This window comes from Pungitius pungitius, chromosome 4 (assembly GCF_949316345.1).
Source record: "Pungitius pungitius chromosome 4, fPunPun2.1, whole genome shotgun sequence".
Lineage (NCBI taxonomy): Eukaryota > Metazoa > Chordata > Actinopteri > Perciformes > Gasterosteidae > Pungitius > Pungitius pungitius.
In genome coordinates, this window is record NC_084903.1 from 10,612,715 (window position 1) to 10,755,316 (window position 142,602).

The window sequence follows — 142,602 nt, forward strand, 5'->3', positions numbered from 1 at the left end:
CACAATCCAGCCCACCCGTCCCCCGTCTGCAACGTATACCCTCCCAGTCTTTAACCCCTCCTCTCCCGTTTGCGCCCACGTCAGAGCCCACGTTTCTTTGCTGTGTAAATACTGATTCGTGATTATGAGCAAACTTGCACCAATTTCACGTTATAAAATGCCCATTCTCCTCTGCTCATGCTTTGAGTACCACAGGATTTCTTGTTAACCCCTCTCCCCACAGGAGTAATATTATAATAGATATCATTTAAATTATGCATAGGTGGTAATGTGCCAGCACAGTCGATTGTGCAGGACACACACAGTGATTATATGCCAACGAAAAGCACAGTGATTCCACGATTGCACCTTTTAAACCATGGCCAGTAAAGTATAAAGCAAACTGGTTTCATTTTATTTAAAACGTGGTGAATTTAATCTACATGATTGCAAAATGTACTTTCTTCTTCAGCTGCAGTAAAGTGATATATGGACATTGATTTGAGCTTCAGAATAACTCATCTAAATCATTCAGCATTATAGGCTAGAGTATTTTATAGGCAATCTCATCTCTGCCTTAAATGAATGGATGGTTCTTTTTTAAGGACCAACAGTTCACTCTAATGTTGTGAAGTATTGTGATGCATTGCGCCTCGTTGTATTTGCCTGTTTTAGAACAAGTTGGTCCGGGCGGACACTAAATGATATTCAACAACTGGCCCCTCCAGGTGAGAGTGGTTTCTTATTCAACAGTTCTGACTGAGGCAGGAGAGACACACCGTCAGGTTGATGCATCTGAAAATCAGATGGTGTGTATATAAATCAAATAATCAAGACCTCACGTCCTCTTTCTCCAGCAACATAAACATATTATATCTCTTCCAACAGCAGCTCATTTATTTAAACTGTGAAAAGAAAAAGCAAGATACGGCCTCTCCTACAATTTACAATCTACGGGAACATCCAGTGAAACTGGAAGAAAGACATTACTCACCACGCACAACAATGGGTCTGACGAAAGGATTATATTACTCAAAACTCACTAACCTACTAATTAATAAGAAAGGAAGCCAACCAGACAGGTTTTATTTTTATTGGGAGTTTAGGTGGGGGGTAGTTGTTGGGATTTTAGAACATTTTACAAATGATAGAATAGTGGTTACTGGTGGTTAGTTTATTTATTTACTCAGAAGGGATTAAGTAAGGAATCTGGGTTAGTTTAGGATTGTATGAATATCTTTCATGAGCTTTTATGTAACTTATTGTATGTTTTCATATCATGAATGATTTACTAAAAAATAATATATGTTAAATTCCAGGATGTGAAACATCCAAAGGGTTTTGGTAATTTAAGGAGACTTTTATTTTTATATAACTTACCTGTTCTTTTCTTTCCCCCTCTTGTGTTTTTTCCTCCCAAAGTAGTTTTTATTAAATATACGCATCACTTTATTGATTATTAACCCACAATATTGTTGAGGAGACAGCACCCTCTCCTGTTTCAAGAGTCCATAGCAGAGCACCTATGTGTTGCATTAGGGCATTAGTGATATAAGTTAAAAACATTTTAGATGTAAAAATTACCTAATTGCTATCTTATATGCAAATATCTTACTTTGAGTATCTATGTTTACCCATTTAAATTTTGTATGACTCACCATCAATGAGAAATACCCCTGGTTCAGTCAGTACCACCAAAAAATGTGGAGCGTAAGAAAATATGTAAACAAGAGAAAAACAAACTCACAGCACTGTTGAAAAAGTCTGTTTCATAGTTGATCTTGTATGACATGCTCTTTTTCTGCCTGAACCTGAGTTCTAGTTTCTATCTGTTATAAGATCCACCATGTTTGTTTTCCCTGCTGGTAGCAGAGCTAAACAGTGACACTAGGGTAGCCAAGACTAAATTTCACATGATGCAAACGCTCTGGAATGCATTCTCAGGAGAATAACCACCGCTCCAGCCAACCACACTGCTCCACAATGTCAGAAGACTCACAGACGTGTGTGGGAAGCCCTTTGGAAAATCCCCAAGAGTTTAAATGAAAATGTCCAATGCTCTGTCTACAAGGCCTGGACCCTTTGGGCCCAGACTGACCCAGAGCATGACTAGGTCGATAGATAAAGAGGTGTTAGGTGTGTTAGGCAAAACTCTATCAGCCAATAGCTCGGTGGCAGCAGGAATGGGCAAAAATGACTGGGCTATGTGTTAATAATTCACAGCCAATTTAAATAAAATCTGTTGTTTGTGGACAAAAATTGAAAAAGGATACTGATTTGCTCCATAAATATGATACCAGTTCAAAGGTGTCAAATAGTAGCCATTGGAGGAAAGGGAGAATAGGTATTTTAAATTATTTGGTTATAATTTATACAAATTCAGTTTCAGAGAGAAAAAAGAAAAAGAGAGAAAACGAACAGCATCCTCTTCTGGAGACATTATCTCACAGCATTAATAGTATGACACCATGAATGCAAATTAAATTACCACAGAGCCTTATTTTTTATGCTAAAGGTTGATTCAAAATTAATTTGATTAAACAACAAAATGATGAGGGTTTACACAGATTCATTGACTTCATATCCGTTACACATTTTAATACAATGGAAAGGATTGACATTGTGACTAGGTTGCAGATTTAATAGCCATCTAACACCCGCCATCCATGAATAGTGAACAACTCACAAACCGTGTACAATTCCTGTAGTACCCATGTGTTTGTTCTTCATGAAAACTACCATACAAATTAAATCAATCCATTTTGTGACCAGTCTCCATTGAATCACTAAGTTGTGTTCAACTGTATCTATAGATACCATCATGGTATGTGTTTATTTGACTGCTGGGTAACCATGATACTCCCTCAAAGCCTGATGTCTTGCTTTACTTTATTTCACTGAATGCAGACTAGTAGAGGATGTGGCCCTGTAAAGTGCTGCTAGACAGCAAAAAGTAGCCTACACCTTCATTCATTTGACTTGCAGTTGAACCCATTGTGACCAATGTAAATGGTTTGGTAAAATTACGTTTTCTAGGGTCTTGGGGATCACGTTGTATAGTAAACCTCTACCGGCAATCACTGTGATAGCGGTTACAAGCATGTTGTACTTAATGCCACGATTACATTGTTGATATCGCAGTGTTCTCCATCAGCTGATCTGTGAAGAAAAGACCTGCAATGACATCACTTATTGGCATGTGACCAGAAGTGCTTGACTGCACGAACCACCATTTGAACCAAAAACAATAGCCAAATCCTTTATTCTTTATTATAAGTTAGCATGTTTATATACTCATAGTATTCATAAAGGTTACATTTATTACAATTTTTGAAACGTCAGTTAGTTGTGCACAGTCGCACCCACCCCGGCGCGGCGTGGCGGTCAATGAATGCAACGGACCCGTGGCTACTTGGATGAAGGCGGTGCTAGTGGTGGTGCCCAAGCAGCAGCAGGGCCTTGCCTTTGTGGTTATAGAAAGAGAAGATGGCTCCCGTTCTGGAGAAACAGCTCCCGGGCGCAGCCGACAACAACAACGAAGAGGAAGAAGGACAAAACCTATGGCAAGTTGCGTTATTGTTTTAACGACTTCCTATCGGCCGGGACCCTTCTTAGAACAACACGACCCGTCCGTGGTTGTGTTTTGTCACTGCCGCTCGCTCGCAGTCAAACACCGGCCCCGGCTAGCAGTGACATTAGCACCAACCGAAGCAGGGCGGTCAGTGTGCTAACGTTACTTCTGTTAGCTGCTCAGCTAACGTCAACGACGTGGGCTAGCGTTACTTCTGATTAACGTTAGACACATTGTGGCTGACGTTAAGTCAAGGACGTCAATGGCGGACAGTTCTCCCGATACAAGTTCTGTTTATGAGTCAACGAAAAGTTTGAGGGAGCCATTCGTGGTGTCAGCGGCTTTGACAAGTTCATGTCAAGACAACACCTATAAATACTTAGCTTCATAATGCTAACGTTTCAAGTGACGTGCAGAAAACACAACGTTGACTTTATCCATCACGTATCACACGGGCTCGATGTGGTTCTGACATAACGTGAAACTCACTTGATTCTCAACTTTTCAGAACCCTGAAGTAACTTAATATCAAAGTGCAAAAAATCAGTGGAAATTACATAATTTCCTGATTTACTGTGTTGTGGACACATCACCGAGCTTGATGACCAAATAACCATATAGCTTTCATACACATAGTAGTTTCAGTGTTTGGAGCCGCAACTTGGGTTAGCTTTTTGGTACCAACTTATGTTAAGCGATAGCAAGCTGTCATTGTGTCACTTCACTGTCAAGCTAACGTTGTTTCTTGCAGGACTGCAATACTGAGTGAGGTTTCAACTACATCGAGTTCAAAGTTGCCATCAGGGAAAAATCTCCTGCTATTTGGTAAGTGTAATCTAAGTAAATATATGCTTTTGCAGTGTTTTGTATGGGAATGGTGTCTGGCAGACTGCTCAACCACCGCAATCACACAAAAGACAATGGTTGTGAATGAAAACCTTTCTAACTTTCTCAAACAGTCTGCACTTTAAGCTGAGTTTTTTCCCACGCTCTTGAAAAGAAAACCTAAGAAATCTTGCTGTTGCACAAAACGATTGGCGTGAGCCTTTAACAATCCAGTCCCATTTTGTTTGAGGTGGAAATGCTGAGACGAAGCTGAGACGTGTTGAAGTTATTTCTCAGCACATTGCATACACCGTCATTGTTTGAACACAAAAGGCAATTGAACACAATTGCAACTGCTAGTACTAATCATGAATAACATAAGAGCTATGAATAAAAATGTCTTACAGGTGAGGATGGATCAGGAAAAACTGCACTTATAGCTAAACTTCAAGGAGCAGATCACAACAAGAGAGGGAGGGGACTCGAGTATATGTACTTAAATGTCCATGATGAGGACAGAGATGGTGAGTTTACCTGCTGTAGCTTTACTTGTGGTTATTTTACAAAATTGATAAGCTCGCATGTATAATACTAATCCTTCCTTTTCCTTTTTCAGATCTTACTCGCTGCAATGTTTGGATCCTGGATGGAGACCTATACCACAAAGGCCTACTTAAGTTTGCTGTTTCAGCTCAGTCACTACCTGACAGTCTAGCTGTGTTCGTTGCAGATATGTCACGGCCTTGGACCATTATGGAGTCACTCAAAAAGTGGGCCGGTGTGCTACGTGACCATGTGGACAAGCTAAAGATCTCTCCGGAGGACATGAGAGAAATGGAGCAGAAGAGTAAGTCATTTTCTACTTAATATTCTGCTACTTGTATTGTATATGGTATCAAAATGAAACATGACAGCTTTTATTTAAAAAATGTAAATTAGTTTATTGTAGTGTTTTTCTCCTGGATCTAGCCGGACCATGAAATCATATGCCAATGTCTAGACTATTTATATTGTTAAATTTCTATCATGTCACCCTATTCCCTTGTGGAGAATTTGACAAGTGTAAATTGAACATGGACATTTTTAGATTGTATTTGAAGTGGTCAAATGTTATGAACGGGAAATCTCATAATTCCTAACTCCTCTTTCTTTCGTTAAAGCCTTCAGTTTGTTAAGACTTAAAGCGTGTGGTGATTTGTTATGGGGTAGTCATCTTATGTCCCAACATGCAGGGTTCCAGGGTGGAATCAATGGGAGTGTTGCATAATGAGAGCTGCTGTCCTTGCTGACTTGCAACAGGAAAATAATATATTGGTATATGTGTAGCATGAAGGCAAACCCATTGTAACATTGGACAATGTCACGGATGTTTTTAGGTCATCAGAGGGGCCCGTGATCCTCAGCTGTGTGCTTTGGCTGTTGGCGCATTCTGCAGATCAATGTGTGTGATGCAGCCCCGTTAATTTTAGAACCGGTTATCTCTCTCTTATGAACAGTTCTTTTGTTTTTGGGAAAATGCTTTTGGAGATTGCAAATGATTTCAGCCTGCAGGGTTTTACAGAAGGTTCAGGCAGCCATCAAAGGTTACTTGCTGCCGTGGCTCTTGCAAGTCTGAAAGGACTTGTCGCAACAAGGTCAAACTGTTTTAATAATTTCAGGTGAGTTTGACTGCCGAGGTATGAAAATGTTCCCAGCATTTCAGATGCTAATATAAAAACGTGGTACCAAATCTGCTCGTAAACTGCGACAGCCAAGTTATGACTAAAGCGCATTGTTAATGATAAACAGATGGGTCCACATTTTCCAACTTGCTTTAATGTCAGTGGTTTATTAAATAGGCATTGTTGAAATAGATTATAGAATGCAGGTGAAATGTAAAGATTATAACTATCAATGGATTTTGGCTTTAGCACATATTAGTTATTTTGCGATCCTAGTGTTGGATGTAGAAATCTTGACTTTTACCACTTTAGGCCTTTTACATGGTTGCATTTCAAGTTCAGCCGATGCAAATCGGCAACGTAAATATCTTCCATGTCAGTTGTGATGATAGCAGCAAAGTGGTGAGACCTAGTCAGATTACATATTTGTAGATATGAGTGTGTGAGACGGTCTGACAGGCGGACTGGAAGTCTGCTTTTTTCCAGGGAGTCTTGCAGGCGTCTTGCATCATGGTTCCCTCCCCTCCAACAACAGCGTCAGAGGAAACTGAGTGGGTCTGAATTCAGTCTGTGGGCCGGACATTCTGTCTCCTGTTATGCTTTCTCTCAAGTTGAATTGCAGGATGAAGCTATATTGCTGTCTGCACAACACCTTGAAATGAAAACTTATTTCACATGACTACTTGAGTGGTAGTGACAAGGCGGGTCTTTTCTTTTGTGCCGGAGAAGGGTGTGAGGGCAAATATTGAGGTTACTTTTCTTTCACTCATTAAGTTTGACTTTTGAATGAAAGTAGTACCCAATGAAGAAGTCTGGTCTTGGTACTTAAAGAACATACTGTTTAATTTAGTGAAGGCTATCCGGTTTGTCTCTGCCGATTATTTTGACCCCACCTTTATTTGTGGGCCGATAGCTTTTGTACCATTAAGACCTTTGTCACTTGCACTCTGTTTACTTTCTCTACTGGCAGAACATTTTCTCTTATCTGTATTAATTAAATAAATGTCCTGCCATGTCTTTGCTCAGCAGACACCCTGTAAAGCTTAATGTGTCTTAATATGTGCATTAGAAATGGATTAGATGATTAGACATTTTGGTCTAACTAGTTTTAGTTGTCCTCTATATGAAAAACGGTCAGTGTCAAAATGACATGCTATATGTGTTGTCTTCAGATTGTATTTGTGCTATGCACTAGTTTTGTGTAATCCAGGAGGGTTTCCCTTTAGATTGCTTGTAATGCCGGTCCTCTCTCCATATACTAAATCTCATGTTAGGAAGTAAGGGACTTTGCTCAAGACAGCAAGTCAATCAGGCTTTGTGGCCTGTCGCCAACTACATTTCTGAAGCTCCTGGGGAAGTAGGCCAAAGCTTCCTACACAAACACACACACACCCAACCTCTACGGGACAGCACAACAGGAAGTTGAAAGATGACATGTATTTTTCCTGAGGTCTATAGTGTGATTTTAGAAATGCTGTCTCATGATGCTGAACTACAAGAGACATCTAAACAGTAATTATTTGCTAGATGTGCATTTACATTTGGAATCTTCTGTTATTATTCATCGGGCATGAGTTTATATATTGCAGTATGCCAATTAAGTGCAATGCATGTCTGTTATCCTTGAGATAATCTCATCTCTAATCCCAGAGACAATTAACACTGGGGTAAATTTAAGTTTATGGGTCTGCATCTATTACCAAAAGTCCTGCCATAAATGATGTACATCTCAATGACATGTGGGGGCTACAGAGACCACTAAACCACTTTGTTAACAACTAAAACCATCGGCTTTCAAATGGTCTGAATTTGTATCTTTTGCTCCCATTGTCTCCTCCAGTGGTTAAAGCGTTCCAAGAGTACACAGAACCGGAGGATGCCGCCCCAACCTCCCCACTGAGAAGGGCCCCCACGGCAGGGGAAGATGAGGCCGTTGTGCTACCACTTGGGGACAACACGCTCACACACAACCTGGGCATTCCAGTGCTAATAGTTTGCACAAAGGTAAGCAGTCTGTTCAGCCCGTATGAGGGGAAATCTTTCAGCGTGACTGTTGCAAGTTATTAGTAAAAAAAAAAAAACAATTCAAACCTTTTCTGTGAGTTTGGTACTAAAAAGAGAGAAGTCCTTATAGAATGGACTGGTGCAGCGAGCAGTAACCTTCATATTCATTCATATTTGTAATTACTGACATTTGAATGTTTAAATATTTCTCAAATGTGTATCTGTTTCCCTTTTAATGTCATCCTTCAGTGTGACGCAGTCAGCGTTCTAGAGAAGGAGCACGACTACAGAGATGAGCACTTCGACTTCATCCAGTCCCACATTAGGCAATTTTGCTTACAGTGTATCTTTTTTGATTGTTTGTTCTCACAACGTTAATTATAGTCATCACATTGGCAGAATTGTTTTTCATAAATGGCCTATATTGACTATCATCACGTAATTCCACATCTGTGTGATCACCCCAATGATTGTTACCTTAACTGAACTGAATAGATGGAGCTGGCCTGATCTACACTTCAGTCAAAGAGGAGAAGAACATGGATCTGCTTTACAAATATATAGTGCATAAAATGTATGAGTTCCAGTTTACCACACCAGCCTTAGTGGTAGAAAAGGATGCCGTGTTCATGTAAGTAAAGAAAGATATGCACTACAATTATTTGCTTTTTCTCTCTAACACGATTGTAACATTTGAGTGATTTTGTTGTTTTTCTTTGTTGAGAATCATACACCACAACGCATTGCGCCTGCTGTAATTGGAATGGTTTTTTCCCCCCTTTCAGTCCATCTGGATGGGATAATGAGAAGAAAATTGGGATTTTGCATGAAAACTTATCAACAGTCAGACCCGAGAATTTGTTTGAAGATTTCATCACGAAGCCTCCTGTACGAAAGGTAATGCTCAGTGAAATGTACTGAGGAAATGGGAACTTTAGATGACGACATTACAACTCAAAGGGCCAATTACATAGCATGCATGCTGCTTGTCTGCTCTTCTTAACAGCTGGTTCACGAAAAAGAGATCAATGCAGAGGATGAGCAGGTATTCCTGATGAAACAACAGGTAAATGTCAGTCTGTCTCGCATATTTCATCATTTCTGTCCCCAGGTCCTATTGATTGACAAATTCCAACCTCACCTGTTTGTATCTGCACTGACGACGTCTTTTCCAAGTAGAAGTCTCAGACTTAAAAAAATAAAAGATAAATGAATGACATGAATAGTGTAAATATGTATGTCAACAAGCGCCGTGTTCGTTTGCAGTCATTGTACAACAGGGTTACACAAATGCAGTTAGTCCCAAAAGCACTAAACAAAAACACCATTCCTGTAGTGCATTTCATTATTTTGCAAAATTAGTCTACCATTTTTTTTTAGTTGGATCTGTAAACGTTGTCTGAATTAAGCCAGCTAAATTCACTGTGTGACTTCTCTCCAGTCTTTGTTATCGAAGCAGCCGGCCACACCAACAAGAGGCGCCACAGTGAGTGTCCTTATGCTTGATAACGCAGCAAATTTATATGACGTTTTTGCACTGAATACTCCCCCACCACGCAGGCTAGAGAAACCAGGCCATTTGTTTGTGGAAACAGTTTTGACCCGGCTTCTGTGTTTTAGGAGTCTCCGGGCCGAACAGCCTCGGGGTCTCCCAGGCCCGCGGGTCGCGCCGGCCAACCCACCGCGACCAGCGGCTCGCCGATGGCTGCGGTCAAAAAGCCTGACCCCAACATGAAAGGTAGAGCGGCCCTTAACTCATGTCTTTAGTAGCTCGACATAGAAAATTCTATTTTTCCGCCAAGGTTGTCAGAGTGGCTTACAATGCTAATTCATTTTTTGGAATGATCCAAATTTATTGAAACCAATGTTTTGACCCCTGCTTCAAACTGTAATTGACTGCTGCAATTTTGCCCCCAAGAGGTAACATCTCAAAGGAATTGTATAAGATGTAGGCACCTTAGCTTCATGCCTGAAGCAGAAACGTCGACTTCATTAAGTGTGAAAGGGGGCTTGAACTGTCAAACTAGAGTGGATTAAATAAAGGGTCTGTTTAATGTGGTTTGGAATTATTGGATTTTAAATGTCATAACAAGTTTATAAACACCATCTTACCTGACAAAGGCTTTTTTGTTAAGCATTTCCTTTTCAGAAGGTATCCTATGTGACACCATTTAGAGTTTATAAAGCCCTCTGACACAAACATGTGATTTTTAGGGTGATTTCGGACAATACAATGACTGCTCTTATCATATTTTACTTGAACTTTCACCAGAAATGCAATGTTTCCTTATGCCAACGTCATTTTAAACTCAATGTTTCTCATGCAGCTGGCGCTGCCAATGAAGGAGTGCTGGCTAACTTCTTCAACAGCCTGTTGAGTAAAAAAACTGGATCCCCGGGGAGCCCAGGAAGTGGAGCCGTAGGAGCTGGAGTCCAAGGGTCCGCCAAGAAAACAGGTACATCTCATTAGTGTTCTCAGCTCTAATCCAATGAATAGCCTCCTTATTATTATTTCATTGTGCGTCTTAAAAACCATAACTGACCTGTGTGTCCACATTATGCCAGGGTGCAAATTAAATTATAAGTAAATACAGGGGTGGGGTTGAACATATTATGTAATCATATTTATATGACAACCCCTAACCAAGATGATCTCATTTTGTTAAATGTGTTACCCTGTCTCATCGCGTCATGTGACCCTATTATGTCTAATAGGGATCTTTTGGGCAGATGTAAACTGCAGCAGAATTGTCTGGCAGAGGCGTAGAGCCACAAGCTGTCAGCTTAAGTCCAAAACCTGCCTCCACACTGTTTAACAGCTGTCCTTTTAATCAAGTCTTTTACAAAGCACCACTGTTGGCTTTGGCATCCTTAGCATTTAGATCCATCTCAGCATAGTCTTCATGCAAACCAAGCGGAGACTTAGAAACGGGGCCTTGTGTTTCATCTCTATAGCGAGAGTTGAAACAGGAGAAAAAAGTGTTTTGACTGATCCTCTGCCATCTGAAGGAACTTGTGACCGGCCTGTATGCACCGAACCTTCTACCATCAGTGCCCCTCTAATCCTAACGTCTCCCCCCACGTCACATCCCTTTGCTCTCTTGCTAAACTCATCTATGTTGCTTAAGACCTCGGCTGTTTTGCATGTCAACCGTGGTTATTTTCAGCTCCTCCATATGTTTATTTTACTTTGTTGTATCAGGTAAATATAACAAAGTCTAACCGTTTGTTTTGTGAAACAACTGAATGCGACCGGTGAAACTTCTTTCTGTCTGGGACCACATCCTTTCCCAGCACAGAGCACTGTTGACACGTCCTCAAGACGCAGCTGAGAGGATAATGCATGATTCCTTTTTGTCCTTTCGTTACTTTTGCATGAGTGTTAACTGTGGCCGCGAGCCGTCAAACTCCAGCATGGGACCTCCTCGGCATCAAACCCCGTCCATCTGCTTGCTGGCTGCAAGATGACGTTTTAACAAATACACACAGAGGCTACAGGAGGTTACTTTTGGACTTTGTCTCCTGTCTTTCCCAAGGGCAGAAGCCGGGTTTGACTGATGTCCAGGCGGAGTTGGACCGGATGACTCGCAAACAAGACTCCGGGGTTTCACCGAACAACATGCCAGCGCCGGCCGAGAACGAAGCGTGAAAGGCTGCCTCGCCGACTGCGTCAATACTCCGGAAATATACATGTACATGTGAGCATGAAAAAATGACCAAATTCCCAACGGCTACCAGTCAGCGCGCGCACACACACACACACACACCTCTAAATGAGTTTCAGATGTTCTCAGATATTTTGTTGTTCTGGTGAAACCGGATGAGAGATGGAGGTGTTTTTGAGATGATCCGTACTGACGGCTTGGCTTTATTTCTGTCCTCTCAACTGTATTTTTTTTTTTTTTTTGAGGGATGTCAGTTTTCAGAAACTCGTGCACTCAGTCAACCTCCCCCCCACCCGTTTCTGGCTTAAAACAGCCACTGTTCATGGGGGGTAAAGAGTGGAAATATACTGGTCTTGTGGCCACTGGTTCAGCTTATCTGGCGGAAAGATTTGGTTGTGATTGGAAAGTTATTTAACTTTTAAATATATTCCTTGATGAAAGAAATTAAAATAATGGCAAAAATATGTATGTGGGAAAAAAAAGTTTGCTATGATACTGCTGTATTTATACATAGCTCCTCCTTTTATTTTGTGCACCACTTATTGGGTTAAGGAAGCATTCATCTGTATCACATTAAAAAAAAACAATGCCACTGACGTCATGACACTAATCTGACCAGTCCAAATCGCTGGTATCATATCATTTGCCCGATTCATCTCGAAGGATTCTGTAAATATATTTACAAAAAATATTATTCAGGTTTACTTTGATTTTTGTATAAAATGCAATTCTGTCCAAATTATGAAATAGGTGTTTGACTAATTGGAGACTTGTTGGATTTGATGGGCTTAAAGTTGCAAAAGAAACAACGATAAACCTTTCGCTACAGGTGTGTATATTTGAGGATGGGCAGCATCTTTCCTACTATAACTCCTAAGTGCCTCGCACAGTTAGCGGTTTCTGTCATATTGGAGGTGCACATCTACACAAAAGGAAATGCACTGTCGACTAAAAGGTTTATGTCCATTTTTTTTTTTCTTCAAATAATTTATTCTGTTTTACATTTTTGTTAATGACTGGTCTGTTATTTTTCAGAAGGAAAAAAAGATTCTTGTGGCGTAGCTGATAGTTAAATAGAGCGATAGATTGAATGCTCATACAAACTGTAAAGACTGCTGATTTTAAGAAAACCTCATGACGGAACCGAACCCTTTTGAATCCCCCCCAGAAGACTTTGCAGTCCAAAGACAAACGGTGATTGACAGCCCGGTCCTTTGCTTGGTTTCATTCAGGCATACTTTGCATGTCGGTTTTTAACATTCCCGGTTTCTACATGAAGTAGCAGTAGAAACTCATCCGTATGGGGACACCCTTTTGTCCAGTCAGGTCTTTTTTGTTAAGTCTCTTTCAGTGGCCATTTCACATAATTACCCTTTGCCTTCAACTTTCAGCTAACGGTCCCACTGGGTCTCCTGCCTTCACGGGAACGCTCCTAATCCATTTGGGTGTCCTTAAGGCATTGCTTGAATGTGTTCTATACTTTGGCTCCTTAAAAAAAAAAAAAAAAAAAAAAACGTATCAATATACTTGTACTTTATCATCAACTCTGTATGCAAGGCCCCAAGTAATCTTATGGAAAGTGTACATGAGTAGCATTCACAGAATGAATGGCAGTGTGAAGAGAGCAGCTAATTGCTATTCAAACAATAGCAAAAAAGGAAAACTGGAGTTAATTGGGACATGGAACCAAAGATTCATATTACTCACTATTTTCTGCTTTTTGTAGTTAATATTTATCCATAAGATTAACCAGTGGCCCTTCCTCTCCCTTCATCCCACCCTCACATGGCGCCTAGGAACTAGAAAATGGTAGAAATGCCTTACTACACTCCATAACTGGGGTTTCATGAGTCAAAGGAAAACAAATACCATAACTGTACAGTAGATGGTCCATTCTCAACTTTTTACTGTCTACAAATGCAATTAGTGTTTCACTTTAAATTCGCTCTGTAAGGGAATAGCTGTGAGACTACATTGGTGTACAGTTAACTTGATGCACAATTTTTGATTTGTTATCAATGATGCTACACATCTGTTTGGGATTTAGCTCTAATTGTGTTTTCCTTAAGTTTTTTTTTTTTTTTTTGGGTGTAAGCGGGTGGATGTGCCTCAGGCTCTGTTGCCCAAGTGGATGAAGCACAATTAAAAAACAGCCAGGAGCAGTACCGCCACATGTTGAAATAAGCACTTTTCCTTGGACACTTATATCAATTCCTTGTTGCTACTGTTTAAGATGAAGAATGCATACTTTTCTTTTTGCCTTGCCTTTTTTTGAACGTTTGGTAATGATCCTAGACATTCATCTACACAGTAAAATTATTTATCTGAATTTGCTGCTTAAGTTATGGATGCTTCCCCTGGTGGTTAACTTTGGAACAACCGCTTTTAGCTGGTGATTTTGTAAACTGAATTGATCCTTTTGGAAATCATCGTCATGACACCTTTTTGATCGGGATGTTTTTAAAGACATCGTAAAAATCTATAAACCAAATAAATATCATTTCAGGTTATCCCTTTTTTGCTCATTACAATTCTCCTTGTTTGTTTACATCCTAATAAGGCATGTTTTGTTTGTGTTATCAAATAAGGTTTTGCCCATAGACTCTTTCTATTTAACATAACATTGTAATGCAACCCTTGCCTGAGTGACACCCCACCCATATTTCCTGTCATTATACTTCATATAACATGGCCACATTTTTTAAAATTCAGCATTTAGCTGAGTGGAATGAAGTGCTCATGCTGCTCGGTTTCAAAGTTGCACTCGCTCTTTGTAACGGTTAGATGTTGCTCTCGATATTAAATAATGAACCGTTGTAACTTTTGTACTGAGTTGTCAGTTGAAAGCAACTGGCTCCTCCCATCTGAACTGCATTGCCTTTGACCACTATTGACGGTCTACAACCATGTGAGACGATGGGCTTCTGCTTCCAGTCCTTTTTTGTATTCAGGATAGCAAGACATTGTACACATGGCTGGCTGCTTTTTGTGTCCTGAACTAATTCGGAAGTTTGATTGTATGACTTTAACGCAATTGTGTAGCCATAATGCTGCCGTGTGGATTCTCGCTTCTTACGTCGACAAACTACGGAAAATGTTTATCAGACCCCTGGCTTCAATAAAACCAAGAATCCAAACATTGGTTGACTTTCACATTGTGTCTATTTATACATTGTTCACTGATTTGATTGACTTAACTTCAATTACTCCACTAACACACACAGCATAGAACAAAGCTATGAAGTAGTAACCGTATTAGTCTTCAAATAATTGTAACAAATGCTGTCAAACAATCAACCAAGTAACAAATACTAAAGTTTTGTCTAGTAGTCATGTTATTAAACCAGTATGCAGACCGGCTGTTTAGAGGGAATATCATTGCGAGACATCAGCTGGTGTCTGTTTACCTCCTGATATTCACTGGGAAATGAACTGCCATGTGCTCTGTTAACATTTACAACTGGAATGGTCTCTTGCCAAATGAATAACCTCTTGATGTGTCCATCAAATGTCATGAAAGATGAAATTTCTAGTCCCATAACTCCACCACAATTGTTTTATCTATAACATTTAATCCTGGTTTAAGTCAGAGAGAAAAACTCAGCTGTATTTATTTCAACTGTACTTGTTTTGTTTTTTTGTATTTAATCACCTTTATCCATCCAGCTACTCAAGTCCCCTTTTTTAAGTCGTAACAATTTGCGACACCACGCGTTAGCTGAGGCACTGAAAGGCTGAATCACATTTGTCTGTAGCACTGAACATTTTGTAGTGACTGCACCACTTCGCACAAGGATAATGGCTGCTTGGATGCAGCTATTCACGCATCGTAGTCTTTTTGGAGCATCTCTAGCCGCCTGGAATCACCTAGGCAACCCTCTAGTGCCACTAACTACCACAAGAGGGCAGTCACTGCAGAGAGCCGCAGGTTATTCACTTTTCTGAAAGTTGACTTGCTCCACAGAGTTGTCTTTTCTCGTAAACCACACATTTCGAGAAGATAGCAGGCGTGTTGGTATGTTTTGACATTTAAGCTGTTTGTTTTAGAGGGACTTTAAGGATCATTACAGTTGAATGCCGTGATCCTGCGGACGACGTTAGTGGTTCCTTCAGGCCCGGCTGGATGTCCCGAGCTGGCCGCGGAGGCTCACCGGGGACGCACCGCTACATAAACCAGGAGAGCTCGGTTCCGCTTGGGTTCGTATTTGAACGGACTCGGAGACAAAGCCTCCCCCGCTGCAGTTAAAGAGACGAGCCTCGGGTTTACCACAGCCAACAAAACGGTCCTCTCGGCTCGTCCGGGCTGCAATGGGTGTATGTTTGTTCGGCCGCGCAGAGGAGTGGGGCAGCCCGGTTTTCGCCTCGTTTCGCTGCTGCTAAACTGACCGGAGCCGTCCGCGGTTAGAAGTGCGGCTATTACATAAACACCCGGTCCGTGCTGCGTGTCATTCCCCTTTCTCCCGTAGGGTGGCCGCGAGGAGTGGACCGAGTGGGTTACCCCCCCCCCCCCCCTCTCTCCAATCCACCTCCAGCCTGCGCGGAACAAACGGTGCTTTTTTTCCTGAAACGTAACCCGGCTCTGGTTCGGTGTGTGCCGTGACGTTGCCAGTCGAGAGTCCAGCTTCTCCCGACGGCCACCATGAGGACCACCGAGGAGGCGGAGGGCTTTGACGGCGAGGCCTCCAACACGTCCATGATCTCCGGGGCCAGCAGTCCGTACCAACCCACCACCGAGCCCGTCCATGCGAGGAACATGTTGGGGGGCATACGGTGCGACATGGAGTACGTCAAGTCGTACTTTGGGATCTTGAAGATGGTCGAAGTGGTGAGTTTGAGCACATTTCTGCCATGTTCTGCACGTAAAAAGTGAGTCAAACTAACAACGACGCACCGTCGGCGGATCACACCCACCGAGCAGTCCCTAACATATGGACGGCGTGTCCGCAGTGAAAGGGCTGAAAGGGCCCCCTTCTTATTTAAAGCAACATTCTCACATGATGGCGTTAAACCCTTGCAATGTGCTCCAGGCTGTTTTCTGCGGCGGTCAGCCCACGATGCTGATCCGAACCGATGAGGCTCCACAGGTCCCGGTTCAGCCTGCGCCCACATCCTGTTGTGGTCGCGCGGCTTTCTTCCACGCTCACCCGTGGACCGCGCAGCCCGGAGCAGAGGCACCGGGGCTGCAAGGTCGCTAGGACCGCAGCTGTCAGTCTGCAAAATGCTTTTCTCAGCTACTTAAATGTGAATTGACTCTTCGTTTTGAAAGATGCCCACTGCCTCCAACCAAATGGTCCAGTATTTCCGAGGTGCCCCCCCCGGCCCCCACACACTGTGGATTTACAGGCATCTAATGTGTTTTGTGATATTGCCTGTCTCTTGTAGTCGAGCGTGCATCTCTGCAGGATCCTGGCATGTTTGCAAGTAACTTGGATAGAAAATAACCTTTCCTGTGTGTGTGTGTGTGTGTGTACTTTCTACTGTGGGGCCTTTTCAAAAGCCCCAGGGATGGACTGCACCATGCAACATCTATATGTCAGGATGAAGTGGGTCTCGGAAGGTACACACGTTTTCACTGTTGTGTCGATATCAACGCATCTTAACGTGATGTTTGAACTGGGACCGAGGACAACAAAGCAAGACGAGGGCTCTCAAAGCCCCGTCAGTTCACCACAGGAGGAAATATCTATGGAGCCGGAGCCATTTCTTTTCTGGTGCCAAAAAACACACAGGCCTGCACACATGATGTGGTGTGTCCACAACAGGAGAAACCAGGGAGTTGAGGAAGCTAGCAATTACCTCTAACAGTGTTTGTGGATAGCGCAGGCTAACTAGAAATCCAAACTGCACAGTTGTGGCTTTTCTGCTTCACTTAAGTTTGAAATAGCTTTCGACAGTGAGCGTCCCACTTTTCTAACAGAACCGCACAGTCCGCTGTCACAGTTGCACACATCAGTGATGGTTACCTCTTGAGTACGTGAGAGGGAAGAATAAGAAAGCCATCTGTCATCAGCGCGGTAGAAGTTTGGATCGGGTAGTAACTAACATTCATTGGCTTGGCCTTAATCAAACAATACCCCATTTCCTTTGACTGGTCCGCAGAATGACAGGTCAGCCTTTACGTTTATGTATTTTTTCCTCATCCCCATATGTCATTAATGTAAATGGATATAAGCACAAGCTTAGTTCATCTACTTGAATGGCATTCGGCGCCGGTACCGACTGTCCAGTCTGTACGGCTCACATCTCCTTCACCGCCAAGGACGGGACCAGTGAAATCCGTCCCGTCTAAGACCAGGCCCACAGGGCTCGCTGCCAAACGCTGAGAGCTTCGCTGGCTTACATTTTCACTGTTCTGTCCTCCAATTGGTCTCCTTCGTCCCAGCCAAGGCCGCGTAGTGATCTTTTAGAAGTGATTGACGACAACACAAAGCTGACCATGGGTCTCTGCACGGCAACACAGCGAAAGGAGGTTTTGCGTCTGTTCTTCACATTACGGTCTCAAGCGGAAAGTTGCTCTGTGGCTCAAAGGGTAGGAGTCATGTGTTGTTAATAGATCATCCTTTTTACAAAAATAAGTTGTATGGAGTAATGATTAGCTGATTAGTGTCGGTGCATTGCATGCAGTACTGGGCCCCTCACTTCTTTCAAAATCAAAATACCTTCTATGCACACGTAGTTAAAAAAGACCAGTTAAAGGTAAAAACTGGTGCCAGTCGGATGTAACTTGAGTGTGGTGTGTCCATCTTTGTCCCTCTGCTGTGACGGGGTCAACAACGATCTGATGTCCAGCTTACGCCCCTCTACACTGACAGGAATGTGACACGTTGTCAGACCTGACAAAATACCCCCCCCCCCCCCCCCCCCCCTTCTGTTTCCAATCAAGTCTTATTGCTTCACTGTGTGAACCCACGTTTTCCTATTCTAACAAGTGGTGATTAAATATTCATGTTCAGTGTTTTTCTTTTCAGTCGCTGGATGTTTTGTAATGAAGTTACCAGATGCTCCCAAATGTCAGCGAGCACTTCCTGCTCGGAGAGAGACGGCAATATGCTCATTTCTCTTCTGCTTGGAACATTATACAGGGCTTGTTGTGAGGTATAAAAACAACAGACATTGTGCATGCATGTGGGGAAACATGCACAGCAACCCAAGCACTTACCTTTTGCTCTACTACGAGGCTACCTTTCCCCTCACATAAATAATTGTGGCTGTTCTATTCAACAATTTGGGGTCATTTTCTTTTGTGCATGATGTCCCACAGCAGTTGTAGTGCACGATATGATGTTGAATAGGCTTTACAACAAGGCCTATTTTTCCACAAATTCAGTCTGTGCCCAGAACAGATGGTGTGTGTAAGAAGGGGATCTGAGTAGACTCCCTTTGAAAGGCGACTTATAACGTGCATAATCCCAGAGATAAGGATCTGTGTGCATGAGCGACAAAGAAGGGAGCGAGCGGGCGAGTTGATGGAGGTGTTGTGTACGGGTGAAGTTTTAAATAAAATTATAAGATTAGCCTGTAGTGCTTTGTGTACCCTGGCTCCTCCCCTACGGCTGCATGACACCTGTTACACAGGGAAAAAGATGACATCACCCTGAGGTCCCTGCAGCCCTCTGCTCTCAATTGGGTGTAACCTCTCTGCTTACAGATGGACTGCTATACAACATCATGCTCTAATATGGCTTCAGCAGCTGCACAAAATGAAGCTTTTGTCATGATGCTGGTTGGACCCTCTGCTTTAGGGTGTCCCTGGTTATGTGAAAGCTAGGCGTGTTCGGTACAAGATTTGGAAGATTGGCTGAAGAGTCTGACCAAAAGGGTTCCAAAGGGTAGTCTCTGCTCATTAATCTGGATAAGCAGCCTAGACAGGAGGAGGGGTCGTCTGCTACCAAGACTGTTTGGCATCGTTTGGATAGGCGTTTGTTCAGCAGCATGTGATGCACCTAGCTGTGGTGCATTCAAGATCAGAACTAATGTGACAAATGTCTTTGATCCAGGGAAAGGCTTTGCCGTATAGTTGGCTCAATTTCAAATATTTCCAAACATTTTTCCTAAGATAACTATAGTGCCAAATAGGGGAAATAAAAATGAACAAATAACCATTGCCCTTAAGGCCTTTTTACCCAACTCAATGATGAACTTTGAGGTTCTTGACCAGATCACTCTCCATTGGCATAGAATTAACAAATCATACTTACAAATAGGACCTGTTTTATACTCGGATGTAAACAGTCCAGAGATTTCATCTACTGTTTACATTAATCATCAATTAATAGATTTTCAAAACAAAGCCCATATAGGCCATTTACACTCGTGTCTGCATCAACATCACTAAACTTGACATTGTTGGCCCAAAGAAATTGGCCTCAGTGTTTACTAATGTGTTGCTTGCTGTAAGCGATACCCTAAATAGTGTTTGTGCAACCTTGAGGTTGTAACAATGATAACATTGGTTTAAACAAACCTGCCCTGGCTGCATTCAACGTTTCTTATTCATCCAAATTAATATATGAAAATATAAAACGCCTATTTCCTCTTTGAGAGTACAGAAAACGGAGCCATTCCCGTACAATTCACAGGCTCGTGGCTTCATGATCTTTATTTGAAAAATCCCTTTTACAATCATCCATACAACATGCTGTATTGACGTTTTAATACAAAATGTCAAACCGGCCCCTCGTTGGTCGACAGGGCAGATCTGGTCAGAACCGGTTCTACTTTGGCTGCTTCAGGTTGGTAATGTGTAAGTGGCATTCTCCTGGTTCTTCTGTTATGTCTCTGAGCCATCGGTAATCTGCGTGTGGTTTTGTCTGAGGCCGGACGGCAAGAGGAAGCCCTCAACAGCAGAATTCTTCCCATACTGTGGTTTGCTGATGGATGTTGGCTGGAGGGAGGCTTCTTCCCAGGCGGCCAGCAGTGAGACATTAGAGATGGGCTCACGGCCTGTGGTCTATTCTTAGGACAATCCCATCATCATCTGGGAAGACACTCTCTCAAAAGTTAGAGAAAAGGCGACGGTACCCCTTTATACCCAAGAGCAGTACAACCAGGAATCCTTTTATATGTATTTTCTATATTAAGGAATATAGAACTATACAATGTGCAGGACTGAACAGGTCCCAGCGAGACATACATGATGGATCTCATAATCACGTGTAACATACTTTTTTACTTCTTCTCTTTAGGTGCTGTCCCTCATCGGATTCATCTGCATAGAGACGATCATGCTGTGTTCTCCCTGTGGAGGGGTGTACTTCTTTGAGTTTGTCAGCTGCAGTGCTTTCGTGGTGACCGGAGTCCTCCTCCTCATCTTCACCCTCAACCTGCACACCAAGGTGCCCCACGTCAACTGGAGCCTCACGGTAGGTACAGGCGGACTCGTGGCGTGTACTTTACGCACTTTTGGACAAAATCTTTCTGATGAGGATCTGATTTCTGATTAGAAAAAAGTCAGACGTCATGCAGGAGAAGAGGTTCCATCGCCAGGATGCATAGTACCTCGTAATGATGGGTCAAAGTTTGTGTGCTATTCCTTTGATCGATTATATTGCAAACATTGTAGGAGCAAGTTTTGGGGTTGATTCATGGATTGTAATTGAATATAAATGCTCAAAAATCCCTTTATAATAGCACAGTAACCCATAGACAAACCCTCGCTTAGGAACCCCCTTATTGTCCATATACCTAAAGCCATACATCCTCTGAATGCCGTAAGTCTGTAGTTAATGGTTGTAATGAACCATAAGGCATTTTTCCACTCGTTTGCCAAAGTTTATAAATAGTGAATGCGGCCAAATGCCCAATTTGCCTCAAATGTATATTCAAGAATATAAAGGAAATATGCTGCTCAGCTGTAAATCACCCCCTACAGAGATTGACTGTTTACTGCTTACTTTGCAGATTCACATGTGAGTCACACAATTTAACTGTTAAAATGCAATGCATTATTATTCTTCTTTTAACTGTGCAGCATCGTATCCAGCAGCAAGAGCGAGGTGCAGTCAATGAGCTGCCCTGTACGTGATGTACGCAAAACTGCGGAACTTTGGAGGGACAAACGGCTTCAATGTTTACCAACCAGGATGTGCACTGTCAGCTGTAGGCCAATGAGCTGGTGTGGTTTCTGCAGCAGATGCTGGTAGCCTGTCACTATTTGCCTACATACACACGTTGGTGTGCTCTGAGCCGCTGCCAAGTAGCAGAGAGAAGTGGGGGGAAAAAGATGTCTCCTGTATTTTCCACAGTGTACATATTGTAGTAAAGCAGTGGATGTCAAGCCAGATTTCTAAATCCAACCATAGCTATCAGATTGCTTCATGGCATCCTTTGTACATTCCGCCTCTTTTAGGGAGGGAGGGGCTTTGGCTTCTACTTTTGTGGGATGACACCAAAGGAAACCGTTTAAAGTGCCAGTCTTGGTATTCTAATTTCCTACCCTCGGTTCCTTCTCTTTAGACTTTGTGTTCATGAGACTCCTAAAGGCCCACCTGCATTTCATATCATTATTTATCTTCTGCGTTGATTAATCCACAAGAAAAAGGCAAATGTCAACGCGTATTATCTGTGAGCACAAGCCTGTGGGCGAGGAAGTAGTTTGGTTGTCATCTCACTCGGAGGAGATTATTCTTCACACAAGTTGGACTGGTGGACTACAATTTGGCTCATTGTTAGTGCTGGAAACACGCTGCTATGAGTGAAAATGATATAACATATTTGGATAGCAACATATTTCGTGTTACAACACAAACAGCCCGTCGCTGTTGGCCAGTAAGCAGTAGCAAAGAAGCAGTTTGATCCCACAGTCTGTCCACTAACTGTAATTATCAGCTCCCCTCCACAGTTGCCGGCCATGCGACGTGCTGTTTATGTCCATCAAGTTCAAAGGTACATAAGGCCTCTGGGACTTCCGCCATTGGAAAGTTATCCCCTGTGCCCCCCCCCCCCCCCCCCCCCCCTGCTTGCAAACTATAAACTACGGACAGGCGCTGCCGCTCTCCCCTCTGTGAAGTCAGCTGTTTTAGCATGCGGTGGAGGCCGAGGGTTTTGATCGTACAATTACGTGCAATGGGATCCCGTCTCCTCCAGTTCACCCACTGTGATGACTTTGGCAGCACACAGGGGGAAACACAGGTCCTGACCGCCTCCCCTTTCAGCGGAGGAAACGAATGCAGCGATGGGATCTGGTTGAAAAGCCACTCGGTGACTCTTCGTTTTTAAGCTGAGCTTCAGGGGTCAGTTTGCAAGCGAGCAAGCTGGTCGGCTCTGTGCATTGTTTTCCAAATGACTGTCGGGCACGTGGAGGGGTAGTGGGACAGAAATGGTGCGACCCTAAGGACACGCACAGTGAAGGACGTTCACAGCCTGAAGGGGAGGGGAACGGAGTATTTGTTCTATTATTGAAAGGAGAGCATCAGTGTGGCCACTATATTTCTGTTGCTTTGTTCTGGGTAACAGACAGTATCTCCTCACCGTTAGTGCATGAATGAATGAATCGGGAATGAATGCCTGGATCTGTCACAGCCTTACACACTGGGAACGTAGCGCAAAGCAGCTTTCTCTGTTTATGTTCCAAAAATATCTGCTGGCTGCAAGTGTTTAGACGGTGTCCAGTTTGCTTCATTTTGTGTTCAATATGTTTCTGCTTCGGAATCTCATCACAGATAACGTCAACGGCCTAAGATAAGAGTTTTGTGTTATTTTTCCAGTAATGATGTACATCTATCTGCTGAATCTGCACACGCAGCTGAGGTTTGTGGTCATTGTTAGCCATAGTTATTAATCTATCATCAGTTCAGACCATAGACAACTTTGCTCATGTTGTATTTACTTTACCTAGAGGAATCCGATAAAACTTGGTTCATGTCTTGTGTCTGCTTGGGTTGCCACCCACGCAGACACAAGACATGAAATCTTTGGAGTCCGGCGTGGATGTGAAAGCTGGAGAGACGTTGTGTTTTTGCATGAAGCTCATCGGCTCTGTGGGGGCTTCACTTTTAAGAGAATAGATTTCCTGATTATTCCACTGCTGCGTGCTCTGGGGCTTCCATAGTTGCAGTCCCATGACTATTTCCAGCTCCTAGCTTCACACACAGAACCACATACAGTTACATGGAACAATACGCGTAGCACTGACTGGATAGGACGGTTCAGATCCTGGTGTCTTGCTGACAACTTGCTGGAGTTTGCAAACAAAAACAGAATTGAGTTCAGAGCTTATGGATGTTTTTTTACGACTGTGTGGTGGATGCTGTCATATTACAAAATAAGCAACTGTTTAGGGGGGAGGATAAAAAAAGCCCCGGAGCCAGTGGTCTGGTCTAGTCTGTGCTTTTGTTGATTAAAGTTTTACCAAGGCCTGGTTCAAATGTGGAATTTCGGCACGGAGTGAAGCCGAGAGGTTGAGGGTGAACTTCAGGCACCGGAGTGACAAAATGGGATCTGAAGGCTGTAGAAAAGCCTTTGTACACATGAGAACGGCTCACTGGAATGTTAAACAGTATTTCCTGTCCAACCAGTTGGACGAGATAGATGGGAGCGTGTGTTTGTATTGTGAGCCGTGGCGGTTAGTGTGTGTGTGTATGTGTGTGTGTGAGAGTGGTTTTATTTTACACAGCCTGTGTCAGCATGAGGGTGTTACACCTATAACGCATTACTTTTTTTTTTTTTTAATTGCACGATCAGTTGCAAAGTTTTTCCGCCCAACTGAGTTGTCCGTTGTGTTGGTTTCTGCGTTTTCAACCCCGCTGCCGCGTGAGGCTTGCGTGTCATCTGTCGTGATCGCCGTCACGCCTCTAATCACGCGGGCCGAGCCCCAGTCGTGCACTTTGTTAGGAGCCCTCCCCAAACTGCCTGACGACAGCAAGAGTAGAACATGAAAGGGTTTCATTGCCCTTCTCAATGTGTAAAAGGGGGAGAGGGGGAGGGGGGGGGGGGGGGGGGGGTGTAAAATGAGGTGCTGGGTGGCTCTTTAGTATGTGCTGTTGGCGTCTTTGCCCTCCTGCAGGTTTAGAGTTGAAAGTTCGCCACTGATGAGACAAATCGGGGTCTAAAGCCAGATGGTGTAGTAGTTTAATGTTAGCATTGATGCAGTTCCATTCCTTTTTTGTAAAGCATGCGATTCAGATATCATTAATACTAATATATATTTGGGTATACATGATAGTTCATTGCTCTCATTTTCACTCGTTTGATCAGATGTGCTACATCAGCAGTATAAACATGGTGCAAAACTTTTGTTGTTTTTGTGTGTCCCTGTAGGACCTGGTTAACACGGCAGCCAGCACCTTCTTCTTCTTCTTGTCGTCTCTGGTGTTGGCCTGTATCAACCATAACACTGGAGCTGAAATTGCAGCACTGGTGAGTAGACGGAACCATCCACCTCTTTACAAAACATGGCAGACATCTTTAGAAACCTTTATCGGTCGTTAACTTCTATCTTATCAGGGCATATCATTAAGAATTCATACTTCAAAAATATCAAAAATATTCTTCAGTATTGTTGTATACAGACTCTGCTGAAAGCTCATCAAAGCCACCGGACTCTTTTTCTCATGTGTGAGGCAGAGCAGACCGCAGGAACCGCCAATGGTTCTGTTTTGTTCTGACTGCATCATTGTATTATCTGGCTGCTGCTGGTGCCTGGTAGGTCCTGGTGCTCTCTGGTCAGGGTCACATGCTCCCTGATTGCTGAGCGGATAGCACGTGCTGACCAAGTGAACCTGAATGCCCTTGTCTTTAGCGTACGTTTTTAGCAAGCACAATTGAAGTCATGTCTATTCATGCAATTTAAAACATGTAAGCCTTTAAGCCTTTTCTAATCTTTTCTAACCACACTTTTTTGTTCCTAAACCAAGTGTGCATAGGATCCTTGTGAGCATTTAGTCCCCTGGTTCCCATTCAAATTGAGACATTGTTGTCCCACTTTGTGTTCCCACTTGAATGCAGATCTTTGGCTTCCTGGTGACAGGTGTGTACGGTGTGAACACCTTCCTGGCGGTGAGGCGGTGGCGTCGGGGCAATGGCTGTCAGGGGACGGCTCAGACCAGCGAATACATGCGAGCGCGCACGGCTTCTCGCGGAGAAATGGAGGCCAGACCCGAGCTCGCGTGAGTGCTCCTGGACAATCGGGCTGAAGGAAAGCGTTCAAGTATCGAGTGGAAGGGTGGTCTCATGATCACCACGTGCTTGTGCCTTCTCCTGACAACATCTCCGCTGTGCTTTCTGCCTGCCGGCCACTGAATGGACCTTCATGTCAACGCCACGGTCGAGCTCTGAGGCTTTGGTTGTTATCGGGCGCCTTTTCTTCAGTGACACCCCAGGAGAAGTGGAGGGCTCCAGACAGACTGTAAGGTATTCTCTGTAGAACTCTACATCCATCTTTCTAAGTCAGTATGAAGGATCCCTTCCACGAAGAAAAAAACAAAACAACAAAAGAGAGACTGACTTCACTCCAACTGTGCACTAATGGGTGTTTCACTGTGAAAGAAGTCCACTAAAAAGAAGGTCAACCTTTGTACAGTTTGCTTATTTTACACTACTGGCTGTGAAGCCTGTGGAAATAAATGTGACCGTGGGTTCAGGAAAGCACTGGACCAGAAACATAGAGTTTAACCCGCAGCACAACAGAAGCACCAGAACTTTACTGTTCCCTTTTCCAGATACTGACATTAGCCTTATGTTTCTACCTGTGAGCTAGTAGATAGATAGATATAAAGATTACACATGTCCTTCTTTATGACTAACTTCACAAATGCCTTTAAGATGTGACCTTTACCCGCTATTAAAATGTCTCCTGCCAGCAGTTATAAAGTAACAGAACAAGCTCAAATGAGTGAATAAAATCCACTTCTTTGCAACACAGATGCAGCCAGTGGATTTGACACATTTTACGAGACCAAAATATAAAAGTACCTCATGGGATCTATCACATCCCAGTACGTGTGTCAACTATCCCCCACATTTTAAATCATCGGTAGCTTGTTGCTTTTGCACTAATCCACGGGTTCAGCTAACAGGAATGTTGACTGTTGAGTTTGAAATCAGTAGGTGACTTGGTCGAGACCATTGCCCTTCCGCTAAAAGACTGTTTCTCAGGTGTTCACACAATCTTTCCTTCTTTGAAACTTAAAAAAAAGATATTAAATGAAATCACAGGGTGCCTCAAACTGAACGCTGTATTTGTTAACGCCATCCGTATCATTAGACATGATAGGACTGTCACACTGAGAAATGTAAACTCCAGAGATGGTGTGATGAAAAATGTGGTACTTTTAGCATTAGTGTCACTGCTTTTATTAAAATGTTTGCATATGTATCTACAGTATATTATCATACTTTATGTATTATAAAAATACTATTTCACATTGCAGCTGTTATAAAGCGCATACATGCAGCGTGCAAAACAGATTTGTGATGTTTTTTTGTTGGCTCTACCTGACAGAAAGAAAACAATTTATTTTGATTTATCTGACATTATTTGAATGCATTGAATTAACATTGCAGTTACACATTTTTGCGCTTTTTCTTTGTCTAAGACCTCTAAATCTAATCAGTCTGAGTTTGTGCGAGGTCTAAATTGACTCTATCACGCCACCTCCTGGTTGTCATTTGAAATTAGAAGTATTCCTTGTGACTTCCCGGCTGTAGTGCGTGCGTGCGTGCGTGCGTGCGTGTGTGTGTGTGTGTACAAGACAAGGACCAGAAATGTGTTTGACTATGGCTTAAAATTATAATAAAAACCGTATGGTTTCTTCAGATGTTTCCACATTATTCAGAAAGTTGGATTAAAATCTGCTGTTTGTCCTGCTGTGGTGACCAAACTGCTTTTATAAGTAGATATCGCATTAATTTTTTTTTTTCCCACATGGATGGATTTTTATGTGAGCGTTGCAGCACAATCATCAAGGTGTATTTTGCTATTTGAAAATATGAATTGACCTCTAATCAGTCTAAACCCTTCACGCTGAAGCCCTGTGTGTATAGAACCCTTTGCTAGTGTTTTGTAGTCTTTCTATTTACAGGGAAGAGAAGAAATGCCTTCCACTAGTTCCCTGATTGCACTTTAAACGGTGAACATGTTCAGTCTGAATGTGTTGAAATTAGAGTTCTCCTGTTTCCTTTTAATTCCATGTGCTTTGATTGGAAGCAGCATGCAGGCTAATAAGCTACTGTTGTATTCAAAAACCTTTTGCAAATGGCTTCACAACAGTGAAAATTTAAATAAAGAAATTTGGACAATTTTGAAAATAGCTCACTCTTTTAATCAAATAATTTTATTCACAGAATGGTAATACCGTAAAAAGAAACATTTCATCAATAGTGAAAACAAAAGCTGCAGAAGTAACAAACTGCCACAAAAGGACAATCTATTTATTGGATGTAATTGCAATCGTGGAAGTATTTTTTTCAACATTAATGTGCCAACGGCTCTCAACAGTTGAAACACCAAGTGGAGGTTTGTGGCGACTGATTCCTCCACTTTTCACTCCCAGCGCTGCTTTAACACTCGTTCAGTGTACGTTACATAAACAAGTCGATGAGGCCAGTACGTGTAATTCTACAGCTGTGGAAGAGCTAAAGACCCCAAAAAGATTCACAGATACCTTGCATTTAACTATGTAATATGGACAAAGTGGCGTTACAGACACGTGCACACAAAGAGCAGAAAGTCACTCAAGCTTCGGGTCAGTCTTAGAACACATTTTAGTCACTTAGATTCATGACAACTTTCAAACACGGGTCGTATAAAAGCTGGAATGATCCAGAAAAGGTCATCATGTGGTGCAAGCCTCAGGAATCCAACAGCTGAATTTATAAGAAAATATTGTTAACTTTAAAAAAATGTACTCATGTAAATCTGACAATTGAATGGAGGTTGTAACCAGCCAACCTTCAACCAAACGTCCTTCTATACATTGTACATGTGCGTTTTAGAGTAATACTAAAAATAGGTCAATGATTTTCCCTCACTCACACACCTCCTTATAACCACACCTAAAGAATGATATTAATTTAGTGTTGTAGTTTAATGACTGTAAACAAGGTTGCAGTACATTCCTCGAAGTCAATATTGGTCATTATTTGAGGTCCAGACGTGATCATGATTTGAATGATTCAACTCGTCATCCAGGTGGTGGTGGTCCGCCGTCTCAGTCCGAATCAGAGTCTGAAAACTCATCTAAGAGATGAAAATGAAATTACACCTCTGGTATCAGCACAGTTGTGGAGACGTTACAATAATAAGACAAACTGGTTAGCGTACTGATTTTCATAAAAAACCTTTATAACTTAATACTTTCATGAAAAGTCAAAGTATGGCATGTCTTAAAATGCCATTGGAACTAAAAAATAAGCCTTAAAGTATTGGAATTGAAGGTTAAAGCATAGCTTTCTGTTTAAAAGTCATAAAATGTGTTGACGTAGAAGTCACAGTTGCCCAAAGTAAGTCATAAAATAATGGCATGGTATAGTATTCCACAAAAGCCATCAAAGATAGATTGTATGTTATAAAAAACTATAATATAAATACATAAATGTATAGTGTGTCCAATACAAATGTGATAATGTAATGTGTATTAACTAAAATCATGTCATCATATTGTTATAAAATGTCATAAAAATGTCATAGTTTAGTACGCCATGAAAATATCGTGGCAATAGTGTGCAAATAGTGTCGCAGTATAGAACGTCATGTATATAAATTAGTACAAATGTTTAAATGTACATTATCCCAGAAAATGAGAGACAAAGTCATAAAAAGCTTTGTGTCATGTCACAGTATAACATTATAAAAATGAAAAAGTCCTAACCTTGGCGTCCTGATGGCTCCTCGGCGGACTCCCCCGCTCCTTGCTTTAGGAAAGCAGCCAGCTCATTGAAAATTAGGTAAAAATCTAAAGCAAAAATGATGGTGGCGATGAAACCAAATATCTGTGAGAAAAATAAATAATTAAAATCAGTAAAGACCATGTAAAACAAGAACTGAGATGATTCCAGAAGGGCTAGTTTTTTGTGTTGTTAATCCATTTGTGATTGAGGCCATGATGAAAAAGTCAACGTTACCCCAGCAGCCTTAGAGGAACCGTCCACATATTTGGATACTGAAATTATGGAGATGATGAAGAAGATGATGGAGGCAGACACACATCTCATGAAATCCTTTAACAGACAAGCAAGAAACTCTGTGTCACTGTATTATTTGACTTCTTTCACCACTGGAAGGCAGTTTTACAATCCTGCACAACATGAACACGGCCTTGATGTTGATGAGGGGAATCTCTCTCTCACCGTGAGCGGCCACAGGAAGCCTTTAAACCGCTCGTTGAATTTGGTGGAGTAAGCGAACAACAAGAAGAGAGCGGCCAGGAGCTCCAGCAGGGGAACCGTCACAAAGGCTGCTGCTGTGGATGCCGCGAAACACACAAAAGACACAAAGGACAGAGCCTACGGACACAATTAGAGAGAGAGAGAAAAATACAAGGAGCATCAACAGTATGCACGGGACACGAGACTGATACTCAAAATGTTATAGTAAACTATAAATACTACGTATTTAAAAAACATTTTACAAAATCCACCGCAACAGTTTCTAACATTGTAATTAGGGCCAGGACTTTAGCACGTTAATTACGATTAATTAATTACAATGTGAATTAAGATTAATTAATTGCACAAAAAATAACACATTAAACATTTTTTACGGATTTTTACACTTATTTTTTGCACCGCGGAACGTTTCTCACCGGATGAGTTTCGGAGGACCGATTATACTGGAGCACCAACTAGCGTTCATGACTTCAGACAACAACAAACCACAGTGAACATGAACGAAGAAGCTGACGAGACCGTGTCGGTTGGCCCCGTGAATGGGAAATCTTATTATAATAAACACACGGATGGAAGCGTCGATAAGAGCATGGTTGTGTGCAAGCTGTGCAACAAGGAATTCACATCGAGCCTCAAGTATCACCTCAACGCAAAACAACTAGCAGCTAGCGTGGACGTTAGCCCGACTCCGAGTACAAGGACCCACACCCAACCCACACTGCACCAGATGACTGGTTTAAGGACCAGGGTAACTAAGTCCACGTCTGAAAAAATAACCAATGTTCTGAACGTACTTGAAAGTATTGGTCTACTTAAAAAAAACCTAGTTTACAGAAGGTCTACTTACCTATAGGCTACCTGAATTTCTGAAAGTACTATATTTCTAAATATGCTATTGCTAGACTTGTCTGCTGGAATTGGTTGAACAAAAATAAAAATCCATGTGAAAAAAATTACTTCTCACTGTTCTCAGGTCAAATATTTATGCAATTAAAATGCGATTAGTTTTGATTAATTAATTATAAAGCCTCTAATTAGATTAATATTTTTAATCGAGTCCCGGCCCTAATAATATATATATATTATATATTATATTATATATATATTATATATATTATATTTTGACTTTTTTCACAATATTTTTTTTCCCATGACATGACTGGAATGATCTTAGATGGAGCAACCTACACGTCCCTGTCACTAATGCCAAATGCCCCACATTTCTGTACTTTAAACCTTATCTGGGTTCAACCCTCAAGGGACATGGTGGCTCTTCCTAAATCCTTTTTTAGTTTTGGGTAACTGACATTTATAAAAAATCATAATGGGATATTGCCCCAGAGACGGATTGGTGCATCTTAGAGGATCAAACATGCTTTTCATCCTTCCTGCATTGGTAAAGGCACAAGTGAGTTGAATTTGAATGTAACAGAGAATTGGAGGGTGGATGCACTAAAAAGGGTAAACAAATCTACACCCTGTGCCAGACCCGTCAGTTGAAGGTTGTCCACAGGATGCCCTGAAGTAGACAAACATGTGATTGTCTTGAAAAATGCCCTCAGAGGCTGTAATAAGTTTCATGTCAGTGTGACCACTGAATGAGACACATCTGCTCATCTTTACTGACTCATCCGGCCTTCTCTCCCGTCAAAAAGGTGGAACCCTATAGGCTATGTAGCATGGCTAATAAGTGATAAAAGCTTAATTAGCAATTAACATCAAATTTAGTCAATTCATCATCATTCAAAAGATTCATCATCATTCTTGACAATGCCATCATAACTCAAGTGAACACGCCTTGTGTTTCTGCATAACCCCCAGGGTTCACTTCTCTGAAACAACCAGTGGGGACAATGCCCCCACAACTACCTCCGCGGTAGTGCGCTTAAGACTTGGCAGGAGCGGGATTTGAACCCACTGGCGGCACTTACAGAGGCTTTTGGCCCCTGTTCTCACCCCTACACCACCAGTCCTGGTCACATTTTGGCCGTATTTGACTTTGAGACTGCTACTCAAACCTCAAAACTCTTTCAAAGCAGAAGTGATGTCTGCATGAAGGGGCATGAACCCACAACCTCAGACAGCAGGTTGGAGCGTGCAGCCCTTCAGTTGTTCCCTTGTGCTATTCAAGCACATGCCTCATTGTGTCCGTTTCTCATATTAGACCTTGGGATTGTTTACTAAACCTCAAAACTGCTTCAAAGTTTACAGTTTGAAGCCCTGACTGCAACCAAACCCTCCTTCTGAGAGAGCAGGTTTGAACTGAGGATCCTCCACACTTCAGCTATCTCCCTGCACTAATCCACCACAGACCTGTTGATGCTTTTGAATCCAACCTCAATTCTCATAGATTCTCAGGCTGGAATCCACAACACAACACAGTTGTCTGCTGGAATTGGTTAAACAAAAATAAAAATCCATGTGAAAAAAATTACTTTTCACTGTTCTCAGGTCAAATATTTATGCAATTAAAATGCGATTAATTTCGATTAATTAATTACAAAGCCTCTAATTAATTCGATTAATATTTTTAATCGAGTCCCGGCCCTAATTGTAATATTTTACTACATTTTCTTAAGGAAAAAGAATCACAGCTGCGTTGAAATTAAGTATTGTCATGAAATTGTAAAAAAATGTTTTTAAAAAACAGTATAGCGTCAAAAATAGTTAGATCCAAAAATACATTTGAGAAATTATAATATGTCCAAAAATGTTACAGAATAGTATGTTAAAAGGCATTAGGTGAACATTTCATAGTCTGTCCAAAATAATCACAAGAAGCCACAGTCATACATCCAAAAAATGCCATCATTAATATGGAAGGTCAAACAATTGTCATAATATATTCAGAAAGTCATCCTTGGTATTGTTAATTTTACTTCTTTGTTTTACTGTGTCCTACTGCACGTCTACCTCGCCCCCGATTGGGTAAACCTGAGCCTAATCATGCTGGTTATGCTCTAGATTTTGCATCATCGTTGCCTTCTATCGTTGCCTGATGTTTACTTGATGGATCTGAAGACGAATGAAAAATGTCAAACCCGACTGGCTAAATACAAGGAATCTTCTTCTCTGATCTTCTCCCTCTGAGATCATGTCACAAAGCTGAAAGTGAGTGAATAACATTTTCAGGTCCCTGTCCTGTAAGGACATACCGCTGTTAAAAGATTGTTTTTGGAGCAACGTGGACACTGTGAAACTGCCCCCAGTATTATAAGCAACAAGTATTACAACGCCAGAAAATTATCCTGCGCTGTGCTGGACGCTCTCCATCAGAAGTGCAAATCAAAGCAAGACCAGGCACTGTAATCTCAGACAGGCCGGCCATCTTGTCTTTGTCCCAGTATGTCATCCTACGCTGACCTGAGGTCAGGAACTCCCCCGTGATGCAACTCAAACTGCTGCAGCTGCTGTGAGTTCAAAATGCAGCATCCTGTCATGGATCGATAGGATTTCTGCTGGTTAATTAGCTGCTCGGGCACGTTTGCTGATGCAGAGTAGGGTCTGGGGTGTTTGGTTGGTTGTGATGCAGGATAAACAAAGACCAGGCAGAATACATTTTCTCATACTGTGTATGAACCGGCAAAAAAAGACTTCAGATCACATCAGAAAGGCAAATGTCTGGGGAGTGAGACTGTTTTAAGGCTACAACTAAGTTGTTGTTTTTTTGCTGAGGTTATAACAAATGAATAGTTTGGTCAGACGTAAATACGTATACAATCAATCAATACAATCATTTGTTTTGTATACTTTATAAAAAAATAAACTGTACAATAACAAACTGTACTCTAGACTTTGGTTAGATGGGAGAGTGTGTGTCTTCAAAGCAATGCCCTTAAAAGGAATGCGATGAGTCTACTGAGGCGCGCTTGAGGGTAGTGAAACCTGCCAAGAGTGTATATAAGAGCTGTAAACTCACAAAGCATAAGTCCTGAAGCCACAGGCACATTAGGCTGCTGACAAACCGATCCGTTTCCACCACTTGGACAGGAGGCACACTTTGCACACATGTACAGCAACATGCAGCCTTTATTAACAGCGTGCATTTAGAAAATATTGCACTATATACACCATTTAGTGATTTATTGGGCCTGTTGCTGTCTGGGACTGAGAATCCTAATGAGAAATGCATAGAGCTCTGACACACTGTGTATAACAATGCGAGCTCAGCAGGGTCTGTGTCTGACTAATGAATGGAAAAGATAGAAAGGATATGGGCCGTATCCACTTTACTCACCTCTATTGGCTGTGAGCTTCCATTACACTGTGTGCAAGCTTTAAACTGCATCAAAAAGACAACACAACTAGGACTAAAGCTTCCAGCTACAGAATACAGGCTGTAGTACAAGATGCATACAATACAGTGCAATGCCAGGGCTTGGTAAAAAGAAGGGTGAGACTTGTGAAATGCTCAAGGCTAAAAACAAAAGAACACCAATCTACAAGTGAACAACCAGCGAAACAAAGTTGCAAACTGACCAGAACTGTTTTGTCAATTGATTTTTCAAAATTGAATCACGTACATTAAAACCGTAAAGATGTTTTCTTTCCATTCTGTGGATTTTCTAGACACTTCTGTTGAGTTTAAAAAATGTATTTTTAAAAATAATGTGAGAGCTTCAAAATGAAACTACCTTCCCCTGGATGTGTTAAGAAACTGAACACATTGCAAAAACCAACTTGTTCTTTTATGTCAAAGATAAAACTTTACCCAGACCAAATGATAATAGATCAGGTAATAGATCAGGTATTGTGCCACTTATCGCACCACGAACACACAGCAGGATTTCCTCCACAGATTAACACAGGTGGTAAAACACACATTTACTGACACATCGCTCTTTCCGATCATACTAATTATAACCTAACAACCACTTTCATTTAACATGAAGAGTCATTTGCAAGCAACACCTCATTCTCCTTTCCCTGAAGCCTCGTGTTCTTTCTTAAACATGTTTTAATGTTCTCTGGCTTTAGCAGAGGGTTTTATCTGCAGGCAGTGAGTCTTACTACTGTTGAACCCATGTGTACACACACTCCTGCTGTCTACTGGTGGGCTTATTAGTGCATTCATGCTGAAGCATTTAAGGCTGAAGATCGCCACTTCATTGTTGAGCATCAGTAAAAAGGCTGCATTGTGTGTGTGAGCTCTTCTCTTCGTTCACACACACAGAGGACTGTGCTCCAGGCTTCATCTTTGGCCAACAGACTGCAGGATGTGACTGTGAGGGGGATGACTTCTCCATCACGTGACACTAATTTAAGGGTTCATGCAACAGTTAGTGCAGTGAGACCCGTCCTGTGACAAATGCATGGTGGTAATCGCCACACACACACACATGCACGCACGCACACACGCGTGCACACACACACACACATACTTCCCTGCTTTATTGAACAGTGAATAAAAAGCATCCGCCACTCTGCGAACGTTTACATGGTCAAATTGTCTGAGTTACGGGTGATTTAACTGGAGAACAGAGGTTTTAGAAGCTTTCGTTACTCGTTTTGGCTCCAACTGCTCCACCCTTTACTTGTGGAACCGCGGACACGGGCTGACCCACGTTCAGAATGACGTGAATTCAGCGTGTATTCTACTTGTTTGCAAACGTGGGTTAAAGCAACGCGAGGCTCCAGCTGCCAGCGGCAAATAAAAGAATCCAACAACGCAGCGCGTTTCTTTTGTGCGTACTTTGGATAAAAAGCAACGGCCCAGTGAGAGTTTCATTTGTTCCAGAAGGGATCCCTCTGGTCATTTCTTACCACTTCAGCGATAAGCAGCATTCCTTTCCTCGAGGAGGCGAACTCTTTGCTCGGGAGGACCGACAGGAGGACATTCGGCCGCGGTGGGTTCGCGTTGGGAGCCTCGATGTCTCCCATGGTTGCAAAGAAATGTCTCCAATCTGCTTAAACTCCGGAAAGCCCGAACTACTATACGGAAGGTAGAGGATTCAAGGCTAAACAAAACACCAAAAATAACGCTGGGCGCTGCGGAGGCGTGATGCTTCTCGTTGGTGGAAACGGAAACAGTGACAGCGCGGAAGCGCAGCGCAACATCTGCTTTGTCCAGATGTGAAATCCGATGCCCCCCCCCCCCCCCCCCCAGCTGCATACAACACGGTCCTGAGCCCTCACTGGAAGTACTCAACTCAAGGTGTAACCAAGCAAAGGAAAGTAGTTTATTGATATCGAGGGTTTAACATTCAAGTTTGTGTCAATCAAAAATATCGGACCATTTTTTCAAACAACAATTCGCATTATCAATTAGAATTACTGACATTACAATGTGCTGGACACGGGCACAGGCTTTGGAACAAGCCACACGGTGTATACATGTCATTGATGCATTCCCGGGTTCTCTTTACTCTGTTTGTCGCTCCTCGGTTTGTTGAATGTGATGTTGTTGAGAAGCACGTAGAAGTCCACACACAGCAGCACAGCTGAGAGGAAACCAACTATCTGCAAATAAGGAACGCCTTTCAAAATATATTCAGAATGCTAAGCGTCAACGTCAATATGCGTGGGTGAGAGAAAAAAAGACATTGTTCGGTTAAAGCACGTGTTTAATCAAAGTTTGGATACAAAATTGGGCCACACAAGGGAAATTTCAGTTCAAAATGAAAGAAGTATTTCTCACCCCTCCAACGAGTGTGCCTGTGACCGAGTATGTAGTCACAGCCACGATGCTTAAGACAATCAAGTACAGGGCTGCAAATGCTGAATTAAAAACATCCTGAGGAGAGGAACACAACAAAAGAGTCAAAAACCAAACATGTAGAATATGCTGAAACTTGTATGTGGTGTAAAACATCACCCACGATGAGAGGCCAAAAGAAGAGGGTCAGCCTTTTGTTGAGTTTCAACATGTACAGCAACAACAGAAATGAAGTGATCACCAACTCCAAAACTGTGGCTGTAATGAACTTTGGGCTGGATGCTGCTGTGAAACACACAAAGGCCACAAACAAAGTCCCCTGAAGACACACAAAAGAGAAACAAAAGACAGAACACAATATAAATACATACAGATATCTATAGATTCCAGAAAGACGAGTCACAAAGCTCAATAATCTAGTTGTTACACCATTGTCTGTTTAAGTTCTGACTTTGTTATTTCCTCATGTACCGGCTCTGTTCCTCATTGTAGTGTGCAGCTTAGCAGCGCAGCTCCTTCCGTCGGAAACTAAAACACGTTGAAACGGTCAGAGATGTGCTAATGGTCTCACCATCTCTGCTACTTTCAGGACCCCCCTCTTGGATTTGATAAAAGCAGTGTCCACCTCCATGCTTGTTATTCGGTTTGGATCCTCTCGCACCAGGGTTCAGATTTTTTTTTTTTTTTTACAGCTCACTCTGTTTCCTGAGACAAGCAAGTTCCTTTTAGCTGAAAACGAGTGTGTGCAGAAGTACACACGTCATTTGCACAACAGCAGCTGCTCGGCACACCTACCGAAAAAAGACCTACATAATTACATGTATGTGCTCTGACAACACACAGGCCAATCCCAAAAAATACTCATGATTCAATGTATTCAAAATAGATGTTTTTAATTAAAAACGTGCTTTGAGGTATGGCTGCAAGAAAGATACAAAACTATTTCAAAAGTCCAGCAGGGTGTGATTCATTGCATTAGGTAAGGTCAATGAATACAGTTCCCTCACAGCTTGTTCTTCATTTCAATCCCGACTTAAACCATTCGCTCTTGATGCAGCTTTTATTTTTGTTAGAGCTTGTGTTGGCTTGTTAAAATCACAAATGTAAACATGCACAATATATTGTTGTTATACCAACACTGTAAGAGCCATTTTGTTGTTTTGATTGTTAACCACTTGGGGGTGAGGTGCTATGTTTCAATTAGGCTGGAAGGACAGCAGGTGGAATAAGTATTGAACAAAAAAAACAAAATAAAGAACTGAAGATCAAGATTCATAGAAGAGGCCCACAGAACCTTCAAGATTTGAAGACCGTTTGTGTGGAAGAATGGGCCAAAATCACAGAGCAATGCATGCGACTAGTTTCTCCAGACAGGAGGCGTCTTGAAGCTGTCATCACCAACAAAGGCTTTTGTACAAAGTATTGAATAAATATCAGTAAGTGTGTTCAATACTTTTTCCCTTTGTCATTTCACGTTATTACACATAACTTTATTTCTGAACTTCTTTGTTGTGGTTTCTTTGTATGTATTACTTGGGTGGTTATCAACATCTGGTGAAAATGTCATGTCAATAGCTCCTTTGGAAATATATTTACTGAGAAAAACGGTGACGTGTTCAATACTTATTTCACCCGCTGTAATCAGCAGGATTACCTGCCAGAGGTTTTGGTGTTTTGGAGGCAAATAGTTTTTTTTGACTGTTGAAAAGCGAGACGTGGAAGAATGTGTTAGGATCTTTTGATGGTGTCACGAATAAACAGTGTTAAATTACTTTCATTTTTGACACCAAGGTGACCTCACTTTTGATAGGAAAAAGGGTCACTATAAACACTATTTGTTTGACCAAAACTTCTTTTAAAAAACAGCCACTTCTATTTTACAATGAACTTAAAGACATATCCTTTAAAAAAATAATGCTGTTTGTTTTTCTATAAAAAGGCAAATCTTCAAGTTTCGTTTCCTGATTGTCTCAGTGTGGCCAGTCACACTTCCGGGGCTCAGACTTGGGCACTTTGAGACACTTTCCCAACTTCTCACAGCCTGCAGGGGCCCAGTTCTGTAACAGAGAGAGGCCATCACATAAGAACATGACATAATAATATTATCAGATAGTAACTTAATTTACACTTAATGGGTCTTTCCTTCTGACTTTACAATAAGATGTATCCTGTGTCACAAGAGAAAATATTGTCCCACCATACACTAAATATTAAACTTGTGAAATTTAGTTTAATGTGTGGGTATTTCTTGTGACAAAATCAATTTTAAAGATTTTAAAGATCAATTTTAAGCACGATACAAGATAAGACACAAGACATTATGTCACAGTACAGCACCCACACATACTGTAGATCATTGTAATTGGGTTCTATTTCTTCACCACTAGGGGGCAGTGCAATGCCACAAATGAATCCACATGGAAGCTCCCAATATGTGAATTGTCCAGTTGACAATACCTGTGTTCAATTTAGCTCCTTTGAATAATCCTCAATTTGATTTTCTTTTGAGAAAGAGAAAATTACCATATTAAGGTGATGACATATGATTTGTAAAACCAAATACACCTTTTTGACAAAGTCAGTAACAATGATGAACAATAGTTAAATCTGTCAAAGAAGATGATTCATATTCTAAAGGCTCAAAGCAGACTGAACAAAAAGCAACCTGAAAAAAAATATTTTCAGAGAATTTGAGTGATTCTCGGTTATTAATAATGTACTCAGGGTTAAGGTGGCCGAAATATACAGTATTTGCCGTGAAATCTGAAGTGGATTAGTTCCACTGCCTCCGGATTCATTGGGAAACGTGATGGAACTATAAAGCCTCTTTTCACAACACAATTATTTATTTTTTCAGTTTCTAGAATAAAGTGCATTATGATGTTTGTGTAAATCTCACCATCACCGCCACGTCACACATGTTGAGCTGGGGAACACCCGGCACCAGAGTCTTCTCATGCTGCTCCACAACCGGAGAGATCCTGCTCAGCGCATCCTGGTACTCCTTAGTCAAAACACTGCAAACACACATTGCGAAGAGTCAGTTGGGATACAGCTAACAACTAGCTTTAGTATCCATTGTTTGGCAAATTATTAGGTTTTTGGATCAATAAAAAATAAAATAAAATAAGTCCATCATAATTTTGATCTTCAGAAATCTTGCTTGTTTGGCCAAAACACTTAAAATGATACATGGCAAGATTCAAGTAACAAAAGGATGTTTTGCATATGTTTTCTTGGAAACAATGAATCCACCAATTTTAAGATCAGAATTTAAAGTAAAGATGAAAAGAAGTGAAACAATAGCTTTATCCTCAACAGAGATGACACTGAATATTCTATTCTCTCCTCACTCTGTAAGGCTCAAATAGTTGTTTTTTTTTATAGTAAATGAACTGCGCCCATGTAAGCTTAACACATTATATCAGATGGGGGACATGATGTAGCTTTCCACAACAGAAACATAAACACGCACACATGCTGTCCACCCACGCACCCTTTAAGGGAGCGCACTGAGCCGGCTGAACCATGTAACCTCTATCCCATCCCGGCTCGCAATTACTGCTGGTGGACACCAGTGAGCCCGAGCACCTCTGTGCATTATTATATTCAGTGTGTAAAACACAGGGGCCCTGAAGGCTTTCAAAGGAACGCTGCTCTCAATAGGACCTGTAGGGTTAATGGGCCATGTGTGCGTGCGCGCGTGCCGTGTGTGTGTGTGTGTGTGTGTGTGTGTGTGTGTGTGTGTCTGTTGGGGGATTGGGCGTCTGGTGGCGTGACACACAGATAGACAAATATCAGCAGTGCAATTACACCCCTGATACACTCGCCGGCAGCACCTGTGCCAGCCTTCCACCCGCCCTCCTCTGCAAACCCAGCCCTCTGATTGGCCCCTGGGGAACATGTGCGTGTGTGTGAGGTGAAGTGTCAATTAGAGTAATAACCCCAGGCCCTGTCCAGCTCACACCTACCCTCCCTCTTAGATCTCCCACAGGGCAGCAAGGCTTCCTCCATCAGCAAGCACCTGCTCCTCTCCTTGATACTCGCGGCCTTTACTTTTCCCTACAATTACTCGACTGGTAGTGCACCGGCTGCAATTAGTCTCACTGCTGGGGGGCTTTTTTTGTCATGAGCTAACTATCTACGCGTCCACTGACCTTGGCTGCATTACCCCTCTTGGTTAAAAACCAAGACATTCAGATAGAATTGCTTCAGCTATCTAAAATCTAAAATTGAGCTTTTGCCCCGATCTCTATCAGGAAGAGGGATATTTCACTCCCCTCCTATCTCCTCCCGCTACTGGTTTCTGCAAAAAATGTTGTGATAAGAGACGAAAAGACTTAATAGAAGTAAATGCAACTGAGATTTATCAGACAGCTATAAGTATGCAATACCCCAACACAAGTCTGCATGCAAAGCTCGCCATGCACTGAGAAACTTGCAGGACAACATTAGGTTTTCTTTTGTTTTGTCTGTGCACTCAAAATCTCACACTGCAGACCTCCTAAATCCAAAACTAATAATATCATTTGTTTATGCCCCCGCTGCAAACAAATAAGAAAAATCCCACAGTCAGCACGGCTCATTATCATGATTACAACCCTTAGCTCACTGGTGTAGGAACAAAAATCTGGAATAATAAGCAGGCTCTATGCAAATGGAGTCTTTTGATTTATAATGTATGGCACCCACGGGGGATGGGGGCATTGCTCAGGTGTGTCACCACTCTGATTACTGATTCATTACACTATTGCTGGAACACACACACACACACACACACACACAAAAACAACCACAGAAGGTGGGGGAATTGAGGAGACAATCAAATACATCTGTCCTGCCTGCCCCTCCCCACCACCACCACCTTCTCCACCCCGGTGGAAATTGAGCACTTCAGTAAGGACTATTGATTGGAGACACAGGAGCTTAGTGGCAGGCAGCAGATGAGGCCAGACTGCGCGGGGCCGCCTGCAGTGCTGGAGCTGGGACAACACTGTGGACGGCCGGGGCTCTGGGGACGCGAGCCTGATGTGGGTGGTGGGAAAGAGGGCTGTGTTAACCACAGGGCCGTAAGGTCACAGACGTGGAAGGCAGGCTAAAGGCTTTGAATGAACCCAGTAGGGGTCCAAATCCGCCGGGCTGGGGCGGTGCAAACCTCACTGGGTTTGTGCTTGATCCTGGAATGATGGACAGCCAACGCGGGACCAACTCAAATGTAATTGGTCCAGGCTCCCTTATACATTTGTTGGTACGTTCCCTCCCGGATGGCATAGCGTGTGTAACTGTTCAGGACTGGGCGCCGTGTACGCGTGTGAGTCTGCTCTTTGCTACATCACATCCTGCGACAGTAGTGAAGGTATGTCTGCAGACAGGCCCTACATCATCTTAAGTGGCTCTTTAGGTGTGGACAGAGATTAATGACGGCCGGGCAGCCAGTCCAGCTAGGGGACCGAGGAACATGCGGACAAAACGCACGCACACACACACACACGTGTGTGTACACAAACACACACACACTTATCTAGGATGGAAGAGAACGGTCCCAATAGAGGCAGAGGGACAGCGGCTGAGGGAGTAAAGGTGGAGAGAGAGAAGTAACAAGGGAAAAGGTAAGACAAAAGTTTGGAGAGGAAGGGGTATGTGTAGTGCTGATTAGAAAGAACAGTGAAGAGGTCATGCGGCTTTTTTGGGGGGGGGGGTTGACCTTGCAGACAAACTCTACTGCAGAGGTGAAGAATTACGGGGAACATTTAGCACTCAGCCCAACACATGGCTGCGTTGCTGATTGCTTTAAAAAAAAAAAAAGTATTCTTCCAAGTGAATAGCGGAGCTAAAAGGTGAGCAATTGAAAAACAACATGAATGTTTTATAGTCCAATCTCACTACAGAGCTCAGAGAAGTTGGAGCAGGAGGCAAAGAGGAGATGAGGACGCAGCAGAATGCGAGAGGCAGAGCTGCAGATGGCAGAAAAGAAAGGTCAGTCTAGGAGGATTTATGGCAGGAGGGAGCCAAACAGTTCACTACGAGCACCAATGTTCTGTCACAACTGTGAGATTATCCTGATGTATAAGTCATGATGTCACCGTCTGTCATATGGTCTTAAATGCGTCGTCATGGCCTCAACTTCCACTGCTACGCCGACGACACCCAGCTCTATTCCTCCAAGACCATCACTGCAGCCATGCCCTCATGACCTCCAGACTCGACTACTGCAGCAGCATCTTCTACGGCTCTCTGAACGAAATCCTCAACAAACTGCAATATGTCCAGAACTCCTCGCCCTGGTCCTATGCAACCTCCACTGGCTCCCCATCAAATACAGGATAGATTTCAAAATATTACTCATCACCTACAAAGCCCTAAACAACCGACACGATTCTGCAGTTTTCTGCAGTTCTATTTTTGATATATTTTTTATTTATTTAGTGTTTCTATCTATCTCTCTTAGTTATCTTACTTAGATTTACATTGTAAAGTGTATTTGGCGCTATAAACGGAAATATTATTTTAAAATATCAATATTCTGCACTGGCGGTGTGCAGTGAAAGATGGCCCCTGTATTTCTTTGCACATTATTTAGCCGAAGTCTCGATTCAGCCTTTAAGGCGTCTCTATCCGATTCTTAACTCTCCTTTGAGGGAAGGCAGGGACACACGAAACTCCATTAAACAGCACTGGCTCTCAATTTAGAACCTGGATAATTTATCTTACAATTTTCACTTGCAGCGGTGCACCGGCGGGCTGAGGGCCAGATAGAGATCTTTAAGTAGCTGTTTGCAATCACAAAGAGGAAGGGTGTAATCAAGTGTGCTCCGGCTGAGCGGATCAATTGGATGCATTCTTTTTCGTGCCACTGAGCATTGATCTCATACACACTCAGCGCTCCCTACAGGCACAGGTTCCTTTTGCGGCACCTCCTCATTTGCTGCAGGTTGACTCCCTTCTCCACCTGCTCTCAATTGATTTGCCCTCTCCTCTCCTACTGGGAAAAAAAGAAGCAGGGTGCAGAGTTTGAGCTTTTCAGGGAGCTAACCTGATAGGGTACTTTTCCCCAGGATCCCGCCCCAGGTGGAAAATGATTGGCTGCATTGTGTGCTCTTTCTGCTCGTGAGTTGTCACACCCGGGACCTCTTGACCTGGACAGAAGTTGATGCCCTGTAAGACACAAAAAGTCAAAACAATTTACCCTGATTCACAGTACAATATTTTTCTTATTTGTTACTAAATCAATGCTCGGACGAGAATGTATCCCACCATATTGGAAAGAGCAGAGCGGCCTTGTTTGGGCTCAAAGGCTCAGGCTTTCCCTTCAGAGCAACCTAACATAATATTTGAGGTCAGTCCTAAAATGTAAGAGAATTTACCAATAAACTAAATTATTTAAAATAAATCACATCCCATTTTCTCACCAATTCTGGGTACAACGATGCTCTCTGTAACAAATGACTTTCCTTTAACAGCTGGATGTCTAGATTTAGGCTTAATCTCATTGTTTAGGGCCTGTATGCATGACTTCAAAGTGGTTGTGTTATTTATGCAGCTAACATCGGTACATTCAAGTAACTGGCAAAATAGAGGACTTTTCTTCCTTGTGCCCCCCCCACCCCCCCATCATCTCTCCGTGCGTTCGCTCCAGCTCCCCCGACTTCATTCTCGTGAGTCTGGCGGTGATCGCAGCCGGATTGAGTCACTCTCCCTCCCCCAGAACCCCCTGGAGATCTGCCCCCTTTCGTCAACACACACACACGTACACACACGTACACACACACGTACACACACACACACACACACACACGTACACACTCACAGAGCGATTTGATGCACACAACTAATATTGAGAAAGCATTCATCTGTGAGGCAGTGTTGCTGCCCCCCTCTGAGATCGCTCAACAGAGCACCTCAAAAATACATAAAGAAGAGAAAGACAGCGAATGAGTGAGAAGGATAGATTCCCCCCCCCCGGCAGGAGCCGCCAGAGAAGGCCTGCTGTGTTGGTCTATCTGTCTCTTGTACCTAAGACGTAACAGAAAGGACCCCATATCTCCTCTGACAGTAATGCTATGGATACAACCCTTCAAACCAGAGCAGAGCGCTCGCTATTATAGATAAGGTGCAGGAGCATCAAGCAGTGGCACCATGGATTTGGGTGAAGGTATGAAAGTATGATGTCGGTTTGACCCAAAAAAGAAATAAATAAATGTACTAATAAAATCATTTTTTTTACGTGGCTTATGGTTGATTGTTTGAAATACTGAAAACATATTCCCTTATACTTCATGGATTTGGCCACGCATGTGTTGAAGCATTAAAGCACGTCTTCACTTAAGTCAGTGAACCTGTGCAAAAAGGGCTTTTACATTCAGCTAACCTGCTGCCATGAAGCTCCTGTTGTATCACAGGTAACTCAGCAATACAAAGAAGCTACAGTCACCACAAACAATATGTTGCAATATTAACATAACAACACAGCCTCAGGAGAGGTTGATGAAATGTCTCATTTTCCTCCCGGCTGAGCTGAACACAGCCAGGACGGAGCGACGCGACTCTCGGCTGTTAACCTGGAACTTTGTTCTTCTTCACAGACACACATCTTCCCTTGTTTATTTCCTTCATGGTCCAGATCATTTGAAAATGATCAATAACCCATTTAAAGAGGGACCTTGAAACATACCGTCTGTCTGAAGCTACATTTCAGAACATACTCTGACCATCTGAACAGCTCAATAGTTCACTTTGGAATTTATAAAATGTACTTTGAGTTGAATGAGATGGACAGTTTAATGATCCAACCACAAGGACACAAAGCATATTGAAATTTAACTTTCCTTGAAGGAGCTCAACTGTCACTCCATAAAACCCACATAGACATCTATGGACAAACTGAACATTCATATTCATGTTTTCTCTGCTCCTTTCTTTACCTTTCTCTCTCTCACACACACACCAATCGATAGGCAACTCACAGGCAATCAGACGCCATTATTTGTGAAGTTCCACTTCAGTTCACATGAGTTGATAAAGGAGGCTGCTATTGATTCAGCGACCCTGAAGGAGAGAGCAATTCAAGCGACCGATGGGGCATAAAACAAACTGGAAAACAGTAAAAGCAGGGCCACGATGGGAGGACAGGAGGTTTTCTGGACAGAGGAGAAAAAGATGGACCACACTGTCCTGCTTCTCAAGTGTCAGATGTCTCATCCCTCCTGACACGTTTAGAAAGCATCGGGGTAATGTAACTACGGCTGAGAGACACTGCTGGCGCCTGCCTTTCCTTCCTCCTTCAGAGCTGCGTGTTGCCCAAGGAACACGTCTCCATGGAGTCAGAACAAACAACTCAACTGGTTGATGAATGATGTAGGTTCGCTGATGAGGGGATCCTTCATTAATATTCATTACGCTCTGATGTACACAGCAGTCAACTGATGAGCCATTTCCGAGATAACACCAACAGTGAGCGTGTTTGTGTGTTTGAGTACGATTAGGAGAGACAAAGAGCGAGGATGCGGCGGCGCAAATGAAGAACGCAGAGGGGCAGAGCTGCTGTGTTACTGTGTTACTGGGGCGTCTTACGTTGTTAAACTCTTCCCACGAGTTGCTCCAGGTCCAGTAGTGCGCCTTGTACTCGGCCAGCCTCACAGCCATCAACTCATTCCCCCGGTAGTAGAAGATTGGCCTGTCGTGACATGGGGACAAGAGGGGGGGGGGAAGTATTGCTCTTTCAAAAAAGATATTTTCAATTGGCATGCTTGCATTTCAGTTCACTCTCACTGAATTTGTTTTTTAACCATTCAGCAAAATAAACCATTTAACTTAATTCAAGTCATTGGAATTTTTAAATTTTTTCTTTTTATTCTTTTTTTTTTTTTTTGCTTAAATGGGGAAACAGGATTAAGATTCTGCAGTCATACTGTGGTGCTTAAAGCTGCACCACGTCTACCATGGGGATGCTAACATTAGCATGCTGCTGCAGGCTTTAATGCTCACTCTGAACACCATCATGAGAGTTAGGAGAGAAGAACTTGCAGCTAGCATCAAGTTCAAAGTAGAGATGAGGTGGATTGAAATATCCGTTGGGCAGGTATTTGGTCTTTTTACCCTACGATGACACTGGATGAAAGTTCATAACAGTGCTCTCCCACTCAAGGATGTTGTCATGAACATAAAAAGCCTTTCAAAACATGAAAGGGATCTCGGCCCCAAAACCAAAGGCCACAAACATCCAAAAAGCAGCGGCTAACGTTACGAGTGCTCACCTGCTCTGGAGGGCGTGTGGCCGGTTCAGCAGGACTGGGGTCAAGTCCAGTCCGTCTAGGGCTCTGTCGTCCGGAGGGTCGATGCCGGCCAGAGCCAGACTGGTGGTGAACAGGTCCATCACATTGGCCAACTGGAAATTCACCTGGAAAACGAATAAAAAGGAATTGAAATCCAAAATCACTATCTGGACCATGACAAGTGAAGAACTTTGAAGAAATGAGGACGGCCCAAATTTCCTCTCAAGGTCTAAAAGATGAATTGGTCCTCATTTTAAAAAATGAAATACTCACAAATCAAGCAATGACATTTCATGGTGCAGTAATACAAACGCTTGCTGCATTTCCTTAGTGCTGGCGAACGAGGCAACAATGCATTATCATGATGGGATGTTTGCATGTGTGGTTCTGTGAACACATCTGCTGTCTCTTCTCTAATCTCTGCTCGCAGGTTTATTATAGAGCCTCCAAAATGCCTCTCGTTCTAAATTAGTTTTTTGGTGGGGAAAAGGGGAAAAAGAGGAGAGAAATTATGGAGAGGACGAGTGGCGGGCAAGCAGACGGCTGGAGCGAGCTGCCGTTTTATCTCCTTCTCGCAGTCCCAGTGAAAAGCTTTATTTTATTTATAAACTTTGAACTATTTTAAGATAAAGTGACATTTTTTTGTTGTCATCCTTGATCTTCCCTTCCATTCTCTCCTGAGCGAGCCGTAGAGGGAGACGGCACGCTCACAATCAGATATCAGCTATCAGGCCTCTGCAGCTGCACCGCCATGTGCCGCTGTGCTCCTATCAGCAGCCAGACACAGACACACACTCGCACAAGCTCCTTAGCACTGAAATGAATTCCCCCTTTCTTCTGTATCCACAGAACCAGCCACAGAAAAGGCTTTGCAATGCATTCCATGATCTATCGGCACACACAGACGATCTCGCTCTCTCTCTCGCACAACAGATTTAGTCCTTCACGTCATTTTTTTAAGTCCCCTTTACACGGGCACACACAAACCATTAAAAAGAAGACAGGACAAAAGGACACTAAAAGAGGCAAAACTGACATTTACTTAGAAATAACCAAAAAAAGCAGAACTTTCGGACCCAGATGGCTGACAGAGGATTTTATCTCTAGTTGGCTTCTTTTAATTCTGTCCTTCACCGGCTGGGCCTCATTTTCCGGTCTGTGCTGAACTTCACTTTTTGTTCTTCCTTATTTCATTTTGACTGACTCACCGCTCTATTAACGTCCCATTCGTGTTCTTGCATTCTCTCTGTGTTGTGAGAGGTGATGTTTGTTATCTAAGGAGGCAGTTCCTCCATTCCCGTCCCTGTCACTCTGCCTGTGTGTCGGCGGCCTGATAAAACGCAACAAAAGGGATTGTGACCCTCGACAACACTGTGGGGCCGACACCGCCCCGCCCGCCTCCCAATCCAATGTTCCAACATCGGCCAACCCTCATCATACTGGCCCACAGCGCCTCAGGCACCGGGAGAAATGCTGGATCTGCACCTGCTTCAGAAAGCTCCTTCATTCCAGCACACCTCTCCTCCTAAATATGAGAGAATGACAACGTTTTCCTGCACATCCGGACACAGTCGGTTTAATGCATGAGCTTCATCGCTCAGATGCATTCACGGATACACTGATTTTTTGTCTTTCAATCACAATCCGCTAAACGCCCTCCCCCCCTCCCCTTCATGAAAGCCCGTCCCCTTAATCTAAATATTGTAAAGAAGCATCTGTTTCCAATCGCTACAATAAACCTGCTGAAATCGCTCCCCAGAAAAGGCTTGCATGCTTTTCCTCTGCAGCTTTTTGCGGAAAGAGCTTATGGACTTTTCAATGAACAGATCGACAGAGATTTTGGAATAAAAAACAAAAAAAACGAGAGAGTGGACAGCCCTGTGCCTGGTCTGTCCTCCCTTCCACATGATAAATCCACAGCTTTAGAGAGTACGGTAGCTCCAGTAAAGCAGCTTTTTGCTTCAGGGAGGATCCATTGACCCCTGGTTCCATACGTATGTGTATTCACGTTTAAATTCGGGCATATAGAATGAAACAAAAATCACAGAGACGTGATCCACCACTTGCAGACGCATCCACAGACACTCTGGTCAATAATAAAGTGGCACAGGTGCAGCAAAGCCCTGCGAATACAGCCACATTCCTGTCAGTGTGGCGTCTTTAGCCCTCTTTCTTTTCCCTTTTCTACACCAGCCACCTCTTTTACTTCTTCCTTGCCCCCCCCCCCCGTTTCCTTTATCCTGAGCGCCTGGCATATTCAGATACTGAAGTCCTCATTTCGGCTCAATCCAACCTCAGCAAACACACAAACAGATTAGCCGCTTAAGACGCTCCCAATCCCCCTCTCCCTCGCTACTGTGCTGCGCTATCAGGCCCCAGCACACCCCTGTGAGATGAGCCAGGGGCAAGGCTTACTGCAGACTGCAGCCTCCGCTCGCTCCTCCACCAAATCCCCCTGCGTCACAGCCCCGTGTCACAGCTGCCCCTAATACAATTAAAAGTCATTTGCAGAACGCAAAAGGCTTAGAGGATCACGGTGTGGGTGTGTGTGTGTGTGTGTGTGGGGGGAGGAAGGGGGGGGGGGGGTAAATTGGGGAGGGGGAGGCAGGAAAAAGAGAGAGTTTGGAGAAATAATTCCTGCCAAAATGTTTTTGGAGAAAAGCGCCCACACACTTTGTGGCCGCAATCGCATAGTTTGTCTTTGCTGTTTGTGGGGTTCAATCACTGGATAGAAGTCGGACGTATTCAAATGGATACAAAGCCACTAGGTCAGAGTGTGTGTGTGTGTGTGTGTGTGTGTGTTAAAGTGGTAAACGATACACAAATGAAACAAAAAGCAACAATCACTCAAAAGGAGGATTAGTGAAATAATTGTTCCCTCGCTCTGTCCTGTACGTCCCCTGAAGCTTCATGGGGAACATTTCAGCTCCTGGTACCTGTTGATAGGGAGAGCATTAAGGAGCTTGGGGAAAATCCCGGCTCCCTGGTTCTAGTCTTGTCTCTAGAGAAGATGGTGGGGATTAAATGAGTGATCACTTTGGATTTTCTTCTGGAGGCTTTTTCTCAAAGCTTTAAATCACTGGAGTATTCTCACCGTGCCTCCTTTGATGTGTCCGGGCCACCAGGCAATGGCTGGCTCCCTCATCCCCCCTTCAAAGGTGGTCTCCTTCCCGCAGAGGAACGGCCCGTTGCTCCCGCCTGAGGAATAAAAAAAACCCCTCATTTTTGGTATGTGTGTGCAGTGTGACAAAATTGCACATTTTGTGTGTGTGTGTGTGTGTGTGTGTGCGTTTGAGCTTTGTGCCCACCTTCCTTTGGACAAGATATCAGAGCAGCTCCGTTGTCTGAGGTGAAGAAGACAAAGGTATTGTTTGCGATGCCCTGAGTCTGCAGCAATGACAGGATCTGACCGACGCTGTAGTCCAGTTCCATCACCGCATCGCCGTATCTAAACACAACACAGACACCCCGGGGGAAATGAATCAAGTTACGACCTCATGCAGCGGCAGGACAAAGGGAAAAGTCGTATTAGTCAGGATAAAACGTACCGGCCTCGCTGGCTCTTCTCTAAGAAGCGCTTGGAGGCGTAGACGGGGGCGTGAGTGGCGTCCGGTGCCCAGTAGAGGAAAAAGGGACGCTGGGCCTCAGTCTGACGGACTATGAAGTCGAGACCTTCCTGTGAGGTGGCAGGTGGGAGAGAGAGTGTTAAAACAAAGGTCTTACTGTGGCTACGCTCACGCTACGGCGGTCAATCGCTCTGGAGTAAGTCATCGCTTTCTTGTTTTCCTGCCACACACAAATTCTACCTTTTGCCTCTATTGCATTTTGCAAACAATCAGCCACGTCATCAACAACGACGACGCTGAAAGCGGGCTAACTCCCTAAGACGTGCTCGCCTGAGCTTTACAAAGCTGTACTTGACAGATCTTCCTCTGGTGAAGGCAGAGTAAACCTTCCGAGCACGCAGTGGCTCTCTGCACGCTGCTTTTCATCGATTCAGGAACTGAATAGGAGGGCCTGACGTAGGCAGCAGAGATGATTAAGATGAGTGTGTGTGTGTGTGTGCAACAATCCACTGAAAAGCACCAGAATGATCAAGGGCAAATATCAAGTAAGTGAACCTCAATTTACCAGCAAGTACATATGTGTGAGGTTGGACTCTCCAGTCTTCTTGTCAATCTTAAACTCCTCATAGTATCTGGAAAACAAGGGAATTGACATGATTCATTCATTAAGCCTTAATTGTTAGTTACATATCATCCCATGTGAGTACCTGCTGACCCCACACCGTTCAATTTCTCCTCTGCTTACTCAACCGCATGAGACGGTTCTGTATCGTCGGGGTTTTCAATCTCCCCCTCAATTGACCGGAACTACTGCAAACTAAATCATTAGGACAACGGAGGCAAATTTCCCTCTCGCGGAGTTTGTTTGCAGCAGATTTGACTAAAAGATATATTGAGGGAGTCTCAGCAGAGCCGAGCAGAGGGAGCTGTTGTGGGGCGTTGCTGAAGCGTGGCGCGGCGAGCACAGAAGCAGTGACAGGCATCTCTCTTTCTCACGCTTCACTTCCTCCAGGTGTCCTCGCACACAGCCAACGCAACCTGCCGTCTCTTGAGGGCAAAAAGTGTGCGTCTTTGTGTGTGTGCGTGTCTATGTGTGTGTATTTCTGTCCAGGGCCCAGGTATGCAGCGCTGATTAAACCCACAGCTAAGCGAAAAACACGCCCGGCTGCCAGTTCCAGTGACCCTGAATACACATATGGCTGTTTTGGGGAAAACAAATGGGCGGAAAATGGAATACACAAGCACAGCTGGTACAGCGACGGAAGAGGAGGGGAGACACTCAACTCATCCGGAGGAGCAGCCAGCCAAGCTACTCTACTGAGTCACCGGGGAAAGACGATTTTTATAGATTTCCAGGCTCTCTTTTGGTCCTCTGTTATGTATATCCGAGTGCTTGTGTGTGATACTACCTGCCAAGCATCTCAGAGTTGTTGTAGACAGGGATGTTGGGTCTGATGCTGCTGTTGTAAGGACCAAAGTGGCAGTCCGGTGCCCCAAACCATTCATCAAAACCGTTCTCCAGAGGCAAGTACTGAGGTCTGTGGCCCAGATGCCTGTAGTGAAAAACAAAGTGCACGCACACATTGTGATATCCATGTGACTGAAGGATGTGCAAATTCAGATATTTACCAGGTATTAAATGTAGTTAAGCCACTACACACATTTTCTCAAGCATGACATACTTATATGAATATATTTGATTGCAGTTCGTCGCCATTGGCTCTCATCGGTTTACACTAAGAATTGTTATTCTAATACAGCAAAGTTGTGCGTTTGGCCAGGGGGTCACATTGTGAAGAGCTTTCACATTATGTAACCGTAGACATATGTGGTGCATGCAAAGCCAAACTAAAAGAGAGATAACAGTGTGTATAATCAACAATATCATCCCATATTAATAGGTGCCTTAATGGGAGGGAAGAAAAAAAATCTATATATAAAATGTGATATGAAATCTGTGTACACTCTAAATAAAATGACCTTCAGTAATTTTAGGGATTTATGATTTGCAATTGATTGACTAAAATAAGGGTATTTTTGTAGAATTTGTTACAGAAACGTTATTCAGAGGCACCATCAGCCGTGGTCATCAACATCACCTCTGAAACAAAAAGTTTAGTACTTTAGTTATTTAGTGCTCACCATTTGCCAACTATCTTGCTGACGTAGCCCTTTTTCTTCAGCATCTGGGGTATTAAAATCTCATCCTTAGAGATTCCTCCCACCATCTCCTGTGGTGTGTATGCTGCAGGAAATGTAAAGAGGCGTTTATAGATTTTCCATAGCTATATTGCACATTTTACATCATACAATAAGTAATCAGAAAGCCTGCAGTAAATAATTTGAAGGTGGATCATTTGCACAATTAGGATATATTCAGTTTACCGTTTCTGGCGTGGCCATTTGTGGTGTAGAAACCGTTTCTGACAGGCAGCCTCCCGGTGAGAAGTGCAGCTCTGGCTGTTGTTAAAATGAGAGAAATTATAATATTATTAAAGTATCTTCCAAAATTCTTTTTACACTGTCAAATAGGGAAACGTTTTTTCGATTACCTGTATGTCTGACACACAGAAATTGACAAATAAAAGCTACTTTGACTTTGACTTTGAAATAGAATCACATGTGTTCCATCCATATCATTACAAACATTGGTTGCATGTTTGAATCAAATATAACATTTATATGTCATTGTCATATCAAATCTATATGTATCGTACTGATGCCTGATAATACGTTGTGTCCTGCATGTTGTATCTAAATGAAGCGATGTGCAAACTTGGTTTTTAACACATCACAAGGGTAGTTCTGAATCGGTTCAATTGAGTCACGTTTTTACTCTTATTAATGCGTTATTGCGACATTTAATTGTTGTGACGATGAAAACATGAATAGAGATAGAACGCTGTAATGAAAGACTTGAGTTCTGTATTCTAACATGTTCTGCTGACTTACATGGGGAACAGAGGGGGTTTGCAGTGTAGAAATTTGGAAACAGCATGCCCTGAGCAGCCATGGCATCCAGGTTGGGGGTCTCCTTAGAGGGCTGGCCAAATACCCCCAAGTCCCCCCAGCCCATCTGAAGAGAACACGGAAATAATAGAGAGTTTATAACCTCCACATTAACACCAGCAAAGGAAAACACATGATAGTGGTGCACAAGCTAAAATGTTCAATGACATAGTGACACTGGGTCCTCCTCGAGGACCAAGGAGCAGGAAAGTGAAAGAAAAGTTATATTTTTAACTGTCAAACTTATTTCAGCGCTCAAACTAAACTGTGCTGCTGATGTGATGAACTTAAGTCACAAGGACACATACAAAACAAAGGAAACAACTTACGTCATCCATGAGCATTATGATAATGTTTGGAGATGAAACGTTTGCTAGGTTTTCTGTCACGGCGCAGCATATTATTGCATAAAAGAGAGTCAGGGTTACAGTAGACATTGTTGTGCTGTCGGTTAGCTCGCTGAAGTCATATGAGCATCGACTTCGAGGAAGTGCTTTGTTTGCCTTCGTGCGGGTCATCGGCGCAAAATGTACGCATACACAGTAGAACAATTGTTTGCATGTGATTTTGCCTCAAATGCATTTAAGTTTTCGCATAGTTATTATTTGGCGTAGTTATTATTATTTATTGGACGTATGAATGTGTGTTAGCTTAACAGGTAACTCATTTAATTGTGATGTACTCTAAAATTGGTCATTGTTGGTGGATTCAGGGACTTGCTACTCAATCATTTTAAATAGATTATAAAAATAGACTAATTGTACTATGTATGAATAAAATACTTACTAGGTATCAAATAACAATTCAATAATCATACCCTCGCACAATTAAATATGTATTCTTTGGTTGCCACTTGTCCAACAGCGTTTGAATGCAGCGTGTCACGTGACAGCGTCTGACAGCTCAGAGGAGGAACACCAACATGGCGGTGTGCATAGCAGTGATCGCAAAGGAGGTAATGATAGCTGCGGTTAAATGTCCCAGGTTTTTTGGGTGTCTTCTTTAAATAAACCAAACTTTTTCTATTTTTCTTTTCTATTCTTACGATTGTATCTAAGCGAATGTCAGCGTTCTTGGTCTGTCTGAAGGTCCATTATGTTGTAACACTTCCTCAGCTAGCGCTAGGCAGCCAACAATATTAGCATTCTTGGCTGCAGTTGCAATTTGGTGGAATTTGCGCAAGTGGTGAAAATTTGACGGTTAACGAGTTCATTGTTGTGTGTCCTTTCCCAGAACTACCCGCTGTATATCCGCAGTTTGCCCACTCAAAATGAGCTGAAGTTCCACTATACCGTGCACACTTCCCTGGATGTGGTGGAGGAGAAGATCTCCGCAGTGGGCAAGTCTTTAGGAGACCAGAGGGAGCTGTACCTCGGTCTGCTCTACCCCACTGAAGACTATAAAGTGTATCCTTGTTTTAGAGCGGAGAAGGGTTAAAAATAATACCAGCAGGGGAGTCCTCCTATTGTCTGATCTATCTCTTAATTTGATAATGCATCTTTTACCAGGTGATACTGTGATTCACGGTTTAAATTATTTGGATTGCCACTGCATTATTCCATCTGAATAACTTAATTCTACACAACTGATATTCTGATTGAAATAAGGCATCTATACTACTGCATTTCTTCCATTATCGTGTAGGACGGTTTTGATCAAGTGTTGATCGTTATGAAAATGTACTGTAAAAAGTGAAATGCGCTCGGTCAGCGTACCTCGAATCTCTGCACGTACTGTAAACCAATTATCCTTGACTGGTGAACTAGATATGGCTATGTAACCAACTCAAAGGTGAAATTTGTCATTGTTGTGGACTCGTCAAACACATCGTTACGGGACAATGAAATTAGAAGTGTAAGTTGGGCCTATGAACTAATGAATTCTGCATGAAAACAGCATTGGACACTAGTGAATAATCGTTAACACACATTTGAAGAATCCAAAGATGAAGTGCTAAATTGCTAAATTGTAAAGTGTTAAATTGCTTTCCTCTCCCCAGATGTTCAGAAAGTTACACAACTCTTTTACTGATGTAATGTGCAACCCATTCCACAATCCTGGAGACACCATTCAGTCCAAGTGAGTAAATTCTTTGCTGGATATTCATTGGGGGTGTAACACTGAAACACTCCTAATCATTGACAAATCATTCTCCAGGACCTTTGATGGCATCGTATCTGGAATGATGGTGCAATCTGGCTGACATCGCTTCTGCTCCTTCTTCTGAGCCTCCACTGTACAGAAACCCCTAATCCAATCATTTACATGTTGCCTTGATTAATGAACCGCATAAGTAATAAAGCTACATTGTTACTGCACACAATGGATCAGCAAATCATTATTTTTTTATTTATTCACTTACATAGCAAAGAACTTATAAGTTATACATAGGGAGGATTTATACAAGACATTGTAGGCAGCAACACAATACATTCGCATCAGTTTGTAAAAACAGTAAGAGATGCAACTGCATAACAATTTCAGGATTGTCCCATGCATTCACAGCAACATAAGCTAACGCAACACCTCTGGCCAACGTCTTCCTCCTTCACATCTCTTAAAGCACTGATGCAACTTAGAAAGTCATCTCTTCTGTCCATTCTGGCATCTCACAGGATGCACAACTCAGAAACACCTGTAAACATTTCTTTAAAATGATCAGCTCCATCCGCCCACTTTAGCATGTACTCTGTGGGCAGTGCTAGCGCTGTTGAGGGTAGTGCTGTCCACTAGCTCCCGCCCCCAGCTCCTCCGACGGTGGGGTGATGAGAAGAAGACACGGGTAACGTTTGGGCATCTGATCCTGGTAGTCCATGTGTCCCCACGGCCTCTTCCCCACAGGCGGACCGCCGTAGTAAGGGTGGGGCGTTTGGTGCTGTGGCCTGACGGACTGGTACCGGAACCTACCTCGAGAGCTGTTCTGGTATCGAGGCGGACGGTACCCGCGGCCTCTGCCTCTGGGTTGGCCACCTCTGTGTCCGCCCCGGTCCGTTGTACTGATACCTGGCATGTTGGTCCTCTTGGGCATTACCTGCAGGCCAGAGAACACCGTTTAGGAACACCCATTAGTGGGAATTTATTGATGTGGAGGAAGACCAATACATTTGTTCAAATTTAAAGAGACCAGCTCAAAAACGAGGATAATATGAACTGTGACTGATTATCTTAAAAAGAAATGCAAAATAAAAAACAAACACTAGAGTGAAAACTAAGCAATGCAAATATTAAATTACCTTTAGGTTGACAGTAACCTCTGTAGTTAGGACTAAATGGCATTTCTCAAGTCAACAGGAGGGATAAGGAGGTTTCATAGTACCAAGGTGTCTTGGATTGCAGGGTATATACACACTGGATGGGCACGACTTCAGGTCAGCCAATCAAAGAATCAGTCTAGACTTAAAATATACACACTTCCATCAATACATTCCTTCTTGGGCTTTGTAGAACCTCTGATATTTGACTGATAGATGGGAGCCGTAAACTAGTTTGAGGGTTTTCTCTTGTAGTGCAATGCTCCTCACCTTGAGGACTCTTCCTCTGAACATGGTCTCATGCAGACCCATAGCACTGTGCACAGAGTCCGGATCAGAGAACTCAATGTAGGCAAATCTGTGAAAGGGGAGGAAAGGACAAAAAAAAATAAAAAATTTGATGCCAGGGTGTATTTTATGGATAAATATTGACAGGTATAAACATTTCTTTTAAAGTATAAACTGTATGCACAGGCTGCACCCACCCCTTGGGATGGCCGGAGAAGCGGTCACACAGGATGGTTACTCTGTTGACAGGTCCACAGCCGTTGAAATGGATCTCCAACTCATCTGCAGTCGCGCCATAGTCTACCTGGGATTTGTTCAGGGTGTCCCATTAGGAATGTGAAGAAAAAATAAACATGCGCGATCCAAAGAAAAGACAAGCAAGCCTTACGTTTCCCACATAGACAGATCTGTTGTCTGCGTCAATCCTTTCTTCAGGGGTCATATTGTAGAAGGGTCCTGTGGAGAAAACACAACAAACCGCATACACTGTTACGTGCGCGGTAGGGGGTAAACACTGCCTACACAGGTGCTCACTCCAGGTGAAATAAACACAGATTATTTCTTCACCATCACATCTCGTGTATTGTCTTTGTTAACTCTCAGATCAGACTATGGCTCCCCTCACATTCCATCGCCGTTCTGAGGAGGAACCAAAAGGGAGGAAGCGGAAAGTAGACGCACACAGGCAGAAAAAAAAAAAAAACAGCCACAGGCGCGAGGAGGACCCTTCTGGTCCTCTGGAGCTCCCCGCTCCGTCTCATTGGGCAGTGATGAGGCACAAGCGTACACTGTTGTGACCACAGTGGTTACGTCCCAGGTGTTAGCCAGATGGTGAAGGATGCAGCTACCTCACCTGCCTGGGGGCTGCGATTCTATACACCTGGCTAAGGATACTTCCCAAATGCGTGATCAGCGTCATGCTGTAGACCAATGTGACACGGTAACAAACCAGGCGGCGGATACAACGCACTTGTGGTCTCACCAAGCCGGGGGCTGCTGTTCAGGAGCTGCATGTCCACCGCGTCAAACCTCTCCTCCTCTTGCCTCATTCTCTCCGACTCTTCCTCCATCTCCATCTCCTGAACTCTGGCCTTGATGGCCGCCAGCTCCTGAGTCGCAGGGGAAGCAGGACAATGAAATAACTGTGGCTTACGTTGAGAACGGAGAGTGAAAGCTACATTTTAGACACATGAAAGGGAATGAATGATAACCTTAAAGACTGAAGAGGTAAGTTCCAGAAAAGAATAAGATATCTAGATTTGCAGATAAAAATAAAATGGAAATATGGAAGACAAACTGTTTCGGATGAGCAGGGTTCCCTCAAAAGAAGTGTGGAGCAGAGCGAGCAGAGCGTTCAAGTTTTTTCCGGTAACCCAACATTATTTGCATGTTATTTGTAGTTCTCAAATTGCTCACAAGCAAAAGTATTAGTTCGCTATGAGAAAATGAAACGACCAGAAGGCATGGACAGCTTTGACAAATGACCAAATATTTAATGAAAAGGGCCAACTGGACTCATTGAGCCAATTGAGACGAGGGTTGTGGTTAGCCTGCTCGACGTGTCGGGACAGCAGCATCTTACACTGGTACAGTGAGGTCAGTGTGCGGCCAGGTCCGTGCTGCAGCGCTCCGGGACGGCACATAGCATAGCCTGCGCGTGCACCTGCTTGTCCAACGTCACCCTGCTCGCTTTCTATCCGCCCTACCGTAATATGACGTCAGCGCAGGGGGAAAAAAGACGAACACTTTCCTGATTTTTTTTTTCATTCACTTTTAACGCGAGCATACCCACCGGGTCCTCGGCGAAATGCGCACCGATGGACTCGCCCTCCAGGTAGCCGTACTCCAGATGATTTTCCGCCATGCTTACTGCTCAAACATAGCATCTGCAAAGCGACCTGCAGCTCCTCAAAACCCGCCGCACACGCACACGCAGAACCTCCCACAGGAAGGAAACGGTTTGATGGTGGACGCGGCGCCGCTAATAGATATCACCTGTGAATGAGCCCGTGACGCGCTGGATTGATTGACAGCGGCGCGCACGTGAGAAGAGACGCCGCCTGATGCCATCCTCCCATTGGCGCGTCAACAAGAATCGCCCCCCCCCCTCCCCACGGTTTACAGCTGGTGAAACACAACTAATGAAATGGTCTTTATCTTCCAAAATAAAACGGAATATCTTGGATGGATTTTGTGGCGTTTTACTAAAATTTCCAAGTAATAGTGTTGTAATCGTTGAGTGTCATTGGGTGACACAAACAACATTATAAAATGTACAGTTTGGAACCAGAAGAAATGGGAAATGAGTAAAGGATATTTGATCAGTGAGCAACGTTTATTCACTTATCCATTTCACCCAGTTTTAGGGTATGGAATAATTCCTTTTTGTCTGACAATATCTCATACATTCAGTTGTTCATCGATGCTATAAACGTGATGCATATACTGAATGAATTATCACTCATAACAGTTTTACGGCTGCACTATCCCATGAAAGTGGGAATTTTCTTGGCATTTTCCACAGTCAGTGTGACATTTCTGATATCAATGGGAACTGTGAGATCTCCACTAGAGTTGAAAACATCAGTCTGTTGTTATGAACCACGTTTTGAGTGTGTAATGACTTGCTGGGCAGTTTAAATAGTGGGATTAGATTTTATAAAAGGTCTGAATATATGTTTGAAGCATCTCCTAAGTTGTGTGGTGGATCGAGCTTGTTTGGCATTTGCCATTTTGATTAGAAATGTTTTCGTAGAAGTCTGTTGATCCAGTACTTCATTTAGATCTGCTGCTATCATGTTTCTGATGTGGGACTGAAGTTGACATACTATCTTTGTGTGAGTAGTGATTCTATGACAAGGGATCATTTTCCTTTTCTGGCGATGCATTTTGAGAATAAGACAGCACTTAAAGAAGAAAAGCGATGTGATGAATACTTCATTTCATGTTTTAATTACACAGTTACATTGTTCAACACAGACAATAACCTGAATTAGAATGTTTTACAGCTTCACACATCCAACAGAGCGAACAGTTAAAGAGCGGTATTAGCAACAGGGAGGAAAGCATGCAAGAAATAAATACGAATCAGAATTTAATTCTTCTGGCACAGTTAACTTCATCTAAAAACGGCAACAGGACCTTCGTAAAGAGGGGAAAAAAAACAAAAGGGGAAAGATCTTCAAAGCGCCAACCTTTCCAAAAGAAACATGTTTTTCTGTAATAATGTATTGCACAATACAGTATAGAAAGCTTCCCTACTCATACAAAAAACATAATCCTTTTTTTAAATTGATGTAAAAACCGGCCATCCTGAGCCATGGCTTTGGGGAAAACAAGTGCTGTATCCACTGTTTGCCACTGTAGCTTTCTGCCGTAGCTGTTTATCAGTGCCTGTTTGACAGAAAGGACGTGTCTCCGTCACATCGGATGAGCCTTGACATTTCATTGGTAGAGTTACTGGTTGGGGTCGGGAGAGACAAATGCCATCCTGCTAATATTTGCCTTTTCTAAACATGCGTCTTGCCCATATCATGTACATCGTTAAACAAACAGAAAAGTGTTTGATGTAAAGTGTTCGGAGAGACACCGTGGATGATATTCACAACAGCAGAGCCCTTATGCGTTTGCCATCCGATATCTTCAAAGAGAAAAGTAAATGACAGCTGGGGACAAAGAACATTAGTTTCGGGACTCATGGAAGCTCGCGCCCAGCGTAACAGAACATGGTATTTTGTGTCCTGTCCAATGACACAAAATACCAGTGAGGGAGAACTGGGTCTGTCCTGTACGGCCTCACTTCCCACGCATTGCACCATGTTGCAGTTCTCCAATGCCGGGACATGGCACAAAAACCTTAACCAAAGACAAATCTGAAGTGAACGTTGTGGCTTTTGGTTGTATTTTGGTCATTTCTAAGTGGTCTAATGGGTTTGGCTTTGTTATAGTTTATCTGAGGGCTTACTTGCAGACAAGGAAACACACGCAAAGCATTAAAGAGTTGAATGGAACTGTCATCACATTGTTGTTTGATGCGGATAGTGTGCGCAAATTTTTCTGCATAAAGCTGTTGCTACATACTGTGAATCAATCTGCCATTACAGTCTGTATGTATCTGTATGTTTCATTAAAGCTCTGAAAGTTTCAAGTAGTTTGTACAGAGACAAGAAGAAAAAAGTAAGATTTTTTTTCAATTTTTGTCCTTTTTTTTAACAAAAGCACACACACCACCAGTAACGCGCACAAAAACACCCACCCACCATGCATTCATTTTTTTACTCTGAAAGGCTTTGTAACTGTAAGAACAGGCAATCAGGAGTCTTTTGTAACGATGGTGCTTCTATTATTTTTACAGAAGCAGTATTTAATATGTAGACAACAAGCGCTTTGATTGCTTGAATGAAAATTCTACATATTTGAGGAGACTCAGCAAATACATTAAACATGCTCTTCACTCCTGTGCCCTGATTGTGTGTATTTTAGACACTTTGGTTAACTGGTGTATTGAAGCTATAACCTTATTATTTCCCGTCTGTCAATACACACAGTGTCAAAGCCTATTATGGCAGTACTTTGGTCTGTGCTTTTATTGGTTTTGGCATGCCATGGTTGATTCTGTGTGGAGTTTGGTAGTATGCAAGTTTGACTGTAAAGTTTGTTTACCTGCTATGGAATTCCGGCGGTATTGGTTTGGTTTGTGGGATGTGATCAAGCAGCTGAGGTCTGGTGTGAATAGATACTTTCCAACATCATGCGCAATGGCAATTCCTTTCAACAATTTAGTTATTATAATTTTCAGGTAGAATCATGCAATTAGGTTTGAATGTGCACCACCATGTCTGCTAGCGTTTCAAAGTCCAGGTGAACCCCTCCTGGTGATTAGCTGTATGGTCACAGGAAGTAGCTAGTGGGAACAATGGTCTGGGGTAGCAATGGAGGAGCTAGACATTGGGGGGGGGGAAAGAGGAAATAACACAAAAAGGCTGAGGTCAACACCATATCACAACGATCATAACATACATACATAAAGGTCACAGGGGAGCCTCGGAGCTTATCCCGTTTGAATTATGTGTCTCAAATAGTCCAAATAACATGATGACCTCATGCATCTGACTATAAAAATTCTTCATTTTCACTATGTTGCGTCGCGTTAACAATAATCAACATTACATTTGTGTGAGCATGGCTGCTACAGGCCCTCTGTTGCTTTAAGTAAAGGCCTAGAGACTGCAGAGATCTTTAGCTTACGCTCAACCTGCATCTTTACAAACAAACAGCAACCTGTTCTAAAGCAACATTGCAAAGATTGGGTAACAAAATGAGCTTTTAGGTTTACTTCAGCTTATCGCTGGCATGTCACTTAATCGTATAGGAATAGCTTGCCCTGTACCTCGGGAGACAATTTAACACACACACACGCACACACACACACACACACACACACACGGAGGGGATTACTTCAGTGGCAGAAACAGAACAATTGAAATGATACAATTCTTAGATATGTTGTGAATGAGATCAATTTGAAACCGAGCCATGACCATTTCCTTTTTTTTTGTGATCAAACATTTGAATATATTTGGGATTTCTTGTTGTTATACACTGTTGAGTCCCTTGCTGCAGGATGAAAACAGACTGGGGGTGAATGAAGCACATGACACACCTTTTGAGTTTCAATTGCACTATTAAATATAAATTAAGAAGATAGTGAAACATAACCATAATTGTTGTAATGTGGATTTTAAAATACTGTAAATGAAGGCAGAATGAATGAATTAATAATGAATGTATCATGCAGTGTCCATCCACCTTCGATCTGTTATCCTCCATTTACCATAACTTGCACTGTATGAAGCCACCTTACCTCTGTTACGCTCAGGGACACATTGCTTTGAGTAAAAATTGAAATCGATAAACTAGTGGGGGAGGAAAAAAAAAAGATTGAAAAATTTAAGAAATAAATGTACTGTGAAATGTTTTTACTTTAACGGTTTCTGTTATTTGGCAAACACATTTTTGGACCTCTTTAAATACTATGTACATTCACATTAAGTTACTGATGTTACTTTAAATATATTTATATGTATCTATATTATATGATACGCTATGGGCAGTTGCTGAGGTTCCATTCAGTAGCTGAATTCTCTTCATATTGCACCTCTGTCCTCTCACTGTCTTACAATGCGAGCAATACAAAATATTCTACAAGAGGGTTTTCATCTCATCAATATAGATACAACAAATCAAACAATAAGTACAATGCCGGGCTTCCTCTCATAAGCGAGTGTCCTTCTTGGTTTGACCTCACTGCTCAGCCCGAACATATGTGAGGAAAATGAAACGAAACGGAAGCAAACTAAAGTCCATCTTTCTGAATATACACAAGGGCAGCACATGTGGACATCAGCGGCAAGAGACATTATTGAAATTTGAAAGAGGAACAATATCTACAAGCAGGCTCCGAACCCTTCCCACAAAACTGCTCCGCGGCTCTGTCCGAGGCAGGTTGGGGGTCGGGGGCTGACTTCAGTCAAGTTGTTGGGTGGGAGCAGTAAAGAAGGGAGGTGTGGGGTGAGGGGAGGTAGAAAGAGAGAGGAGAACCACGTCTACACCGCCCTTCACCAGGCTCTTTTTTTTATCTGTTTATCATGCTTTGGAAAAGAAGGGAGTCAATGTAAAGGTAACACCAATTCCTTGAATTATGTCCTTGTTGCGGAGCTAAAAAAAAAAAAAAAAAAGACTTACAAACTATCTTCTCATAAGTCCTTGTATGCAATGCCTTCTTCGACAAGGTTTTCACGCTTGTTTTGAGGTTTTTGGCAGCTCCTTTGCCATTTATGTCTGTTCATCTCCTTTGAGGCTGTGCAGCTTTCACGTTCCTCTCTGGTACCGTTCACAAAAGAAAAAATCACACTGTGGCAGGGTTTCCATCCATTTCATGAAGTCCTTCTTGTAGGCAAGTTCACAGCATTGTCCTTATTCACTAGTCTGGGCCATCACTGAGGAATCGCTGTAGTTTTGTCCAAACTAGGCAGAATCAAAGCAGGTTACGGGTTGCTTTATAAGCGTCTGACTACCTCTGGTTCCCATTCTGCAGCTTCTCTGCAGCCTGGTCTTCTCAGAGTTGGCTTATCTGCTGAGGAGGTGATGTTGCTTTGCGTTTGGTTATAGGATGAGTGCTTCTCCTTGTCGCTTACTTACTCACTTTGGCAGTGTAATACAAAGGTTTGGATCATGTTATTTTTCATTCATCTTTGAATTCATTTGGGTTCACGATGGTGCAGAGAGGTGAGTCCGGTGTAGATTTTCTTGGCTCGCTAGCAAGGTAGTTAGCAGTTTAAACTGAATTCATTTTCATATCACTATTTTTGTTTTTATCATCATCAGCATCACTTCTATTCCTTATTTAGAATATTTGGACTAATCTGTATTTTTCGCTTAAAGCCAGAAAGAAACATTTAATAAATACTAAGCTGTGTTTGTGAGGAATTAATCGCATCACAGGTTTCTCCCTTTCTCTCATCCATTTGAAAAAAGGTATTTTGTCCTTGCCTGTCTCCATTGAGACACTGTACAATAAGTGCCACATTAGTGAACTGTATGCACAGGTAGTGCACATCAAGGTCTGAGTACTGCACTCTCATTGGTGCTAAATTAAAGGGAAATCTAAAACAAGTGCTAATCAGACTAGTCCTCCTCCCCATGACTGCTGCCTACCACAGCCCTTGTCTTGTGTCCTCATGCAGACAGTATGTTTAACGTGCTCAAACTACTGAGGATACATCACAACCACATCTTCAAGTCAAAACTCATGTGATATGTTTCTGTGACTGAACACAGAGATAGGAGACACTTTTCATCCAACGAACGCCTGGGCTGGATATTTGGATCTTTGTATTTGTGGCTGTGGTTGTAAATGAGACAAAGACAGTAAAATGATCTTCGGGGAAGTTGACCAGTTCAGTCAGTCTACCATCAGGTAGTGTGTAGAGCTTAGGATAAGAGGGGACTGAATAAGGGGAGAAGGAAAGGGAGCACTGTGCAATGAAGATTCCTCAGTTTGGTTTTGAGTGTGGGCACCGTCGCATCAGTATGCGGGGAAGGGACAAATGTCCGACGTCAACGGGAGGTGGCGTCCAGTAGGGCGGGGGTGGCTGGAGTTGTGGAGCGAGACACACTGCTGGAGCTGCTCTCCTTGGGGCTGGCAGAGACACTTCCACTGCCGCTGCCAGCCCCTCCCGCCATGCTCATCTGGCCTGCCAAGGACAAGGCTCCTGGAGGAGTGCTCTCCGAGTGGGTGGGGGGCGCACTGGAGGACGCTGAAGTGGAGGAGGGGGTGCCTAGAGGGACGCTGCTGCCCCCTGGCATCCCCTGCAGACCTTGACCACAGACATGGTGGTGCTTCTCCCAGTCTTTGTGTTGGCAGAAGGAGCCGCAGTAGCGAGCCGTGTTGCAGCCGCTGCACGTCTCACTGGCTTTCCTCCCGCAATTCCAGCAGCTCTGTTGAGACAGTGGGGGGGAGGAGTGGGTTGATAAAAATAAGTCTCTTTTTTGTCCCCGGGGAAAATGTTCTCTTTCTATCATAAATAGAGATGTTTAAACTTAACACGAGCACTTTGAAAATCTTAGCCTGCTTATATTGTTTTACGCTGCGTACTAGGATTTGATTTGATGGGTTTAAATCCTGGTCCAAGGCCACTGGTTTCTGTTACCAGCAGGTGGTGGTCAACTGCTCACTATGAACTCAGCCTGGCAGCGGACGCCAACCATCTGGGTCCGCCTGCCTTTATTTACACAGACAACTGAACGGCTTCTGCTAATACTGATGACAACATGGCACGGCACCAAGAGCAGCCTGCTGCATGGACTACACATGACAGGATAACTTGGGAGGACCAGGGAACAAAGTGAGGGGCGACGGATGGAGCAAAAGAGCATTGTGAGAGAGTGAGAGACAAAGGGAGGTGTTGGAGAACATGTGAGCGGAAAATGAAGGGAGAAGAGGTCGCGGAGTCTGTGATACTCACTTCACTTGAGTCCTCCTGCTGGTTGATTACTGTTAGTGCGTCCTCAGAGGCTTGCCTCTTGGCTTCGGCCAGCGCCCTCTCCATTTTGGAGCGTTCGGCCGAAATCATCTCATGGGCTTTCCTCTCAGCGTCCGACACGGCCTTCTGAAGCTCCGACATAGCTTGTCGCTTAACTTCGTTAACTGCCTCCTCTGAGAAAGAAAGAAAGAAAGAAAGAAAGAAAGAAAGAAAGAGAGAGAGAGAGAGAGAAAGAGGTGTTAGTGCTGTGCCATCCTTTGAGGCTCTCTAAGCTGCCATCTCGTTGTATCTCAGCGAACAGATGTACATCATCTAAGATTTAAAACTTTCTGCCAGAAAGGGGAAACAACTAGACTTTAATAATTCATTCAGACAAGTGTGGCCACAACCATTTCCATCGCTGACAACAGATGTCTCAAAAAATGTGTCTCTAACTTGGTTGTTCAAACAACACGCTGGGATTTCCTGTTTCCACAGTTGTCTTCTTTTTATCAGTATAGTTTTTGTAGAATTTTTAAGACTCATTTCACAGTGAACAGGGACTCATTTGCCTGCTGGTCGGCGTCCGTATCCCCACTGCAGGGCTTCCTACGATGTCGATTTTATCATGGGGCCTTTTGTTCTTCCAGAAGAAGCACGAACTGCATAAGTGAGGTGGCTGTGTTTTTACAACAGCAGGTGTGTAGACTCTTTTCCAGATGGCAGTCAAAAAATAGAAACGTCCCGCAGTCTCCACTCAGTAAGAGGCAGGAGTGATTACATTTGGCCATCTTTAATTTCTGGCCTCATGGTGCACAGCATATGTACAGTAGATTTTTCTTTCTGGTATGCATTATACACCTGAGATGAAGTTTTCAGACACGCCATCTATGAATAAAATGCTAATTAGCTACCTTGAGACTACAAGACATATGTCAATTTCTTTAGCAATCCAATGCAGAAACTTTTTAAAGATGAAATTACTTTTTCACAAAGGACACACAAAGACCTACCCAGGTATGCGTATGTGTTCGCATGGCTGCGTGTGCATGTATGTCTGTGTGTGTCCAAGCTTGATTACTGTGGTAGAAAGTTAATATTCTGTCAATCCTTTCAACATAGAGTAACATTCAGACCCGTGTCTCAATGGTTTCCTTCATTACATTATTCCCTCTCTACCTTTTTCCTTCAATTAGATCCTTTTTTTCTCCTCCACTTTCTTCTCTTGTTTGCAAAACACTATCTGCTTAATCCTGAGCTTCTCAATTATCAGGCCTAATGCATGCACCACTAAGATTAGTTTGCAAATTTAATTAATTCTTATCAAGGAGACTGCATAGCAGATGCTGGGGCAATTAGCACTTAATGGAAAACACGGGGACAGCAATATTAACGTTTTAATTCCACAGGGATTTGGCAAGTCCCTGAGACGTGTTATTTTTGCCTGCTTTTTCACACTTCAGCTCTTCTTTTTCAAAGGCACTGCAGTCTCTCAACCTGAACCAGACCAGAGAATACGTGTCTGGTTTTAATTAAAAGCAAAAGGTGCGGCAGCAATATTCGGCAGACTACGTGGCTGCTGAGATAGAGGTGACACATGCTCACAAATACACACAAAGACACTTACACAACCACAACCACAGACCAAGGTGAGGTGGAATTGAGACGAAGTAAGATATGTTACTCACCCTGCCTGTTTTGGAGGTGCTTTATTGCCGGTGAGAGCGGGATGCTTGTAGTACCTGTATGAAAAACAACTGCAATTAAAAGAGCTTTTTCTGCTGGTGAAAATGCAGCACACTATTTTGCTGCCAGCATATTCCTTCCGCAGGGTATTTATCTTATGACTCCAACATGATAGCGCTGGGACCGGAGAGAAACCAGGGCTGAGCCAGGTGACTCCTGGGACGGGGCTCTACCTCTCTCTAACATTCAGTGTACAAGAAGGCCCATGCAGCACTCCTGCTTCCCCTTACTAAGCCCAAAATATGAACAATTGGTCAAAATGATCTTAAATGTAATTAGCATGAGACTAGAACACAAAAAAACCAATAAAATAAACTCGTTTAACAACTTGAGCGAGTCTGTGTTTCGATGGAGGTCAACGGAGAGCAGTTAAACCGCAAAGTGGTCTTCTGCATGCTCACTGCAGCTGTAACTGCAGTGGCCTTTCATAGTGGGGACAGATGGAGGGCATTTAGCCCTAATGACACAGAGGGGCTCCAAGCCTACGGCTGTAGGGCCACTGCCGTGTCTGTCTCTGTGGCCGTGGGTGAGGTCCTTGAAGACTGATGACAATGATTGTGTGTTGTGTTACTTTGTGTGCGGTCAATCATGAAGACAATAGAGAGAAGGGGGTGCTTGGCTCTTACCAGCTTTTCTCCAGATTTCTTCTGGCAGATATCCCGAGGGAGGCCTGTGTAGGAAGTCTCTGTGGATCTCTGAAACAAATAAGCATTTAGTCTCGATTAAACACACACGCACCCAAACACACACACAATTTTTGATACCAATGCACATCATGTATGTGGCAACATCAGTAAATAAATTGATTTTTCTACCATTTCTGTCATTAATGCGGATTTGGGTGTGGGACTGGAACACAAATCTTAATTACAAATGAGCATGCTGGCAGCATAATGGTGCATCAGTTGGTTAAATATCCAGGATGTTGCAACCAGATTTGTTTTGCCTCACAGTACGAGCTTACATTTGTACATTTGCAGAAGAATGGGATAATCCAAGTCATTATTTGTGTCTAAATTGAGGCATTTCAGCAAATAAGCCCTACCTTGCCGTGTTGTGTGTCTTGCAGTGTTTTGGTTTCACAAAGCATACCCTGTGTGTGTTTGTCTACCTGGCTGTCTGCCCGTCTGCCTTTCGGCAGCCGAGGAAGTTCCTATGGGCAGTGACTCGCTGCTGCTAGCTGTGTTGGAGGAGGAGTTGTGGTGAGGAGTAGGAGGAGGAAGAGGAGGAGGAAGGCAGTGCTGTCCGTTGCTCCCACCTTTTTTCATCTCCTCCACGTCGCTGTAGCGCCGAATCCAGTGATTCATCTCCTCCCTGTCAGCCTCCTGGCAGCGGCGCAGCACCGTCAGAGAGCGGCGCGTCTTCTCCACCATGTCCATGATGCAGTTGAGAAGCTGCAAAGGGACAGGATTGAGGATGAGTTAACAGTAACTTAGTGATTAATCCACTCCATTTAGTTGAAAGGCAAAATCCCTACAACCCAAATACATGACCAGGAGTAGTCCAGTATGAACTGAACTTCAACTCAATAACACAGTAGTGGAACTTGAAGAATTCCTAAAAATAGACGAGAAAAAAAACGGACATGCCAGTTTGCGTGGGACTGTGTTTGTGTTGCGTTCATGGTTTGTCTGCCTGTCAGCGAATTTCAATGTCTAAGAGCATTACAACAGCGATAATGTAACAGCTGGGCTGCTGATGAAAAGGTTGAGCCAATTCCTTCCACCCTTCTGCTACGTTCCCTGCCAAATCAACAGATTCCCCCTCTCTTTTCTGCCCCCCCCCCCCCCCCCCCCTCCTCCCACCTCTGTTGTAAACAGTGTCACTTTTTTCCACGCTGTCCTGTGTTTCCAGAGCTAAATGGGTTTGGCATGGTTGACATTCAATCCATATCATTATTCTCATTCATCTTTCCCCCTCTCTCCCCCCCTCCCTCTCTCCTCCTCTGGGTTAGCTATATTTATTTCAGTGAAGTGTTTCTAATTTGGCAGGGGTCCAGGCCTGGCCGGTTCTCTCCATGACTGCAGCTCTCGTCTCAGCTGCTCTCCCCAGCTGGAGCTGCGCTCTGCTGGGTCCAGAGCTCCATCTGGGGCCCCGTTCCTGCGTCTGCGTGTCTGTCTCCGTGCGTTTATGTGTCGAGTGAACGTGATTTTGTCTTCCTGGGGTTTTTGGTGCCACGAAGACAGATAGGGGTCTGTTTGTTTCACAATACTGACACACACCTCTTATTGTCAGATGTCCGTCAACTCTCTGATTTGCGGGAGTTCCTTTTTTTTCTGTCAACATTTCACGTTTCACTGAAAAACATAAATTGCCTAAACTTCCCCCAGGTGGTCAACATTAAACTTGACAGTCTTATACGTACATTATCCAGGTGCTTCCATTCCTCTGCCCACTCTCGATCTGTAAGACGATGGTCAATCACCTCCTCTTGGCGCGCTCCATGTACTGTTGAAACACAATGACATGTGTGAGATGTTGCACGAGTCGTGTCCATGTTTAGGGAAACTTGAAGAATTTTTTGTATTTGTTGATGATTAAGTTAGCTATTAAAGATGATTAAAAAACAATAGAGCATATCATATTCCTTCAGTATGACAACTTGGCTAAGAATGCATCTCTCTCCTTTTTGGGAAAGCAGAAGGAAAGCATATATGGTTGTAGTAGCATACAGGCATGTATGGATGTGGTCTTTATATAGACGCACTGCCACACGGGTTACCGCACAGGACTGACAACTGGCCTTTGTTCTCTACAGACAGCCCCCTGTACTGATACACCGGCCCGTAGTCGGACCACATGACTGAAGACTGTAGGTGTAGGTGCATGCATCCGTCCCACCTGTCTGCCGCAGCCTGTCCCTGGCGTCGCGGTGTTCATTGTGCCTGTAAGCGTCTCTGTATTGGTGGGCCAGGGCCATGTCTTCTAAGCGATAGTGTTGAGGTCCCACTTGAGGGTTGGGTGGGTGGGGCAGGCCGTTGGGAGGGTGTGTGGGGAGGCCGTTGGGTGGCGGGTGAGCAGGAAGTCCCGTGCTGGGACTGAAGCGTTGACTGGGGCTGATGGTGCACGGCCTCTTAGCCATGTGCTCCGGGTGCAACCCGTCTCTCTCTGAGCTGTCTTTGGTCCTGTAGAGGACCAGATGAGAGGTGGAGAAAACATTATCGAAAAGGAATATTAAAATGAGCTATTTGTACGATGACGTATAAAAAACAAAAGTAAGCTAGTTAGTAGAAAATGTCAGCACTATGTATTATAATATATAAGACAGCACACTGTATTTTAGTACAATGAGCGTAAAAAAGGAGACCCTGAGCAAACACATGTGATAAAACTGTTTAATCACAGACTAAGGTACACGCAGTGGTAAAAATCAATTGTTTACTTGCCAATATGCAAAAGAATCCCACACAAAGGAAGTCTGCATCTGTTTCCTACTACCACGTTTACCATTATTCCACAAAAGAACCAAGAATATATTCAGCTGTTTAACTCTGGACCCCTCAAACACCGTGTTGATGCAAACATGACTAAACTCATTAGGATAAGCTGCCTCTGTATTTTCAATGTCTCATTTTTCAGTTTTTATTGAGAAACAGATTTTTGTTGTCATAGTCATGGCTACTTCATCTTTCTCCAGCATGTCCACAGCCTCACCACACCACAGTGAGTAATGTGAAAACATGCAATGGCTTTGCCAGGCTAAATAAGCAACGCCAGTGTATTATTTTATTATGGAGCAAAAGAAGCCAAAGCACAGACCGGAATGCCCTTGAAATTAGATCAAGAGGCAGAAAAATGACCTGAGAGAAAAATATGTCAAAAAATAGACATTCATCACTTTTCATGTCTGATTATGTCCTAACAATTTATTGATACAAAATGTATAATGGTTTAGATGTATAATTATGAGAGTATTTCATATTTTGGACTATACCTGTTTGATGAGACTATGAGCAAGGAATACAAACTTGCTTGTCTCACACACACACACACACACACACACACACACACACACAAACATGTGACCCTACTAAGGCTTGTTGTTCAGTTACAGTGAGGCGATGCTCCTCCAAAGGCTTTTGCACAGCTGTACGCCATATGTATCAAACAAAGCCAAGGCCAACTGTACACCATGCGTCTCAAATTTTTAATCTGAATATCCCTCAGCCGACTCTTACATCGCAAGTATTTCTCCCTCCCACCCAGCTCTCGGGCTTAAGGGGCAATGTGGGCTGAACTCTGTGTGTTTGGCAGATGTTCAGTGGAACTCATTTGTGTCTGTGTACTTCAAGTGTATGTGTGTGTGTGTGTGTGTGTGTGTGTGTGTGTGTGTGTGTGTGTGTGTGTGTGTGTGTGAGAGAGGCTGTTTTTTGAAGCCATCTGGACAGTTTAAATGTGAGTGTTGATATTAATCTGTTTAGCTGGATGGCAATAGCTGGGCATTCCGTTGCAAATCACTCTTTTATCATCCAAGGGATCAGAGGCGAATAAATTCAATACTGCCCCATGTAGAAATCAGGTTTATGCATTTGTCTGTTTTTGTATGTGCTCGGTTATCCCCGTGCACATTTGTTACAGGTCCCTGGTATCTGACAACAAAGAAGATGGTACAACGTAGGCCCTGCCCCTCCTCCACCGAGCCTCTCCTGCTGTGTGTAAGCCACAGGCCAGGAGGCGGAGGTGTGTGGATTACTGTGGGATTGCGCAGCTCCAAACCCCTCATCGCATCTAAAGCACCACCGCCCACCTCCCCACACCCCACTGAGGATGCGCTCAGTGTTACGGTCAGCACATCACCATCTGCACACATCCCTGACATATGGACAGCTTGTGGGAGCCCGCAGGAGAAAAGAAGAGAGAGAGAGAGAGAGAGAGAGAGAGAGGCAGGTGAAGAATTCATCAGAAAGGAAAAACAGTGCCAATAAGTTAAGGAAAAGGAAGTGCCAGCCAACAGTGAATAAAAACGTGAGGCAAACGCCTGTTGTGTTGAGGACATCACTTCCTCTTTCCTTCTGAGTATCTCTATCCCTCTCTTTTGCTTCTCAAACACTCTCTTTCTTTTCAAACAGTGCATCCATCTCAACCCTCCCTCTCAGACAGCTGGCAGAGCCAGCCAGGCAACCTGACTGTCCAGACTTCCGCCTCCTGCACAGAGGATTTATAGCCGCCCCCTGTCACTTGGCATTCTGAAATAATTAAAATATAACAGTGTGTGTGTGTGTGTGAGAGAGAGAGAGAGAGAGAGAGAGAGAGGCGGGGGGGAGAGACAGTCTGCCTCGTGTTTTTTGAAGTTGTGTTACCTGTCGGGTGTCCTTCTCTTGCCGTGATCATTCATCTCCAGCATGATCTCAGAGGAGTCGAGGGGCGAACTAGCATTGGCGTCCAGGAGAAGCTGCTCGTGCTGGGCCAGGTACTGAGCTGGAGTCTGCTTTGCCAACCGGGCACAGTGGAGCAATTCTCTCTGCAGCAGGGGCAGGTTTGCCTTCAGTGAGAAATAGAGGGAAGACAGGCATCTCGGGATTAGGAATAAAGTAAACTGTTGTAGGAACGTGTTGCAGGAAGGTGATCGATTTGTTGAGTCAATGGAAATGTGAAGGGTGTACAAGACGTGATCTTGATTCATGGTGGAATAATCAAACGAGTGAGAGCGAAATAATGTCAGATAAGGGTGAGAATAAAAAGAAAGTTATAGATGGAGACAGGATGAGATAAGACAAAGCCTGTGACACCTTCCACGGGTCTCTCTCTCTCTCTCTCTCTCTCTCCAGGCTGATGTGTACAGTATATTGTGTGTGTGTGCCTGAGTGTGAGAGGGCCAGGGCTGTCAAATAGCTCTCTCAGACCTGTCCAGTTGCAATGTCCCAGATGCGGAGGATCATTGCTCGCCGGTAGGTCTGATCCACTTTTAATGCACATTCACAGGCCCATACAACCAGTTTCTACTATAAGCACAGTTAACACATTATCGCAGAATACACAGGTTTCCAATCAAAACAAGGTTTCCCTCTGCACACTTTCTGCTTGGAGGCAAACAGTGAAGGAGCCAATAGGAAAGCTACACACACAGCCTCTACATGCACACGCACAGTCCTGAACGCCGGCCCTATGGACAGCAGCGGGGAGCTCGGGGCGTCTCTCTCTCGCATAACATTTGTGACAACGCATTTACCTTGAGGAAGGGAATGACGAACGGCCTCAGCGGGAAGTTGGTGGCCTCGTGAAGTTTGGAGTGAAACTCTTCAATGGTGAGAGTGGAATTCTGCCCGAGACAACAAGGAGTTAGACAATGAGTCACTTTTATAACAGATGATGTATTTTATAAACTTTCTATAATCTGGTATCGTATGCCGTTAGCATTTTGGACCACTTAAAACAAGATCAAGTTGAAGACACATTTTGATGTTTGCAATATTAACAATTAACATTTAATTAACAATTAAGGACACGGTACTTTTTGATTGTAGTATTAATAAACTTTCATCAGGCCGAATGTAGGGGGATGCAGATTGGTGAAAAGATTCTTCCCAATAATTCACCATGAATATGAAAACAACTCACCACCAGTCCCAGCACAAGGCTGCGCACTCTCTCCCCGATCTCGGGCGATATGTCGTTGCCAAACTGCTGCAGCGTGGTCAGGAAGCGCTTCAGTTTGCACAGTTGACGGGCCCCACACGCTGGCGGGAGCTGCTGGTTGGAAAGCGAGGCCGTCGACGACATTGCCGGCCCGTTGCTGAAGCCATTGGGAGTGGACGGGGCACCGTTAAGCGACGTAGGAGAGTGGCTGCTCCCGTTCAGCACTGCAGATGAACAGACAGAAGGAAGGGACAACGTGAATTGGGTCAGTGGTTTCGGAGAAGCCGGGGGGGGGGGGGGGGGGGGGGGTTGAAAGATCTGGGGGGCGTGATATGAGCAGTAGCACTTACTTTGTGTGTGTTTGAGATTAAGTAAAAGTAAGGCATACAATGGAGGCTAATTTGACACCACGCACCATGATGCACATCATGACTTCAGTGGAGCAATTTTCTGCCAGTTTCACTGAGCGTATCAGTGTGTGTGTTACATTCAGCTGTCTCGCAATTGGTACCATTTGACCCCTAAGCCCCCCCCCCCCACCTATCTCCCCCTCTATCACTGTATTCCCCCCCACCCCCCTCACTCACTCACTCACTAGGACACAACTATAAGAGGAACTTGAGAGTGGCTGAAAATAGTCCTGTGGCCTGTGTTACTTTTATTCCAATAGCAGGTGTGATGCTAAATCTGGCCACACACATGTCCACCATCTGAAAGTAGATTTGCAGCTTTATGGTTCAGAATAGATTCAGCATTCATACACAGACAGTCACTCACGTATTCCTTGCAATGCCGGCCCAAACAAACTCACAAATATATTGCAAATACACCTTTGACACCTATCCCCTGTTTTCGTGTATTTATTTGCGAGCTGAATTAAAATGAATGCAGAGGATACTGACTTAAGTTATTTGACTAAACTCAAATTTTTGGGATATTTTAGAAAAATAAATACATTTATGTGCATTATATCTGTGTTTGTTAGTAGTATAGTCTCAGTATGGAAACGTCTTGTTAAAGAATTGTATTTGATTATAGCAGCATATGCAAGCACTTACACTGGACACGGCATCCAAACTTTAATTTGATAACCACTGTGACTTTCCAAATGTATCCAGGACTCTTGTGTGAGCCATTGTGTAACACAACACCTTTTACACATCCGTGAAACCAGTAATATGTACAGTTTAGTTCTTCCATAGTTCCTGTGGTTCTTTTTGAGGCGCTCGCTACTCAAATCCGCGGGTCAAGGGCCTGAACACATATGGAACAGCCCATGTGATCCTGACGTGCTGCACTTGTATTCCGGTTTTAGAGAGAGGCAAACGAGAGAGCTACAACGCCACAGCAGGTGAAACAACATGGGCTGTCATTGCTATATAGGGAAGAAAGTACTCTACACACCGCTACGTCGCCCAACCAGCTGGTAAACAACACTGACACCAATGCACACACAATGCCACAGCCGCACTCACACATGCGCTCACACTTGCCCCCCTAGCAAGGGCATTCTGCACACCAAAAGACACACACACACACACAAATAGATGCTTGCAACAAACACCTGACACACAAGTGACTTAAACATTTGTTCGCCAGAACAGGGAAGAAACACATATTTGAGATTTCTCTCACTTCACTCAGCATCTATGAAGGATCCATGACAGTAACAAGAGTGACAAGTGGCCGTGTAGTCCAGTGTAGACTCTTTGAAGTTGTGTGTAATTTAAATCCATTTATTTTAACATGTGAAAGGTCTTAACAATCAGTGAAATGCTGTAACGAGAATACTTAATTAAAGAAATGTGGACAGTGGATGTTGATAACTGACAAGAAATAAAAGAGAGAAGGACAAGGTACAACAAGGTCGTATTTGATTTTAACCTCTAGGCCACTGTTTGCCCTAATTTATAATAAAGTTTTGATTAGGTGGCCAAATGGCATTTTACCTACATGTTAGAAAATATACGACGAGATGTGCAGGTTTGTTCGGAAGATGAGTTGCAATAAAGTAAATAGCAGCTCCCATATCTATGGCCGCTTTCCCCACGGCCTACTGTGAAACGAAGAGGCTGTTCAACACGCCTACCAGCTCACTTTTAGCACACCTGCCCGGCATGATGCCTCACAAAAAAGATCATCTTCAAGTCAAAGAAAACATAAATCACACAGCACGCAAGCTTCTCGCACAGTTTCAGGTCAAAATGTCGGACTCTTGAAAACAGACGCATACTTGTATCTCTAGTTAAACTCTTAGAATAGTCGGGGTCCTCACTTGATTTACTGGTAGCCGGTGTGAATGAAGCATTGCGATTGGTTGCTTGGCTGACAGCCGGGGGTGGAGGAGGCATGGTGGGTGGGGTGGACCTGGGCTGGGTTTTCACATCCGCAGGTGAATCTGGCATTGTTCCAACCTTCTGCACTCTGCTACCTGTGATTTAAAAGAAAAAGAAGAGAAAAAAAATGTCAAGACAGTCATCAAGACGGAGCTCCACACTGGAAGAAAACAAAAAAGAAATCTCAAAAGAGAGACAGCTGGTTAAGGAGGAGACCACTGACATTTTGACCTGGGAACCATCGATTGTTTCCTTAAATCATAAGACCCATAAAAAGAGACCAATCAAATCAATGCAGGGAGGGGAAATGAATCCCAACTTGTATTGTGTCTCTTGTTGGAGATGCATGGGCCTGGGGAGACATACAGTAACACCTGCTCACTCTCTCAGCTGCTGCTGACTGAGAACCTCCCCCTCCCCCCTCGTCTTCCCTCCCTCCCTCCCTCTCTCCCTCTCTCTCTCTCTGACATCCCAATCAGTGCCCCTGCACTGTAACCTCCAACCCCCAGACACACACAAACAGGCACACAAACACATACACATATATTCACGTGCACACACATCTCACCCCCCCCCCCCCACCCCTCCCTCCTGCCTGTCCCCTCTTGTCCCCTAGTTCAGACAGCCGGCTTGACAGCCAGTGACAAGTGCAGCTGGATCTGCTGCTGTCCATCACTGGACTTTCAGCAGAAATCCGTCGTGCTACCAGAAGCCTCGCTGTCCTCTGCCAGCACCAAACAAGGCAAGGCCAAGCTGCGTAGGCTGAAGGGAAAGGATGGCACAGCAAGGGACATACGGAGTAAACTTGAAACAGGGTAGATGTTCTGCACAAGTGTGTGAGGACTGTCGCCATAATTCATAGGGCCGCACGCGGCGCATGCAAACAGTGTGTCTTCAACAAAGACAAGCACACAGGTGCATACACTAGTCAGACTTCATTATATATGTTGAAAAAAATAAGCAGCAGCTCTGTTATTTAGTGATGTAGCTGCTGTGAGTGTTGACTGTCTTTCTGTCTGTGCGTCCGTCTGTCACTGCAGCTGCTGGAAACAGATCTCTCTGTAATGTAAACCTGAGCTAAGAGGTGTGATGACTTGTGAAAATATAGCTTTAGAGTATGTGTACAACTGGCAGGGAGCACACTAAATGTGCACTATGCAGTGAAAAACAATGAAATCAATGTCTGCAGTACGGTTTTAGACCATTAATGTTTGTATTTCTGCAGGAGTGTTACAAAGCCCCATTGGGTGTAACACATGCATTCAGTGAGCCTCACTGAGTGCATGTGTTTACTGCACTTAACCTTGTGAGGACAGTAGACCCGTTGCAATGCTCAAAGAAGATGCAAACCACACTGTAGACTTTATTGATTCTCCACAATTCTCTCGCTTTTCTTTTTTCAGCTGTATATTAATGTATCCCAGGATTGAAGAAATTAACTTGGCCTGTTGTTCTAAACCCCAAAAAGCCTTTTGCCGATGAGAGGTCACTGTAGGGTGGCCGTGTTATGAGACTGGCATTTTGCAAATTACACAGGGAAAGAAGTTCTTATAGGTAGTGATTCTGTTACTGACTAATAACGAAAGAAATACCAGACCAAACAAGAAAGGGCCCTCCATACATCTGAACCCTGTTACTACACTTATTTTAAAGCTGCATGTATTGTGGTCATCAACAAACATATGAAATCACTTTTAAATAATACGTCTTGTCATTTTACTCCGGGTGAGCGAACTGTGAACCCAGTGTTTCCCCCCCCCCCCCCCCCCACGAGGCTCCTGCTTCAGTTGGCCTCAGTCTTTGGTGTTAGCCTATTTCTGAGAGCTCATGTAGAAGCGTTCAACAGCTGGTGTCTGTATTTAAAGAGTGCCACTCTGGAGTGTGCTGTACGAGGGCCATTGACACAGTGATCCTCAAGAACACGAGGGGCACTCTGCTGTTTTCCCCATGCCAGACGCACTGAACATAAACACACAAGGTTGTAGATAGAGGCAGATGGGGAGGCCTGGTATAAATAGATGCAGCCATTCCCTTCTAAAGAACCCTAAACACACAAACAGGGCCTAACAGGCTATCTGTGCTGCAGAATTGGTGGGCTGCTTCCTGTAGAAAGGCAGCCTACGAGTCAGTCAACATTGTCTTTGATCAAATGCACGGTGCCACTATACAGTATAAACGTGCATTGGAGGACTTACATGCAGTAGACGTCCTGACAAAGAAATCACATCATGGATAATAATAACCAACACTAGTTCCAGACCATTCCCACATAGGTACGTTAGGAGGAGGAAAGCAGAGGAGAGAAGAGGAGATGAGGATGAGGGGACCGTTCTGTCTGTCTGTCTGCTTCCAACGTGGGATTATAGACAGCTGTTTAATCTGACCAGCTACAGACACATGGCACACACATACACATCATGCTCTGGATTCCACTTTTAATACATTAGAAGTCTGCTAGGTCTGCAACCCCATCTGTGGCCATCTGTGCTCGCATTGTGCATTGTGCTGAAGGACAAAACGACTCAAACCAAGAGAGAGAGAGAGAGAGAGAGAGAGCAAGATGACACGACAGGTATGACCGACCTGTGACCCAGGTTTAAACATTGCTCATGCTTCTGTTTGCAAGCGTCTTTATTCCCCCCTCGGGTTTTTATCTGACTCGATAAGAGGAGCAACTTCGAGATAGATACAGCTGAGAATAGATATACCCAAATAAAATAAAACAATAGCAATTATCTGCCCATCTTCTGCTGTCTGTCTGTGTCTCTCCAACTCGCTGGACAGCTGTATGTCTGCCCGTTTCACAAAATTGGGGCTAAAATATTGCTCACCAAAGAGTCTGCAGGCTGAGTTCTAAGAAATGTTCTCTTTCTTCCACTCTCCTCTTGCGCCATGATGAAACAAGATGAAAAACAATTCACTATGAGACTCATAAAACCACTGACCCTTTACTGGACTACTGCCCACACACACACACACACACACACACACATTGGTTTGTCTAACATTCTAAAGCCCCTTTCGGGTCCCATTAAAGATTTAGGGACACGTGCCTCCACTAAACCTATAAGAAAATTTACAAAGAATTCCAGCATGTCATGACAAGCCATTAGAGGGTCATTCAGATACATTTTGTTCTCATTTCCCATTGGCATATGTCCTATTGTTGACTGTATGCATACCTCTGTGTTTGTGCATGTGAGCTTGTGCTTCCACTGGAAATACAGCTGCAATGTATTAGCTTTAGCTAACCACGGCATATAGTCCCCTTAAATCCCCCTGTCTATTCAATCTCTCATACTCCACAGAGACTCTCTCCAGTGACCACATTGCCCTAAAACTCTCCCTCTGTCTCTCGCTTCTTGCATCCCTCCCTCTTTCCCTCCCACTGTAATTCCCCATGTCTCCAGGAATGCTGTTGTTTTTAATTTCTCCCAGCTGCTCTGGCTGGCTGCCCGGCCGCCTGCCTTCCCACATCTGTTCCCCATCAGGCCGCTGAGGAGTCCACACAAACAGAGCCTGAGCCCCTGGCCCCCAGTCTCCCACCAGGCCTTCGTATCAAAACATGGGGATTGTAGCCCTGTGACTTCAACCTAAGACTTGGGGATACAGCACCAACACAACTCTCTCACAACCCAACACAAACTCTTGCACTACCAGCACCAAGAGCCAATCAAAAGAAATAGACTGCTGACATCACAAGGACACGCCCACTAAATAATCTTCCACTAATCTAAAATCTACATTAGAAAACTTCTGTATTCTTATAGATGCCTTTCTATCAGTGGGATGTCTGAACTGTGTCACCGGTAAGATGGAAGTGTGTTTTTTGTGTATTTGCGTGTCAGCGCACGGGCTGCCTTTGCAGACAGATCCCAGACTGCACTTCATCTTGAGCTGATTTAGAGTTCAGAGGCTTTAAAGCCTTCACTAATGAAAGGGTGGGAGACAGGCCTGTGCAGTGCCTGTACACACACACACACACAGATGTATGCACACATGCTCACAAGTTTGCCGAGTGCATATGCTCACGCTGCGGACACAAACACATATTTTACCCTATGTTACTTGAGAATCCCTGTGACAGTACACATGCAGTGCCGGCTGAACAAACATGTTGAACAAAAAAACAAACTGGATGAGGGGGGTTAGTTCTCCTTAATAAGCACTGACAAAAGCCCTCCTGTCTTTGATCCGATCATCATGCGCAAGTTATTGAGAAGTCAACAGTTTTCCAAGTAGAAAACTTTACTCGTATATAAAAAACAGGATATCTTGAGGACAGGCAGGGAGTGAGAATGGATAAAAGATCAATGTATTCAGGGCTAGGGGTGCTCAGGGTTGAAGAGTTGTGCCTGAGCTGCAGGGATCCTGTCATACAGCGCTTATATCTGTGAAAGCTGTTATTGATGCAATTGTATTGAAGTTCTAGAGACCATCTGTTCTCCTTTGGGAGGGACCGGCTCCTCTCGTCGGCTGTGAAGTGGTTATTGTGCAGCATATCACTGCTGCCGACGTGCCTGCAGAGAAAAAACTTCCCTTTCAGATTTTCCCAACGCCTGCTAATAAAATCCAGATGCTAGACTAGAGCTGTTTCTTTCTCGCTCCCTCGTTGCTCCGCTCCTTCCTCCGTTCCTCCTTCCTTAAACATCTCTTACCTTAGCCCCCCCCCCCCCCCTCCTCTAACCCCTTTCCTTCGCCCTTGCTAATCATTCATTTTGCTCTTTTCATCTACCTCTCCTCTTTTCTCTCCAACCTTCCTCCCCCCCAGTCACCCACCATCCATCCATCCATCCCCCCCTCGCCTTCCTCCAGCCACTAACCCAGAGCCAGTCCTAAATAAAGGAAAGTATTTGTGACATTCAGCCGAGGAAGCCCTGCCAAGAACAACTAGCTGGTTAGACAGACACATCTGGAGTTTGTTAAAACTGCGCTGGGCACCGGTACCAACACTGGCTATCCCACCACACATACCACACACAAAAAGTGGTCACAGGGACCGGACCCTAAGAATCACATACAACCCAAACGGCTTGCATTTTCACAGGGACTAGCTTCTTCTTTTCATCTCATGTTGACAACTGTAATTCTTGTTGCTCACAAGAGAGCCCAGCTGCTGTATGCACGACTCCTCTGTTGTACTTGTGACCGTGTGGTTTGCACCTCCTCAGCAACAATAGAGCAGCGCACAGTTGATATGCATAGTTGTGCAAGTGAATGAATACTTTTATATAATATGCAAATTCTGTATTCTCTGATCTGCGTGTGAACTACTTTGGAGTGCATGCATGTGCACTGTGCATCTGCGTGTATCCGAGTGTGTGTGTGTGTGTTTTGCTCCAGGGTCTCTTTGTGAGAGGAGTTGAACACCTGAACATCAATAACTGTCATGTGGGCCACCTGGGACCCCACAGCCAGCTTGCACCATGGGCACACAGCCATCACCAGCACAGCTGCCACAGAGCGAGAGAAATATGGGGAAGGAAGTAGACAAGAAGGAAACGCGCGCACACACACACACACACACACACACACACACACACACACACACACACACACACACACACACAGCTATATGAGGAGGTGACGGTGTGCACGTACATGTGGGGATGGGTCAGCAAGACAGAAAGGAAGACAGGTGCGAGCAGAGAGAAGGATTTACATGTCGGCTCTGCGCTCCTTTGTTCCCTCTCATCTACTTCTTTCCTTTCGTCGGCCTAATTTTGCCAGCTGACAGCTCAGCCTCAGGCTGCCATGTTTCAACATCGGATCCGACTTCCTTTTGTCATTGATGAGCTGCGTTAGCGGCCTCCATCAGACATAACAAAATACATCTTAATAGCCAATGCACTGTTGGTATACATCTTTGGAATAGAGTTTTGCAAGAGACTAAAACTTTGCTCACAAGGTAATACAACTCTTTGGCTACACTTGGTCTCTTTCCTTCCTCCCACTGACCATTGGATATCACTGCAACACATGGCATGAAGGGACACAGTAAGAGAGAAATTCATAAATGATTTTGGGAATATATAATGAATAGCAATAAAAGATAAAAACACATTTGAAAACTGTCCCTGTCAAAAGAGGTTTACAATAAGTGCACTTACATAAATGAGCTCCCCAATCCAAACACCTGCAGCCTCACCCAGCACCGATTAGCTCATCAGGCTTTTAATTACACTGTTAATTGCATACAGGCAGCATGAAGGGCAGCCTGGGAATAGGGCAAGGGGGGCCTCCTGAGGACCTAGCCTGACAAGCCTGATAAACAAAGAGGAGGTTTTCTACCAACGGCAGCAACAACAGAGGGACTCTGGAGGTCGAGAGGAGAAGCAAAACAGGAGACAACAGCTCCATGTGCCTCGTCAGTGGTACTGTGGCTATGAGTGACATCATTTCCTGCTCTGATGAGTTTGGGAACGTGTGAGCGAATGGGACAAGCAGAAACACAGGGAAGGAGTTATTGAGAGGAGTGGGGCCGTGTATCTTGTGAGCGGCTACTTTACATCTGGATCCGTTCATATTGGTCACAGGAGGGAGAGGGGAGCGGGGTGGGTTGGGGTTCGGAGGCGGGCGGTTGAGAGGAGCCAGCGTGGGAAGGTCCCACTGTTAAGTTTAGTGCGTGTGTGTGCTTGTTGTATTTGTGGGAGTCACCAAAGAGTGACCTGTCTGTCAAAGAGCTCTGAGATAATACAAACATCCTCTTGACTGTGCGTAATCTGAACGCACAATTACATGCAAGCAGGACCACAGGCAGCTGACGTGAGAGAGGGAACACAGGCATGGGACGCCCTATCATTTTGGTTTTCACCTCTTTAATTCCTCATCCTTATCAAATGTGTATATTGATCTGTTCGGGTATCGGTCTCTCTGGCTGTCTGTCTCCCCCTCACAGCAGATGTCCTCCGTCCATTTCTTCCAGAGGCAGTGTTTGAGGAGGTGTATCCAGGAAACAGTGGCCGAAGCTTACTTCCTGTGCGACAGGTGTGCGATGGAGGCCTGACAGCTGCTGTCCTACTCTCTTTATCCCTCTCTTCTGTTTCTCCCTCTTTCCAGCCAGCTGCAGCAGAGAGCAGCTCTGTTTGTTCTTACGTCACCGCTGCTGCCTGCTGATTTATGGAGCACAAAAGACTTAGATTTGACCCTGGCAACACACCACGGCAACTGCAGCATCTCTGTCCTTCCTCCTCATAAACCCAAACACCCTATATGTGTGTGTGTGTGTGTTAAACGGAATATGTAACCTGCGGCTGCCTATTTTCTCCCCGTGTCTCTCGCACACGTGCTTTGTGCACCGTTATAAACCTGACACCGAGCTGCCACTTACAGCTAAGATAGGAAAATAAACAGCAGATTAGTCATTCTCCTGCTTGATGTCATGTATTTCATTTCATTCAGTGTTTGTATGTCTGCTCTGTCAATATGGAGCTGTCAGCACTCACAAAACTGTGTTGAACTGCTCCCCAGTCTGCCGGCGCTTTCATACCTCTTCATTTGGCCTGAAGGCCCGGTAACAATAGCTCCTGACATTAGCCAGGCATGGGCATTGTGTTTTTGTATTATCCTGCAGGACCCCATAGGTTTCACACACACACACACAGACCGGTGGGAAACAGAATGTGGCAGAGGAGAGGGGAGACGGGGGGGGGGGGGGGGGGGCATTCATGTGACAGGTTAGAAAGAAGCTTGACAGTTTCTCCATTTAGCCCACAGCAAGATCATGCTGGGAGCTGCTGAAATAAATACCAGCGACTCCTCTGGGACACGAGCCGACTATGGGACGCCGCCACAAAAACAGAGCGAGCGGTGGAAGGAGGAGAGTGGCCGCGGCGCCAATAACATGCTGGTTATGTGAGCTAATTGGCTAATTAGGATGACCCGCTGTCATGTCATGGTCAGAGTAAATGGACCGCAAACAGTGATACTATAAAGGAACTTTGCCTCTATGGAATATAAGGTGTTTAAACTTTTATTAAAATAGTTTGATTCATGCCCAAATTGCGCAGTAACATTGCAACAAATTATAAGGTCAATTGAGTAATTGTTTTATATGTTTGACAAAAAAGCTAAAGACAAATTAAGTCAAGGCATAAACAAATAAATCACAGGGAAATAGGAATGTTTTTAACTTTACATTCTCCTACAATGTTTGTTGGTAGCAAATACACTGTAACAATCATAACACACATGTGTAATGTGAAAGTCTAGAGAAACCTCTCCTTCATTGATAACTCGTAAAGGTCAAACACATTATTAATGGGATGATTCATCTCCAAGGTAGCACTTGAAAGACGGTGTGGGAACGGACAAACACAACCCCCACACCCTGCTGAGGCCCCTAATAATGCCAGACGATCAATGGCTCCTCAAAGGGACCTCTGTCTTTGACACACCAAGTAAATCTCTGGCCTTCCTCTCTTTGCACCTCAAATAACTCCGGGGTGCTAAAATGTCCATTTCCCAGTGAAATAATCACTTTACACTGGCAAAGCCTTTATCTGACAGGGTGTTTGAATGTGTGTGTGTGTGGGATGGGGGGGGGGGGGGGCATTTGTGCGTGTGTGTGTTTTGTGCATATCAAGAGAGACATGGAGTCAGAGGAAGGAAGGCTGGAGCCGAGATTAAAGGTCTGCACAACCAACTGGTAACACAACGGCACTTCGTCGCTCAGCCTCCCATTCGAAGAGAGACGGAACCATCTGTGTGGCACAGGATCTGTTTCCAGGAGATAACAGCTTTTTTTTTTTTTACTTCACAAATACTGTACACGGAGAGAGAGAGAGACATGCCTTCCTTCCCAATCTCTGCCTGCTGCTTCTGTGTTGCAGCACTTCCCCCAGACGTCCAGAGAGGACTGCTTTGGGCGTAGCGGCCTTAATAACTTCAGTCTGTGTTCCTTTGTGCTTGTTTACTGCACGCCTGTGATAGAGGCCTACAAGTGGAGCAGCAGGAAAGGAAGGGACCCTTATCAGGTAGTGGTGGCGATATGAACTATTCTCTCATTTGGCCCGTTTTTATGGTTCGATTAAAACGGAGATCGGCGCGACTGTAGATTAGCGCAGCTGCTTCCTCTGTCTGACTGTGATCTGAAAACACTTCCTACCGTGGGGCGGGAGGGGGGGGGGGGGGTGAGAAGGTGTCGCTGGGAGAATTGGACGGGGCAGAGAGCGGGGTCATGAGAAGGTCAGAGGTCAGTGAGGAAGTACAAGGTGAGGAGGGAGGGCAGGAGGCGAAATAACCACAAGACAAGGAAGGGAGGAGGAGGAAGTGCCTTTTATCTTTTCTTCATTGTGACATTTGTGGTCATTTTGCATTTAAGATGGAGCATTTCTGAGCACTGCTAATTGAGGGTGCAAGTAGTTTAAATAAAACGAAGAGTCAAATCAACAAATCATTTCCCAAAATGCTCACCAATAAATTATGAGTTTTCATCCTTAGATGCCACCAATAAGGAGGTGAGGAGTTTTTCAACTGCTTTGCATCAGGGAAATATAGAGTAACCATAGAGACCGGACCATTCCAGTGGATGCAAAACCGATTAATGAATCTACCAGAGAAGTTTCTGTGCTATTTATATATTATTCTTGGGAATCTGAGAGGATATGCAGGGAAGTGAACAAGGGAAGAAGAGTGATTTTTCACACACGCATTTTGGGTTTTACTTGGCCTCCACCCTCTGCACTGCTCCCACGCTGCGGCGTCGGCAGGCCGGCCATCCAGTGAGTGTGTTTCTCATTCCATCAGATGTTGGGAAGCTGTTCACTTCTCTGCTCTAGTCTCTGACATTCTCCATCTCCCCAGAGAGGCTAGGCAGCCTTGTCACAGTAATGTCAAACACATGTGGAACAGCCCAGGGCAGACTGGACCAACAATCACACACACACACACACACACACACACACACAGACACACACAGACACGCAGACCGGACAGAAAACAGAGCAAGAGGTGGACGTAACCACACTTGTCTTTTTAAAGAAGACAAGTGTGTATAGAGGTTTAATATCTTAGAAAAAAACAGTTCCCTTGAGTGGTTTAAGCTTGTGTCTAAAATAAAAGTGAATCTGGAGTACAGAAACACAAACAAGACATTGATGGATTACACATATTGGCACATGTCGAAAGGCACAAATATGAGCGAGACAAACCGCCTTGTTTTAACGCGCAATAACAGAGGCTCAGCCCTTAATATAACATGAACACACACACAGCTCTGTGTCATTGCCAGTTCTTCCATACGTCAAAGGACAGGCTGTATAACAATAGTTTCCAACTTTGAGATCTTGTTCCCCTAAGTGATCATGACACAATTGCCTGAAGAGAAAGGCGAGGAAGACAAAAAAAAATCATTTTCTGCTTTACAAAATGGTATCTTTTTTTAATGTTTCCTTCTTCTCTTATCCGTAATAGACAACACTGTATATATATATATATCTGTTTGTTGACTTTCAGGAGGGGCGTACGTACACGGACACGTAAACACGCGGGCACACGGGCCAGATGTCTTCGGCTTGTCTTGTTTGTGATGGCCCAGGTGTCAGTGTTGTGCTGACCACCTGACTGGCTCGCTGTGGGCTCTCAGCTCCCACCCACCCGAGGCCATCTGCTCCGCTCATTAATTAGGAGGCAGCCAGTTTCACCTGCACCGCCCGCATTTAGATCACAATAATTACCACACGCACCCACCAAGCACACTCAACAAGCCCACACACTAATACAGTAAACTGAAAGGCAGAACAAAGATCCTGCAGCATCGAGTCAGAGTATCGGACTCGCTGTGTGACCAGCACCAGATGATACAGGGATGATGAACAGCACTGACTTTCAACATCTCTTAAAAAACTGTAGTAAATAACGGCAGGTAACACAAAAGGGTTATAATAACTCATGATTAGGCTTTTAATATCTTACCCCCTCCCCCCGTGAATAATGAGAATGGCCTGCCTCAGTTATGAAGCGGTGGCTGGCCGGGCCCAGCTGAGTGATCGAAGGAGAGAGCCTGAGATGCTCGCTTGGTGGTGATGGAGGTATAAATGTGTGGTGAGGCAGGGTGTCTGTACTGCGGTTTCACCCCTGCAACCTCCCATCCATTGTTCAGGACTATTATCAACTGTTCAATTATTCAGGTGATATTTACCAGGGCCAATTATACGGGGCTGTGTCCTGCAGAGAAAATGGCCTGAGTGTTTTACTGTTGCACTCACAGGCTGCAGTGTGTTGCTGAGGCTGTTCAAGTGGGGATAGAAACCTTTGGCTGATCTTGTTCCTGCTCAGGGAGTGTCCCTACAGTCACAAATACTTACTAGAAATTATACACCATGATTTTAGATTTTTGAATCATTTTGCAGTTGTGTTTATTTTACTTTGGTTGCCATGGTACTGGTGTTAAACACATCCTCTACTCCCTGCTTTAATGAACCCACAAGTTGGTAGAGTATTAATAAAACACCCTGCACTCACCAGAAAAGATTGCTCTTCTTATTGTTCACACAGAAGCGGCCACTGGTGATGCACCACAGCATCATTACAAAATGTGGGGGGTTGTCATCGGAGGCCCGATGGTGTTTAGGTCAGAGTAAATCGAGTGCAGTAGGTCTACAAGTTCACAGACACCAAAGGTTTCCCTTTGATGTGCGGCACAGACTAATGCACAAACTACTCATGAAGCCCCTTTGCTGTCTGTCTCTGCCTCCACCTCAGCATCACGCACCCCGTGACAAGAACAGAAATGAAAGGGACATATCTCTATCTAATGTTTATTATGTATAATAATTTATATTAGACTCACTTTTTTCTGTCCATTGTACTCAGCACTCTGTCGCAATCTATGTCTTCCATCAAATAAATATACTAAAACAGTTGAAGCTGTATTATTGTGTGAAATGATTAAATTAAAGTGGATATAATTACGGGAAAAGGGATAAATATAGCAACAATTTGAATGGTGTCTTCATCTTGCCGCTCTAACAGAACTAGAATCCTGTTGACAAGATTGTGAGAGTTTAAACTTGAGAACAGCTGTCTTAGCCTTTGAATGTGAGACATTATATCAAGCGTTTTGGTAAGTTACTAAACCCAAAGCCTTAGTGTATTTAAACTCAATTCACATCAGTAACATAGAGAAGGATCCCCTCGATGTGCTTTAACACGGTGGAGTGTGCAGCTTGTACTTACTTGGTGAAGGTCGAGGTCAAGCTGAGGTAATCGTAGCGGTGATCATCCACTCCAGATAGCTTTCAAATCAGGTTTAGTATCGTCTCACTCCTCATTATATGAAAAAAATAAATTAAAAAAAATAAAGCTGTGGCTAGATCGTGCGGGAATATTCGGTTCAGGTATTCCTGTTCTTTTTGTTTATTAAATATTGAGAGGGAAGATATCGGGAGAAAGACACAGTCTATCACACACAGACTTTCCTTTCCTTTGGGAGGTCAAAAGTGGCTTTGACTTGCCAGGTACAATAAATTATGAGGTATTTTCTCGCCAGGTCTCTTGGATCCTTAAGCACATTGATGTCTTTGGTTTTGCTGTAACTGTGTGTGTTTTAAAGCTAACAGCGTCCTGTGTTGACGTTTAAAAAGAAAAAAAATCACAACTTGCCCCAGTCATTTAAATCCGCTCTCTCGCTCATTTGAACCACATCGCAAAGAAGAAATAAAATCATATTAGAAGAAAAAAATTCAGTTTCAGCTGCAAAAAACGGATTTTGCGGTCGTTTCTAAGCAGTGAAAAAGTATGAACCGGTGTCTACTTTGTCCACAAATCCTCGCGTATCCCATGTAGAAAAATACGGACGATTAAGATGCGGATCCTCTAGTCTGCAGGATGCGACTGTTATCCCTCCCGTGACAACTTTAAAACAACACCTATTGTTTAGTTCACAGCCCAGCCGCGGTCCGTGGTGTCGGGAACAAGTCCTCATCCATCCGGCGAGATCAAATTCTGCTCCTTTTGTTTCTTTTTCAGAACAAGCGGCTTTCTGTCGCTCGCCTGTGAGCCACGTTTCTCCGCGCGGTCCCTCCGCGCCGATCCTCCTGCCCGCCTGCCTTCAGATGCTGTTTCACAGAGATCCGAAACGCGCAACCCCACTCACAGTCAGCTGGACGTTATTGAGAGTTTATTTTCCCGTCAAATCACGCATTTGGGGGGTCTCCAGACTTGTTTCGTCTTCACTGATGATCGCAGCTGATGAGCTCACTGAACGGAGTAACCGCGTTGCTCTCCTCCTCCTCCTCCTCCTATCTCTGTCCTCGCTGTAGCCTTCTGTCTGCGTTTAAACACCATCTGGAGCTCCTATCCCCCCCCCTCTCTCTCTCTCTCTTTCTCTCTCTCTCTCTCTCTCTTTCTCTCTCTCTCTCCCCTCCCTCCCTCTCACGATCAGGAGCGCGAGCTGGCAGCTATGTACAGGAATCCTTTCTAAATTGAAGCTGGTCCAAATTGTAGCCTAGAAATATCCCACAATGGAAACAAATGTATGCCGTTGTAGGTGAATATACTGCATTGTTTATACTGCAAGACGGGTATTAATCCGTGATAATGGTTAAAAAGTACTTCTCTTTCTTACAATAAAATGCATTGGAAATGTATGGATGATATCAATAATGTGAATGTATGACTCGAGGAGGGCAGACTAAAACGGATTATTTCAGATGCAGCCACAGCGGTGAAATCTAAAGAGCAGGAGCGGGGTGAAAGGTACGCGAGTCCCGCTGTCTGCCCGTGGGTGCCGCTGTTTCCTCGTAGCAGGACGACGAGGACCACAAGGACAGCACACCTAAGTTATTTACTTTATCCCCACATCTCGGGGAATAGATGCGAGATCAGATTCCAGAGAACTGAACTAAAACCAGACAAGGTATCTGTGTGTATGTGAGCACGTGCCAGTTTGTGTTGTGTTGTTATAGGCATGTGGGTGACTGACGTGAAGATGGACTGACAAAATGTCAGTATTATCGCTGCTGTAATGATCCCTTTGTTTTCTTTTTAAAAGTAGTACCCGATACTAACACGTGTAGTTTGTTTGTGGATTCCTATTTTAATTATGTATTGTTTAATAGGAAGTTTCAACCCTGTGTATTTACTTTAAGATAGACTATCTGAAATTAGGCTGCAAGTCATATTTTGATACATTTTCCAGAGTCAAGTTTAGTTTGCCCGAGCAACCACTGAATAAATACAAAAATATATCAGATAAGCAGCCATAATTACTCAGAGAGAGAGACGGAGAAAACGGCACATCTAGTTTCCTTAGTGAGAATTGTCCACCTGTCCACACTTGGTTGTTACTCCCTTTGCTTTACCCACCTGACCTCTCTCTCCCTCCACCGGACACATACACCTACAGACACACACACACACGCCCACGCCCGTAGAGGGACACAGAAGACAAAGCTGACACCCTTCTGACCCCTCTTGTGTCTACAGAACAAACAGGACCAGCTTGTAAACTACACACAGACAGCTGTTCTGCCCCGACTCCGGTCCCACCAGCCCAACCAGCCACCAACACAAACGCTGCCTTCATATGGAGCCAGGAGCAGTTTTTTAAAACCGCTCCAGTCCTGATTAAATGATGTGAACAAGCATGCAGGGGGAAGCCCCACAGCCCCGTGGTTGCAGCGTAAAATGTTCTCCCACGGCCCATGTGAAGGAATAACTTCAGGTCAGTGCCAGTGTTAACGCCACAATATGACAATTTATGAATGTTTGCAGCTGTAAACATTTACTCTCATGAAAAGATGCAAAGGCCATAATAAGCTGGGTCTGTTGGAGGCAGCGTGTGTATAGTACCACTGTGGAAGTACGGTTGTCAAGGAGATGGATGAAGTGTTTATAAAACTCGCTCTCTATATATTTCTTTCTTTCAGTTATGGCCTTAGGGGGCTCTGAACACATGCAGCATTGTGCGTGTGTGTGTGTCTGTGTGTGTATGTGTGTGTCTCAGTAGAATGTTACTGTAGGTGGCTTATTTATTTCCCGGTTAGAATACTGAAAAAAGAAGTGTGTGTGTGTGTGTGTGGCCGGTCCTGAGTGACAGAAAGGTTGGCAAAGGGGGGGGTTGCATCCAAAGAAAGGATTCCTGTCAAGGTGACAGCTCTAAGATTGACAGGATCCTATTCTCCTCCGGAGCAGCGTCAGTCCACCTGTCAGCCTCCCCGTACGACAGCCTCTCACTCCTCTTAATTTGGCCTTTTGTAGAGCGGTCACTGGGTTAGCTCTTACACTCCATGTGGCCGTCCTGATAAACTGCACAATGAAACACACGCACGCAAGGCGGCCACTCGCTCCGATGAACCCTTTACGCAATAAAACTGCTACTGGATATCACTTTGATGGCATTAAAGACAAAACCGGCTTTGTCTCCCCCCTTTCTCTCCATCGGGCCGTCTGTCTTTCACCTCACAAACACACGCTGTTACGTTGACAGCATCTCCTGGATGGTTGAGCTCTCACTGAGATAGTACCAGCTTAAGTCATTGCTGATGGCATGGAAATGACCACTTCTCTCTCCCTCTGTGTTTGTGTGTGTGTGTGTGTTTGTGAGTGTGTGAAAGTACAGGCAAGAGAGAAGTTCGCAGCCTTTCCTCCACTCACACATTGTAAATCCTTTCCTATAGTGGTAGTCACAGGCTAGTGTGTTGACAGGAGATAAGGCCTTGAGCCGACTGAAAGGAACGCTGCACCCATTGTGTCCCTGCGCTCTTCCCTCTTCTCCTATCCTCTCCTCTCTTGTGCACATGCAACAGACCAGGCTCTTATGGGGCAGCCATTAAAGTCACCATTGTGGTTTCCACGCAGTCATAAAAGGAGAGAGAACTATCTCAATTGGTCAAAGCAGGAAAGAAAGTTGTAAATGGTATCCTGATAGGGCCTGAGATAAAAATGATTGGGTTTGTTTTGAGAAATCTCCTTTTGAGTCACGCGCCGCTTTCTTTGCTAATGTGCTTTAGAGGATGTTGTTCTCTCACTTTGTATGTTAATATCTTTAATTCGTGCATGTCCTCTAGCTGCTCCATAATGGTATGAAAGAGGATGAGACAGAGAGAGAGAGAGTCTATCTGTGATACAACGCAGTGTAACGGATCATTGACCCAGCCACTCAAGCACATACGCTGGAATGCTGCTTTTACAAATTGCACCCACAGACCCCCTGACATTTTGTTTGCAAAGTGTTGGGTTGTTTGAATCATTCAGACATGATGTGAATTCAAAATCCAATGCGTGCTCTTTGGAAATAATAATGTCCTTTGAAATCCTGACTTCCAGGGTTGTTTTCTGCATCAAACAACAGTAATAAAAGCACTACACAACGCATTACACCAGCTATTCTGAACCTTTGTATTCAATGTACTTTTTCAGTTATTTTACCCTTTCATCTTGATGGGAAATACTGATGTGTTGAAAAATGGCAAAAACATTTTTTATTTATTTTCTAAGCTCAGGATCTTGCATTTGAGCAAAATTCCTCCACTGTAGTTTGGCATTCATGGTTCAGGAATTAGGAAGCGAAACCTGCGATGTGATGAGTATATGTTGATCTGCAGTGTGATGTTAGGATGACTCCTCTACGAGTGTGTGAACTTTAACTTCTACAGGTACAGTGAGCGCGAGCACCTGTTTGGCCAGACTGCCATGCCGAGTTAGTGCAGCAGCCCGGGTCACAGCTGACCAACAGATGTGCAAACTGACGAAAGAGGAAGTGACACCTGATTATATCAAGTGTTGACTCAAGAACAGGATATGCAGCCTGAGAGAGAGGGAAACGGGCAGCATGAAACAGTCCTCGGTATGCAGGTGAATACGCCCTCATACGCTCACATATGCTATATATGACTGTGTTTCCCAAGAGACAAAATGTGTGTGCGTGTGTTTGTGTATGTGCGCTTGCGTGAGCGCGTGCTTGTGCGTGGGGAGACAGTTGGTGGTGCTGGCACTGGAGATAGAGAGAGGGGGATGAGGCACTGTATCAAGTTGTGAACATCTGTTCCTCATAGAAACCACAAAGCTGGTGCTGAGGAAACAGAGAGGATAAATTCTCTCTCTCACTCACACACCTCATCGCCACCTTGCCTCTCCTTCCGCGCTCACCTCTCATTGTTTTTTTTTTCCATTCCTTATTATGTATTTTGTAATTATCTCTGTCACACTTATTTTGCTCCTATCTGTTTTGGTTACGGTGATGCAATCGTCACGCAATGGCTCAGTGAAAAAGTTTATGTTTGCATATACAATAAGGTCATGCAACTTTATTTCAAAATGTGTCAAATTTCTGTCGGTCATTCGTCGGTTTTAACGGCTGAGACGGGGTGACATTCAAGCCACAGAAAGGATATGAAAAGGCCCAAATCTTCTACAGCAGCATGAAAACTCAAACACACAGTATGGTAGGTATTCAAACTCTTAATGCACAAATTAGGAGTTTCTTGTAAATACAACACTGTAAAGATGAAAAGGATCTTAAAATGTCTAATAAAATTGTGTACTTCATCTACACATATGAGAAAAAACTGTCAAGAATATCTTATTCATAGCATATAGAGGATTAGGATTGGCACAAAATTACGAAGTCTATGATACAGCAGACATGAGCCAGGGCTTTGTTAGGGATTCACTGCACCTTTTCCCTCAAAGTCCCTTGATTTAGTCCTTTCTCCTTTTCTTCCTCTCTCCATCTCTCTCACTGCCTTCCTCCCTCTACGCTGTGAGGGTGTGCTAGTGCTGGGTGGCAGTTCCTTATTGTAGAGTGTCTATATGAGTGTGTGTGTGTGTGTGTGTGTGTGTGTCTGTGTCTGTGTGCTGTCCACGGCTGATAAGACCCAGGGAGAAGAGCCAGCGTGCCGACATATTCTTACCACCACGGTTATCGCCCGTCGCAGCTGTGCCTGAGCTCTGCGACATCTGCTCCCTCACAGGAAGCCTATGCTGCAGCTCACAACACCTCACACACAGACACACATGCACGTGCACATGCACACACACACACACACACACACGTGCACGCGCACACACACATTACTGACTCTCTCACATACAGTGTGAACATATTGCCGGACAAACACATACCCCCACACACACACGCACGCACACACACACATATATCAGGTTAACTACTCAAGACAAAAGCTGTGTCTACAGTTCACATTGACACATTTTGATTTCCTCAGTGTATGCATTTGTGTGTGTGTGTGTGTGTGTTTGAGAGAGGGAGAGACGAATGGGTTGGAGCATCGACACCACAGTTCTACTGGGTTTTTATCACTGAATTACAGGGGGGATGCTTATGACTAAGCCTAATTATAGAGGTCTTATCGCTACAACGTTCACAAAGCTCATTACTGCCAAGAGACGGCGAGCGCTGCAGGTAATTCACCACGTTGGGTATTAGTCCTTGCTCTGGCTTACAGTTTCTACATATTTATAGTCTATAAAATCAGGCCTTTAATGTCTGATTCTTAATGCATCCATCTTTCCTCAAACCTTTTGCTAAATGAAATGAAGGTTTTTCTTTTTAAACATAAAAGAAGGGCACTACTCTCAGTGCTTTGAGAATCAATTACATTTTTTCTTTTCTTTCCCCTTTTCCTAGATGTATTTCATGTATTGCTCATCTGTAACTTCTCACTGTTGTTCACTCCCTCCGATGCACCCTCATGACCAGCATGTGTCTAGCATGGAGCCATTAGAGCTGAATAGTAAAACTCAACCATTTAGGTCTATTCCCTGCAGCCGCATGAGATGCCCAGAGGAAGAACCTCCACTCACCCAATGCTCCAGGAACCTCTTTGCCTCTCCAGTGCCACAGGAAAAATGTGCTCCACTGGGCTTGTTAACAGTAATGACAAGTTTATTTGTGCTTGACAGCTCATGTGAAGAACATAATACGTGACAACAAGAGGATGCTGTTAGGAAAAAAGGCTTGAGTTGGCCGGTGTAATCATGCTTCATGATTGAATTTGATCCCAAAAGCGAGTTTGTTTTAAGTGGCCACAATACAGAAGCACGCTGAGAAACAACGCATGGATCATTTTGGGAGCAGGAAACTCATTTAGATGGTAATATTTGATGTCATTCTAACCTTGAAACCTCTGTTTTTCGATGATCAAATAACACGTCTACTAACAAGATGAAAAAACCTCACAGCTTACAGCATGCGGCGCTAAGACAACACAAACTGATTATCCGTCAATCACTCCAACTTAATGAGCAGACCTGACAGCTGCGGGACCGTCCATCACTCATCGCCCGTAACACACTGCCAAAAGATTTCATGAAACGGGTCCTTTAAGACAACAGGTTCCTACCTTCGCTGCGTCCGTAGTAGCTGCCGGCTGCCTGCTTTGGATCGAGGCTTCCAGGCTGGAGCCTGTCGGCAGTGTGCTTGTCCCTCGGCTCTCTGTGGCTGATCAGTGTGACTGTGGGGACTAGTGAAGCAAACGCTGGAGCAGGGGGAGCCCCGGCTCTCAGGTCCATCTTCTTCTTGCGCCTCGTATGAACTTTGGCGGACATGTCCGGATCTTCAAATCGCCACGTCTTAGGTCCCAACCTTCTAATGTCTTTACCAGGTGAGGCCATACAAGGTTATTGTTTCCGACTGTAGCAAAGGCGACAAAGTATTATGAGCTGAAAAATGCGACCTTGCTTTCTTGCTTGACCTTCTTCTCCATACGTCCATGAGGCTGTGCACTCTGTGTCTCATAATATCCAACCAGTTTGCCTTTGAGGTCCGTGTAGATCATTGTTTGACCCACTGCCGCTCAATGACACTCCAAACAGAGAAAAACAAGAAACAGACAGTGGCTGCTTCCTCTTCCTCCTTCCACCTCTTAATTAAATACTGTGATCCGTGTAGTTATGCCTGGATTCCTCTGGTGCTTTTTCTTTGCTTCGTGTGTTCTTGTGTGTATATGTTCCTTTCTGTCTTGTTTCCCCTTCATCTAGTACCTTCTCGGCTTCCTTTGTTCCCTTTGGGCAGGGTGTGTGTGAGATCGTGTGGGTATGTCAGTGGCAGGTCAGCATGGCTCTGGCGGAGGGGCTGTGCTCTCATCTGAGCCCTCCTCCTGCCCGGTCTGCCACCGCAGCGCAAAGAAGAAGTGTGCGTCGTTATGTTACAGTTTGAGCGGGTTGCGGCGAGTTGCGGCCCCTGGGGAGGCCGAGTGGCAGAAGTAGCTGCAGTGATAGCAGCAGACAGGAGCAGGCAACAGGACCTGCGACCGGGCTTCCGCTGTCAGGAACCAGCTGCGTCTGCGGCCACCCCTTCCCTCTTTGCATCCCCTCTTCCTCTTTCCCAGGATCCTTTGCTTCCGTGCACCTTGGCTCCTCGATGGCTATAGTGGCATTCTTCACTTTATGGTTTTCTGTGCGTGTGTGTGCAGCCTCTTCTAAAGTCAAAATAGTTATTTTCAGAATGTTGTTTTGCAAATCTTAAGAGATTTGATTTGATCACTTGATCTGATATATATACCTAAGCACATAATTAATTCACTATCCTCTTTAATTTGCTCTTGTTTGTGTTCTTTGTTTTGCATTTACTGTATACTAGTTAAATAGTAAAGTGCAACAGGAAATATAATGACATCACGGTTAAATGATTATATATGACGTAAGTTATGACTGATGGTTACAGTTCAACAAACCGGAACTTCACTCAGAAGAAAATATTGATGCACTGACTTATTCAAATATTTCAAACAAAACTTCATCAACCACATTTTCTCACTATGCATTGTCTCCATAAGCCATCCAATATTCTGGCTGTAGGATAAACCTTTGAATTAAGCCGTGTGCACCAAAGGTGTCACCATAATGGGGAATTTTAAATCGTGACTCCCTAATCTTGAAAGATGGCAAGATTGGGATTGAAAGAAATCCCCACTGTCTGCTGTCATACCTATCAAATGTAAGTCACATTTTAATTAAACTTTAAGCCTTGGTTTGGGCCGCCCCCAACGTCAAATAAAGATATCTGGGTTTCTAAACTTGATGGAAGTTTTAAATTACTACACCCACTTTGGCTATCAGTAATTTTATATACGGTCACATAGTAAAATACTGTCAACATTTTGTGTTAAACAAAATATAATATTAAATTATCTTTTGGAGTTATGAAACAATGTAACTAATCCAGCAAAATGTCAAGAAGGCTGTTCAGAAAGAAAACATTGTCAAAGGGAAGTTAATTCAACAAAATAGACTTCACCAGAAATTGAATTTGTCATAATTTGCTTTCAAGTAGTTCTTCCCACAAACTTCATGTTTACTTCTCATTTCTTGCATTCCGCATGAACAGAAGATTCCTGTTGTTTGGTAGAAATAACCCAGAATTAAGGTCCACGGTCATTGCTATTGAACCCTGCTTAGAGAAAAAGCACCACCGTTCCGTGAAAGGAGGGCGGCTGAAACACTGCTGTCTCTCATTTAGAGCCAGAGAAGCCAAAGCGAACTACACAAAGCGCGGAAGGGGCTCCCATGTGAAACTCTAGCAACATTGTAACCATCACAGCCTCGACCTGGAACCCCCCTCAGGACTCATTAACCCCAGACCCAGATCAAGTTGTCTGTGCGTGTGACAGCACACACACACACACACACACTATACCACATATTTCCGTATAGGAGCGAGTACTGTAAGTGTGCCGATGAGAGAAGTGAGAGGGGATGTGAGCACGCAGATGTGCCAATTGCCTGGCTGAAACCAACACACATATGGTCATCGGCAGAGAGGAAGTGAGAGAAAATTGTGTCGCTGTCTTTGGACATGGGGGGGGGGGGGTTGGGTGCTTTTAAAAAAAAATCTTGAATGTCTTAAACAAATGAGATTCCCCCACATACAAGTTATAACAAGTATTCACACTTAAGACATTTGGTATTAAAGCCAATAAAATCTCAATAATAGGGAAATTAAAGTTCAAATTACACTTTAAATTACATTTGAATACCCAGAGCAACTGATTCACTTTTGAAACAGACTCTTTTGGGGTTGAGGGGGAGAGCGCCGTAGCTACGAATGAAAGCAGTATCACAACATAGACTTTTTGCAGAATGTGAGTGCGTGAGAACACAATCAGGTGGCAGGTTGGGGAACAGGCAGCAAGGTAAAAGTGCAGATAAGTCAGGGTAAGCCAGAAAAGGGGCAAAAATAAAGGGCATACTGACTAGAGGACAGCATGTTTTAGCCTTACTTCATTTGATGATGTGAGCCAAGAGAGATTTGGTTTTACAGTTTTAAACCGATTAGATAAATGTGGGTGGGGCCAAAAATGAACAAAGGAGAGACCTTGTGAAACTAATCAAAGAAAGCAAACAATGGCAGTGGTAAAATCAACAGATTTTGGAACGGAGCGATTGAATGCATTTTTAGTCCCATTCAAGCATCAAATGAACTCATCAAACCTCCAAAGAGCTGCCGTCCCCATACCTACATGTGCCTCTAGTTTAACATCAGCCGGTTGCCCTCACACTTAAACCCACATCGGAGGTTATGAATACATAGATAACCCAGAAAAAGGCTGAAAACGGATGATCCACCATGAATAGAATTTCATCACACTTATTTGAATTTAAATCCTGCATGTAAAAAAGACAGGATGTTTAGCTGTATATATATTTTGCCCATCTGCCCGAACCTATTTACCTGATACACACACGCAAACACACACACACACACACTTTCCATATGTTACCTGTAGAAGCCTGTGCTCCTTTGCCCCCCTCCCCTCAGATGTTGGCAGGTATAAAATGAGTTTTTGGGGAGAGGGAGATAATGATTCCCCCATAATCACCAGAGGCCAGCTCTGGTCCTGGCAGGTGCTATCACAGTAGCGACCCAGTGGTGCCTTCTCCCCTGAGATAAGGTCAGGAGGATGACGGCAGGGATGGTGGGTGGAGGGGGGAGCAGGGGAGAAAAGGAGAACTGGGCAGAGGGGGGCAAAACGTGTGTTGCAGTCGAGCGGCCAGCCTTGGCTTATCTCCCCCCAGCGGCTGCTGCTACTGGCTCCCAGATGCAGCCGGCCAGAGCAGCCGTGTCAGAGAGATCCCTCTATCAGCGACACACAGGCACCCCTCGCCAAATAAAAAACCCAGCAGGAGGACACACCAGGTCTTCATTACCTCTTTAAAACTTGCAGGAGAGAAGCGAAAAGAATTCGCAACTTTGCTCGCATCTGTTATTTCTAGCCAGGTTGTTAATTGTAATACAAGTAGAATTTCCCCGACTTGGATGAAACAAGTTGCCTTCCCTTGGGACTGCAAACACGTGCAGAGTTTTTCCCGCACGTTGGTCAAGGTGGACAAAATGCAACGTCTGACCTTGCAGAGGGAAAGTCATGCCTGCGTGTGTGCGTCGCTGGTTGGGACGGCTGGTGGCGAGGAGCAGCCATATGGTGAAGAGTCTTGACTGCCTGCGAGACACCTGGCCACCACTAACCGGGTGAACTTTTCAACTCAGCAGCCGCCCTTTTAGCAGCTTGAGGCAACACATCATTTGAAGATTCTGAAAGGTTTTGCTTCTAATACAGATAAAGTGATTGCTGATTGACTCTATATAAATACGCAGCTATGGAACCGCCTGGTACTTGAAACTACCGTGCCTACTACTTCTGTGAAGGTCAAAACCTCACCTCAAAATGTCTACCCCCTTAATAAACCAAATCATTTCCCAACTTGATCATTTTAATTATCTCTCAGACATTAAGTATTATCATGTTTTTAAGTAGGTCTAAAGTATATTAGGAATACAACCATTACTTTTAGAGCCTGAAGCTAAAACACTGGATCACGTTTTTCTTTGGACGGTGCAAAATACTGTGATTCTGCAGGATTCCCCCAGAAGTGACAATTCATTTTATACTGAATCCTTCCTCAACTAGTTTCTTTGTGTGCATCAACAACAGTTCATGGGATTCTTTACCTCAGAATATGGATGGGTCCAGAGTTTTATTTGTCTCCATCTGCCCATGGCGAGACAGAATGAATGAGAACAGCTAGTGCCTCATCCAGAGGGAGTTATTGCAATGAATATGAACCCACATTAAGAGAAACAAAAAACACAGTGGCAGCATCATTCTATCAGCACAAACCAGACAAATAAGTCAGTCGAGACTTGTTCACCTTCTCTCTCTGTGGTGTTTTTACAATACACACCTGTTTGGCACAGGCAGCGTCGGAAAAAAAACCCCTCCAGATCTTAACAGAACTCTATAAGTTAAACCGTCCCCATCTGTCACAGTCAAGCTCCACACAGAGGCACATTGAGCGCCTCTTCTCTCTTATCCTTCATACAGCCGACTTGGCATTCATTCAAGAACTGTCAAAGCACACCTGCTAAATTAAGCCTGTTCGCATACTCACACACACACACACACACACACACACACACACACAGTAGTGTGTATACACATATGCCCAAATGGGACACACATGATCATGCATGCACACAAACATTAACACAGATGTTGTTAAATGCTCACAGTTATGTTAAACTGATACAAATATATTCTGCATTTCATGACATTAATGTTTAGTTAAAGACCAACAAATTTCCAAGACAACATTCTTTTTTTTTCTAAATCGTATTTTATGCCTCTGTCAAATATAACCCTATATATCTTGCGGCCATAAACTGTGATCTGTTGGTACCCACTGCTCCTGACCACCCAAAATCCAGCCACTCCCGTCGCTCATGGCTCCTGGCGAGCACAGCCGCTGATCTGCTCTAAATAGGTGCCACTTTGAATTGGAGACAGATGGAAACGAAGGTTCCCTGCAGAGTGGTTCCCCTGCAGCTGTGCCCTGTACCCGGTGCCAGGGAGCAATGACAGCTCGGCAAGGGGGCACCCAGAAACACACAAGACAGCACCATCTCCGTCTCAATCCCTCGCTCGCACACAAACACTTGCAGGCTGTGCAAAGGTGTAAACAGGGAGGGTGTTAGCTCCAATACCAGCCTCCAGGAATGTGAAAGTAGAGATTTAAGTGAGGAGACAAGGGATGGACTGCTATAACACAACAGATTTCCACTGCTCAGCAGCAAGCAGACAGACACACACACGTCCCTACAGACCCATACATTAGACATTGGGCCACTGCCCTCCAGGAAATAGTGATCAAATGGAAAATTAAGTGAGTTGTATAGAGCTGGTAATAAGTATAATAATAAGTGGTAATAGTTTGCAACAATTATTTAAAACTCCATCTTACTCAACATGTAGAGCAATGGTTCGACATATGTATGGCACGTATTACACTGCTATCTTAACTGTCGAGCAGGTGAGCAGGTGGTTAGCTTAGCTTAGCAAAAGGACAACAAACAGGGAAATATAGATTTCATGGCTTTGTCGTCAGTCAGGACAATTTCTTGTCCAGGACTTGATTTACCAATCAGAATTTTTTTTTCCTCCCCAAGGCCCGCCGAGAGAATCAAATATTTATCCAATACCTCAACAGTTTTTTTTATTTAGAACAAAACTCCTTACAGCTAAAACTGACAGTTAAGGAATCACTGAAACAATTCTTCAGCATGATACTTAGTCGGCCATTTCTTGGACACATTTTTTCGCGTTGAGAAAACGGACACTATTCAGCAACCACAGGAAATGTAAATGATTGTTCAGTCCCAACTCGTAGAGACAGTGTGACACTTGGTGTAGAGGACTAAAGTGCGTGTGTCTGGGTGGGTGTGTGTAGCTGAAAGTGCGAGTGTGCTGTAAGAGCGAGCGAGGCCGTCACAATTTACCTGTAGCCAATTAGCCTTGTCTAGCAGTCTGACATATTGTGCTTAGGGTCATGTATATTTCATGAGAGGAGGATTCCTGTAAAGGTCATTGTAGAATTTTCAACTGAAGAGACACCTGCTTTATTCATCACATATAATTGTATGAATTATCAACTCTTTGCCTAAGTTTCAACTCTCTCTGGGGGGAAATGCAACAGTAGTTGGTTTGGAGACATCCACTCTACTGAACACAATAATTCTTAGCAATTACAGTGTACTGAAAATGATTATTCGTGTAACACTGTTGAAATCATCAGAGTGGTTTTCTTGCAATAATTACTGCCGCTGCTGTTACATTGAATAGTTTTGTGTGTGTATGTGTGTGCGATTGTGTTTACGTGTGTGTCACTTTATGCTGAGAGGGAGAAAAAGGTGGAGAATAGGATGAGATACTAAGAGTGTCAGGGTGCTCCTGCTCATTAGAGCTGTATTTTACACGTATAAAGGAGTCCAGGGAGTACTCCTGTTTGATCTGCTTTGCATAAACCAATCCAATCTAACTCTGGTTGTGAAGAAAAATCAATTAAATTCCCCTTAATTGGACTGACAGTGCACTCCAAAATAGAACAGCAATCAATATTAAAGATGAAAAATGAAGCCAAAGGCCATCTCACTCCATTGATTTACATCGAGAGGAGGAGGAGACTAGATATCATTGCCACATAGGAATATGAGCTATTGAGCTCCTTAATGTTGTTATTGTCTCGGTATTCAAATGGATAGACGGGTAGTGAGCATAGGCTCACAGCGCCAATTAAGGTTCACCGATGTGTTAACAGACCTGGGTCAAATAGTGTAAAAGCTTTGTTTATTCCTCTTGAGGTTGAAGTTTCCGTATCGGTACAAAAGACAGACACATGTTGAATAAATCAAATGCAGCCATAGTATTTTATACTCCCTTTGGGGCAAGTTATCTGTGGACGAGTATGAAACATGGCTATTACCCTTTTGCTGACGAGCCTCTCCCATATGAGTAAAAAAACTTCCAACCGGAATATCCTGTACTCATGAAAAACAAATTATGAATACTTCACACTGTTCAAAATATTAGTCTCGGCTAAAATCTCCACTCATCTGTTTGAAAATGCTCATAGCACAACTCCAACAAGTTAGAAAATATGGAGCTCACAGAGAATTCAAGCGCCTTGGACATTGTTTTTTTGCGGGTTAGGGGGGGATGGGGTTCTAAGCAAATCGGCACTCGCTAGTGCCATTTTACGCGCCACCCATTCTGGCTTCTCGTGGCCATGGGAGCTGTCGCTCTAGTCTGCGTGTTGTTAGTTGTATCCAATTGGATCGTAACTAATCTGTCAGGATTATCCTGAGAGAAAAAAATTGTTTAGCTGGACAAAGTAGTTGCAGAGTTACTACACATTTTATCATGCTGTGCCATTTTCAGAGCAGAGGCCAAAAGCCAGGTCACAAAGGGGTTTTGTTCTCTAATACTCATTGAAATTGTAATTACATTGCTTTACAAATTACCCAGCAGCAGAATGAATTAGTCGTTACCTAATGTACTTACCTACATTTATCAATCCAGCTCCATAGACAAAGCTCACATGTACATTGTTTTGAAGTGTGAAGAAATCAAGGAATTGTGGTTTAACTAGTGGCGGGCCGTGCATTTTCTACCTCGGCCTTCTGGGATGTCTACAGTTGAGTGACCTTATAACCTCATTATGACGCCACAGTTGGAGGTTATTATTTGTTATGTGTACATTTAAAGTGAAAAAAAAAATGTTCAGCTCAACACCTACAAATGCACAACCTGCAGATACACAAATGCGCGCATTAAGGGATGCGAACAATGGACAATGCGTATAGTCATATCAATGTATTAAACTCAATGACAAAGAGAAATCTCACAAGAACCAGTCACATTTATTTGCAACAAAGCATGAAAAAACAATCCATCAAAACTACAACACAAAAAACTCAAGAGAATGGGCCATTCAATTATTGTTTACATCAGAGGAAATTCAGTATTCAATATATAATAAAAACAACACAGACAAAATAACACGCTACTGCAGATTTAAAACACAAAAGCAGTTCAGTTATCAAATGCTGTTCACTATTTACAGAAAAGGAACTAATGAGGCTGCAGAGGTGCCACTGGCTTGTCAAACTAAAGATGTGATAGGTTTAAAAACACATACTTTGATTTGCAAAGTCTACCGAGACCTCGGGCCTCTCTCACATAGAAACGGCGGCTGAATCTGATTGGATAACAGCTGTCCTTGCGCTGAAGGCTGGAAACAGAGCAACAGACAAAGACAAGATCTGTGCAATGAGAAAATAGATAAGATAGATATAGAAAATATATAATATGAATACTAAATATAATGCATGTAGTATATTTATAAAAACTTAAATGATTAAATAGTTAAACTTTGTGATTGTGTTTGGGCCAGCAGAGAAGGCTTAGCTGACCCTGACGACCCACCACTGGGTTCATCAAGCAGCCTGCTTACAGTCTGAATGTCATTTAGTGATCAACCACAGCTAGCTTAACCCTGGAGACTGCAGGCAGCCCTCCAGAAGCCATGTGCTCACAGTGAAGCAGTGGGGTTCACGCACACTGAACAACAGCTAGGTCATTTCTGATTACAGGCTTCCAGGTGTAGACACAAGCACAAAAAACAACTTTGGAGTTAGCCGTCGTCCTCTTATGGCAGAGGAAAGCTGTGTCTTTGTTTGTTTGTGCTAGCAGTATTTCCTCTTCAATTAAACACACTGTTCAGTTGTTATCTAATTCTTACTTGCTGTCCTCACCCACTGCTGTAGCACAGGACAGCAATGCTGCTCATGCCCCCCACACATTGGCTCCAAAAGCTGGCAGATGGATAGGCAGACAGATGTGTACTAATCAGCAGACAGATGGATTGACCAACCATCAAAAGACAGGCAGGTGTTCAGATAGTTCTACAGTGAGATGAAAGTACATTTTTGGGTCGTGGGGGATGTAAAACAATAACAAATGATGAATATATGGTGGTAAACTACATGATGCTTATCACTCTGGGGCTATAGTGTGTACACATGCATGAAGTACGTCACTGAGGCTAAATCCAGGTACACAGAGGAAGGAAGAACCGCTCCTTGTTTCACCTTCATGCTCATTAAAGTTTGTCTTGGTTTAGGGGTTTGAGTGTTTTGAGTGTACTAGAGCATAGTTAAAAATATGGAGTTTGTTAGAATTACAACTCTGAATTTCAATCAACATTTGATTATTGTAAACATAAAAAATACAAAGGTTAACCAAATAATCATTGTGGGCAATGTCCGTGGCCATTAGAGCCCAGAGAGAGAGAGAGAGAGAGAGAGAGAGAGAGAGAGAGAGCGTCCTTCAGCCATACATACCCACAACCACCACCCACCCCTTCCACCTCTCACTGTCCTCTCCTGCCTGACAGCTTATCAGGACCCTGGCAGACAGTGTGATCAGGGTTGCTAAGCGCAGCCTGTATGTTTGTTTGCTTCTTATCCCACCTTGTGGCATGGCGTGGGGCACAGTGTGCCCCGAGCCCCTCAGTGTACCCTGCATGGAGGAGAGAGATAAAACAAAAAAAAACTGCCATGAAGATCGCAGTCAGAAAAGAAGCAGTCACCACTGGAGGAATCTGAGTGCCCTTCCCGGAGGAGAGGAGAGGAGACTCTTAGACATTTAAATGTCACTCTAAAAAGTTGTTCAGCTACAGCATGCCACTGATATTCCCTCTGACAGGTGTGCCAGCTAATTTGCTGAAAGCTTTAACTTACTGATTGGCTGCCAAACTATGTTCCTTTCTGTTTAGTTGTATTTGCCTTGAGGTTCGGATGCAGTTTAAAGCTGTTGAGCACAGCTGCCTGGTAAGAAGAGTAAGGTACAGCAGGGGGAAAGAGTATAACTTGTTTAAGGGAATCATCCCTTTGGGGCTTGCACCACATCTGGTGCCTTTTGGCAACTAACATTTTTACAATATGATTTCTCTTAAATATTTTATTGCCTGATGTTGCAGAAAAATGTACATCTCAAAGTGCTGTGAAAGAGTTGTTCTCAAACAGTTGTACATGTTACACCAAGCGCTTAGCAGAGCAGGTTCAATTTCTACTAACCAATTACTGTAGACCAACTTATGCACCTGTGTTCACCATATAAAGGTCAACAGTTAATTTGTGACTGGAGCATAGAGAGTGAAAAAGTTAAGATTTGTCAAACTCAAAACATTTAATCTGCAGTCCAAAGAGTGACTTTAGGGCTAATCCCTCTGAAATCTGTTAGATCACTTGTGGGAGTTAAAGATTGGGAATTTGAAGAGGTGTTTGTGGGAGCTTAACGTTAAGGTTACGGACATAAATAGAGGTTTGAGTGTAGAGGACAGCAGAATGACAGTTAAGAGTAAAGAACATCTCCCATTTTATTTGATTTTTTAAAATAAAATTCTTTTTGTATTTCAATGTAATCAGTGATTTTATTAGATTTGGAACGGCATCGATTACTCGGTTACTACGCACAGCTGACAAGGCTTGACATTAGCTCGGAACAGCTTGACAACAGCACTAGTCCCGCCCATGGTGCTGATTGGCTCAATGACCTTTTAATTAAAGAAATGCTGTATCATGGCACAGTGCCACATGAATCAGTTCACTCAAACTCGATGAAGTGTGCGGATAAAAGCTCTTCGCCCAGCGCTTCAATCAGGACTGGAATCTTAAACATTATTGTCCTGTCTGGCACTCTAAAAATGTCTTATTCAGCATACAGTTGTACTCCAGCTCCAGCCTCAGAAGTCACTACTGGTTGCAAAAAGCCAAGGCACTGACATCCAGAATGTCAAAATGGAGATTTCAAAAGAGAGTTTTCATTTTAGAAACAAAGTTTACCACCATTGAAATGGAACAATATGTGCAAACTCCAATGTTAAAGCCACAAAGCTTACAGCTTAGGAAATGTGTTAACCAGTTGTTATTTCTCTGGTGGGGCCAGCGTCCCTCATCTGTAATATCTAAGTGCTCCCTTACTCTTTAGACATTTACTTTGCAAAGCAAAGCCATGTCCAGAACATTATGTCATGTTTAAGGTCAGAAGAAAAATCAGTACAAAAAGACATACAGTATGGAGAAAGGCACCAAAAAAGAGCTAGATAGGCATAACCAAACAGAGCGAGGGAAACAGAAAGAGGAAGAGATGAGAGACAGCACAGTGCCGGTGGAGGGAGGGGAGGAGGAGGCAGCGAGTAAATAGTCAGCGGCTCTAATAGGAATATCAAGGCAGTGAAAGGTAAACAGGCTTCTCCAGGCAGATACAAAGGGAATGTGGCGGCTTTGAGAGCGCTGGAGTGCCGGCACGCCACTGCGGCGCTGCGATAACGGCTGCAGGCCTGCCTGCATCCCAGAGATAAGGGCGAGCACTGGCATGTGTCGCCCCTGATCCCAATTTCACAGTCAATATTCATCCAGCTCGACAAACAAGCAACATTTAAGATAAAAAATAAATATAGAGTCCTTCTGCTATTACCTCCTGTTTATTAATCTGCACACAGCACCCACTGCCTTTTAAACAGTGGTAAACACCCAGCCCTCCCTACCACACCCCATCTCTCCCTTCATCAGACCCCTCCCCAACCCCCCCACCCCCTCTCCTCCCAAACCTCTCTACCTTGTCCTTCCCTGTCTTCCTGTGAATCTGTGGATTTGCATGGCTTCACTTATTATTTTGCAATTGCTGCAGGTGTGTGTGTGTGTGTCTCATGATGTTGTTCCCACCTTTCAGATAGGAGGTTGACTAGGTGTGGATGTATGACCACCTTGATTGCTTACTGCAATGGGTGTTTTTGTGAGCATATTTCCGTGCAGCCTTTTTGTGCTTGCATGTTAACACGTGGAGTCAGGCCACAGCTGTATACTTGAATCATCCTCTGTCTCCCTCTTAACATTCTCCGTTCCTCCACCTGGCACCCGCACTAAAAGAATAAAGGGGTTTTAACAAGGTATTGAAGCCTTTGTTCCCTTACCAAATCGCCCTTCTCTTGACAAAAGTGATCCATTTCTTAGCAAGAAATAAGTCAAAATATAAAATTGTGGAATTGTGGAATAGTTAAATTCTCTTCTTCTTTTGGAAATCTTCCAGATCAAGAAAAAAGTAAAATATTTTAATGAATGACTTACCAAGACCGATATGCTTTTGAAATGCAGGCCTTAAACTGCAGCTTACAGGCCAGCTGGGCTCTGATTACATCTGAACAATCGCAGAGGAGCAAACCAAGTCCTAAGCGGAGCCACTTGGGCTACAGGCGGTTTTATTCATTTTGATGGAGTAAGCACAAAACACTCCCTTCAATTAGCGTTATTTGTACCACGGACCGGTGAGAAAAAGCGGTGATTGACACATGTTACTTGTTTGGCACAAATCTCCTGTACAGTAGGTTTAAGCAGCAAAATGCCATTCTGCCTGTTCCATTATTTGTTGGCAGCGGGGCTATAATCACTCTTATCAGTGCTCTTCATTGCTCCCTGACCACCAATCCTCGTTCCCGTATCATGCTCGCCATTACACCCGACCTGCTTCATGGCGGCTCACTCACTCATCCCCCTCCCTTCTCCGTGGCCTTCTCCTGCCCTTCCTTTCTCTCCCTGGTACAGACCTGCCCATGCCCGGCCAGCTGGCCGTATCCCTTTAAATCGGGCCTGGGTCGAGCCGCTGTCTCCGGGAGATTACTGCACACTCTCTTAGGCTCCACAGATGGGAGAGGCAGGCTGCCAGCTGGCAAAGGGACACCCACCATCCCCACTGGAGACTGGCCAAAAGGCCTGGCTCTCTGCTCAGAACTCTGTCCATTCAAACTCCTAATAGCTAGCCACTTCCTGCTCTTTTATCCCACCCATCCATCTCTTACCCTTCGGTAATCAGAAACAGCAATTCCACCGCGTAAACGTAATCATTTCTGCATTTAGATTTTTCAGTTTTTTTGATTATCCTAATGTGGGGGGGTATTCCTAGTCATAATTACACCATAACGGCACTCTGATATGCGCCCATTCCTCTCTGATACGTCTCAATGTTGGGACTAATGTGCTGAGATTCCCTCATCCTTGTGCAAATTTGCTTTCTGAAATGTAAGACATAAAAACGCAAACTTTAAGTGCAGTAAAATAAGTATAATGTGTAGACTCCCACTTGGATGAATACACTTTCCACTGTTGCTCAGGTTACCCATATGCCTCGCAAAGTATCTGACTTTCCTCTTTCTTGCAATAACGTTCATCCCCCCCCCTCTTCTCTCTCTCTCTTTCAGGCACACGATTTTATGTTCTCTCCCACTCTCCGTCCCATGGCCGCGCACATACTCGTAGACATGCAAACACGCGCTCCTTATCTGCGGCCCCCATTTTTAGAGAGCATTGGACAGAAAGGTTCGGACTGAGGGTTATTGAAAGGTGTCACACGTGATAAGGGTGCCAGGTGGAGATAACCAAGCGTCCTTCATCACTATGTAACACACAGGCTGTCCTCTTGGGGTAAAACCCAACACACACCTACACCCACACTCACTGACATGTATATAATGTACCTGGATAGGACAACTTCATTATCCATGTGTGTGGTGGCATGATAAGACCAAGATCTCCTAAAATAGCTCTGCTATTGAGCTAACACCTTCCACTGCTAAATAGAAAAAAAGAGATCCCGAGGTAGAATATATATCTTTATCCTCTCTGCTCTCTTATCTGTCACCTTCCATTACAGGAGAGTAAGGCACTTTTGTCCCAGAGGTAAACAGCTATCGGGAAATATGTTTTCCTGATGCAGGGAGGACACACTGTGGTACTTAATGCCATAATTATGCTGTTGTCCCTGCTTATGTGCACCTTTCTGCTGCCTTCCTAAGCCGGCTGGGCGATCCTTTTGCCACTTTTGGCACTTTCCACATGTAGACCAGCCCAGGGGATCGTGTCAAGTTCACCAAAGCCGGGGACAGCACTGTCAACACGGCCTTCCTACTGCTGCAGACAGTAATATGATATGAATATGTGTCTTTAGTGAACATAACCCTCTCCTTTTCAACCTAAGATTTATTTATGATTTATTCCTTCTCTCTTTACACACAAACAAAGTTGCGTTAGAGTCCACTTTGGTGTCACAAGAAGCTGTATCACGTTTGCTTATGTGTAATGTTCAGTGCATATGCCCATAGTTCTGTACAGCAGAATGACCTTGGCTGCCTATAAGTAAATGTACAGAAACCTCTCTGTCCAACCTTCCGCCAGATCACCCGCTGAGCACTGAGATGATTACAGGTCGAGATTACTCTGCCAGACCACTGTGACCCCAAGGAACACACACACCCACACACACACATACACTTTAGGACACTATCTCACAACCATAGCACACAGACGAAGGGCACAAAATTGCAGCAATTCTCCAAAAAAAAAGAAGCGGAATCCTATTTTAAATAATTGGGAGGAGAAGAGGTCTGTATTAACTGACATGACACGGCATCGCTTTGCATCATGTGTGATGGACTGTCATTACGCTTCACGTCTCCCTTCACCAGACTGTGGACGTCGCATGATATCAGTAAAATGCAGAAGTTAACTTGAGGGCTCTGTGCCCTTCCCTCTCCCCCTCTCCATATATTCCACCTCTCCATACATACCCCCCCCCCCTCCCGCCTCCCTCCGCCTCACTTCCCCACCCTCACCCCATGCACCACCCTTCTCCTCTCCTGCCATGTTTGCAAGAGCGAGGGCTTTGGAGGGTGGCACTCTGATGGCGTGAAGCCAGATGGCAGCCACAAGGCAGGCGACGTGGCGCGGAGCAACGAAGGGTGCACACATGCGCACACACCCACACACAACCACGCACTCACACTTTCTCTCCTTAATGAACAGTCATGAATTATTCATCACACGCACTTGTACACGCACGTACACACACCTCTTCCACGGCACATACATAGCTCCTGTCAGCAACAGAAGGCTCTGTGACTTCTCTCTATTTTATTATCATTTCTTTAGGCATTTTCGTTGGTTGTAAAGGAATACCAGGTGGTGCTCGACCCCTCAAACTATCAACTCCTCCCCCTTCCTCCCTTCCTCCGTGCACCCTGTCCTTCGTTCTCCCTCTCTGTCTACGTCCCTGTTCTCTGTTTAGTCTGTTGCTCCAGTTTTTCTTATTGCCTCTTCCTTTCTCTCCTGCACTTGCTTCCCCTCTTTTGAGCTTATCGGAAGTGGGCTGAATCACAAGTAAATGAGAGAGGAGGAAAGCGGGGAAAGGAATCTCGGAGGAAAGCCTTCCAAGAGAGGAAAACGAGGAGAAATGCCTGCAAGGATTTCACACACTTCCTCTCATCCTGCCCCAGCAGTTCCCAGATGTGCTGATAGTCCTATGTGACTACATTTAAGGTATAAGATTGAAAAGTGAATTGTCTCGAAACACGGTTACTTTTCTCTGTATTTGATCTAAAGCACGTAGGGCATCTCAGCCTGGTAATACCATGCCAGTGGCCAGTAGCCATTGTGTCGCCATGACGAGGAACCTGATAACTACCCTTAAGCATAGGAAAAAATCACTTTACCTACACTGTGTATTGTAAAAATGTATTAAGTAAATGTATGCCACATTGACTAAATTTAATTTACTCTTACAAGAAAATTGACTTGCACCTAAACTACATAAACCAGAATGAATCATGTTTAACCTCCTCTGAAATGTCCTTGTTTGTTTTTCCTGAATGTATTCTGTATATCTACACTGTGTGTGCAACTATTTTGTTCTGTATTAAATCGTTATTTGATGTTTGTTTGTCTTTTTACTCGCTGTCATTGATTTCTGTCAATTTTCAATGAAGACATGCAACCTTCTTGAACCATAATCCAGCTTTAATATGTTTTGTTTTAACCTGCACCTGCTTTCAACCACACACACACACACACACACACACACACACACACACTCAATGGGCTGATAGAGGTAACGGGTGAGAGGTCTCCTACTGCAGAGGGTCAGCTAATCCTGATCCATTCTTTATCTACCAAAATTGTTAAATTCAACATTATCCATTATAATACTACATATTATACCCTGCACCAAAATGCTTTTTTCCATCAAAACCATGTTCAATTTAAAAACTAGTCTTGTTCCATAATGTCCTTTCTGCTTGGATGCTACTACTGTTGTCTGGAATATATTAACAGTATGTAATATACTATATAATATGTAACAGTATGTAACGGTTATGTTTTGTTTAGCTTTCCTATACATTGCAAGGCAGTGTGTGTAAATTGACTCTGACAGATATGACGGATGGATGGATGAAGACTTGCCCTGGCTGTCAAAGAGGTTCAAGGTATAAAGGGGAGATGTGAAGGGGAAAGGGTTGGTTTGGTGGAACAGAGGGAGGAGCAGATCTCTCTAGGGAGTGAGAAGGATGAGGATCTCTGATAAGGTGTAGAGGAGGCATGGAGGAGGAGGTAATAAAGTGAGAGAAGAGAGAGGGACAGCGCTATAGAGTGACGGGAGGAAAAGGACAGGCTACCATAGGAGCTATGGTAAAGGTCAGCAGCCTCCCCTGTGAGGTTGAGTGGTATTTGAACCTCACTTCTATGGTTACAATGTCTATTTGGTGTCGGGTGCCTATGTGTGTGTGTGTGTGTGTGTGTGTGTGAGTGTGAGTGGGGGAACGGGGGAGTGGGAGAGGGGGGGGGGGTGCATGTGTGTGTGTTTGTGCGTGGGTGGATTGAGTATGTCTGTGCGAGTGTGTGTGTGTGTTTCTCTGGCAGGGGGCACAAACCAGAGCTGAGTTTAATTGTCTGTAACAAAGACCCGACTCCTTTAGGATCCATTGATGTGCCGAGCATCATTTTGGAGACCACAATACAACCCACAGACGCACGCACACCAACACACACATGCACAGTAAAGCACAAAGGGCTTGTTTCCAGGGCTGTGTTCATCATTACCACTGTGGGGGTATAGTATCTCAGTCGGCAGACAGACCGAGAGGGGGAAATAAGATAGTTTGAGATGCCAAAGTCAATGTTCTGTTAATCTTTAACTCTTGCCCCATTAATTATCTTTTATTGTAGTCAATGATAATGTTTTTCTCAATAGTTAAAGATCCCACATCAACTCGTTCTGACAGTATGATTTCTCAGACATTACTAATACTATTATCATAGATCAGGTACATTTCTAGCATGCAGATGAACCCCTCTGATGAAATAAATAATCATCCAAGAATATATATGTAAAAACATTAATGACCAAACTCCAACTGTAATATCTAAATCTAAGCACATTATATTTCAGAAACATGCAAAGTAAAGCACAAAGTGCTTGTTCCCAGGACTGTTTTCACCTTCACTACCGTAGGGATAGGTGTTGTCTCAGTGAGTATAGAGATGAGTTGGAAATGAACTAATAATAATAAGGAACAGAATGGATGACGGTTACGTGGTGACAGTTAGACTGAAAGCATTCGCCTGGTGACACTAAAGAATGACCAGCTTTTTTACCTATTTCTAAATCATTACTATAGAAATATATACATACAAGAAACATCACCGCTGCCATTGGCTATTTTATTGTGATGACTATTTCATAAAAACAATTGCTCACTTCAGTTTGTGATCTAATGTGAGGCTAACTCATTATATGCTTTGTAATCCAAATCCAAACAATGGACTTTCAAAAAAATCCATCAGTAAATAGATTAATCTCTTCTGTGATTAGTATTAGCGAAGTTGTTGTTGTTAGATGTTACATGGAGCGTATTGACGGCAAGATGTATCCCATGATGCACTGGGTCGAGTCTGTCGGCGAAACAGAGGACATGCCTCTGTGTACGTAATAATAAAAATAATAAAACTAAACGAACAAATATACCTTTATTTGGCTTCTTGTCATAGAAAAGGCACAAAATTACATCCGAAGAATCCTCATGGCCCTAAATAAATATTTAAACTCTCTTTAAAATAAAAAATAAAAAGAATATTCCATTTTTGTTTCTCTGTCCTATTGATGGTCTTATTTACATGTACTGAAAAATATGTAATCCACAGGATGGTGATTGTTCTACATGCGTCCTATCAGATTGTTTTGGCCGGTCCTTTCTTACATCAGTGAGACATGAAAGCCTTTGTTATTCTGGTCTGTGCCTTTTCATTTATTTTTTCTTTGAGTCTGGTGGGGATCATCATGCGATCTAAAAACACAGCCATGTGATTATAGAGGCCATTGTTCTTGCTGCTTAATCTCTGTGAAAGTAAGTGTGACTAATTTTGAGAGACATGAAGACAGTACATGTGTGTGTGTGTGTGTGTATGTGTATGTGTGTGTTTATCTGACACGGAGAGCGATAGAGTGAGAAAGCAGCAGGAGGCCTGGAGAAGATGTTTAAAGGACAGTGTGATTGTGATGAAGCAAGACAAAAAGAGAGGGCATGGGAGGCCGCAGTCATTATCACCTGGGCTTTTTTTCCTCCCACGAGGCACCCATCTAAACACGATTCACCACCAGCACCTCATTTTCTTTTACCCTGCTAATCAATAGATCTTTGCTCTGATTGGTTACCATTGAGCAGGCGGCCGCAGAGAGCTTGATGACCTGCTCGTCTCATCAACCAACCTCACATCGCTCTGCCTGCGCCTTTCAACTCATACACTTGTATAAAGAACACAGAGGGGTTGTGCGAGTATGTGTATGTGTGAGTCAGACGGACTGAGGGGATGCGGGGGGGGGGGGCAGAAACATGGTTTTGAGAGTTTAAGATGCCAAAGTCAATCTGTTAATCTTCTCTTGTATTGTGTTGTAGTCAATGATAACTTGTTTTTCTCAATATTTGCAGATACCATATCACTTCATTCTGTCTTATTATTATAAATCGTGTAAATTCACTCTGCAGGTGAACCTCTCTAATGAAGTAAATAATCATCCAACAATATATATGGAAAAACGTTAATGACAAAACTCCAGCTGTTAAATCTAAAGAATCGAAAATTAAAGTGTAAAATGTTTACTAAAGGTTTAATTACAATCAGGGCGTGAGGGAGCTCAATGCTGTCGGAGAGTCAGTCTTTATCCAGTGACCAACTGCAGCACTGTGAAAAAAGAGAAAAAGGGCTAACGGGACCCCTCAAAGTGCAAACAAGTGCGTTGCTATCATGAATTTCCAACCATTACTGATGTAATTAACCATGTTTATAGTCATGTTGTTTGATCATTTTGAGGTTTATGCTTCCACTGTCAAATCCAGCTTTTCATCTAAAATGTCTTTCAAATGAACATGAACATTCGGCTCCATGGAGGCCCTATAGTCGGAAAGCTTTAAGGGGCGGGGGCCTCCCTCCCTCTGCGCCTGTCCTAAATGGCTATGCAATTACAGGGCTGCTGTTCGTGGGCTCCTGCTGTGGGGAGATGAGAGCTTGACTGCTTCAATCCTGACCCCTTGATCCCGCCTCTCATTCCGTCTTTTTCACTCTCTCTCCCTTGTTTTCAGGTCTATCCGACTCACAATTTACATCTCTTTCTCTCCCCCTATGCCTCTCTGTGTCTCCCACCACATATACAGAGAAACCCTCACGCTGACCACATTTCTCTCTCTGTGGTAAATAGTCTAACGACCTGCCCAGCAGAGAGGTGGGCCCACGCAGGGCTGGGGCAGGTTTTGTTAATGCACAAGGGAGCGGGGGGGCTCGCAGGTGCAATCTTTGAAAGCCTTAACGGTGACACAGAGATAAATAGAAGAGCAGGCTGGATCCACTGCGTTGGGCTGCTCAATCATCTGATTTTAAAGCCCTCACCACAGAGATGGTGAATTAATGTAAGGTGAAAAGATCATTTTAATGTAAACATTTGTTTCCTTTCATGCTATCATTTAAAGTTATATTTTAAATATACATTTGTTTTGTTTGAACACTGAGATGCGACTTAAATCTTGTCCTCGTGATTTTAGATTTCCTTACGCATCACGAGTCCTTTCAAAAAAGACAAATCTATTCTAAAGTTTCCATGTTCAGTAGTTGACAGACAGATGGATGAACAGATGGATCGAGGGGACAGTCTTGTAGTTTTGGGAGACTAAAGCGGGGGATACCTAATGATCAATTTACTTTTCCCTCCCTAGCACTAAATCCTTGCCAGCTCACAACAGAAATATTTCAAAAACGTTGTGTTTTTCTCTCCAAAGTTCAGAAGGATTTAAAAGAAACAGCCATTAAAATTCATGTGTGCAGCTTGGTTTCACGGCAGCTGTTGACATAATTACAGAGGGAAAAAAAGTGTGAAATTAATTTCGAATTTAACGTAAATTATAGTGATTGGCAGACCTGCGCTAATCGCCATTCATGTACAAAGAAAATATGCATGCCTCGAGCCTGTGCGAGTGCACGGGGACCAGCTCTGATAAACAGACACTCAGAAAACGGACCAGATACAAACGCGCACAATAAAGAATGTAAAATGTTAGAACAAACAAACAGGCCTTGAGCAACCACAATGAGCCTCCACTAAGTGTAGGGCATGACGCAGAAACACTGAACAATTCTAACAATGAAATGTCAGAAATAACATCAGGATCCTTGCTACTATTTCATGTCAAATTCCTTGTATGTCTAACATATTTTGGCAATAAATGTTGCTGATTCCTGATTCGGGTGTTTTGAACATGCGGCCCCATGCTACAGAATCTTTATTACTTTGATGTGGCCTCAAATGCACATTTTTATATTTGAAATGACTAAATTTATTTTTTATGTATTTAAAATTCCATCTCTCCCTTACCTCCCTTAACCTAACCTATTGTTCCTTCAAGATATGAATTTAAACAATACATTTTGATATATTATAAAAATCAGAAATCAATAGATGTTGGTTGATATTTAAATACATGTTTCACGGGACAAGTTAAACTGGTTAAAAAATACATTAAAAAATACCTCATCTTTCTGCCTAACACAATATTAAAGTTATAATTACTGTTGTTATTGTTATTAACTGTTTATCCACTTCTTAGTGGATAGTATATAAGTGAACGCTATGAAGAGTGACCTCCAATTTTCTTTGTATTAAATGACTTTTGTTCTTACTAGCTAGACATAAAATATATTATCTTAGGACAATAGAGTTTTCTTGTATGATTCATTTAATTAGTTTCCCGGTCATCCCCTGAAGGGAAAGATGGAGTCGTTCATTTAACAGAGTAGAAGTGACACTGCAGACTTATTACAAATGAAATATATAAATGTTTGAATTTAATTTAAGATGTAAGGTACTGACTTCTTGTTTCAGCGTGTTTGTGTGCCTGTGTTGGATTTAAATTATAATATAACATCAAAAACAAATCTGTTTTTATTCAGTGTCTAATAAAAACGTCTAATGAACAAATGTCTTTGAAATATTTTCAAAACATCTGCAGGCACATTTTATGCTAACATCTGCTTCGTCTGCAGTGAAAAGCCACCGACACACAGATTCTTCTTTCTTGTGCAGGTCCGACTCATTGCACACATCAAACAAAATGATCTTGTTAGATGATAATATTAAAAAGCCTTTTTCACAACTTTTGACAACTGTTGATCGTCTGCTGTTGGGAGCACATCTACGTTAAAAAACCACAACACTGTTGTCTTGATTGTAACCATATAAGTTGCACACTATTTTTATTTAGTGGGCTTGCATGGCCATGTCTTCATACAAAAAATAGGAAGAAATGAAGTCCTTCATTCTAAAGGTCATTGCAAATATTCATTGATATGTAAAAATCTGAGGTGACATATCAGTCAGATTCACATTACAATATGATATTAACGTGACAACTTTTCCTTTATTCATTACATAAATTAATGAGAGCTTTTGGCGTCATAATAATACTTGCAGTATGTAGGATTATCATCACAAATATGTAAATGGTGACTTTGTATCATGCAGACACAGATGAGCCAGTCAGTACCAAGGTGTATCATCCGGCATCACATTTGCGGTAATGTTTAATTTAACACCAGAGTGGAATCAATAATCCACCTATACGTGCTGGCCAGCTTTAGGGTTGTTTTCTACATGGACTTCACTTTTCAGACTCAGGGGGTTGAGTGTATGGCCATAAAGACTTGTGCTGAGTGTTTAGCCAAAGAATAAGTGGTCAGAGGTGTGTGTGCAAATTTGTGTGTTTTCTTAAAAAGGAAAGGGAGAGAAGGTGGGGAGAGAAAGGTACTAAAAGCCTATCCCTACCTGTAGGCCACCATAGTTCTCCAGCATGCTTAGTGTGAGTGGAGGCGTAGTTAATTGGTTTCAACCTGCCACAAAAACCTATTATTCAATGCAGGATGTTCCTCAAAATATGTACGGACTGATGTTGTCCTGATCCCCACTTGCATCTCACTACAAGTGTGTGTTTTTGTGGCAATGGGGAACAGGGCCAACTTGTTTTTTTTTTCCAAATGTAAGCAGAGATTCCTGCATTGTGTGCCCTTGAAGTGAAAAACACACAACATGTTAAAGTCTGTTTACAGGTCTCGAGGACAACTGCTGCATGTGTTTAAAGTTTTGAACTGCCTTTCTGGGCTCCAGATGAGCTATTAAATTGCCTGATGTTACTTGAGTCAACGAAGGTTGTGTCTGAAGACTGTTCTCTGAAAAGCGTAGCCAGAAGTGAGCTTACACCTCTGTTGCGCCCCCCTCATAGCTATTGAACTTATAGTGGACAGTTTTTCGCTCATTACATGTGCACAGTGTATTTTCAAATATACTTCCAACGCGAGTTTTATTTAGCTTCCAGGTTTACTTGCCCAGCAAAGCTACTTGGTATAGGAAAAGATTGTTTTTTCATTAGCTAAACTATGAAAAAATAACTCAACATTCTATGAAATGTCTGTGGCTAAAAATGACACAGACGGGTCTACATAGAGTTCTAAGTGCATCTAATGGTTGCAAATGGATGCACTGACCAAGCATTGCTATTTGAAAGGTTGGTGCTGTGAATGATGGACACAAAAACATGTTTATTGCTAAATAAACATTGCTAAAATCGGTATCACAATTTTATTTCCAGAATACAATGAGAGTATACATAAAATTGTCATGTTAACATTCACACATATATTCTATGCTATCCTTAAGGCCTGTCACTCACAATGTCACCCTGGCATCTGGAGTATACCCACCTCCACTCAAATTAAAACAAAGAGGGAAAAATATATTTTCCAATTCAGCAGATGTGAGTCATTTTATGTTGTGATTCAAATGAGTTTGGTGTTTTGTGTGAACAGATGTCCGTACCCCGCCTCCTTTATCAGCATTAGCTGATTGGGTTTTAGCATGCAGCTTGCCGTGCCTCTGCCTCACAGGTACTAACACACTAATCTGCCTCTGCACAGCTGTGCAGCACTGCGAAGGAGGGAGGAGGGGGGAAAAAGCTAGGGAGCAAGGGCAGAATGGAGAGATGGAAGGAGGGCTGGGAGGGATGGAGAAAGAGATGGAGAAGGGAGATGGAGGGAAGGTAGGTTAGAGCCAGAGGGCGGCCAGGAGAGAGCATGTTGGTGAGACAAAGAGAAGAACGGAGAAACACTGATCCTGGCAGATGGAAGATGACGGAAGAGAGGGGACAAAAGAGAGGTTGGGGGAAAATGTGTAAATAGAAAAATGAATGACAAAAAAAACGGCCAAAAACCACTGGAGGCTCAAAGTTTGCATGTGTGTGTGTGTGTGTGTGTGTGTGTGTGTGTGGTGAGGGAAGGGGCTTTCCGATAACCCCTCAGCGGCTTCTTGGCCCGACGCAGTTCACACAGAGAGCACCTGCAGCACAGCGAGAGTCACACTGTAGTGACACACTTTTCTCTCACAGCGTTTGTGTGCGTGCCGCTTCATCATTGTAATCCAGCTTTGTGTAACCCCACTGCCCCCCCCCCCGTCCCCGTCCCCGTCCCCCAGACATGTTCACCTCCATTCTGCACTCCTACCCATCTGAACTGAGATATCTGTGGGTGTGCATCTGATGGGTGAATCCTTGTGTGTGTGTGTTTGTGTGGGTTGGGTGTGACGATGAGGCATGGACCTCTGGTGCGTTTGTTTACCCAGCCGTCCTGCCTCAACAACGGGGCTCTTTCTCTCTGCGCACCTGTTCAGCAGCCCTGACATCAGCAGCACTCAGCGCACAAAGACCACCTCTGCACCCCTGAGGGGAGAAGCAGGAGGGAAAATGAATTACGGTTTCGGGGGGAGCCGAAGTAGGGGGGGGGGGGGGGGAGTGGGGGTTGTGTGACGTTAGGAGAGGGAGGATAGAATGAGAGAGAGGTGAGGGAGGGATGTCGAAAAGGCTCAGTGAGAGTCACAAGTGTAGGAAAAGACAGAAGGATTTGGGGAGACTCAAAGAACATGTTTTATGTTTTTTAAGACACCAGAGTGGGTGGTGTTAAAAATGGGAAAGAGATTCAAAGGGTGGGTGGTGACAGCGAGGTGAGGTGGTTGGGTGCCGTGTCCCTTGCGTCAGTCTCCTCCACCCGGGAGTTGGTCGGGTGCACTCAGCTTGTGAGCTCATTAAAAAGCACCCATTATCCCGACATTTGCACGCATCGCATGCAAAACTAATTTACTTGTAAGAAATTAAAAGTTCATTTTAATTGAGCGCGCACTGCAGTATGCAAATTAGGAGTACATAATATACATCGATGCGGAGCAGGCTACACACCGAAAATGGACTTAACCCTTTCGTAAACAATAGGAAATCTGTGAGTCAGAATTATAAACCACAGTCCAAAAAATACTTTATAATGTAAAATAGAGATCATATGTAGATTTGTTGATGTAACAGCATTGGTTACTTTAACACACCTTGTTGAGATCTGCAATATGCCGTGTATTAATTGTTTTCTTGACCATACAAGAATATATATTATATATTATGTATGTAACGTCATAATGTCACAAGCAAAACTTGTGTTTTTTTACAAACAAGACCTGCTGATTTAAATCGTTCTTAAAAGCAAAGGTCTGCATCATTGTGTGTGTGCGTGTGTAGGTGTGTGCGTGAGTGTGTGCGTGTGTGTGTGTGTGTGTGTGTTGAAGTTTGGCAGAAGTCTTTTCTGCCAATATATCAGCCAAGCAGTGTGAAGCCATTCATATTTGGCTCACGTGAAGGTGAGGGGTGAGAGACCAAATTTGGGGTGGAGCTGTAAATAAGATGGAACTGAGCTGGATGTTTGTGTTTCCTTTTAGGAGTGTGCCAGCTCAACCTGAACCCTGTGACCTCTTGCCCCCGCCTCTCACCCTGTCAATAGCCAATAAAGTGTCAATAAAATGACACAGTCACCTGGAGAGTTCCATTAGGGGGAGTGAGGGGGGGCTTGGTAGACAGGTCCCAGTGGGGGGTGTGGAAGGATCTGTGTTGTGCGCTCTGGTATGTGAGAGCTTTCATTGAGTGTGAAATACATGTATTTTCCATCTTTTTGCTTATAAAAGTTATTTTACAATACACACAGCAACATGAGTATGTTTCTACAACGAAACAGAATCTTAAAATTTAGTTTCATCACAAAGTAATGGCCGCCCCTCTGCATTTTGACTTTGTGACTGCTGAATAAAATAGTACTCTTGATGTGTACGTTAGTAAATTAATGGTGCTTAAATTTGAACCCTAACCCTCCTCCTCTCCGTTATCAGAGCTTCTCCTCGCTTTGTTTGTATTGTCTGGCCCGCCGTCTGTGCTTTTTGTGCATGTTTTGCGCATGTGAGTGTGTGTGCCACAGCGGCTAAAGGTCATGGCCTCCTCCTGCATGGGTCCCATTCAGCGGTTACAGCTAATAACGCCGCGTGTGAAGAGTAGAGCTCACGGTTTCCCCCTGTCAGTACTCTGTCTGTAGCTTGTAGCGTTTTTGCTGTTACTGTTAGCTTCCAATCTCGTATTTAAATCTTTGACCGTAATGAATAACATTCTTCACGTGTAGAATTAATATCAGCGGATCTGTGTGATTCGAAGTCTGTCGTGTCAGCGCTGACTCTGCAAAGTGTTTCCTCCGTGATGCCCTGTTTCCCAGTGACGACAGGTGAGTCTGGCACTCACAGGGCATGGGCTGGTTGGCACAGAGGGTTCGGCGTAGAAGGCGGGCGCGCTTTAGCTGGCGTACGCAGGCCCTTAATGAGCAAAGTGTTGATTTGGCGCTGATCCTAATAGGATCAAAGCTGTCATTTGGCTCCCCCGATGGCTGACAGGAGGCCAGGCCTGGCACACCACCAAGAAAGACGAGAAACAAAATCACTTTCACGAGGCTATGTAAGTGCACATAGTTAAACATAGCCTTTTTTCCCTTTTTTGGCTGCCTCTTTCTCGTTACCACTAGGTCTCCTTCCTTGGCTGCTTTTGATGGACTCCTTTTTTTCCCTTGTCTCTCAGTCCTTCCTTCTCCTTTCCAGACATATGCATTCACACAAAACACACAAAAGAGCTAATGGAGCTCTAGTGCGTTATGGGAATGTAAGTCAGGAATATAATATAGGACTGATACGCATGTTCATTTATCTTTGAACATTCTGTCAAGCCTCAAGGCCATTATTTCTAGCAGACTGAAGTCACCCACAGTGAGGGCAATAGGAGCAATGTTTATTGAATGTAGATGATATTGTAATGCACTAAGGAGCGTCTCAGCTGGCTTCAGCTCATTGAGAAGAATGATTTATTGTGCAGGAGTAAGTGGGGTTTATTTTGGCTTGGGAGCGCTGCATGCCCTGAGGGCAGGTGATGGATTCACTCACACACATGCATGCATTGTCATTTTCGATATGTACACACACACACACGCACACAAAGATCAACTTAAGGGAAGATGGACTAAAATTGAAATACTGCAAAACAGAATACAGGAGAAAATAAACAGTACATTTCCAAATGCAGATTCGATGAATAGAGCAACTGCAAGAGCAGGGAGACAAAGACAAGGAAAAGATCCTAATTGAAGAAAAAAACAGCCCCCCCCCCCCCCCCCATCCACTCCCAAATTAAAATGCAAATGTTTTTTCTTTTTTCTTGTTATCATTATTTGCCTCATCCTCTTCATCCCACATGCCACCCCCACCCTTTTTTGTGCCCCCTCCCCTCCCCACCCCCCTCTCCCCTCCCCCTGTCTCCGCCATCCTTTTGTCTCAAAATTAGTGAAGCAGAGTGCTCGGGCGGCTAATTATGTATTCAAATGAAAGAGGCTCGTTAATGTTGCACTGGGGAGAGGCAAGATGATTGGGAGAGGGTGATGGAATTGAAATGAGTGCTGGGGTGTCGTTCGCTCGCTCACTCGCTCGGGTGGCGGTGGTGGAAGAGGCGGTGGTGCATCTGGAACCAGCCGAGCACATCCCGGCAGATGTCACCTCCCGGGGGGTGATTGGAAGGCAGGGTGAGAGAGAGAGAGAGAGAGAGAGAGAGAGAGAGGTTTGGGTGTGGAAGGAGGTGTGGAGTAAGGAGAGGGGGGGGGGGGGGAGTACGGTCAGACAGGAGACGCACACTTTACAATGACAGGATGGGTGGGGAGTGGGGAGGGGAAACGAGAGGCGGGGAGGGAGGAAAGGGGGATGTGGAGGAGGGGTGTTTGTGATGTTGGGGGGTGGGGGGGGTGGGGGGGCATGGCTTTGTTTCTGCAGAGGACACACAAAGAAGAGAAGTTGGATGGTTAATTTAGCTCAGCAGAGAAAGAGAGAAAAAACATAAATAAGCTAATGAGCATTGTGTTGCTCTTGTTGTCCCTAAATATGGACCCTTTGCGATGTGACCTGCGCCAGCTCGCGTCTCTGACCAATCACCTCTACACTTGCATCCAGATGTATCTTTGCATATATCTCAGGGCTTAGAGCACTTAGACAATAGGTGTAAATAGTCTATGTATGGCACAGAATCCGCTCTGTGCGGTAACTGTAGATAGAGTTTCAGGGTTGTGATGTGTTGAGGTGGGTTAGCATCAAGGTACATTGAGTCATGCTGCAGAGGGAAAAAGTCCTGGCTGAACGATGCACAGAGGCAGGCAGAGATGAGGTGCTCATACAGCCCCGACCAGCCATCTGCTCTCCGTGTCCTTCATTTGACATACTTCTCACCCATATTGGCCCGTACAGACGCATGCACATGCAAAGAGACACACTCGACCTGTACGTCACACACACACACACGCACACACACACACGCACGCACACACAGTCTTATCCTGTATTCATGAGGGCTGTCCTGCCAGCTCGGTACCCTGAGGCCCCCGGCCCTGTGGCCTGCAGCTATCATTAGAGAAAGCCAGTACTCTCATTATTGATCCCCTGCCTGATAATGCTATGCATGCTCAGTCCCTAGGGGGAACCACTGGGACTGGTGGCCCCCACCAGCCCTGCACCGCTGGTGTAAGGGTGTTCCATCAATGACACATCACTACACACATGCACACACGGACATATATACTTTCAAACCAGCAAGCAATACGCATACCCAACAACATTGGAGAGAGACAAAGTGATGCTTAAAGACTGCTTATGGGATTAGATATTTAATCGTATACTTGGATGTACAGACTGTATATCTATCCATCTATATCTATCTATCTATCTATCTATCTATCTATCTATCTACAGTATCTATCTGTCTCTTTGTCCGTCTTTTATGTTTATCTCACTCACTCTTTCTGTTTAATTCTTTTTCCCTCGATCCCCACCCAAATTTTTTTTTCTGTGAATCTGACGGAGATGCATGGTGTTTCTAATTTGGCATGCAGACATTAATTCCAGCACAGCTGCTGCCTCTTCCTCCTCCTCCTCCCTCCATCCTCTCTCCAGCTCCCTCCACCACCCTCACCCACCCCCTCAAACCCACGTCTCCTCCCCCCCTCCCTCTCTCCCCGAAGGCTTCTCTCTAATGTGCAGCTTCAGAGAGGCGCGGCAAATTAACACCATTTGTTCTGCAGAGCATGCCTTCTTCTCCACACTACAAGCATATCTTATGAGGTTTGTCTAAATGTGAGAGGGAGCAGGAAGGAGAAATGTTGCAATGTTGTTCCCCCCTGCCCCCCCCATTCCAATCCAGATACAAGCCCAAAACACATCTTAACCAGACATTTTGCTTTCTGTTTTTATATAAGAGAAAACCTTTCTTCTTTCTTATCTCTTTGGAGTTGTGCCTCTAGCAATAGACATTATTTTGCCTCTGCTCGCCACACTGACAGAGATGAAACTATGAAAATGATCTCGGTTGGAGTAGCCAACATCTGCCCAACTGCTAAAAGAAATGCTGGGTCCCTACTTTTCACTTATTGGCACACATCAATAAGCTTTCAAAACAAATGTTTTATTCAAACTTAAACCCCGATTGGAAACAAATATCAGTTTTGTCAGAGGAATAGCACTTGAAATGGTGGGCCATATGTGCAAGGGGAGAAAACAGAGCAGTGGAGGTGGAGGAGGACAGGTGGGGGGAGGAAGGTGTTGAGAGGCAGGAGCATCTGTATGCTCCCAGACAGGTTGTTTTGGTATTCTAAGTCTAGGCTGACAGGAATATTGAATATGGCAGACCCGCCTTTGCATACTGCACACAAAGAAACACAGCCCCATGCACCGATACACAGCCCTCTAGACGGCCACCTGCCCCCCCTTTGCATAGACCCAGCAGGGCTCTCTCTCTCTCTCTCTGTGGGCACAGCTCTTTTGAACCACGGGCTAATTCCCTTTTGCGCTTCTCTTCCTCCCTCCCTCCCACTTCTTCTTCATCTTCTTTTATTTACTTTAACTTTATTTCTGCACCACTCCCTCCCAAACACTCTCTCCCCCCACATCTCCTCTCTTTACCCCTCCTGTCCACTTGCCTCAGAGATAACAGCATTATTAACTGGCGTGCTTGACCTACACTGCTGATAAACTCATCCCACCAAGGATCCCTGCTTTTCTTTCCCTGCTCCTGCATGAGGATTACTATCTTCTGGACCAGAGAAGGCCATACACAATGTGATCAGAATAAAATCTACCCAGAAAGAAATGGTAGATACAGAGCATGGTGATGGAGAGAAAAAAAATAAATTAAAAAAGAGAAATGTTAAAAATTAAATATTTGGTTAGCTAATTTTTGAAGAATTATATTTGCTGCTAATTAGCTGATGATGCAAAAGCAATTTGATTAGCTGGGACCGATGCGGGCCAGAGAGTAGTCAGCTGTGCCTCAGCTGGGAGAGAGCTGAACCTCTTTACCACAGGTGCATGCTGGGAGACTGCAGGGGGATCAGTCTCTGCACATAAACAACTGCTTGAAATCAGAAAAAAAGATGTAAATGCCAACCTTCTCTCGTAGCTTATTTTACAACGTTCCCTGAGAAACAGGAATGTGGATGTGCATTTGAGTAAGAAAGTAAGTTGCATTGAGAAAAGGCAGGTCACGCACCTGAAGGAGGAGAAAAAGAAAAAGAAGAAGAAGGAGAGGGAGAGAGAGTACGAGAGCAGGGGATGAATTGCTTCTGCACTTGGGAAGCTGCCGCCACATCTGCTCTTCCATAATGTCTGTGCGGCAGCCATCAGCTGTCATTTTGGACTAAAGTCAAATGGGGCAGAGTCACCGCCTGCCTCCCTGCCTCCTTTTGTACCCAGAGCGCTGGTTTGTCTTCATGCAGCTTTAAAAGCGAGCCTGTACTCCTTCCTTCAGTCCTTTTACTCTCCATCCTAACTTCCTAAAATACATGTTTGATTTTACGTTGTACCTGTTTCCGGTTATGAAACAAAATATGCCCATTTCAGGTTTCTCAAGATATGGAGGCCCACTATTTGGCCAGTGAGGCAATAATAAATGTTACTTGGGCGTCTGCTGATACGTAATGGCCTCCAAACCTCTGTCCAAACAACAAGCCAATCCATCACGGAAAACATGCCACTAACAGCCAAACAGGATGCATTACTGTAGAGCATTTAGCCCAATTATCACCACCAAACAAAGAATTTAAGGGTCCCAATGCATTAGGCACGGTTGTAAATAATGGCATTGTATTTAAGCACTATCATTAGGCTTCACAGACAAACATCAGTTATTCAACACCACTCTTCTCCCATCTGCCTAATAAAAGTGATGTAGGGAAAGAGAGAAATCAAGAGCAGGGTAAAATGAATTTAAAAAGGAATCAAAATAACCATAGATGAAGTAAGGAATGTTTACGTATCCAGAGGAACCATTACAATGAAAAGAAGAAAAAAAACATGTGCTGAGTGACTGTGAGAGAAACAGGAAGGTGAGAAGATGCTCTTGCATGTTGTACTGTTGTTGTGCATTAGACAGCCAGGCAGCAGGGTGATGAAATAAATAAATAAGTGGTCTCTGGTCTGTGCGGCGCGGTGCTGTGCTGTGCCGAGGTGCCTGGTTGCCCATGAATATTCCATGAGGCAGAGAGTGGGGAAGTGTGCTGCCTGGAACATCTGGTCCGGTCCACAGGGACCCTCGTGGCGAGAAAGCTGCAACTTCAGGAAGAAAGGAGGAAAGGAGGAAAAAAATGCCAATAAAAGGAAGGGAGGGAAGAAAAAAAAAGCAGCAGCAATCAGCAAGCCTGCGCATCATATGGTTGATTTGTTTTGCTAATTCGATTTTAAGACCAGTGGCCCCAGCCAGTGCAAAACAAACTGAATGAATGAATTCAGTTAGCAGAATTAATCCTTTTAAAAGCATCAGGGTCATCTTTTTTCATCCTCTGCTTTGTGTGTGATCAAATATGTTTCTCATATGCTATTTGTATTTGAGTCACTTGTTTGCATGGTGATAAATTAGCAGTTTAAATGGGTATGGCTCATTATTGTTAGACGTGAAAGAGCTGTTGAGTTATGTGCCGCTTTTATTCAGAAACCCTTCTGAATGAGTGCATCATATGTGGGACTATATTTTTATTCCCTGAGTGGTCCGCCTATTTTTCATATCAGTATGTATGCGAGCAGAGAGTTGAGGGTTAAGCATGCAGAGCGGGGATTCAACAGTGCTCAATGTGAGGAAACCTGTTAGATGGAAACGGGAAAACGGTGAAGAGCCGAGCGAGGCGAAGAGGGGACGTCATGTGTATAATGTGCAGGGCAAATTGCAAAGTACAGGGGCACAATGGCCTTGGTCAAATGTACTGTTAAAGTGGTCCAAACACTTTGACTAAATAATCAATATGGGAGACTGTCCTCACCAGAAACGCCATTGACAACAACAAATTTGAAAAGCCCTCCGATACATTTAGTTCCCATGTGCACGCATGACCTGTGTGTGACTGGTATGTTATGGTGAAGACAAGTGAGATAAACCAATAAACTATGATTTAAGGTAGTGGTTAAAGGACATGCAAGCAAAATACCCTGTTCTGGTCCTGTGCATGAATGGCAGGTGTGCCACACTCTGACCTACAAGCCCTAACAAGGCCACACTACCTCCTGTACTGCCACTGAATGTTAGAACAGATGTGACTTGTGAGGTTTGGATTCAAACAATATACATCTAGGAATTCCTAGCATAATGCAAATTGTGAGACCCATTGAGATTGAACGGTATGAAGCTACTTAAAGTAATTTTGTGTTTTTTACCCCATTTAAATTGCCAACTGTAGAGTTATTTTAACAATGAAAACAATCTCTGCCTTCTAGGACCCTTTAGGAACATTATCTTTTTCAAACTGTATTCATTTGTATTTTCTTGATCTTAATGAGACCTTAACATCAGAAAGATCAGTGATCACTCATGTGAGCTTATGGGAAACCAGTGAAAAATTATTTATCAAGATAAGTCACACAATGCCACCGACAAGAAGGTATGCACTCCCATAGAAACAGCCACTCGCACTATATTCACGTATGTATGTGTGGTCTTTTTGATTAAAAGACACATCACTCTGAGTGGAGGAGAATGCTCATAGTGGTATAATAAAGTTCCCCACACTGAAACACCTCAAGGATTTCTGCTTTAGAAAGCCTCTTGCATTCCTTTTCACGAAATCAAATACCAAGTCTTTTTCAAATACATTAGTTTCAAGGTTAGTAAGAATACCCTGTTTCTTTGTCTGTGTGCTGAATGTATCTATCTAACAAGCACAACATAGCCCTTTGAAATTAATTAATTTGTCTCACTTGTGATTCCTGCTGTGACTTTCAGTGAAAGTAGAAAAATATGCACTCTTTTGTTCTATCCGTTCGTGATGTAAAGGATGGAGCACCTGACAACAAAAGATCAACACTGTCATATAGTGTCATGCATTTTGTACTGAATGCAGCATGTAGAATATATATAGTTTGTTTCAATGTAAATGATTGACTGTGACTGTGTAAAAGTCTCTTGTGGCAATTTCATCTTTGGCTGGCATCAGACAATAAATCAATCAATGTAAGCATTTATGAGAAAGCCCTCCTCTGGGCCATATAGAAATTATTTGAAACTTTCACAAAAGGAAATAAGAAAATACAGCAATACAAGATGATGAAGTTATGATCTCAAGTAGTGGACACAATACAAAGAAACACTAGCATTAAAATTACTTTCAAGATATATTTCTCAGCTCCTATGAGATGAAATGAGGTCCAGCAGTGAGGCGTTGTAGCAGCTGGAGCCGGGGGGGGGCTGAGAGCTTTGGTGGATGAGGGTCAGGGTACCTTGTCCCGGATACTGGATCATGGAGATCTCCTCATTAGGCAGAGCCGACCCTGTGATGATTCGCCTTCACCACCGAGCAGCTGAGCACTGCCCACTGAGCAGGCTTGCTGCTAACAGCACTGCTGCTGGCCGACATGCTCCTTCAGAGGGCTTCATCATCATGGCACTTGTACTTCTTACACGTGAATGTTTGCACTAACAAGACTGTGCACCGTTGAAACAAAACAGATATGTCTGTTCAATTTAAAACTAATCCTTCCAAATAACTTATATCCTTAAACATAAATAACAACATTATGGCCGACGTTGATTGTTACAGAGTCATCTTTAAATCACTGTTTTATTCATTTACTTGTTTCAGCAGACAGTTGGAAAGACGGGTTTAAAGTTCTGGAGACATTCCAACTGTTGCCGTTTTAGTGGAAATTCAATATCACTAAGCAATGTAACTCTCACAATAACTACTTTCTAAACAAAACATGAACATGAGCCACAATAGGCCTGTTAAAATGGCCCAAGATCACTTGAATGATACTTTGGACTCAATTAAATATCAGATCAGGAGTCTGAATCACTTTACTGTATCAACAGGTTGCCTGCCATTTAGATATTATAAACCCTTAAATGTGGGTGATATACAGAATATGATGAGTGTTTTAAATGTGTTAGATTTGCAAGTGGAGGCTTTTAGCATAACTGGGAAGATTAGCATCAATGTCGATGGATGACATGTCTTTGAATGGGGGGAATCCGTTCACTCTCCCATTTCACATTCTCTCTCAATTTAGAGTCACCAATTAACCTAACCTGCTTATTTTTGGACTCTGGGAGGGAGACGAAGAACATGCAGAGAAAGAAAACAGAGTTTTCATGTTCTCAGGACCTTCTTGCTGTGAGGAGACAGTGCTAACCACCATGTGCCAACCTAACATCAAATATGAAATAAATGACATATGTCAACTGTCAAATATGATAAAAATGTATAATTAGCTCTACGGCTTGGATATATTTTGAGTTTGGTCACACATGAGGAGTTTAAACTGTTATGTTATGTTGTTTTAGTATATATTAGTATATATACTATATAATGGCATCTATTGATAAAGAATGCTTTATAAAACGTATTATTATTATTACTAAAGAGAGACATATTCTGTAACATATAATCTCTGCATTTGACTAAAAAAAGAGAAAATTTGAAATAATTGACTAGCAGGGAACATTTTATTCACACATGGTGTACACATAAAGACAAGTAACACTGATCATTTTCATCTTTAAATAAATAGGCTTTTCTTACTTGTTTTATATTCATCATACTTAGTTAGTGCATGTGGCCCATTTGTTGTGTGTACTGCAGTGCAAAAGGATTAGCCAACCAGAAACTTTCTGAAACACGTGGAGCCCCTCCAGCATCTTTTCACCTGCATTAATTATTTCCCAGATAACCGTTCATAGTAGAGCAAAAAATGATTAATAATTATTTATCTGTGATTATTTCAGTATTGCGGTTTATAGACGACGTTCATTGTCAGATGAATACATTAAAGATATTAATCATTTACAATTTTTTTGTAATGAACTATCTGTCAAATATTTTAAAGTGCTCGTGTCCAAAATCCAGATGAGGCGGACCGAAATTGCCACTTTTCACAGCACTAAAGAATGTTTTGTTTTATTTGCATTTGCTACGTGCATTCTTCTTTTTCAAACTGGCTAAGTGCAGTCATGTAAATCTCCAAGGTTAACGTAAAAGACTGGCAAGTAACTCACAGGGTCTTTATTTTGAATGTACAGTATGTCAGGTTTGAAATCAATTTATAAAACTTTCAGAGAGCAATTTTCGCAGAAAATGGAGACAGATGTGATTCAGGAATTAACCTTTGATTATTCAAAAGGCACAAGAATATTTTGCTGCATCTTTTGTTAACTTTTTGGCCATGGTTATTAATGACAATGTTGTTTTTTTGCAATTCCTCGAGACTGAGAAAACATTAGCTAAACGTCTGCCGTCAGTTGAAAAATAAGTTTGCATTGTTTTATGCAGAAACAAGAAGAATTACACACATATTACGTTTTTTTTATTCTTAGTATGGGCGTACGCTACTTGTCTGCTCAGCAGTTCACAGGACTGATGGCAGTAGTGGAATCCTCCGGTTTAATATGCTCTGATGTATTGTCTGTTTGACCATAATATCTGTGGTGAGAGGCCACATTAGCACACCTCATCCATCACACACAGGCACTCCACGCCTCTCTCTCTCACACACACACAGACACACACACACACCAACATACACACATTCACCTTAACATGCCGGCAACCTACATTTTTTCTTTTTACACCTGAGACCTTCACATCTAGTAAAAAAAAGACACACATCTGTCCCTACACCCTCCTCTACAACAAAGACGGCCTCTCCATCTTCTGCTCTATCTATTTTACACTCTCACCCAGCAGGGCAGAGAGAACGGCTCTGCCCCCCCTGCTCCCCTCCTCCCCTTCCCGCCCACCATGACTTTGCTGGAGCTTCACAAAATGTCTAAGCCGAGCATGGCACTCCACTGCAGTTGAAAGTATGTAACCTTCTGCTACTTAAATCTAGCTTATTACAAGTAGTGATATGAAAGACCACAGAGTCATACTATTTGAATTGTAAAGTGTGTAAGAAATCCTCCACTGCTTTCACCCGCGTTTGACGACATATTGAAGCCCTCACATGATTATGTTTAAGGAAGGTGGGTTTTCATTTTAGTGGGCTTCATACTGTCTGCCACCAGAATCTTAAGACAGTCAACACACTGGGGTCTCCCTCTGTGGCCGCCAATAGTGCTTGTTAAGTGATATTCCTCGTTATATTTTCACACTTTTGCCTTTTTTGTGCCATTGTTGTCATGGTTGCGTCGCCTGTTCCAACTGTTACAGCTGTGACAGACTTGCGTCTGGTTTGCGCTTTACAGTAGTCACAAATCTGTCCCTGTTTGTATGTGTGAAGTTTGTATGTACGCTTTGAGAATTGCTACATCGGTGTGCAGCTCAAACTGATGGAGAGGTACAACAAGATCTAGAGTATAGAAACCAATGCATCTCACTGCATGCACAACATGTATTCCTTATAGTGTGTGTACATGCAGTGTCTCTCAGTCATGTCAAATACTTCTTTCATCAAATCAGTTCAATTTAGATAGGATGTTGGTCTGTTTTCACAGCAGCCACAAGGAGTAAATTAAAAGCAGCGACTGATAAAAAACCATATGGTACCACTCTCTGCAATAGAAAAAAAACACAGCAAAGAGTAATTGATAATGGCTGGCACTTCCACCACCTCCAACAGGGATATTAGTGCGTGTATGTGTTTGTGTAATGGCGTCTGTGTATATGCATGCAGTACATGTGTGTATGCAGGCAGATTTCAAACAGCATGAAAGGCCCAGGAGGGGGACCTGTCAGACAAAATGGTTTGTATTGTCTGTAGCATCAACATGCCTACATTTTTAAACTTGCCATCTTGTAAGAAATGCTGAAGACTTAAACAAGCAAAGCATTACTCATGCATGAGCGCTTTCACTGCACTGTTGGATTCTATTGTTAAATGTGGGTTCCTTTGACTGTGGCTGTTGTCCTTGTTTGCATTTGTGTGTTGCCTATAATCCATTCATCATAAGACTGTGGTGCTTTCCCTCACAGTTGCTGCTGAAGGAGGAAAAATATGGCATTAACACAAATACTAAACACGATTAAAGGATTTAAACTGGCAGGGTTTTGCAAACAATTGTAAGAAATGTAGGATCTTACTTGTATTTGCTTGTCTCAATATGGTCCAGTGGTCAATAACCCCTCAAGGTCAGGATTGGTCAGAATTAAATCCTAATGTCAGACGGGTGAAGCACCCTGAAGGGGAAGAAAGGGCTGGAGGATGAAGAGAGGGCAGAGAGGTTGTCTTGATATGATCGACATGCAAATAAAAGGAGAGAAAGAAAAAGAGTAAGAGAGAGGGAGAAAGACCACTCTGGGGAAATCAGGTCTCTCCACTCATAAACAAATTCATCATCAGCTCTGACAAACCACAGGCTGCATAACGATGAGCTTAAGTGCACAGAGCAAGCGGAAGGGAGGGTTGGATCGAGGAGGAGAAGCGGTGAATGGCAGGAAAATATGAGCCAAAGAAGCAGTGGCATCCATCCCTACCTGGTTTGTATCATTGCAGCTACAATGAAGAGAGCAAGGCGTGTTACAATGTGTACGATCAACTTTTAAAATATAAATTCGTATTAGTAATCCACTTCACGATAATGAAAGGCATGTAAGAGTGGTGGGCTCCTAATAGTGATCGGGGTATAGGTAACTGAGAAACACTGATAACAAATGGCGGTAAGGGATGGCAGTCTGGCTGTGGTGCAGCAGAGGGGAGGACATGGACCCATGAGATGGTGGAGCAGAGAGGGTGCCAGAGACTGGACTGACAGCCCATAATTACGACTCATTTTCAGTCATTAAGGCATGGAGTGTGAGCAGCTCTCACACTAAGGGAAGAGCCCTGATTAATAGTTGAAGCCCCCCCCCCCGCCCCCCGTACCCCCCAATCCACCTCCCTTTCAATACACGGGCACACATGGAAGTACAAAGACATGCACGCAGAGAAACACACACTGCAAGATGAGCATGTCGGTGACACACACACATACATACATGTGCTCATTTAACTCTATAGACTGGAGAAAAAGTCAGTCACTTCCTTAATTTGATAACTATTCAAATGTATGGTTAAATATGTTTTGTCTTAATGTAGAAGTTGTTTTTTTCAAAATGTTCCAAAATGTTCTACTGCACAACTTTGTTTTGGTTTTATGATTGAGGGAGCTGTCCAGGATAATGTTGGTGCTGAATTCAAACCGAGCACACAGCGGCGCCTCCCTCCCTCGCTCCCCCTTCCCTCTCGCCTTCTCCCCTCTTCCCCCACCTTCTGTCTTATCCCCAGTCTCTACTCCTCCACCACTCTGTTCTGGCTGGCTGTCAGAGGACCCAGCGTCTCCTTTGAACTCCTACACCGGCGCCCTGCAATGATCAAACTTTGAGCTGCTCCCAGCCATGAAATATTTACCACACAGAAGAGACATATTCAGTCAGCGTCGGTCGAGAGGCTGGTACAAAGGTGCAACATGAAAGACAGAGAGAATATGAAACGAAGAGAGGGGCATTTTGAAGCTGAAACTCTGTCCTTTTTTAAACTTTAAAACAGCTAAGAAACACAGCTACTCAGTTTTTATTTTATTGAGTGATGTAATACTTTGGCAGAGGATAAATAATGCATCTAATTTTCAATGAGCAGGAGGAAGTCAAGTAGTTGATACATAAAAAGAATATTGGATATAAATCTTATTCCAGATACTCCAACCCTTTTCTCATAGTTGTGAACCACAAAAACAAAGATGAACAAGGTAACATCTTCAAATCAGTACCCTGCAATCCATAGCTGAAGCTTTCAAAGCCTAAACAAAAAGAAGAAGAAGATGCAAAAGAACGCTGAGTTCAGCAGTGTGAATACCCACCTCTGCCTGTCATTTGCACTCGTCACAAACTCCCCACCACCACACACATATACAGTACACACACACACACACACACACATACGCACACACACATCCACACCAGCACCACCAGCAGAGAAACGGCAGGGACAGAGCTGGCTGGTCCCAGCTGGTCCCTGCTAACACATTCCACTGCACCCTAATGACAGCGGGCCCCCCAGCCTCTGTGACCCTGGCCCTAACACCCCTTCATGGGCCCCCGGGGATCCCACTGGGCCAGGAAGGGTGAGGAGTAGGAAGGATGGGGGAGAAGGAAGGGGAGGAGTGACACAGATGAGGGAGGACACTCCAGGTGGTGGGACAGCTCTGAGGGAATTGGAAGTCATGAATATATTAACTGACAGGAGGGGGAGTAATGAATTCAAATTAAATTATATGTGCTGAGCACCACACGACCACGAGCGAACACGCCGGGAGTTTTCAAGGGGGGCGACATAATTACACCTTTCATGAAATTTGATAAAAAAGAAATATGTGTAAGACAATCACAGATGCAAAACACAGCTGCCAAGCGTGTGGTACACTTTGAGAAAGTTGGATACTATGAGAAGTTTTACAGGCTCTGGTTTATATTCCTTTTTTCTTTTACTTCTTTTGTTTTTTTTAAGGTTATCCTTGTTGGTTTATTGAGTTTCATCAGTTGGATGTTAATTATCACCATTGCAGATAGCAATAAGCTTATCTGTGTAGATGACTGAGTGACCCACTGGGTCCAGGCATGATTTCTGATCTACATTAACGGGGTTTTGGTAGAAGGTTTTTTCTCCGGGACAAATCCCGTAGACGTTGGTCATGTTCCAGGCCAAGGGTTTGGTCCTTATGGCTACTGACCCCCTCAAACCAGGAGGTTACTGAGAGCCCAGCTGTCTCCCAGGGCTGAAACTGACTGAGGCAGCCATGCAACCATACCCCCTCCTCCCTCCTGTCCCATCACCCACTTTGTCCCTCAGTCTGTTTTAGCTTCGCCAGGGGCAACTGTCAGCCCGAAATCCCCTCTGCTGCTGTGTGGGGCCAGGTGACCACAGGGCAAACAGCTCTGCGGGATGATTGGTCTACAACAACCATCAGGACAAGCAGCCCCTGAAATCGTCTCTGACTGCAGAGGAGGAGGGGACATATTGGAGAGGGACGCAAGAGGACATGAACAGAGGGTGAAAGACAGGAAGGGTGAGGTCAGGGTGATGAGGTCCCTAGGTCTGATTGAGTATAGGGAGAGAAGTGGGTAGGGAAGTGTCCTGCACCACCTACTGTTCAGGTCATCCTGTAAACAATCTGCCAATCCCTGTGATCTGTAGTATTAGAAGTATTAGACTGGTCAATAATAACCTCCCTGCTTGTAACCGCGAGACAAACCAGACACTGTAAACTACATTCATGTGACCACTCTTCCTTTCCTCATAACAAGCCAATCGGTATTCAGCGTCTACACCGTTTGTTTTCCCTCATCTATTAGTGTTCGGTTCATGTCCTGACACCAGGGCATTCTCTTTTTTATGATTCTTCCGTTACTTTGATTTATTCCCTTTGTAAAAACATGGATTCACAGCAAATGGTTTAATCAGACAAAGCACGAAAGGAAAACTGATCATTTTCCTCACTGCCAAGAGTTAGAGGTGAAAATGTCAGAGCAACCTTAAATGCAATGGCAGACAGTTTTTGTCTGCACGTTAGGGTGCTCTGTTAATTATAGAATCTGAGGACCAATTAAAAACATGAGTAACACTGGGCATTGTTTAAAGTTTTCTATTATTTGGCAGGACTGGGAGATGGGTAAAGATATGGCGCCAGGGAGACAAAGATTAACGTAGACTGTGATGACGCAGGGATAACCCGTTATCTCAGCTTCTACACGCCTTCGGCTTTGTCCTTCCCTTCTCCTTCTTCCCGTTCTATATCTATCGGAGCCTTTTTATCGCGTTTAGATCTCTTTCATGTAATCTGTTTTTCCCCAAGCGCATATCCCCATGTCCTCTTCCAATGTAACATGCTTATTTAGGTACGTTGTACCCATATCTCAACATCTCCTAACACCTCCTTTCCATACAGCGTACATAATGGAGCTTTTCGCCCCCTTGTTTTCCTCCGTGCCTTCTTCATCTTCTCGTTATCTTGATGAGCACAGCCACAGCCCTGCCTATCACCTGGAAGAATTATACAGATTTTGTCCATTACAGTAAGGTGCAAATGAATAACAATGAAAATCTCGTGCAATTTAGTAGTACTTTTCATTGTCTACCAGTTCTTGATGATTGAATATATAAATGCAACGGTTGAAATATGTGTGTGTGTGTTTGTGTGAGTGTGGATGTGTGCGTGTGGGTGTGAGAGGGTGTGTACGCGCGCGTGTGTGTGCTCTATGTTGCAGATTAGGAGGTGCGAGACAGCAGATGGGTATGTCTAAAAAAGCCCCAAGCTCCCAACACCAATCAACGATGGCGGGTTGGGATTGATAGATGTTGAAGAGGCAAATTATTTCATTGGTGCAACTGATCGTTATTAAAATCGCACCACTTTACACAAGAATAAAGTATGAGGAACTCTTAACAAAAATTGCAATAAGATTTATTGCCCCCCCCCTCCAAAAAAATCGGGAAGAGATCACAGTGAAGAGAAATATGTCAAAAGATTTGGACCTTTTGTCTTTTCTGTTCGTTTCATGAAATAACGTTTATTTATGCTCCAACAAGACAGCTGCTCATCCAACCACGTCTTCCCCTCATAAATAAGTATAGGACCACATCTTGCTGTGTCAGTCCCGCGTCTGTGTGCGAGTGTGACAGATGAACATGGACTAGTGTACGAGCAGAGTGGCTGATGACAATGACAGGACTTGATGAGCAGATACAGCCCGCTGCTGATGCCCTGACCATATGGACGGGTATTGTTGTGCCTCCCCCTCACCACCACAGATGGTGCCCGCAGCAACACAACAAAACAAAACCTAAGCCATTGTTTTACCAGTACCAATCATAAAAAGGGGAAGGAGGGAGAGGGACAGGGAAAATAATTACTCTTGCAGCAAGGAAGCAAATCTTCCCTTCTTCAGAACTGGTGTCCAGAAGGGCAGATTCCTGAGAGAAAGCACCCAGAGTGGTTGTTTGTAATTGACTGATATGGTAATGAGTGCCTAATTATACCCGGTACACGGGCGCCGAAGACTGCCTACACAGTGACTGCCCCATGACCCGCTTTCTGACAAACTGTCACTTCATCTTGCCACATCACTCAAGGGCTTATCAAATATGACCCTGAAATAGACAAGCGATAATAATCACGCAGAATGACATACACTAATATATGTATAGTACTCCTGCGGGCGTGCGACACACACAGACATATGCTCGCACACTTAAGGCGCATGTGCGTGTGAATATTGTGACACACTGGCATCTACATAAGCAATCATTGTGTACAGTAATATGGGAGTGACTCAGCAGTGCTATTAAAAATTCTCCTCAGCGCCCAAGGGAGACCTAGAGGGTCATCGTTGTGCGGCTGGTTCTGATCTCCAGAGTAGCCATTCTGCTTCGAAGGAAGTAGGCGCTCTGGCTTGTTTGATCCTTTTTTGAAAATATTTGCAATCCATTGGTTCTATAAGCACAGAGCACGAAGGGAGTTGCGTTGCAGAATAGATAACGCAGACGATGGCCATAGTCTACATCCGGTTAGTTACACTACCTGAAATATACAAAACCATTTTCAGCCTCACTTTCAGTTGCATAATCAACCCTTCATCCACCCTCACAATAACTAGAAAATTGCTCACAGCTGTATAAATCCATCGCACTTCAAAAACTGAATGACAAAGAAGCCATAATAAAACAATGCAACAAAAAGGAATGATAGCAAAATAAATAAAAGGAGACATAGAGGGAGAAGGCGATAAGACCTTCAGTAAAAGGAAATGTTGTTAATTGCCATTATGAAAATAATTTTATGAGCATCAACTATCCTTTTATCCCTGATCTTTTCTAGCTTTAGACCAAGAGAGACAAGAGATTAATGGTTTGCGAGTGGATTTCTGGTGCAGTAGAAGATGTGCTAATAGCGATATCAAGGTTTCAGTGTCTAACTGGTTAGATGTGGACAAAATCCCCACATGAATAGAACATCTCATTTAAAAATTCAGATGTCTGACATCTGTCACACCTGTCCTCTACTTGAGCAAATATTTCATTTAATTTGGCCCTTGACAAATCCCAGCATGTATTTAACACTACCCTTGTTGTGTTTATGCGACGTAATAAGAAATGACGGTAAAGGATGGAGATTCCTGATACCTCACATAGCTGTTATGTTCCTTTGACACTTTAAAGCCTGCTATTTTGCATTTGATGGGGCATTGCTTACTCTGCACATTAATAGTGCAGTATATCAGATGATTGTGTTTTTCAACTCTCAAATGATATCAACTTAAGTATTCCACACATTTGTATTTCCATCACATAAAAAAAACAAGATTTACTTGTGCTTAATGCTGAACTGTTTTGCACAATTTAACTTGAGATCTACTTTATAAAATGTTTTTTATAAAACCGTTTAAAGTAATAGAGCCATGGAACATTCCTGGCACATCATTCAAATTGGCGTGCCATTGTTCACAGGGTAACCATGTAGCCTAACATCTGATTTTATTTTTGACAGTGATATGAATAGTATTAAAACATTCTCGGCGGGGATGCCAAATTAAAAGAGCCTTTGACCAAAAGGGTATTTTTACAAATCAGAGTCCCCAACAGTTCATATTGTAGTAACTGCTAACTGCTAACCTCAGGATGGAAGAACAAAACAAATTGACAACCATGTTAAAAATGAATGCATACTTTTATGTGTGTTTTTTGTTATCAGAAATACAGTAGAATCAGGATGGAAAAGGTTTGGAGTTTGAGTTAGGCATGTAGATGTATCAAAGTACATTTTTAGTACAAGCAGTAAGTAACAATGATAAGAAACCAGGTATCTGGTTAAAGAAAGCAATTTGTAATATTAATTTGTTTCCACACATTGTTGTCTTCATTGAAATAGTTTGACAGTTTAGAAGAATAGGTTTTCCTTCAGAGAGATCACATCTACAAAGCTACAGCCAGCAGCAGTCGTCTTAACTCATGACACAAAAGGGAATAAGCATCTCCCGAAATGTTGAAATATTCCTTCATGGTTACAGAAAGTTAACCCAGGATAGTTCTTTAAGTGTATAATCGGAGAGAAGGATCATGTTTATAATGTGTATTCTTCTGAAATCACAGCACTTATAAAAAGTGAATTGATGTAAATTTCATCTCAAGGCTCATTACATTAGTTTGTTTAACCAAATATCCAAATCCAACATTTTCTACGATGATTTTCTAAGATTCATCAAAAAGCGTTTTTGCCACAGATGTTTGATGATAACAGGTTGAGTTCGCCTAATTGATCTCAGACACCACCTTCCCACCTGAGGTACCAACACAGTGCCAGCACAGTTGTTTGGAAAAGTCACACCTCTTTTTAACACTTCTCTGTCAGGCAGGTTGTTGCCGAATTAATGTAGATCCTCTTTTTTTTTTCGTCTCTGTAATCTTCACAAGCTGTCGATTCTCCCTCTCTCTCATTGATGTGAAGGTACCAGAAACGGATCAAAATCACACTCACTTGAATGTAAACACACTAAAGAAAAATATGAATTCCTTCCTGCTTTTAAAATGTAAGATGACACACAAACAATGTCTTTAAAATATGAATGTGCATTATAGTGTGGATATGGTGAAAGACGTCATACATGCGTTTGTTAAAACGTCAAATTGATGTTAACACAGTTGCCTAAACCACTGACCTTATAGGGCTTATGCATGTGACCCTTTTTCCAAGAAACAACTTGAGTCGTACTGATAACATTGACAAGGCTTAAGTTATATTCAGGTGTGCTAGTAACAATGCCTGTGTGCCAGCATGCACAGTATTTCAAGTTGAAAATATGAATATGAAATATGATGTTATCTTCCCTGAAGATGTCATTTTAAACAAAAAGGCCAGATTGACAGACTTATGGCAATTGAAATAAAATGATTAAACTGTGGATGCTCTTATTCTATTTTACATTCATAGCAATATTAATCCATGAAGTTTTCATCATTTTAAGCGAGCACTGCCCACGCAGGACATTTCCTGTAATGTGATCATGTATTATTGGTCAGCATGTTGGGTCAGACGCTGGCGGTATCAGTACGGAGAGATGGCCCAACCTCCAGATGGCCTCGTTCCAACAGGTGGTCCGATAGTGGGGGTGGAGCTGAGAGGTCCGACATCTGCCTTTCCCGGCTAACCCCTCCCGCCCATGCACGCACACACACACACACACACACATATTGCAAACAGTAGCACAGACTAGTTTGCAGCAACACCTTCTCCTCTCTGCTCCACATATCAGCTGTGGTAAGATGTCGGGGCCCCAGGGCTCAGTCTCCTGCTCTCTGTCTGTTTCCTCTATCTGATTTCACCCTCATCTCACACGTTGCAGCTCAGTGTGTTCTCATTTCCATGGCTCATGCTTGGAACAATGACAACTCATTAGCATGTATTGTGAAGCTTTAGATTGTCTTGAACTGGCAATGAATGAATATGCATACAATTTACTCATAATCTGAGTTTGTTGTAGCTGTGTGCGCTCTACCTACAGAGCTCTATTGTGTGCAAACTCTCACTTGTTAGTTTATTGATGTTTATTTTATTTAATAAGTACAATGCTACACGGGAGACGTGACTGGCCTAAATAGTGTGGGACATTAGAAGGACATGGCTATCTCATGGGGTGAAGCTAATACCCATTTTGTTCCAGACCTCCGGCCTGTGAGTAGAGGACATATGTGGTTAAAAGAGGGAAAACAAGGCAAAGAGCGTCTTAATTATTCTTGGCACTTGGACAATATTCTGGTAGA

General features: G+C 43.5%; 9 protein-coding genes across 13 annotated transcripts in view; 3 read left to right on the forward strand and 6 right to left on the reverse strand.

Annotated features, from left to right (window-relative positions):
- Positions 1-48, reverse strand: part of si:dkey-56m19.5 (proteoglycan 4) — a 4,871-nt gene extending 4,823 nt beyond the window's left edge. The window contains exon 1 of the mRNA XM_037451528.2: positions 1-48. This exon is cut by the window's left edge and continues 179 nt beyond it. The gene's annotated coding sequence lies outside the window, so the exon portion shown is untranslated.
- A 3,135-nt stretch (positions 49-3,183) lies between these two features.
- Positions 3,184-14,846, forward strand: dync1li2 (dynein, cytoplasmic 1, light intermediate chain 2). Of its 2 annotated transcripts, none has more exons than XM_037482671.2 (13): positions 3,184-3,542; positions 4,302-4,375; positions 4,783-4,899; positions 4,992-5,222; positions 7,877-8,040; positions 8,290-8,383; positions 8,536-8,671; positions 8,826-8,937; positions 9,047-9,106; positions 9,482-9,526; positions 9,661-9,778; positions 10,368-10,496; positions 11,577-14,846. In XM_037482671.2, exons 1-13 carry the CDS (start codon positions 3,466-3,468, stop codon positions 11,687-11,689), a joined length of 1,470 nt encoding a protein of 489 aa, XP_037338568.2. In that variant the 5' UTR covers positions 3,184-3,465; the 3' UTR covers positions 11,690-14,846. The 2 variants fall into 2 exon arrangements, with proteins under 2 accessions (XP_037338568.2, XP_037338577.2); XM_037482680.2 differs by having other exon boundaries at positions 3,185-3,542; positions 11,582-14,846.
- Positions 14,847-14,970: 124 nt separating this feature from the next.
- On the forward strand, positions 14,971-27,458 carry cmtm4 (CKLF-like MARVEL transmembrane domain containing 4). The gene is made up of 4 exons (XM_037482693.2): positions 14,971-16,530; positions 20,891-21,067; positions 24,963-25,061; positions 25,650-27,458. The coding sequence occupies exons 1-4, from the start codon at positions 16,345-16,347 to the stop codon at positions 25,812-25,814; spliced, it is 627 nt and encodes a 208-aa protein (XP_037338590.1). The 5' UTR covers positions 14,971-16,344; the 3' UTR covers positions 25,815-27,458.
- Positions 27,459-27,958: 500 nt separating this feature from the next.
- On the reverse strand, positions 27,959-36,085 carry cmtm3 (CKLF-like MARVEL transmembrane domain containing 3). The gene is made up of 5 exons (XM_037482706.2): positions 35,793-36,085; positions 29,991-30,146; positions 29,766-29,861; positions 29,513-29,633; positions 27,959-28,881 (listed from the first exon to the last, which is right to left on the reverse strand). Exons 1-5 carry the CDS (start codon positions 35,907-35,909, stop codon positions 28,853-28,855), a joined length of 519 nt encoding a protein of 172 aa, XP_037338603.1. The 5' UTR covers positions 35,910-36,085; the 3' UTR covers positions 27,959-28,852.
- A 101-nt stretch (positions 36,086-36,186) lies between these two features.
- Positions 36,187-37,408, reverse strand: LOC119229628 (CKLF-like MARVEL transmembrane domain-containing protein 3). The gene is made up of 4 exons (XM_037490196.2): positions 37,256-37,408; positions 36,848-37,003; positions 36,667-36,762; positions 36,187-36,488 (listed from the first exon to the last, which is right to left on the reverse strand). Exons 1-4 carry the CDS (start codon positions 37,313-37,315, stop codon positions 36,366-36,368), a joined length of 435 nt encoding a protein of 144 aa, XP_037346093.2. The 5' UTR covers positions 37,316-37,408; the 3' UTR covers positions 36,187-36,365.
- Positions 37,409-37,574: 166 nt separating this feature from the next.
- galns (galactosamine (N-acetyl)-6-sulfatase) lies at positions 37,575-54,003 on the reverse strand. Its single transcript, XM_037455254.2, has 14 exons — positions 53,860-54,003; positions 53,474-53,597; positions 52,907-52,981; positions 52,664-52,766; positions 51,931-52,074; positions 51,087-51,153; positions 50,504-50,631; positions 50,264-50,403; positions 50,050-50,153; positions 46,938-47,080; positions 46,255-46,357; positions 43,718-43,839; positions 39,584-39,701; positions 37,575-38,741 (listed from the first exon to the last, which is right to left on the reverse strand). Exons 1-14 carry the CDS (start codon positions 53,965-53,967, stop codon positions 38,655-38,657), a joined length of 1,566 nt encoding a protein of 521 aa, XP_037311151.2. The 5' UTR covers positions 53,968-54,003; the 3' UTR covers positions 37,575-38,654.
- A 370-nt stretch (positions 54,004-54,373) lies between these two features.
- On the forward strand, positions 54,374-55,865 carry trappc2l (trafficking protein particle complex subunit 2L). The gene is made up of 5 exons (XM_037455686.2): positions 54,374-54,485; positions 54,764-54,936; positions 55,297-55,384; positions 55,530-55,609; positions 55,688-55,865. The coding sequence occupies exons 1-5, from the start codon at positions 54,453-54,455 to the stop codon at positions 55,731-55,733; spliced, it is 420 nt and encodes a 139-aa protein (XP_037311583.1). The 5' UTR covers positions 54,374-54,452; the 3' UTR covers positions 55,734-55,865.
- Positions 55,858-59,132, reverse strand: pabpn1l (PABPN1 like, cytoplasmic). 2 transcript variants are annotated; one of them, XM_037455674.2, is made up of 6 exons: positions 58,862-59,132; positions 58,052-58,178; positions 57,458-57,525; positions 57,267-57,373; positions 57,052-57,139; positions 55,858-56,561 (listed from the first exon to the last, which is right to left on the reverse strand). In XM_037455674.2, the coding sequence occupies exons 1-6, from the start codon at positions 58,931-58,933 to the stop codon at positions 56,232-56,234; spliced, it is 792 nt and encodes a 263-aa protein (XP_037311571.1). In that variant the 5' UTR covers positions 58,934-59,132; the 3' UTR covers positions 55,858-56,231. The 2 variants fall into 2 exon arrangements, with proteins under 2 accessions (XP_037311571.1, XP_037311562.1); XM_037455665.2 differs by having other exon boundaries at positions 58,040-58,178; positions 58,862-59,128.
- Positions 59,133-60,000: 868 nt separating this feature from the next.
- Positions 60,001-97,066, reverse strand: cbfa2t3 (CBFA2/RUNX1 partner transcriptional co-repressor 3). Of its 3 annotated transcripts, none has more exons than XM_062561728.1 (12): positions 96,055-97,066; positions 76,690-76,845; positions 74,397-74,638; positions 74,008-74,097; positions 73,139-73,320; positions 70,680-70,963; positions 70,204-70,286; positions 69,097-69,232; positions 68,465-68,533; positions 67,781-67,834; positions 66,096-66,286; positions 60,001-65,568 (listed from the first exon to the last, which is right to left on the reverse strand). In XM_062561728.1, the coding sequence occupies exons 1-12, from the start codon at positions 96,323-96,325 to the stop codon at positions 65,188-65,190; spliced, it is 2,139 nt and encodes a 712-aa protein (XP_062417712.1). In that variant the 5' UTR covers positions 96,326-97,066; the 3' UTR covers positions 60,001-65,187. The 3 variants fall into 3 exon arrangements, with proteins under 3 accessions (XP_062417712.1, XP_062417711.1, XP_062417713.1); XM_062561727.1 differs by having other exon boundaries at positions 68,950-69,232; positions 96,055-97,065; XM_062561729.1 differs by lacking the exon at positions 96,055-97,066 and adding an exon at positions 88,928-90,018 and having other exon boundaries at positions 68,950-69,232.
- Positions 97,067-142,602: the final 45,536 nt, after the last annotated feature.

Excerpts from the sequence above, each read along its gene's own strand:
- dync1li2 (XM_037482671.2), top strand. The coding sequence starts at position 3,466 with ATGGCTCCCGTTCTGGAGAAACAGCTCCCGGGCGCAGCCGACAACAAC. Across the intron at positions 5,223-7,876 it reads GAGAGAAATGGAGCAGAAGA|TGGTTAAAGCGTTCCAAGAG; the intron begins GTAAGTCATTTT and ends TGTCTCCTCCAG. Across the intron at positions 9,779-10,367 it reads GCCTGACCCCAACATGAAAG|CTGGCGCTGCCAATGAAGGA; the intron begins GTAGAGCGGCCC and ends TTTCTCATGCAG.
- cmtm4 (XM_037482693.2), top strand. The coding sequence starts at position 16,345 with ATGAGGACCACCGAGGAGGCGGAGGGCTTTGACGGCGAGGCCTCCAAC. Across the intron at positions 21,068-24,962 it reads ACGTCAACTGGAGCCTCACG|GACCTGGTTAACACGGCAGC; the intron begins GTAGGTACAGGC and ends GTGTCCCTGTAG. Across the intron at positions 25,062-25,649 it reads GAGCTGAAATTGCAGCACTG|ATCTTTGGCTTCCTGGTGAC; the intron begins GTGAGTAGACGG and ends ACTTGAATGCAG.
- cmtm3 (XM_037482706.2), bottom strand. The coding sequence starts at position 35,909 with ATGGGAGACATCGAGGCTCCCAACGCGAACCCACCGCGGCCGAATGTC. Across the intron at positions 30,147-35,792 it reads TGCTGCTTATCGCTGAAGTG|GCTCTGTCCTTTGTGTCTTT; the intron begins GTAAGAAATGAC and ends TTGTGTCCGTAG. Across the intron at positions 29,634-29,765 it reads GTTCCTCTAAGGCTGCTGGG|ATATTTGGTTTCATCGCCAC; the intron begins GTAACGTTGACT and ends TTTTTCTCACAG.
- LOC119229628 (XM_037490196.2), bottom strand. The coding sequence starts at position 37,315 with ATGGAGGTGGACACTGCTTTTATCAAATCCAAGAGGGGGGTCCTGAAA. Across the intron at positions 37,004-37,255 it reads TCCTGAAAGTAGCAGAGATG|GGGACTTTGTTTGTGGCCTT; the intron begins GTGAGACCATTA and ends GTGTGTCTTCAG. Across the intron at positions 36,489-36,666 it reads CAGGCACACTCGTTGGAGGG|ATAGTTGGTTTCCTCTCAGC; the intron begins GTGAGAAATACT and ends CCTTATTTGCAG.
- galns (XM_037455254.2), bottom strand. The coding sequence starts at position 53,967 with ATGTCTACTGTAACCCTGACTCTCTTTTATGCAATAATATGCTGCGCC. Across the intron at positions 50,404-50,503 it reads GAGAAGAGCCAGCGAGGCCG|ATACGGCGATGCGGTGATGG; the intron begins GTACGTTTTATC and ends TGTTGTGTTTAG. Across the intron at positions 46,358-46,937 it reads CCACACGCCCTCCAGAGCAG|GCCAATCTTCTACTACCGGG; the intron begins GTGAGCACTCGT and ends ATGTCACGACAG.
- trappc2l (XM_037455686.2), top strand. The coding sequence starts at position 54,453 with ATGGCGGTGTGCATAGCAGTGATCGCAAAGGAG. Across the intron at positions 54,937-55,296 it reads CCCACTGAAGACTATAAAGT|ATATGGCTATGTAACCAACT; the intron begins GTATCCTTGTTT and ends CTGGTGAACTAG. Across the intron at positions 55,610-55,687 it reads GGAGACACCATTCAGTCCAA|GACCTTTGATGGCATCGTAT; the intron begins GTGAGTAAATTC and ends ATCATTCTCCAG.
- pabpn1l (XM_037455665.2), bottom strand. The coding sequence starts at position 58,933 with ATGGCGGAAAATCATCTGGAGTACGGCTACCTGGAGGGCGAGTCCATC. Across the intron at positions 57,526-58,039 it reads CCGGCTTGGTGAGACCACAA|GACCCTTCTACAATATGACC; the intron begins GTGCGTTGTATC and ends TTTTCTCCACAG. Across the intron at positions 57,374-57,457 it reads GATCTGTCTATGTGGGAAAC|GTAGACTATGGCGCGACTGC; the intron begins GTAAGGCTTGCT and ends AACAAATCCCAG.
- cbfa2t3 (XM_062561727.1), bottom strand. The coding sequence starts at position 96,325 with ATGGCCTCACCTGGTAAAGACATTAGAAGGTTGGGACCTAAGACGTGG. Across the intron at positions 74,639-76,689 it reads ACCGGCTACCAGTAAATCAA|TGCTGAACGGGAGCAGCCAC; the intron begins GTGAGGACCCCG and ends GTTCATCTGCAG. Across the intron at positions 66,287-67,780 it reads GCACCTCCAAAACAGGCAGG|AGGAGGCAGTTAACGAAGTT; the intron begins GTGAGTAACATA and ends TTTCTTTCTCAG.